The sequence below is a fragment of the Podarcis pityusensis genome, assembly GCF_964106645.2.
Source record: "Podarcis pityusensis genome assembly, chromosome: 3".
Lineage (NCBI taxonomy): Eukaryota > Metazoa > Chordata > Lepidosauria > Squamata > Lacertidae > Podarcis > Podarcis pityusensis.
In genome coordinates, this window is record NC_138026.1 from 17,944,578 (window position 1) to 18,088,756 (window position 144,179).

Consider the following 144,179-nt stretch of genomic DNA (forward strand, 5'->3'; position numbering starts at 1 on the left):
ACCACTACTTCCAGGTGGCATAGACATGTCCCAAACACTGCCAGAGGAAGGAGCGCACCGCCCCCGGCACCACAATCCCGGTGGGGTGCCATCGAGGCTGCCCTCTGCACGCACTGGGCACCATGCCCCCGCAGGCAGTGCACCATGCCCCCGGGACACGCGCCACATCCCCGGGATGTGCGCCAGCCATGCCACACCTGCTCTCCGCCCCCAGTGCCGGAGCATGAAGCTCTGCCACTGGTCCCAAACTTATCTAATTCCCCATGAAATAATACAACTGTGGAAAGAGGACATGGTGATCCTTTGCTATTCATAAAAGAAGAATAAAACACACACACAAACATATATGAATGAGATGGCGGTCCTTTGCTATTCACAACAGAAGAATGAGAGAAAGAGAGAGAGATGCATTCTTCTGTTGTGAATAGCAAAGGACCATCATGTCCTCTCTCTCTCTCTCTCATCTGAATATATATATAATGAATTTTCATAGACAAGACATGACCCACTACAAGCCACACACAGTGACAACAGCACACATCTGTATCTTGTTCTTCCTCCAGAGAGCTCAGCATATTTTTATTTATTTCAAACAATTTATATACCACTTCACACCTAAGTGGCGTGCCATAAGATTAAGAAGACACGACAAAACTAAAACCAGTTCAAACTATCCATAAAAATCAGAACATTTACTTAAAATGCCTGCTGAAATAGAACGGTCTTAATAAGCCATTGGCAGTTTGACAGGGATAGGACTATTTGATCTCAGCAGAAAGAGAGAGTTCCACAGAGCTGGACCCACAATACTAAACACACAGCTCTCCGTGGATACAAGCCACACACCTGAGCTACAGGTGACCACTAACAGCTACTCATCTGAAGACTTCAAAGATGGAGCAGTGATATGAAGAATCAAGCAGTCCTTAAGGCATCCTGAACCCTAGTTGTGAAGTGTGTTGTAAATTAATGTAAGAACCTTGAGCTTAGGCTGCTGGCATTTGTCCTTACAACAACTCTCTTAAGTAGGTTAGTCAAAAAGTAACTTACAGCCCAGTGGCTATAACCGAGTAGAGATCTGAACTTGACTTTCCTACATCCAACTGTATCTCTTATTCAGTGTTCAACACCGCCTTCCTAACTCAGAGGTGGTGAACTTGTGGCCTTCCAGTTGTTGCCGGATTACTGCTCCCATCATCTCTGATCATGGGCCATGCTGAGCTGGGGCTGTTGGGAGTCTAACAAAAGCTGAAGAGCCACAGATTCCTCACTCCTGTCCTAAAATAGTTTCTCGAGGTATTTTCTCCTTAACTGGCCTTCAGCCTGTGGGAACAGAAGATCTGAACTCATGGCAGACAGCGAAGTACTCTGCATGAACACCCCACAGCTCAAAGCCACAGTTTCCTGGCTCTGCTACTGGTTAAAAGACTGAGTTGTGAACATGGCCCAAATCTACATCTCTTCTGCTCTAGTCACAGTAGTTTTGCCAACTGTTCCCTTCATTCTATTATGTTCATTCTTTCCTCCAAGAATCATGTTTCCTCCACAGTTGAAAATTTATTTAGCTTCTCTACAAGAAGGCCAAGAACTTCTGCCTAGCAGCTGAGGCAAAAATCGAGGATTGCCATTTCAGATGAAGTTGTTCCAAGTTACATTTTTTGTTTTGTTGCTACAGACATGCACAATATCAATATATATCATCCCTGACCAATGGTCAGGCTGGTGGGGGCTGACAGGAATTCAAAATAGAGGAGGATGTCAGATTAGGGGAAGCTATTCTACAAAATATATGGAGGGAACCAAATTGGGTAAGGTTTTTCTACAGGAATCCTAGCATAACAAGCACAGCTGGTTTCAACTGGAGTGTCAGGAAGGCAGAAAAATATCATAACAGAGGAACATTGATCCAAACTAATATGTTGAAGGTGCTTACCCTAGTCTTTAAAGAGGTACCATATTTTTGTTCTTATTTACTCAGAAATGTCTCAGTGACATAAATTGGACTTACTACTAGGGCTGTACATGGACCCCCAATCCAATTTGTAAAACCGGATCAGACCCAATCCAATCTGAAACTTAATCCAGACTGTGACAAATCTCCAGAAAATCCATCTTCTTGCATTAAAGAATGGAAACAGAAATCACATTCTTGGATTTTTGCACAGGTCATGAAATCAGGAGACATGGTGGCCCCTACTCGTTATGAGTGTCCACAGTTGATCCTATGGATCTTCCCATGGGAAAGAGAAGAATTTAACATCTACCCATCATAAGTAGCATATGAAAACTCTGCCTGCTTCCTTTCAAGGAGTAACTTTAAAGTAGGAACACTGAAACATAAAAGCTAGCCCTCCAGTTGACACTCCCTTAGGGGATAGGCCAGGGATACAGGTTGGGAGAATAATACAACAAGCAGCATTAGCAGTGAATAATCAATCTTTTGCAATATGCATCTTCTCCTACAGAACATCCATTTGCAATGGATGTAGCAAATGTGGCTGTATTAGAATGATCATATAGGAGTACAAATTCAGTAGGTATTGAATGATTGAGAAATCTTGGATCAGCCCAGCACCTGATTTTTGCCCTGAATGGAACAACAACTACACATGCATGCTAATGTCACTTACATAACCATGCTGGGAATGATTCAGACTTTGTTCACTCACCTATTTACTTTGGGGATTAAGAGAGACCAACAAGATTTCAGTGAGGCAGTGGGTGGGGCAGAGAGCTATGGGGAACATTTACAGGTGCAACATTGTTTGTAATGCTAAGCTTAGGCAATATGGACCCATAAGCAGGGAGGGGGGATTGTGAGGACCCAGGGCAGTTTGCCCCCAACTCTCTGCATCCATGAGCAAAGCATTGCCATGTTGCCAATACCCCACCCCACCCCATTCTGGGAATTTGGCAAAGCACAGGTCATTATGGGGGCATAGCCGACAGATGAGTGACTCCCCACATGGTGAGCAGCCATTATGGGACTTTTTAAAGTGGACCTTGTGCAGTAAGTGGGTTGTCTGTTTTTACTGCCTTCTAATTTAAGGTGAATCAAAAGGAACCAGATTAAAACTGCAAACATTTCAGTTTATAATTCTTGTTGAAGAGTTCCAGAGTTTGTAGTCCAGTGGAATGGGGCCAGTGAGAGAGAAATATAAAGCTTTCATGATGCTAAATCCTCCCTTTCATTTATCTGGGGACGCTTCCCTCTTAATATTTTTGCCTGAAACCAGAACTGACTTTTTAACACCAGAAGAGTATGACAAATGTTGCTGGTTGCATCTTGCCTCCAAACTCCCATTTACACGAGACTTCTCGGATAACACAGCAGTAAAGGCAAGAGGTCTACGAAGCCATGGTGTGAAGTGGAACGTTAGCTACAAATCACGCAAGTTGCTTATTCAAGATTAAAACTGATTGAGGTGACAGATACTTAAAAGAACAAAAAGAGAAGATGTTGGGATCAGTGAGAGATTTGAGAATATTATGTGGCCTCCATGCAGTTTTCAATGATGGCACATTTGAGGAAGGAAGTAATTCACCTGCAGGAAACTCACTTAAAAGACAAGTACAAATACAGCAGTATTACAAACCCACCCTGAATTTAAAGTTATATTGTTCACAGTGGTACCTCAGGTTACAGACACTTCAAGTTACAGACACTTCAGATTACAGACTCTGCTAACCCAGAAATAGTACCTCGGGTTAAGAACTTTACCTCAGGATGAGAACAGAAATCGCGTGGGGGCCATGTGGCAGCAGTAGGAGGCCCCATTAGCTAAAGTGGTACCTCAGGTTAAGAACAGTTTCAGGTTAAGAATGGACCTCCAGAACAAATTAAGTTCTTAACCCGAGGTACCACTGTAGCTGAATGCGTTTAACTTCTGATGTTGTTGTTGTCTCTCATACGTTAGCCACTCAAATTGCACAACTGGCATTTTTTTCTAAAATCATTTTTCTTAAAAATTGTTTAATTTGCTGCCTTACAAAACCTTTAAATATAATATCTTGGAGGGGGGAGAGATTGTCAGAGGCCTTGTTGTTTACCCCATGCCTAGGTGCCACACTGCTCTAACCAGTATTGGGAATAAGTTGGGCTAGTTAAAGCTCAGGAGGTTGAAGGGCTCTTTAGTGGAGGCAGAGAAAAATAAAAAATATCCACTTGGTGGCAGCAGTGATGTCAACAAGAAGAGGCTAGTTTGCTGGTTTATGTGCCTCCCTTCCGTCTCTTGGTGCCAGCTATTACCGGTATTTATGCATTGTCTAATAAAGTAGCTATATGGATACACATATAAACAAGTTTTGATTCGTGAAGTCTTGAAAGCATTGGTGTTCAAAATGTCGACATTCAAGGAACCTTCCTTACGTAGCAGTCAGACCCTCCAAATGTCCCTATTTTCCAGGGATAGTCCCAGATTCACAGAAACTGCCCTGGTTTCTGTTTTGATCCTGGAATGTCCTGCCTTTTCCTTAGGACGTCCCTATTTTCATCGGAGAAATGTTGGAGGGTATGGAGTTATGTGACCCCTGAGAAGACCTCTGAAGGCAGCCTTGTATAGGGAAGGTTTTTTAATGTTTAATGTTTTATTATTCTTATTATGTGTTGGAAGTCTTCCAGAGTGTCTGGGGCAACCCAGTCAGATGGGTGGGGTAGCAGTAATAAAATTGTTGTTGTTGTTGTTGTTAAATAGGACATCCCTAATTTTCATTGGAGAAATGTTGGAGGGTATGAGTATCTGTCAGGAAACCTGCGCACACTACAGAGAATTCTGGGTAGGAGAAGTCCTAAGCTGTACACTCAGGTCATATGGAATAGTCAGGCTCATTAGATTTCACCCCACAACCCTACAAGAGAATGCATTCAATATTCCTCTGTGGCTGTGCATTGGGAGGATAGATCAGTGGTGAGTTGCAAGCTACCTTTTAGACAGCCCTGTTCATCATTCTCTTACCTTCTCAATGAGGAACCTCTGGTAAGCTCCCAAAGAACCACAGGGTTCTACAAACACTACTTACAAATCACAGCTTTAGGAGCAAGCACCAAAGGGACCTAAGAAGAATTCAAAATATCACATTAAAAAGAAACCCCAGATATGACACAATTAATGTAGAACTCATTTCATGCCAACAATGTGATAAGTTGTCAAGCTTTAGTTAGCCTGACATCATATATTAACAATGTTCTACAACCAGCAATTAAAATTCCATTTTTGCAAGACAGAGTGAAGACTACTTAGCCACGGTGACATTTCTTTAACCTCCACAGCAAGTCTCACACCTATTTCTTATCACTCACAATGTGTCACTCTGTTATATGATCCCATAATAAAAGACAGCCTCCCTCCCGCTCCATCATAAAATGTAATATGCACAGTGGGGGTAGAATTAAGTTTACCAAGGGAGCCTTAATTTTGAATTTCCTGGCTCTTGTGAGTTTAAGCCTCAGACCGATCACTGTATTAACATAGTTCTAATTGAGAGAAAGTTGAAGAAGGAAACAAAGTGTGCATGAAAAGTCTTTATTAGGGGTTGGATTTGCCAATGAACTGATTTTTTTTTTTCTTCCCTGAGCACTTTTCATTCCACATTTCCTATGCAGTTCAGAACTAATCCTCCATTTCTCCCAAGAAGTTTCCTACGCTTAAAATCTACTCGTCTCTCTAGTCTGGTGGAACAATATCAGGGGTTAAGAAATGATAAAATGTTCAGCTGTACTGCGTAGAGCGGAATATAAATTCCTCTTAAACACCTGACTTTGCAAGAACATGCTCAGGCTGTGTTCAAAACACACACACACACACACACACACACACACACACACACACTGTTCTCCCAACCACATTTACTACTTTTCAGTAGCCATCATTCTAAAACCATTGTATCAGCTACAGTGGTACCTTAAGTACCTTGGTACTTAATTTGTTCTGGAGGCCCGTACTTAACCTGAAACTGCTCTTAACCTGAGGTACCACTTTAGCTAATGGGGCTTCCCACTGCCACCACGCCATTTCTGTTCTCATCCTGAAGCAAAGTTCTTAACCTGAGGTACTACTTTCGGGTTAGCAGAGTTTGTAACCTGAAGCGTCTGTAACCCGAGGTACCACTGTAGTTACATTTTTACCCTTTTAAAATAATAGTTATGTTTCAAGTTTTTAAAAAATAATAATGTTGTATTCAATTTTGTTTGCCTATCAATAATTGGCTTCTTTTTTATGATTGTAGATGACTGCTAAAGAAGGAACTCGTGTTCCAAAATTGCAGGGAACTGCAGTAAATCTCCTGACACTTCTGAGAACAAGTTTCCCCTTCTTGCATTCTTTCTGGTTTCTGTGGCTCCTTCCTGGCTTGTGTACAGGCATGAGTTGTGAATCTGGAAGTTCCTGGTTAAAGTTTCACTTCAGCCTCAGGTGGCCATGTGCCCTACTTTACTGAGGACAGTCCTCTGTTCGAAAGGCTGTTGTAAGTCCATGCCCAGCTTAAAGATAGAGAGCCATAAGAAGGGAAAGCACAAGGGACTTTGAAGATGCCCACCAATAGTTAGAAGCCACTGGACAGTACCGGTCACAGTCTTGCTCTTTAAAGTGAGATGTGTCATGTTTCTGTTTAAATTTTAGTATTTTTGTTAAAATGTGTCTATACATAAAATAATATATAGTGTATGTAAATATATACCCTCTCTTGTTTAGGTTTTCTTTTTTTTGGAGGGGCTGGGAAAGGTGATGTATTTCCTGTTTTTTGAGAATATATAAATGGTCACCCTACTTTAGCCATAAAATCACCGATTTAAGCAAGTCACAAATCTTTGTATTTTTTTTAAGTCATAATTTGAAAAAAAATCGTAATAATAGGTCATAAAGGAAACAGTTTATAAGAAGTAAATAAGGAGGCCATGTACAGGATAAAGGAAGTCTTTTATTTTGTAATTTGTTTTATTTTATGTTATGCTTATATTATGTTATGTTCATGTCTAATGGCGGTGGATTCGTTTATTTGAGTTGGGGTGGATTTACGTAAATAAAATTAATCATCATCATCATCATCATCATCATCAATTCACAAATCTTTCAGCCACACCTCTCCACCCCACCCCTAGTTTCCACCAGAAGGGGGACATAATACTGGGCCACTTTACAAATGTAGGAATGACTGGAAATACACCTGAAATATCTGCACACTTGGCAAGTGTTATACAGTGGTACCTTGGGATGCGAACGGGATCCGTTCCGGAGCCCCTTCCCATCCAGAAGCAAACATAACTAGCGATGGCACGTCTGCGCACGTGCGCATCGCTTTTCGTCGCTTCTGCGCATGCGCATGATGTCATTTTGAGCATCTGCACATGCGCGAGCAGTGAAACCCGGAAGTAACGCGCTCCATTACTTCCGGGTTGCCGCGGAGTGCAACTCGAACACGCTCAACATGAAGCATATTCAACCCGAGGTATAGGATGTGAGGAACTGATTCCAGACAGCAAGTCACATCCTGGTTCTCCCATTGCCACCAGTCAGTCACCTGACATCATGATGATGTCAGGTGAGACATCTGTCCTTTGTAGCATGGCTAGAAGGCATGCTTCAAAGGAAGATCCAAACAGATTCAAATGACGCTTGAAGTCAGTGCTGAGACAGCGGTGCTTTCAGCAGTGGTTGGTTGCATGACAGAGATCCCAATGGGGAACTTCATTGTGCAGTGGATCCCCAAGTGTCATCGCCAATCAGCTGGTCAGCAGGGCTGAAGGCAGAAGCAAATTTCCATTGTCAATGAAGTTGACTCTTTATTCAAGGAACCAAATGTACCTCGCCCTAGTAGTCTCAGCAACACTTCCCAGTAGATCTTGCACACATGGAGCAGTTTCTAGGACTGAAGGTCCCTGCCTTCCAAACCTCCTCTCTTGGATATTTCCCAAGCAGTCTCCTACTGCATCCATCTACCTCTGACCTCTGTTCTGCTCTTCTCGTTGCTCTGTGAGCTCTTGGAGACCAGGGGAGCTAGTTGCAGCAGGAGAGGAAGACTATGGATTCTTCAGCAGTCCTTTGACACGCTGCCCCAGCTTCAGCTATCTTAAAATAGCTGAAAGATCATCTTGCAGAAGATGGAGATGAAGACTTGTTCTCTGCTGCTCTAGAGGGCATGACTATAAGTAATGGGTGTGTTCTAAACAAAATCTGCCCTTCTTCCCTTATGGGGTATCCAAGAGCCCGGAAAGAGTCCTTAAGTGGGTTCCCTATTGGTAGGAGAAAATAACAGAGGCCAACAAGATAATATTGAGAAGCAAAGCAGCTAGTAAGCCTGATCTTTATTAAAGCTGTTGCAATAGGGTGCTCCCCTCACATGCAGGAAGATGGAGGAGGACCCAGAACAAAGGTGTGCCCGCCCTTATATAGACATTTTTAATCACCCGCCCTGGAGTCCAAGACCACTCCTCCATACATCATACCTACATCACAGAAAAGGAGGTCTACAACAGAAATTTGAATGTTGTTGTATTTCCTGTCTGCCATGTTATCTGATAATGCCTTATCTGATTGCCTTTCCTGGTAGTCTGGCCATTCCTTTGAAATGGTGATTACCCAATTCCTGAGACAATGGGAAGGTTCCCTCACCCCCCCTCCCTCCTTGCAGAGAAAACATTTGGTCAGTTTGTGAGTCAAAATGGTTTCAGGACGGTCTTCCTGTGCTGCTCCAGACATTTGGTCCACATATCTATGTACGTGCTTGGTTGGTACATTTATGAACTTTTATTATATATAGAAGACCTTAATTTTTTTATCACAGGTGGAAATGGCAGAGGAGCAGATGTCGGTTAAATAACAGGAGAAACTTTCTGATGCTCAGAGATATTAGACAGTGGAACAGTGGGTGGTCTTTCGCTGGAGCTATTCAAGTAGAATGAAGATTACCACACATTGGCGTTGCTCTCGTGTCCTCCTGCACTGTAGATGCTTTATTCACAAGGGGGTTGAACGATTCAACCTCCAATGTCCCTGTGATTCTATGATCTTTAAGCCTTTTCTTCACAACCAATATAGACAGAACACTCCACTTATTTTACAGGGGAGACATTACCCAGCTGGCCCTTTGACCCAGCTTTCAATGCTAGTTCTACAAAGCCAGGGGGGATTAGAAGACTGAATACCACTTTTCATGCAATATGAATGAAAGAAGCTTCGCTGTTCAGATGCAAAGTCACTGCTGGCAAGCAGGTAAGGACTCAAAGGACGACCGCTGTGTGTACTTTCAACTGCGAAATCAGTACATCACCCCTATTTGCGCAGAGATACGTCCATCTCTCCCAACACAAACCCTATTGAGAAAGGAATAACCACAAAGTTTGTTGTTATTCATTAAAAGATTGGTGTGTTAAGTCTTTGGCACTGGTGTAAACAAAGCCCTTTAACTATACTCCGCTGCACTGAGCAGGGCGAGCCAGCATGTCACCCAGAGGCTGAAAAGAAAAACAGTTTCAGTACAAGTCTATTTTATCTGATTATTTGGTTAAAGGATTAGAAACCGAACCGTTTACTTTTCCAGAGTCCCAGAAAAGTCACAGCTGCGAGACAAGGAAGCTTCCTCGTGCTGCCCTTCCTACGACCTCAGCGCTGACCTGCAAGGACCACCCTTATTAGAGGTGAGAGGTAATTCAGCCTCGACCCTCGCTTTGTCTGGGCCTCCCCTCAGCAGAAACCGTTGGCGTTTTATGAGGGGGATCGCATGTCAGGGAAGCACAGACCAGCGGCCTCCACATGAATTTTGACACAAAGATAGAAGGCCTGGATTTTCTCCTATGCCACCCAAGCCCTCTGTTCCATGCCCTTTTATAGAGGGGGAAACTACCACAACCTCTCTTCACTTTCACCTGGGGTCGGGAAAACAAGTGAAGAAAGAAGCAAACGTTTCTGTAGGGTTGCCGTATTTCAAAAGTTGTTGAGCCTTTTCTTTTCTTTCTTTCTGTTTTGGAGGGGGCAAAGTTGTTGAGCCTTTTTGGCAAAATCTCCAAAAAAGAAGTTTGGGAGCTATTTTTAAGGAAATTCACCAAAAAATCAACACGTCCAACAAAGGTTGCCATATGCCCGGACATTTTTACCAACTTTCGGAAATTCCACCCAGACGCTATTTCTGACGGACGAATCTCGGTAATGTCCTGGAAATCCCAGACGTATGGCAGCCCTAGTTTCTGTAAATTTACCACAACAATTTTGCTTTCACAAAATTTACCAGCATGCCCATCCTGGCAGCCATCTTATCACACTTTTAACCACACGCCTCCACTAAGCGTGGTCGCTTATGCATCACCGTGGCTGCACATGCAATTTGCAAATTCGCAAATATGCAAATATGTATATGTACAGCTGCAAATTTAGAGGGAAAAAATGCTAAAATTTAAATAAAATTGCGTAGTGTGGAAGGCTGTGACCAGTTGGCTCATGTGCTTACTCGGTTAGTTGCCAATGGACAATGTCAATGTTCCTTGCTCATGTTTCTTATGACCCTTCAAACAGAGGGCTGTCCTTTGTAAAATAGGCCACCCTATCTGTACCTACCTACTACTACTACTACTACTACTAATACTAATAATAATAATAATAATTTATTTATACCCCGCCCACTCTGGGCGGCTCCCTACAGAATATTAAAATCACACTAAGACATCAAACATTAAAAACTTCCCTAAACAGGGTTGCCTTCAGATGTCTTCTAAAAGTCTGATAGTTGTTTATTTCTTTGACATCTGATGGGAGGGCGTTCCATAGGGCGGGCGCCACTACTGAGAAGGCCCCTCACTTCTTGCAGGGAGGGAACTGCCAGAAGGCCCTTGGAGCTGGACCTCAGTGTCCGGGCTGAAAATGGGGGTGGAGATGCTCCTTCAGGTATACTGGGCTGAGGCCGTTTGGGGCTTTAAAGGTCAGCACCAACATTTTGAATTGTGCTCGGAAACGTACTGGGAGCCAATGTAGGTCTTTCAGGACCGGTGTTATATGGTGTCGGGAGCCACTCCCAGTCACCAGTCTAGCTGCTGCATTCTGGATTACGTGATGAAATCCACCTGAGCAGGATTACACAGGTGACCAAGGATGAGGGGTTGTTTTTTTACTCCTACCATAGTATGGCGGTCTAGATGGGCTCAATGTATATATTTAAGGTTGCCTTTGATTTAATGCCTATTGCATGGTAGTCTGCACCTCAACAGCAAAATCCCTTTAGTTACAGCATCAGCTCCAGCACTCTTTGGAAAATCTAAGCCTTTTTAGGAGCTGGTTGGTTTTTAAGGTCTTAGAAAGTCCTGCAGGGTTGCTTTAAACAGCAATGAAAGGCTGATTCGAGCTGTTAAATTTTATGTTGTGTGTAATGTTGTAATTGATGTCAAGCCTTTTGCGTATTCTTAACACTGGCACTGGGCAACATCTAGAACTGAAGGCGCTTGGTTTCAGGATTAGGTTGCAGAATCACAGGCCAGGTGGCAGAGTGGGAGTTTATTACCAAGATATGAAGTTAAAACACAGAATGATTAAGGCGTAGCCAAATATAGCCAATTTCCTTCCCATCCGTTTATTTTGGTGGCTTTCGGTATTTTGCTTCACACCGCTTCTCCCGTAAATGGATATAAAACTTTATTGCCCTTGTAAAAGGCAAGCTGCGTGAGTTCGGATGCTTCTGTGTGTTTGGGAGTACATAATTGTTCCTTTTTCGCAAAACTGCACTCACCTGGGCCTTAGTAGAATGAGCAAAACAACTGCTCCACAAAAGGAGCCCGCCAGGGATGCATTGCATGTTAACATAATGGAGCACTGGCAGAGCATGTTGAATTTGTCAACTTTCAAATTCCAAAAAAAATGAGCGGTGCTAAAAGTTGTAGCATGACTTTGGAATTCAAAAAAAATTACTCAAATTAATATAATTTAGCATTTCTTGGTAAGTAAAATGTGTGTAAAATTACAGAAAAATCATTAAAAATGATTGTCAAGTACTTGAAATTATATTATATACGGATGTCGATATTATTGTTGTTACTATTACTATTATTTACTTCTGACATTTTCAGAGGGCAAAATAATAATAATAATAATAATAATAATAATAATAATAATAATAATTTATTATTTGTACCCCGCCCATCTGGCTGGGTTTCCCCAAATTCTTTGGTTTTCTGAAAGGAGTTTATGTGCTTTTTCATCAAACGTAGACTTACCAAGCTAAATGTTGTCCAATCAAAAAATAATCACAGAATTCAGTTCCTCACACCCAAATACGTATTTTTAAGACCCCTCACTGAAGAAATTTGCAAAACCCCTAAAACGACAAGCCCTAAATTGGAGCAGAAAACCCCCAAATTAACATAGGCCTCTCAGTTTCCCTTTCTCTAATAGACTGCCATTTGTTTATAAAGCAGCATCTATGCAAATAATGCTTTACAAAGCTTTGTATATACCTCTTCTCACCCCCCTGTACACACTTGTAAAGATCTCAGGAATGAAATCATTTCCTAAATACGTTTACAAATGCAGTATTATTCTAACTACAGTATTTTGAAAGAGGCTCTTGCCCATTCTCTGGTCATTTCTCATCCAGACTACAGCAATTCCTCCTTGCCAGTCTCCCTTCCTGCTATTTCCCCCCTCTTCAGTTACATCAGAATGAATCTAAGGTTGCAATCCTATCTGCACCCTTATTGGGGAACAAGCACCTTTCAACATAGCAGGATTTGTTTAGAAGTAAATATGCATAGGAATGCCCTGTAAAGGTGTAGCTACACATTACACATAAAGACATGTCATTGAGCCTCAGGCCAATGTTCCTGTTCCCAGCTTTCAAACTCCTTGCCCTTTGGAATTGGCTGGTGCCGACATTTAGGCACCAAGTTGAATCACATTTTTTTAAAAAAAACATTTATTTATCATTTATTATTTATTTTAGAGCATTTCTAAACTGCTTAATATTTTTCCCCTTAAATCTCTACATGGTGTACCCTATCGACAAAGCGTGTTCTCCATAACAGAGAGCACGTGTTGCGGTTGGGGGAACAAGCCGCCCTGCTGTTACTGGGCAGATTTTGGGAGTAACCCAAGCCTTTAAGTGGTTAAATTGGGTTGCTGGGGAGTTTTGATTGTTGCCAATTTGGAGGAGGGGTCAGAGTCTTTAAATACCGGAAGCCCAACATTGGGCTGGTGCCATTTGGTTTTTGCCTACTGCGTAGCAAATCGTCACAACTTGAAAGGTTGGCGGTTAGGCATTGGTTAAAATTGGTTCTTGGAGGGGTAAGTGCCTACCCCTCCAAATGGTGCAGAAAGGGAATTCCGTTAAAGGAATCCAGGGGCTTGCCATTCTTTTCGTCCTTGTCCCTGCCATCGGACTTGGGCCGTGCAAGCCCCACAGGAACATGAGGGTGAGAAGTGAGGGACTGATGCCCAGCTTCATTTTCTCACCCAATACTTGTTTCCCACGCTGGCTTCCGTTGGTGTCTGGAAGGCCAGCTCTGTCCCTGAGGGCAAGGACATAACCAATGCCTAAGCAACCACTCACATTTTTTGTATTTTGAATAAAGTTGTGGCCAAAATTATGCCAAAAACCTTAAACAAAAATTTATGTGTGAAATGTGAATTTTTTTGGGGGGTGGCATTGTGGGACTCAACACACAATATAAAAACGGTACCCATTAAAACTGAAATATACGCTAAAACTAATATATATAACAATATTGAAAACCCATTAAAAAAGGGTAAAGGACCCATGACAGTTATGTCCAGTTGTGAACGCTCATCTCGCTTTACTGGCCGAGGGACCCAACGTTTGTCCGCAGACAGTTTTTCTGGGTCATGTGGCCAGCATGACTAAGCCGCTTCTGGCGAAACCAGAGCAGTGCATGGAAATGCCATTTACCTTCCCGCCGGAGTGGTACCTATTTATCTACTTGCACTTTGATGTGCTTTCGAACTGCTAGGTTGGCAGGAGCAGGGACCGAGCAACAGCAGCTCACCCCGTTGTGGGGATTCGAACCACCGACCTTCTGATCAGCAAGCCCTAGGCTCAGTGGTTTAGACCACAGTGCCACCTGCATCCTATAATATATAGGATATAAAACCCATATATAGTATATGGTATAGTATATAGTATATAAAACCCATAATAGTATATAAAAGCAAATAAAACAAGGGATTCACATGTAGGCTTCTGATGACTGCCAATGCTGCTGTGAGATGGTACATGTGTTATAGTTTTCAAGTATTTTTTATTAAGTGTAATTAGGCTCTTGTACATGCTCCCCCCCCCCCCCTTCACTTAAAATTACCTTCAGTTCTAACCTTCTTATACTGGCTCCTTGTCAATGTCAATTTCATTAACTCTGTCCTGATTCAAATCATGCATTCACTGAATGCAGAGGTTGGTTGGAGGAGACCTCTTTCTGACCTCCATGTGCCCAGCTGAAGGTTAGTATAAAGCCTATCTACGCAGAATTGTCCACATGACATATAGGGTTCCTAATTGTGTGGAGAGGCCACAAAAGACCCCCTGTCCCCAGCGAATGTGTGAAGAGGACGCTTGTCGCTAATTTTAAGACTCTCTCCTTCTCATCTATAAGTTTACAGCTTTTTCGTTGGGTGAGTTGGAAGACTGAATGGCATGTGCTCCTTCAAACATTCCCTGCTGATCATTCCTTCCTTTCAAAATGAACCACATTTTGCTACTTTTTTCTCCTGCAGGGGAAAAGCAGCTTGGGGAAAATGATTTTGAGAGGAAAAAACAAGTGATAGGGAAAGAATTAAGCATCCCCTCTCCATCCACCTCCACTCCTCTCCTAACTGTAGTCTACCAAAGCTGCCTTTCATTAAGAAAATGTAGAGAATTGCATGGAAAACCCAGCATAACATGTATTTTTAACACAAACTGCCACGGTCATAAATGAAGATACACTGGAAATTTTTGTTCTGCAAAAAAGAGACTTGTTGAGCAAGATAGTTTCTAAGAATGCAGTCCTATGGGAATAAGTTTCATTGACTAAAATAAAATAGGATGCATGTCTGAATAACTATACATCTATAAGTGGTAACTCTAATGAACTTTTGCATAGTATTGTTTTGTTGTTGTCACTCATTTTGAAAAATCTGGCAATTCCTTGTGGAGTGATCTGAGTGGCATTTCCGATTCTTTCATGCGTTCTGGAGAATTATTAGCTTTGCATAGAAAAATGTAGTTCCCCTTGCCTGGGCCATAGCATCTTAAAATATCAAAAGCAGCAGGAGGGACGTCCCACTGCAAACTAAATTGCTATCGCACACAGTGGGAAGTGTGAAAAATGGGGAGGAGAAAGCCATAAGGATGAAAGCAATCAGCTAATGTAGGATCAAAGATTTTTTCTTTTTCAAATGGCAAAACTAGGAAGAAGAGAAATGTCACACAAAAATGTAACTATAGTTTAAAAAAACTTCATTGTATCATGACCTTTTTTTAAAAAAAAAAAACCAAACCAGACCACACATAGGGCAATTGCATTCAAAATATGTGTCTCTTTTCCTATCCAAAGCACTGTTGGGTTACCAAATCCATAACCTAGCGATTTGTCCATGAAATACAACATATAGTATCTTCAATCTTATGATGTGAAGGTTGATCCAACCAAAGCTACTCCTGTCTATAAATATTTCTGAATTCTGCTCTTATCAGAATTTTATAAACCAGAAGTGGAGAATCCCTGATGGAAAACCATTGGGGGGCACATTTCAGTAGCAGGAAAAGACAGATTCAAAAGTGGGTGGGGCCAGACCTACATAGAATCATACTCATGTACAGTATACACAATCAAATGTGTATTTACCATGTGCTCAGAAGCATATATTTAATTCTTAGAAGTTCCATTCAAGTTTCACCTTCCATTTTCTCTATAGACTTCTTCTTCTTCTCTTACAATGTGATGATGCAAAGGAACTCTCCAGCACTACTGTATCTTTCCTGACTGAGCAAAAAGCAGAACACAAAGAATGTCAACTGTCCAACAAGTCATTCAAAACCTCAAATTTCAAAATGCAATTGAATCCCCCCCAAAATTGCATGTATGCAATTCCAAAAGGCATGGAGTCACTAATATCAATAGAACATACTTGGAATCAAGTATTTATAGGACTGTAGCAACAGTCTTTGCAAAATATCAAGAGGATTTGAGTTAATTTAAAGGTTAATTGGTGTGTGCTGCAGGCTACAGAAATGGCCTTTGTCTTCACTTAATGAACAGAATCTGTGGGGTCCAATTGCCTATTACCAGAACCAAAGAAATGCATAACCACAGAAGAGGGCAAGATTTGCACAAAAATTGCATTTGCTGATTTATATGTACAGGTGCAAATTTAGAATTAATTATTATCATTTAAATACAAATACATCTCACTGTAGGGGGAAGACCAGGTGACCTATGTGTTTGCTCATTTGAGGCAGTAACTGTTGATGGGTAACTTCAAGGCCCCTGTTCTCCTTTCTTGTAAGTTCTTTCTCTTTAGTAGCCTCTGAAATACATGACAGTCTTCGATAAAGAGGACACATAGCTATCTTAACAGAACCCCATTGTTTCATGAAGACTTCCATGCAATGTTGTGCTAGCTATTAATTGAGGGGGTGGATAAATTGGATAAAATACTCTGAGCAACTGACAGGTCTTATTCTTCATACCTAAGGTAGCCACATGTTCCACTTACTTTGGTTTTCTTGCGAATTCCTTCGTGTAAACAAACTTTGTGTCCTTTTGCTGTATGCTTCAAAAGACCTGCAATTACAATTTTATAGCTCAGTGTTACAAGATGATGGTATCTCAAGAGAAGGTGACAGTAAGTTAACAGATAGGTCCCCAAGGGCGACTGGCCCAGACCTACAGACTCCCTTCTCCAAACAGAAAAGCAGGCACAATTAGCAACTTTCAAAATGATAAATTTCTTTGTTTCAGCAACCCAGCCTAATGCAATTGGATGGAATCCCTTTGCATCCACATTTTCTGCTAATTAACTCCTAGTGTTGGGACTGGTCAGGTAAGAGCTGCCAGCTCATTTAGAGGGCATTCCCTACAACAGCATGTAATAGTGATAAGTATAAAGAATTCAAAAATGAACCTATTATGAAAGGAATAAGCTTGAAATTAAAACGCAAGACTGTTTTTTTAAAATCAAAAGTTTATTTCCTTCAGCAATGTCTGTTGATATTAACTAAATCCCAATAGCAAACAAAGCCATGTATTGTATACATTTGATTAAAAAAAATGTACACCTATTTCCTAAGCAAGGATAACTGGAATGTTTGAATAACAATACTGTATAAGAAAGGTGGCTCAGTTAGTGTGAGAAAGGTAATCTATGAAATTAGAGCCCATTATATGCTTTTGTTTTCCATATACTTATGGTTTAGACGCACAATAATTTTGCAAGGGTTCACATGATTCAATGCTTCCCCCATTAAGGGGAAAAATTATGCACATAGAAACGTAGAACTTCAAGGAGACGTTTAGTCTAGAACTCTTCCTTCTTGACACACTACCTTTCTGTTTGCAAGGAATCTTTTGATATGGTGGAACATTCACTCATGTAGCCCAGACATGGGTTTACCACTCTGTCTGCTATTAATGAGAACCAGACCTTACAACCTTGACTGGTAGCAATTCAGGCTAAAAATAATTCTATGTAAATAGAATACAGGGAAGAGTTTGCTCTTCCAGAATCCTTTGATGACATTCCAGTTGGGAGTTCTAAAATACGATTTGCCATCCCTTTTAACATTTTTTAAAAAGATGTTCTATTCATCTCCTTTCCCACAAGGTGCTAATTTTAATTTGAATAAACTTAAAATGCATACACGCCCTATTTTAAGGAGTAACAATAGCCCTATTCACCTGAATGCAGGTGAGCTAAAAGTGTGGCGGGGGGAGGAGCACACAGACAAGCCCTAAACTGAATTTCCTGGCACATGCTAGCTCTGCTTCAGATCTTGAGAGGTAAGATTTGAATTCTAAACCCTTTCAGGTAAGTACAAGTAGAATCCCGATTGCATTGGGGACCCTGATACAGCCCCAGGTTCTTTATTATGAGGAGGATGCTGAACATATTCAGATGAATCAGCTCACAATCTCCCTTCAGGCCTCCCCTCTCAACTTGGGAAGGAATGGAGTTAGGCCAGCATAATCAGTGATACTGGGGGTGGGGGTTGCTACTACTACTACTACTACTACTACTACTACTAATTTATTTATGCCCCGCCTACTCTGGGCGGCTCCCAACAGAATATTAAAAACACAATAAAACATCAAACATTAAAAACTTCCCTAAACAGGGCTGCCTTCAGATGTCTTCTAAAAGTCAGATAGTTGTTTGTTTGAATGAATGAATGAATGAATCTTTATTTGCGTCAGCCATCGATCATAGCAATAAAACAACAATACAATATACAAAGTATAGAAATAAAAAGTCAATTATATAAAATACATTTTAGGGTTTTGAATCAGTAGTCAAATAGTGGATCTTATTCTGATTGCCCCAGCTAAAAACCTTGCAACTTTTGCTGTCACCTGCTCTTCTTGATCTGCCAAGAGAAAGGACACGGTGGCAGTGGTTGGGCGATCCGGAATGGACAATAAAAGAGGGGTGATAATCTCATTCCTCAAGTCTTTATAAAGAGTGCAAGCCAGAAGGGCATGCGCCACCGATTCGGTACTGCCATCTCCACAGGGGAATAAGCGTTTTTCGTGTGGAATCTGTTGGAATCATCCCTCAAGTACAGCCGAGGGCAGTACATTCAATCTTACGAGAGTAAAAGTGTGTCTATGTTTTAGAATTGCTAGGTTACGCAGATAGGGTGCCAGAGAGTCAAAATGGGAAGGTGGAAAATAGTCATACCATGGGCAAAATTTCCTTATTGTGGCCAAATTGTTCTGATGCTCAATATCATTGAGGCGCTGACAAATTAAACTGTTTGCTTTACCAAAACCCAAAGTGAGTAGCTGTTGTGATAAACCACAAGAGTGAAGTTTTTGATAGACAATTTTAGTCCAGGCGCTCTTGTGACAATCTTGCAGCACTAGAGATATTAGACCGGGGGGATTTGAGTTTAGACGAAGCCAATAGTTAAGTGTCCTACGCCAGATCCATAATTCTACTGATGGAGGATTATCCTCTAGGCGCAATGATGCATTTGAGACACAGGGTGGTACAGAGAAATTTTGCCTTAAGAACTTTGATTGGACAACTTCCATCGATCCAAGGTGAGTGCCTGTCCAAATCTGAGCCCCATATAATAACTGTGCTAGGGGTTTAGCTTGGAATCAGATAGTTGTTTTGTTCCTTGACATCTGATAGGAGGGAATTCCACAGAGCGGGCGCCACTACCATGGAGGCCCTCTGCCTGGTTCTCTGTAACCTCACTTCTCGCAGTGAGGGAACCGCCAGAAGGCCCTCGGAGCTGGACCTCAGTGTCTGGGCAGAACGATAGGGGTGGAGACACTCCTTCAGGTATACTGTACCTGCCCTCTCTGTTGGCAAAACACCAGAACAGGGCTAATGTCAAGTCAGCTTCAACATAAGACATGAATTGCATTCAGACATCATATTTCCGATCCTCCTACCCATGATCCTTCAACCCATTTTCTCCTTTCTTCGTGTACATGGAGAAGTTCGTGGTTTGATCAAACCATAATATCCTGTTACATCCATACTGGCAAGCTATGGTTTGAATAAGCCCTTCAGAGTAAGATTGTAAACTACAGTTGAGTGTGGTCTTGCAGCCCTGGCTTGGAAGACTCTTCATCTTCTCCAGTACTTGCATATGGTGGGAAGAGCACCATGCCAAGAGATAATAAGCCATAATGCATTGGCAAAGCTGCTTATCTTGTTTGCACACCACTTATGTTGACCCCATCCAAGAAGGATCTGTTGTGTTCCTTTGCAGTATGCTACAGCAGGAAGTCTAGCTGAAGTAATGAGATGCCATTTGGCTGAAAAGCCAGACAAACATCAAAAAGGTTGGCAGCATGTGCCCAATTTACATTAAAGATTTTAAAAAAACAAAACCAGAGAGAGCAAGAGAGAGCAGACCACCTTGTTTAGAAATTGGCTGAATGGCAACTCCAATTCTCCTTGATCACACTTTTTTTGCCTTTACTTAGTAACATAATGCTCTGTTTAGCAAATGTATATATATAGAAGAGGTAGCGCATATGAAACAGAAAAATGTTCTACTGAATGCTTAAGTCACATTTTGACGAAGTAGTCGCATTGAGGGAGTGAAAGTGAGCTGAAATTCCGTTTCAGAACAAGTCTTACCAATTCAGCATTGCACCACCAAGTTCTCTCCAAAATGAAATTAGAGAACCCTAAAGTGAGATTGGTAGCTCTTGGTCATAAAGATATCATGCTTGGCCCATCTTACATTTGCAAAACAGCAAGAAATAAGCACAAATTCAGTTTAAGAATGTGACAAGTAATAAATGCTACTTCAAATGAACACTGATCAGAACGGCATTGATAATGGCAACGTTTGTGATTTTTCCAGTTTTATGTTTACAGAATTTCCACTGCAAGTGAGGATGAATGGACTCATCGGCCTGGCTTGCTAGAAACAAACTAACAAGGAGCTATTGGGTTGTTGTTGTTATTTTTATTGTGTATTTTGTGGTTTTATATCTTGATTTTATTTTGTGAACCACCCTGAGACCCCCAAGTATAGGGAAGAAGAAGAAGAAGAAGAAGAAGAAGAAGAAGAAGAAGAAGAAGAAGAAGAAACAGTGTACTGGTGTATGGTGCTGACAGTTCTCACTGTAGTCTTTTCCTTCTTCTTCTGCACCTCAATGAGACAAGCCACAGTCCAACTCGTGGTGTGTGAAGCCAGGTTCATCATTTGCTTCTTTCCAAACAAAATACAAGGTTTGTTCTTGGATTGATTGGAGGAAACAAACCATGATCGCAGGTTCAGACATCATGATAAGCCAGCTGCTGGCTTGATTCCTGGCAGTACAGCATGAGCACTGGAAGACCACCACAAGAACTTTTCAGCACCATGCTGCTCATTCACAGTAAACCATGGTTTGTTTTTAACTGTTGTTTAATGCAACACACGAACCAGGAAATTCAGCTAAGTTTGGGGGTCAAAGAAGAAGAGAAAGAAATGGAGAAACTGAGAAAATGTGTTGGATCCCCAGTGCAGTTCCCCAGAATGTTCCTAGAGGAAAGGCGAAGACAGTTTCTCCTGATTCCATTTGTTCTTCACCCTCTAGAACTGTACAGGAGGCAGTTTATTTATTTACACTGTGTTGGAGCTGGACCACAATTTTAAAAATTACAATAAAGGAAAGCATTTTTTTTTGCCATCTAGAGAGAGGATGTTACTTTCATAAACGGTTTCATTCGAAAATTGTATGTTGGTACTCAACAGCAAAAGTAGGGGATCAATGGAATAATGTAGGCAGCAATGATGAGTGAGGGATAAAGAGCAAATTCCATTTTGAATTTCACAACGCTCTTTTCTTGATAGAGGACAGCCATAGCAGAAAACCCAAATCACTAGAATAGAAGTTTAGGAATCCATCATTCCTAATTAAAATTCCACACAAAATAATGTTGATGCACCTAGGTGGCCAGATTTTAAAAAGAGACATGCAAACCAAAAACTGAAGCAAAATGTATTTGTTCAGCATTTTGAATGAAAAATGGAAATCAAAAGTGGGAGACTGGCAATTCACAAACTCCGGTCATTGGGAACCTGAAAATCTAGAGCCAAATGTGTACAGAGAGGATCTCATATGAATTCCTGTACACCAGGCTTCTCTCAAAGAATCTTGGGAACTGTAGATGAGTGAGGATGCTGAGAATGAGAAATTATTGGTTCCCTTCAAAATGTTTCAGTTCCCAAGGTTCCTGGGGCGGGGGGGGGGTAACTATTAAAACTGGTTTAAATCTACATCCTTAAGGTATACAATCCCCCTTTATTCTCTTCACTCTAAGAAGAGGTCAAATGAAGCTGAAATTCATAGCATTTACAGTTGTGTTACTGGCCTGTTTGTGACATTATAGCTTTACGAATGCTTTCCTGAAAACCAATGATACAAAAATTCCCCTTTTCAGTTTGGAATTCAAAAATTATGCTTGGTTTTTATATAACACAATACACTATATTCTCTGTATTCTGCTGTTGTTATAACTATGCAGAACTTACAGTCCTGCCATATCTAAGGCAAAAATGCATCCACTTGAAGCTATGCATACAAGCTATGAAGTTATGAAAGCTGCTGACTCCTGTGAGTATATTCTATATTTGAACTTGATCTCTTGACTCATTCTTAGCCCTTCTTCATCCACCCGAGTGACGATGACACCACTACCAGCGCACAAAAATCCTGACTTTGTAGATCTTGGTGATTTTCCAAATGACAAACTTGCACAAAAAGATGCATGTCAAAACGGTTAGTGTTCAGTCATATAATACTAAATATTAAAGCCATGTATCTCCAAGTGAACATCTGCAAAGTATTTTCAATGGCCAGAATAAATTCTTATATGTTTCTGATTAGCAATTAGCGATTTAGAAAAGCCAAAAGGGCCCCAGGAAGTTTTTGTAATAGTGATTTAAACAAACACACACAAGGACGCATGCATACACACCAGGATTGTGGTTGGACATGAGAGGAAAAAATGAAGGGAACAGTGAGACTCTACACCAGGGGTCAGCAACCTTTTTCAGCCGTGGGCCAGTCCACCATCCCTCAGACCATGTGGTGGGCCGGGCTATATTTTTCCCCGGGGAGGGGGAATGAATGAATTCCTATGCCCCACAAATAACCCAGAGATGCATTTTAAATACAAGGGCACAGTCTACTCATGTAAAAACACGCTGATTCCCTGACCGTCCGCGAGCCGGATTGAGAAGGCGATTGGGCCCACGGGCCTTAGGTTGCCTACCCCTGCTCTACACCCTGAATCAGGAAAGAATCTGTCCGTGGAAATGTTTCACTTCTGGATTTTCTTGCACTTCAGCAATAAGTTGTTTGGTTTTTAAAAGCTGATGATGATGAACTGTTGTTAGTCAAGGTTCAGGGTCTGGGTCTTTATTCAGCTAATTGTTTCTAAATATTTACAGACTGTAGTTTCATAAAAATATAGTAACATACAAAATGACAATAAAAATGCCACCAAAAAAATCAGTAAATAAATGAGGAAGGCCAATTTTGGCTGCAGGAGTGGTCTGTAAAATATGCCATACATAAAATAACCAAATAACACATTCAGGGCCTACATTTAGGATCATTTTACACACACAGTATCCTCAGATAGCTTCAGTACCGCAAAAACAAACAAATCTAAAACAGTAACACCTCCCTGATTGACAAAGCAATAGAAACTTCAGAGAGAAGTTTCACTGTGTTCACTCATGTGAAGAATATATCCTCTACATGGACTGCTGCTTCATTTTGAAACTGCAAAAGTACTGTAGGGCGCATGCAGAAAAGTCCGCTGAAAATATTCGGAGAAGGACAGGGCAGCATCAAGCTGTCCTTGAATCACACGTGTGTGCGCAAGACAAGAGACGGGTGAAGGCTGGGTGCATTGTCAAAGCTGTTTTCTTAACCTCTGGAACTCAGGTCTCAGATATACTTGCCTCCACCCTCACCCCTCCAACGTCTCCCAGTGTGCTGTGCAGTGTCAGCCAAAACACCCAAAAGCCTGAGTAAAAACAGCTCTCTGTTGAAGGAGGGAGCAGGGTGGAGCAGAGAATTTGGCTTCTATGCGATTTTTTTTTTGTCGCATTCCAAGAAAGCCAGTGACAACAGTTAGCGTGCGCAGCCAAGGAAACATAATCTGAACCGTTGCTTATCAATTAAGATCTAAACCCCGAGTCCTGGATCCTTCGAAAGCTGTTATCTAGCTGTTCAGTGGCTTTGGGGAGACCAGTTGATGCCCTCCGTCTGGATCCTGACAGACAACAATGCAAGCTATCGCGCCATATGGTCTTAATTAGTTGTCTAAACAAAAGCGTATGTACGACATTGTTACGAGGGGCAGGCTCGCCTCTCAGGGTGCAATCCGCCTACAGTAAGGTCAATGAGCATTTCGTCACTGAGTTTAATGGAAGGTGGATCTCACCCTCAGTATTCTGGCTTGCTCCTTTTATTCCTGGCCAGAATCATAAGATGAGACAATGTCAAGTTTTTTTCTTGGGTTGGGCTAAATAAAGGGATTAGCTGCTCACCGGATGACAGGTTTGTTAATTTAGTTTCATCTCCCCTTCATTGATGCTCTTATACAGGGGAGAAATAATAAAAATAATATAATAATAGTTTATTATTTATACCCCGCCCAGCTGGCTGGGTTTCCCCAGCCACTCTGGGCAGCTCCCAACAGAATATTAAAAACACGATAAAACATCAAACATTAAAAACTTCCCTAAACAAGGCTGCATTCAGATGTCTTCCAAAAGTCAGATAGTTGTTTATTGCCTTGACATCTGATGGGAGGGCGTTCCACAGGGCAAGCACCACTACCGAGAAGGCCCTCTGCCTTAAATAAATAACACTTCCATGTGATCACTAAAATCAAGTTAGCCAAGATCTAGTTCTCTTACCACTCAAATGACCCATTATTGTTGGATGGGTATGAAGGTAGCTTTGCTACAGGGAATGGACTCAGATCATCTCAAGGTAGCATAGCTGTTTGCCATGTTTCTTTCCTAAAGGTGAAGGGGGGGTTGTGAAATTATAGGTAGTTGCTGCAGCAGAGGGGAACTTACTGGTGGCCTTTATTCCAAATTAGATGGATAGATGATAGATAGATGATATAGATAGATGAATGAGTCCTTGCTCAGCCATAAAAAATGTAAAATAAAAAGGTAATTTGAAAGACAGGTTTCATAATGTTGGGAAGCATTTATCAGTTGTCACCACTAGTGAAATGTTTCTGGGGAATGGCCCCATAGTGTGGAGTGAAGGCACTAAGCAGGTCTGGGTCTGGTTAGTCCTCGGATGGGTGACCACTTGGGAATCATATGTATGGTGCCTTGGAAAGAAAGGTGGAATATGAATGTAAGAAAATGTTCAAGACCCAGCCTATGTTTTGTGATTGCATTTTCATGACTGTTTGTTTTTTAAACTGTCTTTAATGTTGTATTTTAAATTGCTGCAACCCACACTGGGTCAACAACAACAACATAATAATAATACAGAACTACAAACTGCAGTTGAGTGAGCTGTGAGAGTTTTGGCACCCTTCTCTTAGAAAATGTGGCTACCCACACATCCCAGCAAAAATATATAAATATGGGGAGTGTTGTTAACACACAACAATACTTTGTACCCACTTCAATTCCCCACATGAAAAATGCACCTTCTGGAACGTTCCTTATCATTTACTGAAGCAATCTGAAGAGAATTATAGCACTTGAGGTTCCTTACACATACAAGAGAGAGGAACAAAATTAATGGCATATTAAATATTTGCTTAGAAATGGAACCAATGTAATTTCCCCTCTCATTTTCACAGTACGTTTTGGAGTTCTCACATAGATAAATGGCTGCTGGAAGAAATCCCACGGCATAGAATCAATCTTCATTCTTAGGCTTTCTTTGGGTTGGCTGCTCTGATAGGAGCGGCAGCAAGATAAATGTTCCACTAAAACATTCTTGCCATAGGAACAATGTAGCACAAGCAATATCAAGTCCATCAGCAGCAGTGAACTTGCCTTCCTGAATAGCCTGCGACGAGACAGTTCAGAGGAAGGAAAAATTCATTTCGACAGAGCAGTAGCTCTCTTCATATTTTCTTATAACTGCCATGTGAAATTAAGCTGTTACGGTGAGCAGGGGTGCAAAAGGAGTTTCTGGCTCCAGTACACTACATGTATATCGGGCACTGTGCCCCATCCACAATAGAGGAAACAATTTTGCATAAAATCTACACATGTGAAATTTGTGGGTACAAATTTGTAAGTAATTTCTAGGCCAATTACCCTGTGGGGAATCTTAAAAGGTTTATAGTATTTATTAACAAAAATGTTGTAATTATAATTAATGCAAAATAAGAATAGTTATGAATGTAATATTTTTTATCAGTGTGTAAAAGGGAAAGGTGAAAGTTTCAGCTCTAGACGAATCCTAATTATTAATTCACATGAAGTTTGCTCATTGTCAGTTGAGTCTTAGTGGTTCACAGTTAGACAGGTCAGTTTATGTTCCAGGCAGGAAAATTCAAAAGGTCAAGTTTCGATAGGCCAATTCTAGTGACTTTTATTAGTCCATGGCTATAGGCTGGTAGGTATGGAGATAATTGAAAGTCATTGGTCAGAAGGGTTCTGAGAAACTGCATATAACGGCAGTCATAGCATTGTCAGTATGGTCTGGTGGTTAGCAGAGACATCAGAAAAACAGCCGAAGAAGAAGCTGAAGAACATCAGAATCGTGCAACAAACTCACATTTCATTAACTGTAAACCAGTTTTGTTGCTGCCTTTCATGAACTGTATTTAAGCTGGCAATAAGACATTCAGGAAAAGGCCAGCAGTGATCCTTCAGAAGGGTGCATGGGGAAAAAAATCTAAGATTTACAATCACCAAAGCCCATGCTTAGATAAATTCAGAATTAAATTGTTGAAAGCAAGCACTGTATTCAGTGCTTATGTAAAGCCTGTGTCGTTTATATCTCAAAATAACTTTAGCAATGTTACCAAACAGGTCAAACAGCTATTCTTCCCCACTCACCTTTGGCGGGGGGGGGGGGAGTGCAAAAGATTTGAGCCTTTGACATGGTTATACCCATTTAAGCCACCCACGAGAGACCTGCTATTTTTTTCCTCATGGGTACAAAAGCAATTAATTGACCCCTTTCCCCCACGATATTGCCACGGACAACAGCTCTCTGAATGGCATTTCCCTGAAAGAAAAAAAGAAAAAGCCCAGTACAGATAGCAATATTAGGACTGTCCTTAGGACAGTCAATAGTGGATGGTGGCAGTTTGCTAATCTCCTGGCAGGTGAGTCACTGCTGCTTATTGAGAGGGAGAGGGAGGGAGGCAGGGAAGCAGGAAGTTCAGCATTGTGCAAACGCACCAGTGGAGCTAATATGATGTTCCTGCCAGTGTGTTTACACTGCACCAACTTTCCTGCCTCCTTACACCTCCCGCTCACTGCTGGGAGGTCAGCCAAGAACTGCCGCCCCACAGTCCTGTACTGGACAAACTTTGAGTCACTCACTTATGACTTCTCTGCTGGGGATTATCATTGTGGCAATCTTTATAAATTGCAAATTTGTAAGCATTTTTGTTAAAGAGGCCCAGTAGGCCCTCGATTCAATATTAAAGATATGTGCCCTGTTTATAGGAAGATTTCACACTGATTCATCTCTGAGTCATTTGGTCTTATTTCTGTCAGAATCCCCTGACTGATTGTATGTTTATATTTTGTGTTTATTGCTTAGAGAAGCCCCAAACACGCTTCTTCTTTTCCATTTCTGAGAACAAATTTCAGCAACTATCAACGCATCAGGCACCCTCCTGCCTCTTCTAATGGGTCGAAGCTGTAGAACCCTATGACTCATTGGTTTTAATGGAGTGCATGTTTCAACATTGTAATCCAAATCCATACAAGGTCCTCTGGATTAATGTCAGCAAAATAAATCTTCTTACAAAGATTTATGCCAAATGTTCGCTTTCACTCGATAGTCCCTCAGGCTTGTTGGCCTGTCAAATGTGTGACCCTAGAAATATAATTGAGCGTTAAAGGTCCCGTGTCAATTCTGCTAGTACCATCTATAGGACAGAAACTGTCACCCTCAGCACATTCAGAATAGGGCATGGAGCCATACATTCCAGGTATGGAAGCTCATGCCTTTAGTCTTAAGTGCACAAACAGAAAACCTTTGATAAGGGCATTGCATCAAGAGATCGCTTTCTGGCAGACAGATTGTAGAGCAATGTTGCCAGACTAACAATCTGAGTCAGCACTGGCCTAATTGTTTCATTTGAGATCCAGTCATTATTGCTGCGTGGACACAGTTCAATAACAGAGGTGAATGGAGGGACATAAATGAATTTTCTTCAAAAAATCCTCTAACATTATGTGCAACAAACTGGGATGAGCTGTTCCTACCCAGTAACCCAGTTAAGAATATCTAGGTTCCTCATTATTAGTGAGTGAGCTTTGCTTATGGTTTAGCCAAACTTATGGTTTAGCCATAAGTTTGGCTAAACCATAAGCAAGCATCTTTTAAAATTTATTTCCACTCTATGTTATTCTGCACCTTACATTAGTGAGAAGTGAGGTGTTTAACAGCCCAGTCCTGTAGTATTAGGATGACATACAATGCTTCAGGTTGAAGGAAGGAGGAGTGGGGATTGGGCGATACTGTTGAATTTAAAAAAACAAACAAACATGCTACCACTACCAAGAGGTTAGCCATATTAGTTGGCTGCCACAAAAAGAGCAGCGAGTCTTGTGGCATCTTAAGGCTAACAATTTGAATGTGCCGTACGTTTTGGTGGGCCACAGTCCACTGCATCAGAAGCATGGTCTATCCTTAGTTAGGACCAGGGGTGGAGGAGAGATTTGATTCCATTTGCGCATTTAAAGGCAATTCACACTTTCTGGGGGGAAAATATGCAAACCAAAACCAATCCTTCAAAATTCACACATTTCTGAATTTTGCTATTATGTACATCAGTTCTCTAGACAAGTAACATATACAGAAATACATATACCTGGGCAAAGGGTGCATAAAGATGCATATATTAGTGAAAATGACACAGGGAATTTTTTTAATTTTTGTGTGTGTGTATATAGTTTATTAAATTTTATTTATTTATTTATTTATTTATTAAGTTTGCAGCATAAAAGCACAAAACAACATAATAACAAACAAAACAATACACCCCACAAAGTTTAAAAGGCCATAGATTGTTTTGTCAAGTATCTGGAAGAAGAGGAAAGTCTTCGCCTGCATCTAAAGACCTGCAATGAAGGTGACAGGACAGCCTTTCCTTTGCAAAAAAATGCATATAGTAGGCAAATGGCATACAAAAAATGTGTATATTATGAGAAATTCACACTGAAATGCTTGTATGCTATTTTCTTGAATAAAAAAGTTGACTTTACTTTGAGTTTTTGAGTCTCTGTTCTGACCTGCCTATGACCCAGCCCTGACACACATCATCCCAGAGAAGCCTGTATGTGATGTCAGTGTGGTGTAGTGGTTAAGAGCAGTAGATTCGTAATCTGGTGAACCGGGTTCGCGTCCCCGCTCCTCCACATGCAGCTGCTTGGTGACCTTGGGCCAGTCACACTTCTTTGAAGTCTCTCAGCCCCACTCACCTCGCAGAGTGTTTGTTGTGGAGGAGGAAGGGAAAGGAGAATGTTAGCCACTTTGAGACTCCCTCGGGTAGTGATAAAGCGGGATATCAAATCCAAACTCTTCTTCTTCTTTTCTGAGAGCAGTTCTGCAAATGCAAGCCACTTTTAAAATGAATTAGTTCTGGCTATTTACGGTAAATTGTAGCAGCTAAAGCCAATATACAGAGTCTCTATTGCAAATAGTTTTAATGTCACTTATAAAAACTATAATTAAATAGTAAATAGATTTATAATTTATAGTTAACCAGATTGGTTTCTCTTCAACGCAGAGTTTTTAAAAGCTTAGAGCCTTTAAATCTAGCAATCTTAATGTAGAACATCAGTTTTCAGGAACTGATAGGTAACACAATATTTTTCATATTTTCAGCAGAACAAAGACTGATGGGATCCTGCTCTGAAGCACTATTGCCTTTGCTTCATCACATGCTCTTAACTCTTACTGGCAAAGTTCTGTTTTTCTGGGCTTGTGATAAATTGACTATCTTTCTCTCCTGTTCTGATAACATGATTTTTGATCTGAGCGAAACATTTGCTTTGATATTGTTGGACTAGCTGTTGGTTATAAAATAAAAATAACCAAAAGGCATATCTTTTTTGGAATGGCACTAGGATATTCGCTGGAGAGACTTCTTTTATGGAATCTTCTGCATTGTTAAGGTTAGAGCCTTATCCCTTCTCGGAAATCAGTTCAGCAATAAAAAGTGATGATTAGCTGCACTAACCTTTGTATTTTCCTTCTCCCTGATGAGAGCTATAGATGCCTTTTATTGGTTGATTTTTCTAACACCGCTTTGAAAGCACATTTGAGGCTACAATATGAACAAGGAGGCTCTCAAGCCAATCTCATAAATCATGTGTTGCTGAACACGTGTGTGTGTGTGTGTGTGTGTGTGTGTGTGAAACCATGATTTAAAATACATTTCTCCTTCAACACCTCCCTCCCCAAATTATTCTATCAACATGACTGCCAAAACACACCTCTATTTTATAGCGATTCTACAATTATCACAGTGGAGGAGTTAAGAGTGTATTTTTTTCCAACAGCAACAGCTATATGATCACCATGGACCAATGGAAGAATAGTGATTATTTTAGTTGTTCTGATGTCACCGAGGGCCTATGCAGGGGACGCAAGGCAGATGAATGCTGAAAGAGACCAGAGATACCTTAGAACGTGTGATGTAGTGGTTAAGAGCAATAGACTCGTAATCTGGTGAACAGGGTTCGCATCTCCACTCCTCCACATGCAGCTGCTGGGTGACCTTGAGCTAGTCAGACTTCTCTGAAGTCTCTCAGCCTCACTCACCTCACAGAGTGTTTGCTGTGGGGGAGGAAGGGAAAGGAGGTTGTTAGCCGCTTTGAGACTCCTTTGGGTAGTGATAAAGCGGGATATCAAATTCAAACTCTTCTTCTTCTTCTTCTTCTTCTTCTTCTTCTTCTTCTTCTTCTTCTTCTTCTTCTTCTTCCCTCCAAATGTTTTGGACTATGATTCCTATTGTCCATGACCATTTCTGCCTTAAGTTTGAAGATCTACGAACATTTGGTAAATGGAAATCTGCATATTTCTTGCAAGCCCTGATATCTTTTAGGTTACAATTTGCTTAGCCAGTTACAGAGCCTTTTTGAGAAAAGCAGGTGGGGAGATTGAATTTACTGCTTTTTATGAGATTTCCTGGTTTCTCGTGACAATCGAGTTGTTTTATCATAGTTCTATATTTTTAAATTTCTTGTAAAGTTTTTCACCCTAACATTTCATCACATTGAAATTCACAATCCAGTGTCTCACTCTTTAGCTTGTTGGAGGGAACAATCCAGCCCTCCCCCCCCCCATTCTTGGGCTTCTCCTGGTCATCCAGAGTAAATTTAGGTGAGGTGTGGTGGGCACATGGAGGGAGGAAATAGAGGAAAGCCCCATTATGTATCACCAGTGGGCATTCCGGAAGGATTTTCCATGTTTTTGCCCCAAAGTGATCTTAAGAGTTTCACAGGAAATATCAGAGTAATATGCCTATGCAGGTTTGTCATTGTGTCTTCTAGTGACCTTTCTTTTGGAAACTCTTAAGATATTTATAAAAAGGCATTGGTGGAGGGGAGGCATTTTCAGCTATTTTTGTAAAGATTGACCATTAATATAGCTTATAATGAATGCAGTAGAAAATGTAGGACCAATTACATGAGAGATGCATACATTAAATGAAGTATCCCCCTGGGGTCTTTTATAAGAAACAGAATATGTTCTCTGTTTGCTAGCTGCCAATCCTGCTCATCCATTTGACTTGCACTTGACCTGAAAACAGGCTATATTTCAACATGGAGCAGGAAATTGCTACTTAATCACTCTGGGATCTTTCCTGATATTTAAGATTACATCAATAGCAGGTTATTCTGGTCTCCTCTTCCCTGGCTTCCTTTCTTTAGGACAATTGGTGATCATATTTGAGAATAATTAACTATGTTGGCCTTCATGATTAAGCACCTTGGCCTGATTTCAGACATTACATACACCCTGCGGCCGCATAATGCTAATTTCAGATAAGAGGTCCAAAGAGATATCACAGAACCTCTTATGAACGATACATATAGGAAAAATTCCCAAGGAACATGGCATAACAAAGCTTCCTTGAATGCCTTGGCTATTGTTGCTGCCATCTTGAATCACTGCAATCCATTATTCCTGGTAGCCAGAGTAGATAGATAGATAAACTTTATTTGCATTAGCCAACGGCCATAGGAACATAAAACAAGCAATATATACAATTAAAAAGACAACAATGGGTAAAAAGGACAATCAGATGACAAAGATAATCGTTCAGATAGTGGTCTTTAATCTCACTGCACCCTCGATAAACCGGACAACCTTTGCTGTCATTTTGATCTGATAAAAGAAAGAACAATGTGGCCACAGATGGGCGGCCTGGGATGGTAAGGAAGAGTGGGGTGATGATCTCATTCCTCAGATCTTTATAAAGGGGACAGGACAGGAGAACATGAGCCACTGTTTCCAGATTGCCATCTCCACATGGGCAGAGTCGTTTCTCAGTTGGAATCTTTTGGTATCTGCCCTCAAGTATGGCAGAGCGCATCACATCCAATCTGGCCAGTGTGAAGGCACGTCTGTATACAAATATGGTGCCAGGGAATCAAACTGAGAAGGCGGAAAAAAGGCATACCAAGGACAGAGTTTCTTTATAATGGCCAGATTGTTCTATTGCTGTAAGTCCTTCAGACGCTGTCCAATTGGTAGCCAGAGTAAGTGCACTAAAAACTCCAAGGGCATAAGTATCAGGACCAGCCCAGAACATTTTACTACCCGAGGTAGAGCAAAAATGATGCTTCTCCTCCCCCTGACAACTCACAAGACCAAGTTATTTTGAATGCCTGAGGCAGGAAATCCCAAAATTGTCTCCATACCTACCTGGCAGTAGGGATGGATAATGAATTCATTCAGTCTGCATTTTAAAGGAAGCTGGCCAAGTCTGCCATCCTCAAACTTATATGCAGATGAAAACGCAGCTATCAAGTGGATTATAAATTTCCTCAAAATTTTCAATGCCATTTCAGTTCAAAAAATTTGCAGAGAAATCCATAGTTTGTTGGGGAAATATGTACAGAAATAACATGTACAAAAATGCATATTTTAGGGTCACAAACTTTTTTTAAGTTTCCCCTTTTTAAAAAAATCCTAAAAATGGGACAGAATGGACTCATGGTGAATGAGTAAATGTGAAACTGGCATGGAACAGAAATAAATAAATGAAGTTAAATTTTAAATTACATTTGCTTTCTTTTCATGACTCCTGCCTGCCTAAACATAGTAGAAGGTTTCACCACAATTTTTGATATGGTCTGCTCTCAATTTTCCAGACCCTTCTGTACGGTGGCCAGTAGAAATTTAAAGTAAGAAACCAAGAAAAGCAGAACAGCTACAAACCAATGGCATGCTATTATTCAAAAGAGGAACAATTGTAGGACTACTTGATAGATAAAACTTGAGGTCATTGCAGAGCCGAGACCGTTCTAAAATTATGTACCCCAGGAAAAAACCAAAGACTTTTAAGAATACAGAGCACACTGACAAAATCATGGTGTTTGGTTGAAAAATACTAGCTACAGTTGAACATTCTTTTAACATTAGGACTACTAAGGGAGGGCAGAGAAACCAAAGTAAGAGGAAAAAAATACAAAGTTTACTGGACTTGTTGGAAAGATTCCTATTCAGTTTCATAAAGCTCTGAGGTGATTGCAGACCATTTATCAGAGATGGTTTTCTGCTCATTGCTTATACTGAACATTTTTTAAAAGAGACAGTATATTTTTATAACATATTCATATACAATTTTGTCTTCTTCTTCTTCTTCTTCTTCTTTTTCTTCTTCATATCTCTTCTCACAAATGCTGATGCTGATGTGACAACATGTCTCCTAACTAATAAGCCAGGAATGAGACCTCAGACCCAACCCCATTTTTGCAATACAAGGTTCTCATATATGAGCTAAGACAAGTGATATATTATTGTTGGGTGGCTCTGACAGAGGATTAGACAAATTCGTGGAGGACTCTATCAGGCTCTGCCTTGAAGACATTCTATGTTCCAAGATGGGTTGCCTCACCCTCACCCTTCCAGATTCCATTCTAAGTCATCATTCTGACATACGAGTTTCCTCCATATGACCAAGCTTGTTCTGCTCCCAAACTGTCAAAGGTTCATAGGTCCTTAGGAATGCTTCAGGAATTGGATCTTAGCACACTTCCAGGACAAACTGACTTGATTTTCATCTTCCAGGACAATACACCAACTGAAATTCAGTTACCCCCTGGGATTTATGGTGTTATGAACCCCTGTGATCGGGACAAAAGAGTCAAGGGATCCAGAGGACCAGGTGTCAGAGCTGACTGCAGAAGATAGGGAGACCATTTTGCCTGAGGGGATTCGACAAGAACCAGAGCAATCTCCCAGACCAACAGTGCCCATAGCGGCAGAGCCTGAGGTACCATAGACACCTTTCCCTGAGCCTTAAGAACTAGATGCCTCTCATTCCACATCACCAGTCTGGGAGTGCTAGGAACTCCCCAGGTGGGAGGCTATAGAATGAAGGAGTGCCCATCTTCAGGTCAGAACTGTCCATGGTCCCACAGCCTTGCCACTTTCCCTGTGGGTTCCGGCATCAGACCAGAACACAACATGCACTTCTTGAACATTTCGGCAGAATGATGGCTCAACATCCATTAAAAGAACTAAAAGGGGGAAACAATATTGAACAGCTTTTGAAGCATATTTTGAGAGAAGGTATGTTCAGATATCTATTTGAATGTCAGTTGCCATGTGGAACTTTCTTATGCAGATTGATGTGGAAACAGGGCAGAAAGGATTTATGGGTGAACATGTGCAAAAGTGACACAGGTTGAAAATAGAATGATTTGCCCATCCCTAGTGCTGGCTCCATCCACCGACTTGGCATTTTCTCCAAGACAATTCAAGCTGGAGGTGCAAAGGCTGGACCAATTAAAATTTGAATCACTCCATGGACTGGTTGTTACAAATGCAACCCTGCTCAAGCTTCCCCATTACTGGACATGGTTGGATTGGTCTTTGCTACATACATGTCTATCGAGCACCATGGAAAATCTCCGTATCAGTGGCGCCACAGCACATGTCCCTGGTGACAGCTAGTGCTGGCGTGAAAATGTTCCCACACAATTGGGCTGACTCATATGGTATACCCAAAACAAATACACAAGCATTTTTAATAGACTCCATGTGGGGTGACTAATACTTGAATTGGCTCACAGCCTGGGTTGGTAATGTAAAAAGTGGAAGGATGAGCCAGGGAATTGCACACTGGCCTCTGTATCAGGGCATATAGCTGAGCAAATAATAGATAGCAGAACAATTATAATAGACCAGCGAATGATCTTGAGGGAAATGATTTCTGGCCGCCAACGTGTCTTTATTAGGAGTAAACCATCTCAGGCCAACTGCTCAGGCTTCTCCATGAGTCTTTATCTAATCCCCACATGACTTTTTCTAAAAAGACTAATGAAACATGGTTCTTAGAACAAAAGAGCCATACTAGATCAGGGCCAAAGACCTATCTAGTCCAGCAACCTGGTCTCACAGAAGCCCTAAAGTGGTACTCTCAACCATCCAATCAGGGAAGATGGAAACTGTAGTATGGCAATAGCTGGAGGACACAATCTTGGCCACAAATGACATAGAAGAGCAGGAAATAAATGTGATAAATTAATATTATAAAAAAAGAAGAAAATGGTGGGGTACCCTAGACACTGAGGGTTCCAGAAGAAGTGATGGAACACGTTGTTGTTGTTGTTGTTGTTGTTGTTGTTGTTGTTGTTAGACAGGATGCCAAGGTGGCTCCAGAATATCCATTCTTAGAGAGTTTAAGGGAAGAAGTAGAACAGGCAATACCTGGGATGTTTTAGGCATGAGACATCTTGCCTTAGGGTGGGCAATTGGACTAGATAATCTACTAGTACCTTTCAAATTCAAATAGTCTATGAACTCCCAGAACAGAAGGTCATTGCTCCTTGGAAGATTTCCAAGTAAAGCTATTTTGTATTTATAGGTAGGGAGAGGAGGCTAAACCAAAACCACACAGAACCAGAGTCAGCTGGAAAACACACAAAAGGAGCGGTGTGAGGCCCTACAAACCTGATTGATTGCCAGTTGGCCTAGGGAAACAATGTAAACCCAGGAGGACAATAATTTAAAGAAGGTATATAGCATATATTTACTCTCTATATAATATATAATAATACGAGACCGCCCAAAAGGCACAGCACTTAACATTAATCAAAGGCAAGGCTTTCTTTGCACCAAGAAATTGCCCCCTTTGTCATGAGATACTAAGGCCAGCAGTTTTATAGGCAAGCTTTAGGAAACTGGTTTATGATGTCTAACTACATGCGGGAATATAAGGTACAGAAGGTCTCTGATATTTTAACACTCTGAATTTCGTCTCGTGGCTTTGTCTGCAGGATGCAACACACACACACACACACACCAGGTTTGCTCAGGACAAGAGATACACTAAAACATAAGATACTAATGAAAGTAGCTGTGGATGGAATTTATTTACACACTGGCAGAGATCTACCTGCTAAATTACCAGAGATCTGGTTGGACGTCAGCACCCAATGCTGTCGAGTAATTATTAGGGAAAGCAACATGCCACATTGGGAGAAGTGCCCCAAACAAATCCATTTTGGAGGGAATTAATGGATGACATCATCCTTGTGAGTGTGACACAGTATCCTGCAATGTTAATCTGATTACCTCGCCTGTGTTGTGGACAGTCCACCCTGCACTCCACAATATTTTAGTTTGCCATAAATCTATGGGGAGAGAGAGAGATGAAAACAACCTTCCATCTGGTCTTGGTTCCTCTCCAACATCAGCTGGGCTGCTGCTTCTCTGCCTTCTCTCCCGTCCCATCCCACATATTCCTTTACATAAGTTATTGCAAAGGGCCAGGTTTCAAAGTGAGGAGGGGGAGAAATATTCATTGAAGATTAGCACCGATTATTAATGGCTTGGCTCGAAAAGTTCATTTTGAAATTTCAGCTTGGAGGGTTCCCCTCCTCAGATCTGCTGGCAACATATCAGGTTTGTGTTTGGTCCTTCGGATTCACATTGTATCACTTCCCTAGATTTGTATCCTGCAACAACAGCCATCTATGTTCATAATATCAACAAATCAAAATGTGCATTGATTAGCACATTTTTGTTTGCCAAGTTCTCCTTTGAGAAGTTCTCCTTCTGCAGGGGGTGGGGACTTTACTACATGCCAAATGAGCTCTTTTTGTCCAGTAAATGCCCACGAGAACTTCCTTTGCAGCTGCGGGGCACAGAAGGAGGGGACATTACATCTGGATTAGGGTCACTGGGAGGCAGGTTAAATCAACAGACACTAACTTCCTTTCATATTCAGTTCAATTCATGAAAGTGTGTTTGACCATCTCCACACCATCTCCATTAAAAACTTGCTCCTCACCCCTTGACTGTGTGGGGACTTATCAAAATGCTCTACCATGCCTTTCAAAGTAGGGGAAGAGAAGGCTATTCTTTATCCTTTTGTGTAGTTTTTCAAACCTGCTTAGTTTTTGCTCTTTTGAAAAAAGGTTGAAACAAAAGGGTAGACAATGCTTTACTGGGTCATTCTTCTAGAAAATATTGAAACCGAGAGAAGTGAAATATTGTACATTACTATCAAATGTCAGTAAGTGGAGACCCAGTGGCCAAATCTGATCCAAGCAGAGACATTCCACTGGCCTTCTAGTTGGTAGCTGAATGGCAAATGAGATGTGAGGAAAAATAGCAGCTGTGGCAACAGAATTTGCTCACAGACCATGCCAGCCCTCCAGGAAAAGTATTTGTTTGTTTGTTTAGTATTTTCCATCTTTCCTACAAGGAGCTAAAGGGGACATACCCATTTCCCCAAGTGATGCAGGTGGCGCTGTGGTCTAAGCCACCAAGCCTCTTGGGCTTGCCGATCACAAGGTCGGCAGATCGAATCTGCATGAAGGTGTGGGCTCCCTCGCTCTGTCCCAGCTCCTGCCAACCTAGCAGTTCAAAAGCATACCAGGGTGAGTAGATAAATAGGTACTGCTGTGGTGGGAAGGTAAACGGCGTTTCCATGCACTCTGGCTTCTGCCACGGTGTTCCACTGTGCCAGAAGTTGTTTAGTCCTGCTGGCCACATGACCTGGAAAGCTGTCTGCAGACAAATGCCGGCTCCCTCAGCCTGAAAGCGAGAAGTGCCACACCCCATAGCCAGGTTTGTCTGGACTTAACTGTTCAGGGGTCCTTTACTTTTACCTTACCTTTACCCATTTACCCACCTTTATTTCTTCACAGCACAGGAAGGTTAGGGCAGGAGATAAAGTAGTGATCTTCCCAACATTACCCAATGAGTTCTGTGGCTACGTGGGGCAGCTTTCTAAACCAAGTCTCCTCTTGTGTCCCACTTGGACTACTGCAATGCACTCTATGTGACTCAGAAACTACAAGGTGACTCAGAAACTGCAACTAACTCAGAATGCAGCAGTTAGACTGGTGACTGGGAGCAGCTACCAGGACCATATAACGCTGTTCCTAAATAACTACATTGGTTCCCTGTACGTTTCTGAGCACAATTCAAAGTGTTGGTGCTGACCTTTAAAGCCCTAAACAGCTTCAGCCATGTATACCTGAAGGAGCACCTTCACCTCCATTGTCCAACCCAGACACTGGGATTCAGCTCCGAGAACCTTCTGGTGGTTCCCTCATTGTGAGAACTGAGGCTACAAGGGAACTAAGCAGAGGGCCTTTTTGGTAGTCACACCTGCCCCGTGGACAGCCCTCCCATCAGATGTCAAACAGATAAACAGCTATGTGATTTTTAAAATACATCTGAAGGCAGCCCTGTTCAGGGAGGTTTTTAGTGTTTGCTGCTGTATTGTGTTTTTACCCAGAGTGGCTGGGGCAACTCAGTCAGATGGGCAGCATGTAAATAATAAATTATGTTGTTGTTGTTGATGATGATGATGATTCAACACTTTAAACCTTGGTGCTCTTCAGTTATTCCTGTATAACTCCTATTATCTGGCCATTTGTCATGGATCCTTAATTGAGATTCCTGCATTGAAGGAAGTTGGACTAGGTCCCTTCCTGCTCTACAGCTCAGTGATGCTATGATCCCTGATCCATGTCCATGCTGACTGGGACTGATGGGAGTTGGAGTCCATCAACACCTGGAAGGCACTGCCTAGGATACCCAGAGTCCAACACGACAAACCAGGAAAGCAACTGTTAACCAGTGCGATTAAGGAAGTGCTTCAATAATTACTGGACTCGACAGACATTTCTTTTCCATCTTTGTTTTTAATAGGGTCCATAGGCATCTGCCTAGAGAGTTCTTTTCAGGGCAGGGGCCATAAAAATGTGAAGCTAAAAAAAAGAAAAGAAAGAAATATCATTGTTAGTCATCATCATTGTTATGACATGTTTTTGGGGTTCTCCCATTGGGGAGAGTCCCTGAAAACAAAGCAGCGAGGAGAAAACACAGAAGGTTAGGGATGTAACGAGACCTATGAAGTCATGTCATGTCTCCTTCTGCCAAAGCCCGTCTTGCTGCACAGAGCACACGTCGGAACCATTGGAAAGATGAGGAGATGGCAGCCAGTACAACAGCAGCAGATGTGACCCAGCCATCAAGACTCGGCAGTAGTAGAGATGGCTCCCAAGAGGAATCCCAGGCAGCAGCCCTTGCTGAAAAGAGAGCCTTGGAACCTCTGAGAACAGCAATTATTTATAAAGTAGATTACTATGTACTCTTTAGCGGATCTACAGTTTTACAGTATATTTATTTTGTCAGTCTCGTTCCCCCTTTGGGAGGAGCACTGTGGTGTTAGCTTGTTCCAGTTTCTGATACATATCTCCACTCCGGAGTGCATGCCCTCGCTCCAGCCGTCCATCTAGTCAAGAGACGCTCCTCAAGGATTCTGCACTCCAGCCTTTCAGCAGCCATTCCAGTGAACAGTGTAATATTTCACTAACCGCTAAAGATCAACTCCCCTGAACTTCAACGGGACTGTGCGGATATCAACAGGTCCCTCCACACAGCTGTGATTGGAGAGTGGTAGCCTATGTCGCTCTGTTTAGCACCAGACCTGAAGAGAAACACATTGCAGTAAACTGCTGGTGAGTCACCATTTTGTGTCTTGTAGGAGAACCGCACCTTTGGCATGCCTACCACAGGCACATTTATATTCCTCTTTGCCCACGAGTCAAAGGAACAGCCTGCTTGCCTCAGACTTGCAAGCAGCTTTGCAGCTGGTGTAAGGAAAATGTGGTGTTTGGCCTCCAACATTTCTCGGATGAAAAGTGGGACATTCTATTCTACAACAGGAAGCTTCTCCCATGTTTGATCTCGCCAGACACATATACATCATATACACCTATACATCTGTCACCTTGAGTGAATTACAACCTCACTGTCAGGGACTGGGCAGAGGAAGAATGGTGGAGACTGCCTCCCCAGCCTGACCCTTCCAGAGAAGAAGGTGACAGTTCAGAATTACAACAGGGGTTTGAGGGACGTCACAGCTCAGAGGCAGATGAGGGGGAAAGCTGGGAAATAATGGGAGAGGAGGAGGAGGAGGAGGAGGAGGAGGAGGAGGAGGAGGAGGAAGAAGAAGAAGAAGAAGAAGAAGAAGAAGAAGAGGAGGAGGAGGAGGAGGAGGAGGAGGAGGAGGAGGAGGAGGGGTGACGGCTGATGGACACAGTGTCCTTAGAAAGCATTCCAGACACCACCTCCCAGAACCCAGCGAGCCTTGAAAGTAGTAGAGCAAAGAGCTCAGAGGCAGAGGGCACTTCTCAGAACCCGTGGTGATGACACATAATGGGAGAGAGGGAGGGGGTGGAGATTGACTCGGGGCAACGCCATTAATCCCAGAGGCTGAATTTCCAAGCCGCTGTCTGTGAATACTGAATAAAAAGCAGTTGATAAGAACTTTTCCTTGTCTTATCCAATCCTGGCGTCCTGCCATTGGTGGGGGGGGTTGGATCCTCAGTAGCCTGACACTCACGTACCTCACAGGATTGTTGTAAAGAAGAAAAAAGTGTGAGGGAAGGGATCATGTGCAACACCTTCAACATTTAAATGGAATGAAATAAGCTGCCTTGAGTCATTGACAGGGAAAAAGCTGGGATACAACAACAACAGCAACAACAACAACAACAACAACAACAACAACAACAACAACAACAACATGTATTACTGTATTTTAATATTTGGTTGGAAGCCACCCAGAGTGGCTGAGGAAGCCCAGCCAGATGGGCGGGGTATAAATGATTAATTATTGTTGTTGTTGTTATGATGATTATGATTATGATTATTATTACTACTACTACAACAACGACAACAGAAATTGTGAGAATGATCAGGAACATACCAGAGAGTAATTCCTATTGAATTCAGTGGGATTTAGTTCTGAGTAAAAATGCCTTGGTTCCCCACTGCCTCTTTCTACATGAGCCCAGAACTTAACGTAGAGCTAAACTAGACAGGAAACTAAACACATCCCGTTGTTACTGCTGCTATTTTTAACTGTTAACAGCCACCAAAGGTTTTTCACAAGTTTCACTTGGGACACATCTATGTTTTTTCCTGGTCCCAGTGAAAATCACCTGCTGCCCAGCTAAACTGCTCATAGCAATGCTTTGTACATATGTATACTCACTTTACTAAAACAAACAAATAAGATTTTAAGTTTTATAGTTTGGGATCATGCCTGAAGGTGATTTTTACATCAAGAAACCTAAGCCAAGGAGTACCAGAAAGACACACTCTGTCTACTCTCCACACCTGAAAGAGAATCCTGATGGGCATGGCATGACAGAGCATCAGACCCTGGGGATCTCTAAATAATCACCTTAAAAATCAAGATATCCAAGGAACAGCAGAGATACTCACAGGACCGAGGGGAAATCTGAACATCAGGGCAAGAAAAGTTGGGATCTTTTAGCATATGCAGAAAAATGGCAGGGTACTGCTGGGTGATACAGCTCCAGGAGGACTGTATGAAACAGTCATAGATGAAATATGTACTCCAGTTTCCTTCAGAAACATGTGCATAATACAGTCACTTATGTAGCATCATACTTGCAAGGGTATAAATTTGCAGGGGAAACCCACATGGGTGACTTAAAGACATGCTGTGCAATCATATGAATGTTAACTGCACAGTAAGTCTCCCTGTAGGGACGCGGGTGGCACTGTGGGTTAAACCACAGTTCCTAGGACTTGCCAATCACAAGGTCAGCAGTTTGAATCCCCGCGACAGGATGAGCTCCTGTTCCTCAGTCCCTGCTCCTGCCAACCTAGCAGTTCGAAAGCACGTCAAAGTGCAAGTAGATAAATAGGTACCGCTCCGGCGGGAAGGTAAACGGTGTTTCCGTGCACTGCTCTGGTTCGCCAGAAGTGGTCAGTCATGCTGGCCACATGACCTGGAAGCTGTATGCTGGCTCCCTCGGCCAATAAAGCGAGATGAGCTCTGCAACCCTAGAGTAAGTCATGACTGGACCTAATGGTCAGGGTCTCTTTACCTTTACCTTTAAGTCTCCCTGTGTTCCATGGCGCTTGCCACTTAGGATTAGTCTTAGCCTCCAATCCTATAGACATGCTCCTGAGAGTAAAGGCCACTGAATACAATGGAATATACACCTCTGAAAACTTGTGTACCATGGCATCGTTAGTTACTTATTTAAGCACAAAGTTATTTCCTTAGGCTGGAAGGAGAGATTCGTGCTTGATGTACGTACAGAAAGGCAGTATCACTAGTAAGGAAGCTATTTCTGTGGTGAAAGGACATTATTATAGTGTCTGTTCACCATTTCTGTATGTGCATTGTTTCCGTGATTTCTAGTCACCTGTGCAAAGTCAGTTGTGAGTCATTTACATTATTTTTCGCCCTATAGGACGCACCCAACCATAAGACGCACCTAGTTTTAGAGGGGGAGAACAAGAAAAAAAATCTCTCCCTCTCCGCAGCGCCCTTTCAGCGAAAGGGGCAGGCGAAACGGAGCCCCTTCCACAACCATAAGACGCACACACATTTCCCCTTAATTTCTAGAGGAGAAAAAGTGAGTCTTATAGAGTCTTATATTCCTTGATAGAATTTAGGCCCCAAGAGCTACAGAGAGCCAGCATGTTAATTGAGGCAATTTTCTACTACCTGTTTGAAAATATTGCACTTTGCACTGACTACGCTTGTAGGATTACAAGAAGTTTTGTACTAATTGCACTAATTGCATCCCAAGCAGGCACTGGCTTGATTTTTCTCAGGATGACGTCTCCAAGCGATGTGAACACCCAGGGGAGGGAGGAAGCATGCATACGATTGCATTGCTAGGTTGGCAGGAGCTGGGACAGAGCAACGGGAGCTCATGCCGTCATGCAAATTCGAACTGCCAACCTTCTGATTGCCAAGTGCAAGAGGCTCAGTGGTTTAGACCACAGCACCACCAGCATCCAATACCTCTACTATATGTAGGCTATAGAAGCTGTGATATATTGCTAGTAGCAATGTTCTTAATTTTCAACAAAATAATAATACATATTGTTCCCTCACTTGCCACATGAAAGTATTTGGACTCATGTTCACATCTTTGTGAACGTAAGCGTGCACAGAACATAAACTGTTCAACGTGTACATATGGACTCTCCTTAAGATCAGGGGGATGTTAACTCTTGCCCTCCCAGACTCCTTCTCCAAGATCTTATAGCTGAGCCAGAGTCCTAGCTGGTTTAAGAGGCTGCTCTGTTGTGAATCTCTGCTGCAGACTAGCTTAGTCGAGTGCCTTCACTCTGAGTCTAATGCACTAGAAAGAAATTTTATTGGGTTGCTGTAAACAAACAAACAAATAAAAAACCAGACATTTTGTCAAATTTTAAAAATCTGCCTGGATAGAAATTTTAATCCTGAAAAAGAGGGCGTCTGGATAAAAAGAGGACATATGGCAACCAAACCCTACCTCTGCCCCATTCCTCTTTACCCCCTGCCCCCCCCCCCATTTACTTCCCTATAATAAGCAATAGACTGTCTGGGAGCTGAGCAAATTGTTCAGTGCAAGATTCCATATTCTGTTGTTATTTACAGTGGTATTTCCGGTTATATACACTTCAGGTTACAGACTCTGCTAACCCAGAAATAGTACCTCAGGTTAAGAACTTTGCTTCAGAATGAGAACAGAAATCGCACAGCGGAGGTGTGGCGGCCGTGGTAGGCCCCATTAGCTAAAGTGGTGCTTCAGGTTAAGAACAGTTTCAGGTTAAAAACGGACCTCCGGGATGAATTAAGTTCTTAACCCAAGGTAGGAAAAGGTAAAGGGACCCCTGACCATTAGGTCCAGTTGTGTTCGACTCTGGGGTTGTGGCGCTCATCTCGCTTTATTGGCCGAGGGAGCTGGCATACAGCTTCCGGGTCATGTGGTCAGAATGACTAAGCCACTTCTGGCGAACCAGAGCAGTGCACAGAAACGCCCTTTACCTTCCCGCCAGAGTGGTATCTATTTATCTACTTGAACCTTGAGGTGCTTTTGAACTGCTAGGTTGGCAGGAGCTGGGACAGAGCAACAGGAGCTCACCCCGTCGCGGGGATTTGAACCGCCGACCTTCTGATTGGCAAGTCCTAGACTCTGTGGTTTAACCCACAGCGTCACCCTTGTCCCGACTAACCCGAGGTACCACTGTATTAATTTGTGAACTATTTGGTGCTGAAATCTTGTCCACACAGAAATAAGCGACAGACACTCCTGTGATTATAGGAGACCGGTTTTTATCCACTAACCAAAGGAAGATGAATCACCAAAAAATGCTGTTTTGCAAAAATTGTTGGAAGTTGATTGTACTTTTCACCTGGTCTCTAATCTCTATTAGAAACTGCTTCCAGGAGGAAGCAATATTTTAACTATTATATATTGTAATAAAAAGGCATAACTCAAGAGTCTTAAAAAGCATACTTTTTTCTTCTTTCTTTCACACAGCCTCCCTAAGCTGCTGGCTTATTTGCTCTTGGCTCCAAGTTTTCGCTGTCTTATCTCTTACAATCCTGGCACACAACAGAGTCCAGTGGGATTTTTTTAAAGAACTGGAACTAACTATATTTTCTTTTCCTAACAATGTACTTAGGGAGGAGACGGGAGCTAAGACAATGATGGTGTTGCCTTCTTGGGCAAGCTATCTCTATGGATCAGAGTGACCAAACTCTGACCACCCCCACCACCCCAGATATGCAGGGGCTAATGGAAACTGAAATTCAACAACGCCTGGGGGGTTGTAGCTTACACAGCCTTGCTATAGATTTATTTTTAAATCCTCCATGTTCACCCAATACAGTGATACCTTGGGTTACATATGCTTCAGCTTACATATGCTTCAGGTTACAGACTCCACTAACTCAGAAATAGTACCTCGGGTTAAGAACTTTGCTTCAGGTTGAGAACAGAAATCGTGCTCCGGCAGCACAGCGGCAGCAGGAGGCCCCATTAGCTAAAGTGGTGCTTCAGGTTGAGAACAGTTTCAGGCTAAGAACGGACCTCCAGAACAAATTAAGTACTTAACCCGAGGTACCACTGTACAGGACTGAATTCAGTGCTGGAAAATATATGCCAACTTGCTACCTGCAGCCATTGCAAGAGGAGCCCCATGGCTCTGTCTTATAGATGGGTGAAATTTTGTATTTAATCATTTGTAGCCAGCTAACATATTTAAAGGAGGCTTCAGTGACTGCAGCTGTTTTGTGCAGTTTGGCAAGAAAACAATATATTTGTTTAAGAAAAGTAACATCCAGGACCTCTTTGGGATATTTAAACCATTTTAGTAATGGCACAGGCTCCAGTTTGTTTTAAAAGTTTTGCAACCAGCAAATAAAAAATAATTTTATTACAGCTGTTGCTTAAATTATAGCCTTTCAGAATGACACACCAGAGGAGAAGAAAAGCACAACACAGTGAGGAGATCTTACGTGAGCACATGGTAACTGGAAGAAACATTTTGACCCAAACATTATTGTAAAGTATACTTTTCTGTTCCCCTCTGTGAAATTGGCTGCAGGGCAAGCTATCCCCTCCCAGTGAGAAAGGCACAGTAAAATGTTTCTCTATGGCAAAAGTAATATGCATATTAACTAGTGACCAATTCTATTTATCCTTCAGACTTAGGGGTTGTTCTTAGGGCTGCTCCCTCTTCCCAACCTCCATCTTATGTCAGTTTATTAACAATTCAACTATGCAAAACATGTGGTAGGTACAATAGGAATACTTCCAAGACTAAGGTACTTGGACTCATAGGGAGGAATTTGATATTGTGTTTTTATGATCATTCTATTACTGCAAGAATTTCTGATCTCCTCTTTCTTCCTGCTGTATGCTGTTCTGGGTGTTCTCCTGGACCCTCCTGAGATAATTTGGGGACGTGCCATGGAGGCAAAGCAGGGGAAAGACCCATTGTGTTAGCATACCACCCAACATTTCTCTGTTGAAAATAGGGACTTCCTATTCCGTATCCTCCAACTTTTCTCCGATGAAAATAGGGACATCCTACCATACCCTCTGAGGGACGCAGGTGGCGCTGTGGGTTAAACCACAGAGCCTAGGACTTGCCGATCAGAAGGTTGGAGGTTCAAATCCCCGCAATGGGGTGAGCTCCCATTGCTCGGTCCCTGCTCCTGCCAACCTAGCAGTTCAAAAGCACGTCAAGGTGCAAGTAGATAAATAGATACCACTCTGGTGGGAAGGTCCCTTTACCTTTACCATACCCTCTAACATTTCTCCGATGAAAATTGTTGTTGTTGTTTAGTCGTTTAGTCATGTCCGACTCTTCGTGACCCCATGGACCAGAGCACGCCAGGCACTCCTGTTTTCCCGATGAAAATAGGGGTGCCCTAAGGGAAAGCAGGACAGTCCGGGATCAAATCAGAAACTGGGACTTCTGTAAATCCGGGACTGTCCCTGGAAAATAGGGACACTTGGAGGGTCTGTGTCAGTGGGACTAATTGTGCTGGCTCATGCAACTGTTCAGATGGACCTGGTCTATGGTGTTCCATGGTGTCAGAAGTGTGTGCAGGAGCCAGGCCCTGTGACCAGTAGGGCTTCACAGGGCTGGGGCCTTCCTCAGTTTGTTCTGGAGAGGCAAGGTGCGGCTGCACAGGTGAGGCTGCTTGGTAACTCAAAGCACCTGGTGGCAAGAGCCAGGAAGGGATATAAGGTCAGCAGTTCCCTTCGGCTCTTTGCCACAGCAACACATTTCCTGCCTTGCTGTGTGTGGCTTCTCACCCCTCACACCCTTGACTTCATGACTCCTTGCTTCCTGACCCTCAGACCCCTGACTTCTGGACTCTCATTTCTGCTCCCACCCCGCCATCTTGCCCCCATTCCCGACGTCCTCAGCCAGGACTTTGATCGCCCGTAGACCGTACCATGATACATGGTGTGAACACAATTGAGCAAGAGCCACAGGGGAAAAGAGCAACCACAGTCCCTGTATCTTTCTGCAGGAAGAGACGAATCTACAGACATTCAGTCATTCAAATTCAGTAGCCACACGTCCATGGGCTACTGAACAAATTAAAATATTATATTTCATGTGCCATATCACATTAATCATATGCACAAAACAGAGCAAACAGAATAAAAGCAAGAAAGCATCCCCGCTCCAATAAAAACATTGGCATACAGAAGGATTTCACCTACCCATCACCCCTGGCCTGGGAGGAAGAGAACAAAGTGAATAAAGACCAGAGAGATTTCAAAAAGTTGGGCTGATACAAAATTGCTCAGAAAACAATTTCCTGACAATTTTTTATATTCTTCATTTATTTATTTATTTTTCTTCTGTCTCTGCCTGAACTGTTGGAGAATTTCATTTTTCCCCCAGGGAAGATTTGGCAAAACGGTCCTGCCAATGTCACCAACTTTGGCTGGCATTCAACTGGGTTTTATACAAAGAAGTTCCATTAAAATTAATGAGCATAACTAAGTTAGGTCCATTAATTTCAGGTAGTTTACGCTGAGTAAAAATTTAGTGCTATATTAAGGCAACCAATGCAGACCTTTGTATTGAAACGTATTTGGATTATGCTGGAATATGCACCATGTTGGAATTTGACCTAGTGAGGATTTACTATTGGGGTACTTGGAGATACGATAATGGTTTCACTGTAAAAAAATTTTAATCTGCAATTTTTTCATACTTTATTTTTCCTTGACCCTGTTTCTGGTTGTGCGAATTTTGGGAAGTGCATTATCTTTTTTCTTTTGAATATTTATTGAATTTTATAACAATTAATGATACAAATCTCATTCATCATGTTATTTACAAATAACTTGGGAAGTGCATTACCCAGTAGTCCTAAATAAAAGCACACCAAAGCTTGTCTGTTGAACCTTCCCACCCCCGCTTTTCTTCTGGCTTGGTTGGACGTTCTCCCCCAGCCCCAGAGGTAGCAGAAATAGGTTTACACGTCACGGGTCATAACCTAGGTGGGGTTCTTGCTTGTTTATTTCTTCGCAAGCAAGTTTCATGGGAGTTGGCTACGAAGGAGGAAGAAAAACTGTTTTAAGCTGCAACGGTGGCTCCCACAATCCCATAGTTAATTATGGCATTTGAGTGCAAGTCGGGTGGGGTAAAAGCAAGTGTTGAAGGATTATGCAGCAGTGGGGAATTGGCTGGATCCCTTAACTGCTCATTTGCAGACATTTTCGCATGAGTCGGCTTGCAGATGTATAGTAAACCTTGGTGAAGAAAACCTACTTTATTGTCACGGAAAGGACGGAGAAGGGAACAAAGTTGTTCTAAAGTTCCCATTAAAATACAGGTTTTGTAGAAGGTTGAACATTATTTGTGAAGGCTCAAAGCAAGAAATAGGAAGCGTTTATTTCATGTTGGGGCAGATGATTGTTGTTTCTGATTGTATAAATGCTGTCGTGGGTCATTTTCTCCTCAACCCCAAGCCTCATTACTCAACCCCCACCATCCGGTCTCTAGAATAGCTCTCTTGGTGACGGATTTATTCCAGCCAAAAATGTACATAAACACAAACTTGCTTTACAAGTGTTCTGCAGTCATGTTTGGTACATTTTCCATCCTCTGCATGACAGAAAAACCTTCCACTATCATACTTGGCTGAAATATTATATTACATACATTTTTTTTTTCATGACCTCCAAAGCCTACAGACATTTGGATGTTTAAATACTTAATTGGTGCTGCCTCTACTAGAGTCGCTTACCGAATGCAACCGCATACTCCATTTGTTAAGTCATAGACAACTACAAGAAGGGTTGTTAAATAATAGCTTGGATGAGAGCAAACTTGAAATCAAACTCCCTTTGGATTTCATCCTGACATAAGATGACATACAAATCAAAACCATTTATAGACACATCATAAAGCTTGTTCTTCTTGACATTCAGGTCAAACACTTTGTATGCACTTCATTTTTAAGAAAGAACTTGTAGAGGCCCAACCAATAGAAGTTTTAATAAGCTTTTCAGAATTCCTTGTATAGTGTATTGTTATAGATTGGGGGGAAACCCCAAGCCTAGAAATTAATAAATGATAGTATTTTTATTATTTGGGATGTGAAGGCAGAAATGCAAGCTGAAGAAGAATTCCTGGGCTAGCCTGTGCAAAATGACCTTGCCAAGCTAAGGCCAATAAGAAACAATACAGGAGCCACTGAGAACTATTTTTGATGCAAGAGAACTATCCTCCCCGCTTACCCTGAGGTATTAGCAGGGACTGGGGGTTTGGAAGGTTGTCAGGGTAATTGGATGTGAGGTTACAAGAAAAGAGAGTTTTTAGCAAGGTGTTCTGGAAGGAAGAAGGGGGAAGAAGAAAGACTGGGATCCATCTTGGGCTGGCTGGCTGAAAGCTGGCTGGGAGAGATGCCTTGGTCTCCAGAACTGCACTGCTGTGGGAAATGAGCCCTTCTTGAAATGACCATGCTGCAAGAGCTGAACTCTCTCCATGCAAACTGAAGGTGTAAATAGGTGAATAAACCATATTTCTTAAAGCTACGACAGTCTCCGCCATGTCTTAGTTCTTCAAAGGACCACAGACTCCATGGGCTCTTGCCACCGCTCAGTAGAGAGAGGGGAAAACATTAGAATTTTGTAACAATATTTATATACTGTGGTGAAGCACATGTTAAGAGTACAGTGGTACCTCAGGTTACATATGCTTCAGGTTACAGACTCCGCTAACCCAGAAATAGTACCTCGGGTTAAGAACTTTGCTTCAGGATGAGAACAGAAATCGTGCTCCGGCGGCGCGGTGGCAGCGGGAGGCCCCATTAGCTAAAGTGGTACTTCAGGTTAAGAACAGTTTCAGGTTAAGAACAGACCTCCGGAACAAATTAAGTTCTTAACCCGAGGTACCACTGTAGTTCTATGACCCTTTACCATTAAAACACCATTATGGAAAGCAGCTACATGTGGCTTCGTATTGCTCAGAATATAGTGGAAAAAGTAAGAAACGGCTATTTAAGCTAGCGATTTCTCCTGCTCAAAATCACCCTTCACCCATTGACTCATCTCCTAAGAGATGAAACATAAAACAAGTAATGTTTTGTGTGAAAATAACATTAGAATGGTAAGTCAAACTCGAAGGAAACGTGATCCCCTAAAGGTGAGAGCATTCATTCCATTGTGCAGACACCAAATGGAGAAATTTGACCCCAATCAAGAATTATCAATGCACACTAGCTGAAGATATCACTCCGGACAATCGCTGAGTTCTACTTCCATCTAGGATTGTGATTTTACGTGAAAAATCGCAGTGCGCAAGCAGTACAGAGAGAGAATCCAAGAACAAAGCAGAATCCCACATCAACCAACATTCACGCAGCAAAGAAGTGCAGACGTCAAGAGCTGTAGAGATGTTGGAGAAACATTTCTTCACCCAGCCCATTCCCAACGTGCTCATTCTTAACTGAGGGGGACGACCCTATGAGAACCGTCTTCTTGGAATGTTTTGGTTTGTAGCCTGATTGAATCTTGGACAAGATACCCTGCGAAAAATAGCAACTCACCAATCATAGTTGTTGATTTCAGATTTATCACCACCCTCCAAAAGGGAATATTCCCCGATGCTGTAGCTTCCCAGCCTAAGAAAAGCAGCCAGAGGTGAAGTAATATGAAGCATGATTGGGCTCTGTGAGCCCATCTGCTCTCTTCTCTTCATTTCCCGTGTACGAATATGTCAGTGGTGGATAATAGTATCTCTTCTTACATTTTCTCGCACTCATCAACTTATACCTGCTTAGAGACATGACATTTAAAATGCTGGAGCCACGCTGTTCACGGAACGACAGACCCTAAATCAAACTTTATCTGAGCGCATGTCTTTCTGTCAATGTTAAGCGGTAGTAGCTATTCCAGTTAGTGAGAGCCAGAAGCTGTGTTTTACTTGTTGCTCAAGTTCTTGCTCACTTCGATAGACGCATCTCTAATTTTGGGATCGCGAGAGCCTTCAGTTTCAACATCTGGGAGGGAAATAATGGTGTGAGGACCCCTAGTATTTGATCCCTAAATGTTTTAAAGGGTCCGATTCCAAGGCTCATTGCAATAAAGTAAGCATTGCACGTGAAACTTAAGCCAACTAGAATAACCACTTCTGGTGTGGCAGCCGCTGCGGTAGTTGTCTGGCTGCCAGTGGCACACACACACAGAGCGGGCAAATAGATTGGTTTACTCCACGTTGCAGCAAGACTCAAAGAGCCACCTGAGGGGGTTATATGACTCAATCTCTCACACGCTCCTTTTACCACCTCTCACAGAAACCATTAAAACACACTGCAGGAAAACTCCCCGAGTCCACCTTGGCTGCATACCGTGGTTCACCGGTGCTAGAGGATTAATCACAAGCTACTGTTTCAAAAGAAGAAGAAAACGGGCAGCTGGCTGCCAATTTTCTCCCTAAACCAGAGCTTTTGTTTTTGCAGTCACACCTTCTCACTAGGCCATCGGCAAAGGCGAGAGCAGCACTCCCCGTGCCAAGAGAGGTAAACAAAAACAAAAATGCACACAGAAATATGAGGCCGATTGACTGTGGCAGGTGGGGTTTGGCAGTCTGGTTCCGATTTTCAAGCAGGGGATTAAAGCCAAAACCAAGGCATTGCCACAGTAAATTAACCATATTCCAACAGTTATGTGGCTCATTTCTTTTCACTTCTACTTTCATTTTACATTAGCGACGTTTGGCACGTCTGACTTTAAAAGCCATCATTTCTAGTTCAGAAGCAATGCAGAGAAAGGTTTATTCCCCTGTGTGATGCTACAGCCCCTTTTGGTTTGAGCAACAATTTTCTGGGGACGGAGTGAAAAACAAGCATGCTCATTGTCCTATACAAAATGTTGTAAACTGACCAGGACATGCCTGGAGGGGTAATAGGTTTGCAGATCACATCAGCCAAAAATACCTCATATCTTCTCCCCCTTCCCCTCATCCTGTGCTTGCTAGCCTGATATATTTAACCAAATCCCTGGAAATATGTGGATTTTAAATTGTAAACCTTCCAGAGTTATATTATTATTATTATTATTATTATTATTATTATTATTATTATTTCAGACCCTATCTTCCTCTCCAGAGAGAGCCCAGGCTGGCTCACAATAGTACAATGACATTTGTACAATGACACACCCAACAATCGGTGATTGTTTTTTAAAATTGTGTTTTAATGTTGTAGCCTGCCCTGGGACCTTCAGCTGAAGGGTGGGCTATTCATCATCATCATCATGATCATCAATTTAAAACAAGCTGTTCTATAACATACTGTAGGTAGCAGATGAAACCAGCAGTGTAAAAACTTCATAAAACAATTGGCCCAAAAGCTGGATAAGAAAGGAAGTCTTCACATGTTTATTCATGCATGTAAAGTGGAGAACGGTCTGATTTCTCTTGAGAGGGAGTTATATAGCCAGGGTGCCACCACTGAGAAAGTCCTATCTGTGCTTTTTGGTGTGGTGAAGGGAACTGTCACACGGAAATAATTCCTTTGGTAATAGGTAAAGACCTACGCTGAGAATTCTGTTTAGATTCAACAATCATTCAGTGAAATCTTACACTATGTTTGAAGAAGAAAGATAAAGGATGCTTCAATGTTTAGGCAAATTATTAGATTAGTGCTAATTTCCATGCTATTTCCTTCCAGTTATTCTACCTTTTCTCCTTTAATTATTAAAGAACTTGAAAGCTCAGGGGTTTTTTTTGCCAAATTTTCATTTATTTCCCCTCCCATTCTGTTGCTGCTGGGTTTTGAGCCTTTCCCCAATATTTCACATCGCATATTCTCACAAATACAGTCGTACATGACGTTTGTTATTTTTGTTGGGAGGCATTTGGTGTGTGTTTGTTAATAAAAACGCAGCAATACCTATTTGTACTTCTGAATTTTTACCCAGCATGTTCTTAATCTGCAGCCAACTCTTTTGCCTCTGCACAACCACTAGGTACAGAAATGGCTTCCAACTTTTATCCCATACTTTCCAGTAAGGTAAAGGTACCCCTGCCCGTACGGGCCAGTCGTGTCCGACTCTAGGGTTGTGCGCCCATCTCACTTAAGAGGCCGGGGTCCAGCGCTGTCTGGAGACACATCCGGGTCACATGGCCAGCGTGACGAAGCTGCTCTGGCGAGCCGGCACCAGCGCAGCACACAGAAACGCCGTTTACCTTCCCGCTATAGAGCGGTACCTATTTATCTACTTGCACTTAATTGTGCTTTTGAACTGCTAGGTGGGCAGGAGCTGGGACCGAAAGACGGGAGCTCACCCCGCCGCGGGGATTCAAACCGCCGACCATACGATCGGCAGGTCCTAGGCACTAAGGTTTTACCCACAGCGCCACCCGCGTCCCAACATACTTTCCAGTATTTACACTCTAATAAGAGACAGATTTAGGGGAGCGTGACTGGTTTGCTGCAGGAGGAGCTTTGACAATGGCTTAGGTCAGAGGCAGTGGCATTGCAGGGGGTGCTGCTGAAATTTGAAACCCCAAGGTCCCCCACTGCTCTAAGTTTTTCTTATTGCTATAGGCTACCGCAGGTGGTGCTGTGGGTTAAACCACAGAGCCTAGGACATGCCGATCAGAAGGTTGGCGGTTCAAATCCCTGCAATGGGGTGAGCTCCCGTTGCTCAGTCCCTGCTCCTGCCAACCTGGCAGTTGAAAAGCACATCAAAGTGCAAGTAGATAAATAGGTACCGCTCCAGCGGGAAGGTAGATGTAGCAATGATGTATAAATGATGCTGTATGAACTGTATTCTGGGATATGGTAGGGAAGTTTTAAAAGTCATTGTCACCCCATCCTCGGGGTTCAAAATTCCTCTTTGAACCTGTTGCTCAATAAACTTTGGTCTACAGCTATTTGCTCCGGTTGGTGGCTGGACTCCTTTCTTTATTCCACAGGGACCCGTGGGCTCTGCCTGATGAGCTGGGTGACTGAGCAGCCTTGCGCCTAGATTTTTCCATAACTTGGACCATATGGAGGAACTTAAACGCTTTGGTGGAACAACAGGATAGAAGGCAAAGAATATATACTGCGTTGAACAACACTGCATTTCTTTGCTATGAAAGCTGTACAGTGGTATCTTTAAATACAGTACATCCAGTTCTTGTTTCTCCTCAATTCAGCCAAACCAACTGAAATTAGAATATTATTTTCTAGGACACAATTTACAGCAGTAATTAATCCATTGCATATAAATTTATGTCCCGTGTAATATGTTTAAACCAGGCTCCTAGCAAAACTAAATAATTTATACTTAAAAGCTATGGTTTTTATGGAAATTTGAATCCCAGTTATTAACAGCCATTGATCAAGAAACTAATAATAACAACAAAAGCGGATGTATTCTAAGCTGGTATAAATCAGCTGGATAATAAGACTAGCATTATATAATTAAAAATAAAGCCCTGCTATTCCATTTGCAGCCCTACCTATAAAATATAAAGATCTGAAAGAGTTAATGGGCTTCAATAGCTCTTATAATAGGCCAAGCTATTTTGGTGGAAACAATGAACTCTGTTCACCTGCAATTTGATTTTTAAAAATGGAAAGAAAAAAAGTCAATGCCTAAATTTAAATCCCGTCTACAGTCTGGAAAGATTGTTTTGTGAGACCAGTACATTTGTGTCCTTTTAAAAAAAAAACATTTCCTGAAGATGACTTTCAGTGAGTGCTGATGAATTTGCATCCTTAATATAATCAGCCTTTAGGGAGTTCAAGGAAAGATTTAAATATCCACAAAGAAATTGAGTATTATTCAGCTATCTGTTAAAAGCGCACTTCAAGAGCATTTCAGTCTGTATGGGATGGTCCTACACAGTGCTATTTTTCTAGAAAAAGAGGTGTCAGAACTCACCCTGAACACATCCCTTGTTCTCTTAAAATGGCAATAGCACACACTTGCTTGCCATAATTGAGTTTCAGTGAGTTCTGGTTGAAAAAAGCTCTGGTCCTACACACTCTCATCGAGCACCAATAATGTTCTGTCCCAGAGATAGGAAGCCTATGGCTTTCCAGATATTGTTGGACTACAGATCCCATCACACACACACACACACACACACACACACACACACCAGTCAACCTCATTTCTGTGGAGAGCAAAAAACTGGATGCAAAACTACTATGTGTGATAGTTCACTTTTTGAAGAATGCTGGCTACATTGCATAGCAACCAGCTTCCAGAACCAACTGTCATTTTCTTATTGGTAGTAGTAATTTTATCTATACCCTGCCCATCTGGCTAGGTTGCCCCGGTTTCTTTGGGTGGCTTCCAACACAGGAAAAAGGAAAGAAAATTTACGGATTTATTGCAATATATCTTATTTTATTGAAGAATAGACACTAAAATTGTGTTCCATATACCCAAGAAAACGTAAAAATGCTTGGACACAAATACTTACCCTCTCTGTTGGTCTTTTCAGTGGTAGCACCGCATATATGGTGCAGCATTTTGTATATAATAATAATAATAATAATAATAATAATTCAACATACAGAGGTTCTATGTTTAATTATAAGAACATTTCAAATCCTGAACAGTTATTACAATGAAAAAAATGGTTCATCTTATGCACCTCTTTGTCTTTAAACTTTTTCTATCTTCTTTCAAGCATATACATCTTTTGTTGTGCCTCCCTGACTCACATGTAACTTGTTCATTTATTCATCATCATCATCATCATTTATTGTATGAAATAAAAATTGTTGTTTGTTTTCTCTGCTTATAAACACATTTCATGTAGGCGAATAGACGTGCCTTGAAAACCCATATTTTTGTGAAATTTTGGCTGGCTTTTATTTGTGACACTTCAGTTGGCCTAGTAAAATATTACCCTACTTTGGATTTTGGACTTTTTAAGGAGTCAGCACAGCTACCTTTAATTCTTTGTGTAACTTGGAAATATATTTTAAGATGAAGAGCAAGTAGTAACCTCTACTAGCCTATTAAATTTTTTTACTATCCTTGACCATTAAAGTGGCATATTGACAACATAAGGGTGCCTCCAGTCAGTCAGTATTTTGCATTTACCCAAAATGGCACCATCAACACACAAGAAGACAGTAGACTTGCACGGACCCCAAAGTTGGTAGAAGTACAAAAAATATATATTTAGGTTTTTACCATGGCAGGGCTGCAGATGGGGTAAGGCAGGGAAGCTAAGATTGTGCCCTAAACTGGCAAAAGCTAGTGCCTCTGTTAGCATGCTGGGTTTCTGCTGTGGAGACCTGGATTCACATCCCTGTTCAACCGAGAAGTTCAAGCGTCCTTCACTGTCTGAACCCTGCCTTCCTCACCTGGTTATATTTACGAGGAGAAAGTGAGGTGTGTCACAGTCATGTATATCATCTTCAGTTCGTGCACCTTCCAAGATTCCCCTCTGCTACACCACTGCCTACCCTGCTCTCGTAACCTCAGCTTTTCTGTTTCCCGTCAAAACTTTACACGAGTCAGGGAAACACACAACAACAACAACAACAACCATGGCCGGTTTTCAAACTCAGATTAAGTACTTACTTTTATCACAGGCTTGAGCTAATTTCCTTAAACCATCATCACAAAATCACAGTGCTCAGGGGGATACTGTCTTGAACGCAGTCCTTTCTGACAGATGGAAGATTCCTTCCTTACAGCTTGTAAGCTCAAGGCTGACAAGAGACCTTTGGGGAACAATACTATTTCTTTCTAAGGCAGTACCAGCTACAGGTCAATTGTCATACTAAGTGAAAACAAACAAAGAAAACAGCCATGTTCCTGTTGCCTTGTCTGGGTTCCTTCATTTTCATCCAAAGGGAGCACACAAGCAATACCGCAAATTAGGAAAACTGCATATAATTTTTGCAGATGAGCATTTTGACCTCATTCGCCGTTGTCCGGCCTTCCTTTGATAGAAATATTTGTGTTCCTTGCTCTCGGCCATTTCCCCTCCTCCCTCAGAGCTCTTAACCATGCATTAAAGAAGAAAACTGGTAACCTTCAGTGATGCAGCTACTTACCTCCTAAACCACAATAATTAATCCCCAGTGGGTAACAAATACTACGCAATTTATTCTTATTTGGCTGCAGCTCGAAGGGACCTGGACTCTGAATTAGCAAACGCTTGGCGTTCAATCTGGAAAGCATATGTTTCCCTTCCATCATTCAATCCATCAAAATGCCAACCAGCTCTGGCTGCCGGCCCCCCTCCCCATCGAAAAGAGGGGGGAAAGAAAAGAAAAGAAAAGAAAGAAAAGGTCTGGGAATGGCACTTTTTGATATTACTCATTAACATTAATGTCCTGGTATAAAGATATGTTTTATTTGCAGGTAACCAACAGGCTCATGGGCATCTGGGAACACTTTGAATGATTGCCAAAAGTCAGGGAGGAGGAGGGAAGAAAGAAAGAAACGTGGGTCAACTAATGATCAACATCCCCTTTTAATCAGATGAAGCTGTTGCAATGTGTCAATCCTCTAGGGGAACAAGGACCTTTCACCTCACCAAAGCCTGCAGTAGCATTTACCTATCCTTTTGCTTTGTGAGAAGACCAGTGGGTGAGGGCACGTTCGGGCATGCATGTGATGCATTGCATGTAGCAGTTGAATCTGATGAGTTTAGACAAAGGGTGTCAGAGTCCAGCGCAGGGGGTTGCAAAACTCATCACACCAAACATGAGTTACCATATTTTTTGCTCTACAGTGGTACCTCGGGTTACATACGCTTCAGGTTACATACGCTTCAGGTTACAGACTCCGCTAACCCAGAAATAGTACCTCGGCTTAAGAACTTTGCTTCAGGATGAGAACAGAAATCGTGCTCCAGCGCGGCGGCAGCAGGAGACCCCATTAGCTAAACTGGTGCTTCAGGTTAAGAACAGTTTCAGGTTAAGAATGGACCTCCGGAACGAATTAAGTACTTAACCCGAGGTACCACTGTATAAGACTCACTTTTCCCCTCCTGAAAAGTGTCTTATGGAGCGAATGCAGGCTGCGCAGCTATCCCAGAAGCCAGAACAGCAAGAGGGATCGCTGCTTTCACTGCATAGCGATCCCTCTTGTTCTGGCTTCTGGGATACAGAATATTTTTTTTCTTGTTTTCCTCCTTCAAAAACTAGGTGCGTCTTATGGTCTGGTGCATCTTATAAAGCGAAAAATACGGTAGTTTTAAACCAGGGCTGAGTCACACATGAAGGTGCATGCCCGAGTCATTGTCTCCTGGTGACAAAGATGTGAACTGGCTTATGGTATAGTTCAGCATATGTTCGGAAGTCCCAAAACTTTGCACCAGAGCACAGAGAGGAATTAGGATCATGGCAGCAAACCTAACCTCAGATTCCATCTCTTGGGAGGCTGTATGCAAGGTCTGCAGGGTATCATATTGTGCAAAGAGAAACTTCACGTGTGCCGGTTGTACAGGCCAAACGTAGCCTCTCCACGTGCTGAACTCATCAATGCATGGAGGCCGGGGCCAAGGGCCCAAAGTATTTTATATTTTGTTTTGTTTTGTTTTGTTTATATAATGATTAATTTATAAGATGGCTTCTAAGAGGTTTGCAAGCATAAAACCAATTACAAAAAATGAATCACACACAATTCAAACACACAATAGCACTATTTCATCAAAAATGTTAAAACAAACATCCACAAATGAAAGGTACAATAAAACAAGTGACATTAAAAAAACCAGAACAACAATGTAAACAATTAAAAGAGGGAGGTCTGCTTCTTGGCTTCCCCCCTCTCCAGCCTCTGCTTCTGCCTCTGATTCTGGACTGCTCTCTGTCATAGCTTCTTCTTGCTCACCAGACCCTTCCGAACTCAGCTTCTGAACCTCTTCCTCCTCTCAGTCTGCTCTGTCTTCTCCCTCTGACCACTCATCATCGTTCCACCACCAGTCCCCTAGCTGTGAGCCCTCTTCCCTTGGGGGTTCCCTTGGGGCTTCCCCAGCTGGTGCCTCCCACTACTCCTATGAATCCAGCTGGTCTACAACAACTGACCAGGCCAGTGGTGGCAAACATTTGGAGGCCGAGTGCCGAAACTGCAACCCAAAACCTACTAATTTATCACAAAGTGCCAACACGGCAATTTAATGTGGGATAATAATATACCATAATAAAATGAGCTGGGGGGGACTGCCCTGAGTTGTTGAGTTTGGGAGGGGCATTGTCCTGAGTTTTTTGGGGGGAGTTCCCAAGACTTGCAGAGCTTTGGGGGGGGGGGCTTGGAACACAGTTGTTTTTTGGGGGGAGAAAAACACTCACACACATTATAAACTCTTCCTATGGCACGTGGAGGAGAAGAAGAAGAAGAAGAAGAAGAAGAAGAAGAAGAGTCTGAATTTGATATCCCACTTTATCACTACCCTAAGGAGTCTTAAAGCGGCTAACATTGCCCTTTCGCTTCCTCCCCCACAACAAACACTCTGTGAGGTGAGTGGGGCTGAGAGACTTCAGAGAAGTGTGACTAGCCCAAGGTCACCCAGCAGCTGCATGTGGAGGAGCGGGGAATCGAACCCAGTTCACCAGATTACGAGTCTACCGCTCTTAACCACTACACCACACTGGCAACACATAGAAACAACACATAGTCTTAAGGATCGCAGGCAGCTACCAATCAACGAAAACCCTTGACAAAGCCACCAATCTCACGAACTACAGGCTACTGGCTGCAAAAAAAAAATCCCACCAATCGCCAGGGGCGCGGGGAGGCAAGAATACAGCTGTTTTGCGGAGACAAACTGCCTCTAAGCTGCTTCCAGAAGGGTGAGAGTGGTTTACTCATGAGGAGGCATGGGGGGAAGCTGCTGCCCAATTTGAAAACCCCAAACAACGGCACTGCTGGTGTGATGGCACATGCCAACAGAGAGGGCTCTGCGTGCCCACTCTGGCACCCGTGCCATAGGTTCACCGCCACTGGACTAGGCCTTCACTCCCTTGTCATTGTCTTTTTCAGCAGCTGTATTTTATCAGTTCCCTGTGTGGAAGCCACAAAGACTCCTATGTCCTTCACCAGTGCCTTGCACGTTGCCAGAATGAACTGATGTTAAACAGCAGCAGTGATGCACTCTTCAAACCCTGAATATACAAGGCAAGTATATTTTTAGATACATGCCGATATTTCTGAACTGAGGTTCATTTGGTCACCCACAGAATGCCAGCTCAGATAGACATTTACAATGGTGAGGGGAGAAGGGGGAAAGGATGTTTCTGAGCAAAGTCTGTTTTAAAGCTCAGGCAGTCCTATGCTAATGACTATGGTCTTTCTGCTGAGCCTGTGGCAACTAAGTAGAGGAAATAATAATGGAGATTGAAAGGCATGCTGAAGTTGACCTTTCATAACCCATCCATTCTTTAGCAGAACATGATAGGTAATGGACACATCTGCTCTCAATACCAAATGCTAACAAGGAACCTGTGACTTTAATGTCTGCAAGGGAAAGCAAGATTTGAAGAAAGGCCAAAAATGAACAGGTATTCACAGAACAGCATCAGGGCATCATTATGAAATGTTAAACAAACACGCATAATCAAGCAATGGGTCCGCTATTGACCCTCCTGAAAGACGGCAAATTCTGGATATCGTACAGGTGCAGTACCTCTGGGAGACTACGTTTGCCCTGAAAAGCTGCTCAAAAGGTGCAGGCAAGGGGGGGGGGGCATAAGAAGAATGAAAAGCTGTCATTTCCTTCCATTTGCAGAAGGGCAAGCTAGATCCATTCCATGGGATGTGGAGTTCTCTCAGTACATAATGTAAGAGGTACACTTGTGTGAGTGGTAGATTCCATAACAGTCCTTTCCCAATTCACCGACCCTGCTCCCCCACATCACATTCTTCAGCCCTAATTTGTTTTTGTCCACAGATCCTGTCTATCTGCTCTATGTGCTCCTCCCAACCCCACCCCATTCCATCCTCCAGAAACACGACTCCTGTTGTGTTGTGTTGTGTTATGGGCCATCATTAGATAACCATTTTCATGGGTCATGAGATGAGGACCAGAAAGTGGATAATTGAAACAAGGAAACTGTAGAATATGAGGCCATTGCTTCGCCAAAGCTAAGTGGGTCTGTGTTTTTTCATCACCTGGACAGAAGACCTTCTGGGAACAAAGGCTGGTGACATGTTGGGTCAACCCTAACATTATCATGTGGCTATGAAATAGGAGTTAAGGGATGCGGGTGGCGCTGTGGGTTAAACCACAGAGCCTAGGACTTGCTGATCAGAAGGTTGGCGGTTCGAATCCCCGTGACAGGGTGAGCTCCCGTTGCTCGGTCCCTGCTCCTGCCAACGTAGCAGTTCGAAAGCACGTCAAAGTGCAAGTAGATAAATAGGTACCGCTCCAGCGGGAAGGTAAACGGTGTTTCCGTGTGCTGCTCTGGTTCGCCAGAAGTGGCTTAGTCATGCTGGCCACATGACCCGGAAGCTGTACACCGGCTCCCTTCGCCAATAAAGCGAGATGAGCGCCGCAACCCCAGAGTTGGTCACGACTGGACCTAATGGTCCGGGGTCCCTTTACCTTTACCTTATGAAATAGGAGTTAGAGGTGAAGGAGAAATTCAGTTCAGATTTTAATGTGAACCTGCTTAACTCCAAGTTCCCAAAGCAATGCACAATACACTATCCTTTGAAATTCACTTTTCTCCAAGTTCTGTGATTGTGTTCCCAAACCAGAGAATGTGTGCAAAACTGCATATATTAAGAGAAAGCTTTATTATCCATTGGCAATTCACAAAATCTTACCCCTAATCTATAAAGAACCAGTATTCCTCTTTGCTGCATCTGGAATTGATTTGGCCGGATCCTGCAAAAGCGAGGAGGGTCCTTGCAGGTGCAGGTGACAAAATTTTGGGAATTGTTTGTCTGAAAAACTAACCCAATATAGAAGAGTGGTCAGGATACAGAGAAGCATGAGAAGTTAGATTTAACATTGTTTCCCTTTCTCAGCTATGTATGTAGATAGATATGCTGCTCTTTCTCCCTCTCTATGTCCCTGGGTGTCTTTATGGAGGAGGAATATATAGAGGCACACACATTTGGATGGCTTTTATTTGGGAACTCTTTATGACAGTGCTGCAACAGTACTGTTTATACTCCATACTTTGTTGTAACTTTCAGGTGATGTTCCTTTTCCTGAAACCATCGAAACTTTATTTTAAAAATAGATTACAGGAAACTTCTTGGGGGGGGGGGGAGATCTGTAAATAAGGCAAAACTGCATGCGGAAAAGTGCAAACTTGGAGAAACGTGCCCTAAATTGCTGAAGAATTTTCATAAGGATTAAAAACAGACATGCAAAGTGATTTTAGGAATGTGGAGAACTGAACGTAAGACTGGAAAAATAAGAAAGTGAGATGAAAATGAAATTGACAGATTTGTCCGTTCCTATTCTAAGTCTCCCGGATCAGACAGCTTCAGCGTGGTTGTTGAGGTCTCTCCAAACCACTAGCCTATGGTTCCTCAGCACCAAGCCCAAGTTCACGTACATGAGCTCAGGCTTTTCTGGACAACAAAATGATCAGTACACAAAGATCAAGTACCCCAGATCTATTCCAACTGCCTGGCTGGCTCTAGCTAAAAACGCTGAAAACTGTAGCTGAACTAGAAACACTCAAAACTGTGACTCAGCTGCACAAGAAGAAGATGGAATTCTTATGGGCTTCTGCAACTCTCATTCCCAAGCATCAAGCTCATGTTGATGCTGCTCTGAGAACCCAGGTGGACACAGGTAAGAGAAGACAACTCCTGCCACATCATCAACAACAACAAAATCTCTTATTTATCTGGTGGGAAAACATGGGTGGAGGAGAGTTCATCTCCCTTGCCATCTCTGAACTTTGAATTGCACCCCATCATGACGCTTTATAACAGTTCAGGAGTGGACTCTGCATACCAGGCTGTGTGCATAGATTGTTGTTGTTGTTTAGTCATTTAGTCGTGTCCGACTCTTCGTGACCCCATGGACCAGAGCACGCCAGGTACTCCTGTTTTCCACTGCCTCCTGCAGTTTGGTCAAACTCATGCTGGTAGCTTCAAGAACACTGTCCAGCCATCTTGTCCTCTGTCGTCCCCTTCTCCTTGCGCCCTCCATCTTTCCAACATCAGGGTCTTTTCCAGAGAGTCTTCTCTTCTCATGAGGTGGCCAAAGTATTGGAGTCTCAGCTTCAGGATCTTGTGCATAGATTGTTTTGGGCTAAATTAGTTTTCTCTCCGGACTTCCGGGTCAGCGCCATCGGTGAATGGCGGAGTTCCTCCGATTGGAGGAACGGGCTCCGTGGAAACTGGGTCTTCCCGCCGCGGCGAAGGTGGGGACCCGCTAGAAATCCCAGGCGGAGGAAGCCTGGGAACGTGGGGTTCAGCAGGGCACCAGGAGCGCCCCCCCACTCACCGGGAACCCCATTTTGGGGCGCCGGAGCGAAGTGGGGTGAGTGGCGCGGTGCTGCGAACTGATTGCTATTTTCACGGAATGAAGCCGCACAGCCATTGCCGGAGAATGCTGACTTTTTCCTGTGGACAATTGGATTTAAAACAAGTACCCGTGAGTAGAAACGGAAAATTGGATCAAGAAATTTCTTAATTTGGTATCGAAGTGGGAAGGTTCAAAACAGGAAGTCCGCCTTCCGCTTTTTGTATATAGACTAAAGCAAAAACTTTGTAAGCTAAAGCCTGGAAAGCTGTCAAAAAAGTCTAAATTTCCTTCATTCAGAATTATTGAAACCCCCTTGGAAGCAGGAGAAAAGGGGGGGGGGACTTTGTTTAACCCTAGCAGGAGAGGGAGTGAAGAAGGATAAGTTTCCACCGTCTCTAACCTGGGAACGGGGTGTCAGAGACAGAAACTGCTGGAGAGGTTCATTGACTGTGAATGGAATACTTTGACAGATAGCTAAAGAAGAGAAATAAGCTGATTCCAATGTTGCTTTTTGCAATTTAAAGAAACAAAATACCGTATTTTTCGCACCATAGGGCGCACCGGACCATAGGGCGCACCCAGTTTTTTTGGGGGGAAATAAAGGAAAAAAATTATTTTCCCCCCCCAGGCGCGGGGCTGGGGCGGGGGAAGCTCGAGCTTCCCCCGACCGCAGCCCCCAAACAGGCAGCTCTCTGCAAGCCGCGGGAGCGCTCCCGCTGCTTGCGGAGAGGTGCGCGAAGCCTGGGCGCGCTGCTCTCAGTGCGCGCAGGCTTCGGCATGCTGGCAGCTCTCCGCAAGCAGCGGGACCGCTCCCGCTGCTTGCGGAGAGGTGCGCGAAGCCTGGGCGCGCTGCTCTCAGCGCGCGCAGGCTTCGGCATGCTGGCAGCTCTCCGCAAGCAGCGGGACCGCTCCCGCTGCTTGCGGAGAGGTGCGCGAAGCCTGGGCGCGCTGCTCTCAGTGCGCGCAGGCTTCGGCATGGTGGCAGCTCTCCGCAAGCAGCGGGACCGCTCCCGCTGCTTGCGGAGAGGTGCGCGAAGCCTGGGCGCGCTGCTCTCAGCGCGCGCAGGCTTCGGCATGCTGGCAGCTCCCCGCAAGCAGCGGGAGCGGTCCCGCTGCTTGCGGAGAGGTGCGCGAAGCCTGGGCGCGCTGCTCTCAGCGCGCGCAGGCTTCGGCATGCTGGCAGCTCTCCGCAAGCAGCGGGACCGCTCCCGCTGCTTGCGGAGAGGTGCGCGAAGCCTGGGCGCGCTGCTCTCAGCGCGCGCAGGCTTCGGCATGCTGGCAGCTCTCCGCAAGCAGCGGGAGCGGTCCCGCTGCTTGCGGAGAGGTGCGCGAAGCCTGGGCGCGCTGCTCTCAGCGCGCGCAGGCTTTGGCATGCTGGCAGCTCTCCGCAAGCAGCGGGACCGCTCCCGCTGCTTGCGGAGAGGTGTGCGAAGCCTGGAGAGCGTGAGGGGTCGGTGCGCACCGACCCCTCTCGCTCTCCAGGCTTCAGCGAAAGCCTGCATTCGCACCATAGGACGCACACACATTTCCCCTTCATTTTTGGAGGGGAAAAAGTGCGTCCTATGGTGCGAAAAATACGGTATCTGAAAAATATCTGAAAAACGAAAGTAATTTTCCTTTGCTGGACTTGCCTAAAAAAATAATAAAAATGGATACAAATAGAAATTGTCTCCCCTAGAGGGAGCTTGTTAAATTGTTGCTGCAGTATACTTGAGGATCCAACAGCTGTGAGATTAAGATCGTGGGAATAGTCTTCTCTGACCTTGACTAAAGATGAGCTGGGAGGAAGATTGGGTGCTTGCTTTATGTAAGACAAGTGCCTTGCTGGAACAGATGCACGAGAAGATGGATTTGATGAATGAGAAAATGGATTTGACTGTTGTGGTTAATAACTGTGGACAAACAGGGAACATTGATACAGAAATCATTCAGGGACCAACTCATGAACCTGTACTGACCGGGCAAGTGCAGATGACAATGGAGGAGGATGCGGTTGCACCTCAAATAATACAAATGGAGAGACCCGAGGCCCTACAGGAGCATAAGCCACTGTCATTGAAGATTGAAGTTGGAGTGGGTCAGGGGGAGCCTGGAGCTGAGGAGGTTCCTAACTTTGGAGAGACCTTGAAATATGCTTTTAAATACTTTTTGGATTATATCGAGGACTGTGGGGAGTGGGCGGGTTTGATGAAGGGAGATGGAGACAAATTTGGGTTGGAATCCCCCAGAGACCTATTCCTCAATGAGAAAGGAAAGAAATCAAGAAAGAGACTAACAAAAGACAAGGAAAAGGGCAAGTATAAACAAGAAGAAGAAGAACTGCAGAAGGGACATGGAAGAGACTTAAGGGCCTCGGACATAAGGCTTCCAGGTTGATGGACTAGATGGAATGGACAGTAAGGACTGACACGATCCGAGACGAGGAAGAAGAGACGTTAGATGAAGATTGGGAGAAAATTTATAAAGAAAACTTTCTATTTAGGGAATTAGTTTAAAATTAATGAATATTAGGGAAAATGTTGGAATGAAACTATATGACTCTAGCAGAAATGACATCAGGAGTTATGTATATTTGAAAACTAAGATTCAAGCTTTAAGGTATTTTAGGGTAAGATAAGGTTAAATAAATTAAGGTAATTTGAATAACAGAATATGGGGAAAGATGGGAAGGATTTGTTGAGTTAATTATTAGGTTAAATTGTTAAGATAATTTTTTTAACAAAAATTGAGAAAGATTGAAAGAATTTGCTGAAATAACTAATTAAACTAGAATACAAAAAGGGAGGTGTGAGGAGGTCAATGAAACAAGCAAATGGAAGTTATAGATATGTAATTTGGGATTTGTGTCTTTTTTTCTTTTTTTCTTTTTGCTGTATTGTTGTATTGGTTTTTGTGTGTTTTTTCTTCTTTTTTATGTATTATAGTATTGTTGTTTTTATTTTTTATTTTTTCCCCCATAATTCTGAAACTACTAATAAATATTATGCTAAAAAAATAAAAAATAAATTAGTTTTCTCTCCAATCTGGTGCCTTCCAGCTGCTGTTGAATTCCCAACTTCCATCTGGCTATCATGGCCAATAGATGATAGGAGTTGCAGTCTGAAGTATCTGATGGACACCATGTTGGGGAAGTTTGGGTTAAATGGATTCATGGTATGAATCAGTAGTCTACACTGCTCTGTATGTTACTACACCTTCCACCTCTCCCCATATAGTTTCAATCTTGTCCAATCTGTAGCAGGCACCGTGAACTATTTGTTCCCCCTTTTCTGTTTGACATCCTCTTAAATATTTGAACACTGTCAACGTTCCCAGTGGTGGTGTGGAAGAGAGTATTAGTTTCCATTATATGGCACAGGACCGAATCTATGCCTCATGTAAGTACCAGCTATTTGTTTTGCTGTAAATGACCATTTAATGAAGAAATATGGCGTTTCACATTTAGCTAACTATAAACAGCAGCCTGCCGGTAACTTAAAACTTTCAAAAGGACAAAGCTGGGAAAGGAAAAAACAGTCTTCAGAAAGTATTTCCTGTGTACCTTCGAGAGTCTTATCAGACCTGCATCTTTCACTCATATTTACTTTTTGTCTTCTTTAAGAACACTTGTGGAACTGACAAAGCCATCAATAAGAGCACACATGAAAGGAGGGATGAAAAATAAGCTGTCTAAAGAGCACTACACGGCAGGAAACTTATTAGCATTTATTGCATGGTTTCGGGTTACAAGTGGCTGCTTTGAAAGAATAGGATTTATATGAGTGGTGTATGTCAGAGCACTACAGAAGTTAGGCTAGGGATATCTGCTGAGAATGCCTTCTGCAAAAATCTTCTGGATAGCTAGAAAGGTAGTATAACCTAGCTAAACTGTATCACTTTTAAGAAGAGTTCTGTCACCTTTCTAAAAGCTGTTTTTAATACTCCGGTGCAAGGAAACGCCATGGAATCTGTGCGATTCACATTGAGAGGAATGCTGGTCTTTATCCCATCTGAAGATTGCAGCGATGCACCCTACATCCCACTTCTTGCAAAAAAAACCCCAAAAAACACGACAACAACAACCACCACCACCACCACAGGACATCCCTACATCTCACAAAGTGAGCCACAGCTTTCCAAAAGTGTCTGGGCACAACTGGAAGGGTTCTGAGCTAGGTTGCTGGCCAAGTCACAAACCTCACTCCCACATCAATAGAATCAGATTGCTACTGAAGTGAAGTTGAGGGGGAAAATTTGTGAACATCTTCTTTGTTTCCCCACTTGCAGATCCAAAAAGACGTGGGTTTGCTGCAGCTCCTAAGCAAAGCGCTCAATTACCTGAGGTTGAATTGGCAGGTTTTCCATTCTCTCTGGATATATACAAGGTCATCACCTAAGCTTCAGTGAAACACTACGGGCCACCCCATAATTTGTTTATAATTACTTCATACTCCTTGTGTATATTGCTCCATAACATATGCAAAGCATTTGCTGCTTAAAGGTTAGCTTGGCTCACAGGGAGTCTTATATGTGCTTGCATATGAAATGTTAAACATTTAAAAACTTCCCTATAGAGGGCTGCCTTCAGATGTCTTCTAAAGGTTGTACAGTTACTTAACTTATCTCCTTGGCTCGGAGGTCACATAACTCCATACCCTCCGATATTTCTCTGATGGAAATAAGGAAGTCCTAAGGAAAAGCAGGACATTCCGGGATCAAATCAGAAACTGGGACAGCTTCTGTAAATCCAGGGCTGTCCCTGGAAAACAGGGACGCTTGGAGGGTCTGCTGTGATGCTTAGTCCTAGTAAACTCTGACCAGGGAGATCTGCCCTTTTAAAATCTGTTTGGGCCCATAGCCAATGGCTCCTCTTGTGGGGTCCAGAGCCAAAATGCCCCCTGAAATCGATCTCTCTTTCTCAGGGCTCACCTGCCCCCTAACCCCCTCAAAACAACACCCCACCATTTCTTCTACCTCTTTATGTTGAAAGCCAGCAGTGTGTTGTATAACACTTCATCCTGAGGCCTGTCTTGTTCATCTCGGGAGGCAAACTTCGTAGTGTCAGTTGAGAGTAGTGTCAGTTGAGTGCTGGTGGTTGCTAGGTTGCGGAGGTCCTTGTGACACGCCCTTCATTGTGACACCTCCCTCTGCTGGCTCTTTGGTCACTAGGGCTCTAGAGGCATAGCAATCTCCTTTGGTTTGATCATTCAGCAAGAGAGAAAGTAGATGGAGATTTAAGTAGACTTTCTCATCAGCATCTGCATTCTGTGTTGGTAATGCTCCATGATTATCAGTCTTGGGGAACATTTAAAAAGCAGGACATTTCAGAATCAAATCAGAATCTGGGACAGCTTCTGTAATTTGGGTCTGTCCCTGGGAGATAGGGGCACTTGGGGGACCTGTTACCTGGCCTTTGATACCAGAGAGTTTGTTGGGGGGGGTTATTGGGATGTTTTTGTTTTTATTATGTATTTTGATATTGTGATCTTATCCTGTGAACTGCCCTGAAACCAGTGGGTATAGGGGGGTATACAAATTTAATTAATAACAACAACAATAATTTTATGTGGTTGTAACCTGCCCTGGGACTTGCTGGTGAAGGTGAGTAATAAAATGAATAAACACGCCAGGGGTGATTTCTGGTTTTCCACTGTTCAGCAATATAGGACCAAAGAGGCAGAGAGGTAGATTAGATAGCTAATGCTAAGTAGGTGCAGGAACAACAGAAGCTTAAATATAAAGGAATAAATTTTATTTTACATTCTTGTAAGAAGCTGAACATGGATTAAAAGCCAGATAAGCAAACTTGGTAGTGTCAGTTGAGAGTAGTGTCAGTTGAGTGCTGGTGGTTGCTAGGTTGCGGAGGTCCTTGTGACACGCCCTTCATTGTGACACCTCCCTCTGCTGGCTCATTGGACCTCTAGAGGCATAGTGATCTCCTTTGGTTTGACCATTCAGCTAGTGAGAGAAAATGGATGGAGGTGTAAGAAGACTTTCTCATCAGCATCTGCATTCTGGGCTGGTAATGCTCCATGAGAGTCTTAGGGAACATTTAAAATAGGGAGGTCCTAAGGAAAAGCAGGACATTCCGGGATCAAATCTGAAACTGGGACAGCTTCTGTAAATCTGGGACTGTCCCTGAGAAACAGGGACACATAGAAGCATTTGGAAATAGGGGCATTTGGAGGGCCTACAGAAGTGTAAGAGTATACAAACATTATGTATGGAAAGTGTGCAATCATGTAGTTTTGTCCACTCAGACTGAAGCCTTTTGCTCTGTTGTGACTGATAGAAATGTACCAAAGAAAGGTCAATGGCCTGGGTGGGGGGGAGGGAGTTATTTTCCAAAGCCACTGGGATACTTCCTGTCAGTTTGCCTAATTAAGTATTACAGTATTTAAGTTACAAAATTGTAGATTATTTTTACAGGTGCCATTTTAAATAGAATATGAAATTTCTTGACGTTACATCAGCCAAACCTGCAAAGCCCAGCTGCACTCGGTCTTGCACATGTGATGCACATGGCTGAAATCTTGTACTATGACATCATGGGCTACAAAAGCACACATAATATAAATAGACGATGTAATAGTCGAGAAAGCGCTGCAGAACTGGCTTCTCCTTAAAGCTGCCCATGAGAGATCTAACAGGAACATGGAAATGTAAACTCTTAAAAGAGTTCAGATGGAGAATCCAAAGAAAGGTCATTCATAAGAGCAGGTGGAGGTCATATGAGCAGTGCTATATTGCCCTCCAGTGGGCAATGACTGTCTATATAACTAGTGATCAATGCAAAACAGTTGTGAAGCTAAACTACTCCGACAGCTGTAGAGAGAGGGGGGTAGAGAGAATTGTTCACAATGGCAATATGCTAAAGATGTCAGATCAATTAAGTAGCACCTCTCTTTTAATATCAGATTGGTGTTCTCTGTGCAAATCAGCAAAATATTTAAAGAGGTGACTTTTGGAAGAGTTTTTAAAGTATAATATTATTCAGTTATTTTATTGTTATGGTCTTCCAACAGATAGTGGCCACATTATTGCTATTGCAAAGACACGGACAACTTTTAAAAACTATTTTTAAAAGCACCTTTGGGTCAGTTGTGCATTCCTTGAACTCAGAGACTTGTTTTGATGCTGGTTTTTTCAGTGCAAATTCCTTTCCTTTTCGCATTTAAACATGTCTAACCTCCAGATTCTGGAAGAGGGGGAAATGTCAAGGAATATGGAAATCCAAACTGTCTGGAATTATTAGGTTCAGGACTATTCGTTTCACAATTTGGAACCTCTAACAGGCAACAACACCATGTGTCTGGAACCGAAGTCTCCAAATGTTGGCGGTTCCAGTGCATAATTTCTGAAATCTCAAAAATAGGTTGAAATATGTTATTGAGTGGTTAATGCACCAGCTTTCTTCATTTGATTCTTGTAGAATGTGCAGCTGTCTAAGGGAAACGCTTGATCCGTCAGAACTAGCAGTGTAGGTTTAAAATATGGAAAATGTAACTCATGTGTAAACAATTAAAAATATAACTTTGTGCTAATAAGGGGGTATGGCTTGACGACCAAAGCACTAGAACTGAGTGACCTGAACTCCGGAGTCATAGACTGTAACTATACACACAAGCCACTCTCCCAAGGTCAGTTCCGTGTCTCTGAGTAAACTGTAGGCATCACAAACATGGAGTTTCAGCTAGGTTACACATACTCTCTCTCTCTCCACACACACACACACACACACACACACACACACACACACAGTAGAATTCTAAGCTGCCACCATCCTCCTTTCGTTTCGTCTTTACAAGTGTTTTGCCACTGTCAGAGGAAATAAAAAGGGCAAAGGGGTTTAAGTGGCTATTGGGCTCATTGCAGTCTTTACAAAAACACACAAATAATGGATTGAGTTTGCTGCCACAAGATGAGGCAATGGCTGGCTTAGATGGCATTTAAAGACTTTGTGGAGGCTAGATGCATCATTGGCGATTTGTAATGATGGCTGCCTGTCTCCTTCAGAGGCATTATTCTCTGAAGGCTGCTTCGTGTTACACACACATATGTGCACACATGATAACACCAGGCTGAGCATTTCCTCTGCATCAACCCTCCTCCCCATTTTCTCATCAATTAACAACCAGAGAGAGAACATTTTGGGAAAATTCTTATGATGGGGTGTGTTTCTTTTCTGTGTGTACATTACTTTCAAGGTGACTGAGGGATCATGCCAGTGCCCTGTCTTTTATTATACAAATCGTTTCTCCAGTGGTCTGCATTCTGCAGCCTTCTCAGATGCGTGAAAGCCTCGTGACATCTCCAGCGGGGCTTTCCTATGAGTGAGGGGAAGTGGGGAGGTTATCTGAGTTTTTTTTTAAAAAGGTAAAGGATCCCTGGACGGTTAAGTTCAGTCAAAGGTGACTATGGGGTTGCAGCGCTCATCTTGCTTTCAGGCCGAGGGAGCCGGTGTTTGTCCACAGACAGCTTTCCGGGTCATGTGGCCAGCATGACTAAACCGCTTCTGGCACAACAGAACACCGTGATGGAAACCAGAGCCCACAGAAATGCCGTTTACCTTCCTGCCACAGTGATACCTTTTTATCTACTTGCACTGGCATGTTTTCAAACTGCTAGGTGGGCAGGAACTGGGACAGAGCAATGGAAGCTCACTCTGTCATGGGGATTCGAATCGCCGACCTTCTGATTGGCAAGCCCAAGAGGCTCAGTGGTTTAGACCACAGCACCACCCGCGTCCCTAGAGAAGTTATCTACTGTTCTCCTGCCATAAGTTTATTGTTTGTCCCCATGAGGTGTTTGTTTATTGAGGAAAAGGAGGAATTTCCCTTAAAAACAAAATCAGCTAGCGCACCAATCTCAGGTGTATGGTAGCCAGGATCACCCAGGGCCATAGCATGGGGCAGCATGGGGGCCAGAGCCCTGGGCACAAAAAATGGGGGGGGGGGAGCCAGGTGCCCCCATGCAGGGATCCCCATCCTGCCTTGCTTGCTGCCAGGGGTCTCTGAACCCCAGAGCCTGGCCTGGCTTTGCCCCTGTGTCCCCAGCCCCCTCACTGAATGGCTGCCTGCAGTGTCGGGGAGATTTGCCCTCCAACAGCTTGGCGCCAGTGTTGAGCTCCATGAACACTCAACACTATGTGCAGCTGGCAACATTGATGGCAAAGGCGGACATAGTGAGTTCTGTTTTCCCCTGCCCAGTATGCACACAAACCCTGGGCAGTAAAAAAGGCTGCAATGCCCTGGTGCCACCAGCTTCTTGCGCTTCCGTTAAAGCCCTGGGGGGAAAGGTGATGGCGTTTCCAGACCATGAAGTGCAGGCAGCCAGTGAAGCAGAAGAGCACTGGAGAAATATTAATGGGGGGGGGGAGGTGAAGGCACCACCTCACAATGATTGGCTGCTGTCCCATCTTCATATTTAGCTGAATGTGGCTTTAGTGCTGTAAATGATTTGCTACTGAAGAAAATAAATCAACTGGATATCACTAAACGAGGAGACTTGAGACTGAAGCTGACTAAACTGGTGCCTAATACAAAATCTCTCTGCAGCAGGCATGAAGCACAAGGATCTACTTTAGTCTACTTATCTTGAGGTGAGCTCGAATTATATTCTGAATTTGTTAGGTAGGTACCTTTATTTTATTATATAGCAATTAAAATGACCAAAGTAGGAATATTTGCATCCCAAAAGGAAGTCAGAACCGGTTGAGATATAAGCCTGCAAAAAAGGCGTTATCACTAACAAACCTTTTGACCCCCGTGCTCTCAGCTTTTTCCCCACGTACAGCTAAAAACATACCTGTTTATCTGAGCCTTTAGAAAGAGGTGGCCGGGGCCACTGTTATATTACTTCTGCTTACTGGAATGTACCGGTTTTGTTGTTTTATTGCAGATTTAATACGAGTGTTATAAACGTTTTATTCTGTTATTATGCTGGAATTCTATGCGTGTCGCCCTGGGCTCCTTGGGTAAGGGCGGGGGGGAAATGCAACATACCAATGAATACATATATTAAATGTTTTGCAGCCTCGTTCAGCTGCACCACGCAAGGCAGCAGTTGTGTCTCTCAGCATCCTTGCAGGTACGTTTGTGGTGTCTCATCCTCGCTCTATAAACATGTGGGTATCCTAAGTGACCTATTGAGTCGCTTTGCACAGTCCATTCGGCCACGCTGAGAACGGAACGTGTTGAAAATCTGCTCTTTCTACAGGATTTCACTCCAGGGACTTCTTTTTTTAAAAAAAAATACTTCAAATCAGAAAAATCAAAGCTTTAACAAACGAAAATAAAATGCTAGGGATATGACCCCCACCGTGGCCTGAAACCAAAGCAAATGTTTGCAGGAACTCCTGAGAAATGAAACTGCTGAGCTCACAACATTTTAATTATAACATTCAATTTTTTTATTTTTTTTTTTGGGAAGGTTCATAAAAGGGGTAGAAGTTGTGGAAGTGAACACACACAAAGGCTTTGCCTTAGGAAAGCTGACTGAGAAAGGAATGCCGAATGCCCCCGAGGAATTTGGACTAGAATTCTACAACGTAAAAGAAATCTACTTGCGGGGTTGGGGGGGCGGAGCGGGAGCTACTTAAAAGCCAGATGGAGAGATCATAACTGAAATTCATTCTGGTTAAATATAAACAAGCCGGGGGGGGGGGGAGTTGGGGGGCGGCAGCAGAGGCTGGTGTGGTCACACAGGGATGTAAAAGCCTCATATATAGTGTATGCAATAAGCCGAAAAGAGAGCTTTTAAAATATAACTAGGACTGGGAATTGCAATTTTTTAAAAAAATAAGCAGTAGCTAGTTAAAATGAGTAATTAGAGGGGCAAAGGGAAGTAATGAACATTAAACGTCAGCTGACCGTAGAATGGCGACAGAGATATATAGAGAAAACCAGCTACTTAAAATGAATGTTTATTAGAATGATGGAGTTGGGAAAATAGCTCAAATCTAGTTATCGCGAATACCAAGGGAGATATTCCTGCTCCATCCCGCTCCAATATAAGGATCTGGCCCATTTGATTGTTCCCTTATAAATAGCTATTTTCAGAGCTCAAGGATGTTTCCTTACTTAAAAAAAAATGAAGGCAACCACCAAGATGATGATAAGCAAAAAATAATTATTCTGTTGTCACACTCTTTCGACTTTCCCTGAATGATGAGAAGATGAGAGAGAAAACACTTTAGGGTTTAGTTACCTTTAGATGGTGGCATTTCATGATTCTAAATGAATATTGTACCAATGTTTTTATGTGTTTGATTTCAGTTCCACCTTAGAGTCTTAAGGGAAATTGCGTGCAAAATTCATAAAATGTGCATTGAATATACAGTGGTGCCTCGCAAGACGAAATTAATCCGTTCCGCGAGTCTCTTCGTCTTGCGGTTTTTTCGTCTTGCGAAGCACGGCTATTAGCGGCTTAGCGGCTTAGCGGCTTAGCGGCTATTAGCAGCTTAGCGGCTTAGCGGCTATTAACGGCTTAGCGGCTTAGCGGCTTTAAGAAAAAGGAAACAAACTCGCAAGAACTCGCAAGACGTTTCGTCTTGCGAAGCAAGCCCATAGGGAAATTCGTCTTGCGGAATGACTCAAAAAACGGAAAACTCTTTCGTCTAGCGAGTTTTTCGTCTTGCGAGGCATTCGTCTTGCGGAGCACCACTGTATAAAACTTCCATTGAGACTGCTGAGATGTCATCAACAGCCATCAACCATAGCAGGGCCTGCTACCTTGACCTGCACAATTACAGGAGTCCTGCGAGTCCAATTTATCCAGTTTATTAGATTATCCCCATATTGTGTAAATTCGAATTTACAGGGGCATAGCATCAAGGCTGGTGTTGTTCGCGGGTCACGTCATATGGACTATGCAGATTTAATGGGAATGCAAACAGCTGCAAACACGCAGTAAAGACCTGTGTGGAGAATCCCAAAGTCACTTGGGAGCTAGTGGTGGGTGGAGCTAGTGGTGGGTGGAGCCATAACCCAAGGTGGGTGGAGTCTGCAGCACTGTAGAAAGGTAAAAGGTAAAGGACTGCTGGATGGTTAAGTCGAGTCAAAGGCGACTATGGGGTTGCGGCACACATCTCGCTTTCAGGCAGAGGGAGCTGGCGTTTGTCCACAGACAACTTTCCAGATCATGTGTCCAGCATGACTAAACCGCTTCTGGTGCAACGGGACACTGTGATGGAAACTAGAGCGCACAGAAACACCATTTACCTTCCTGCCACAGTGATACCTATTGATCTACTTGCACTGGTGTGCTTTTGAACTGCTAGGTTGGCAGGAGCTGCGACAGAGCAACGGGAGCTCACCGCATTGCAGGGATTCGAACCGCCGACCTCCTGATCAGCAAGCCTAAGAGGCTCAGTGGTTTAGGGTGTGAGTGGTGATCCTGAAAGAGAAAGAAAGAGATCCTAAGAGCACGGCAGAGAGTAGAAGTTAGAAAGAGAGAGGGGGGAGGGGGAGAGAGAGAGAGAAAGGAAGGGAGGGTATTCTACTCTAAATCTTTCCCTACTCTTCCCATTTCTATCTCCATGCGCACATCCCAACACATCAGCTGGGTAGCTCTGTTGGTTAGAGCATGGTGCTGATAAGATTGCAGGTTCAATCCCAGCTGCATATCCCTGCATTGCAGGGGGTTGGACTGGATGACCTCCAGGGTCCCTTCTACCTCTATGATTCTATGAACACACACCTCCTTCCCTGCCAAGTATTCCTTTTTTAAGGGACAAAGGAGGAGTGTTTGAGAGAAGCAACAGAGGGTCATCCTTTGCTCTCTGGGAAGCAGCTTCTGAGGTGCCATTTCATTTCCTTTGACGTCCTTTTCTTCCTCAGCTCTGCCCCAGTATTTTCCTTATCATCCCCCCCCCCAAGAGTGACACATGTCCATCACATTCCCATCACTCCCAGGGGGACCAGTTATATTTGCACCCAAAGCACATGCAGGGAAGGAGCCCCATGCACGAGATGTGGGTGGCCGAATAACCTACAGTGGTACCTCGGGTTAAGTACTTAATTTGTTCTGGAGGTCTGTTCTTAACCTGAAACTGTTCTTAACCTGAAGCACCACTTTAGCTAATGGTGCCTCATGCTGCCGCTGCACCGGTGGAGCACGATTTCTGTTCTCATCCTAAAGCAAAGTTCTTAACCTGAGGTAATATTTCTGGGTTAGTGACGTCTGTAACCTGAAGCGTATGTAACCTGAAGCGTCTGTAACCCGAGGTACCACTGTATGTTTAAAAGTTTAAATATCTATATTAGGGGTACAGAGGCAGTTCTGCAGCCCTCAGACTGGTTCATAAAGGGATCTGCAGGACGGTGAATTCTGAAGCGGAATCGTGACTCTATCCAGGTCAGGATTCAGGAACGAATCCTGTTAGTGAGGAGAGAGTTTACTGGCCTCTCCAGCAAAAAGAGCTGGGAAAGAATCTATACAGGCATTTTGTTGTTTAGTCGTTTAGTCGTGTCCGACTCTTCATGACCCCATGGACCAGAGCACGCCAGGCACTCCTGTCTTCCGCTGCTTCCCGCAGTTTGGTCAAACTCATGTTGGTAGCTTTGAGAACACTGGCCAACCATCTCGTCCTCTGTCGTGCCCTTCTCCTTGTGCCCTCCATCTTTCCCAACATCAGGGTCTTTTCCAGGGAGTCTTCTCTTCTCATGAGGACCTCCCTATTTTAAATGTTCCCTAAGACTGTCAGGGAGCATTATCAGCACAAAATGCAGAGGCTGATGAGAAAGTCTACTTACATCTCCATCCACTTTCTCTCTCACTCGCTGAATGATCAAACCAAAGGAGATTGCTATGCCTCTAGAGCCCTAGTGACCAAGGAGCCAGCAGAGGGAGGTGTCACAACGAAGGGCGTGTCACAAGGACCTCCACAACCTAGCAACCACCAGCACTCAACTGACACTACTCTCAACTGACACTGCTAAGTTTCCTTATATGGATTTTAATCCATGTCCAGCTTTTTACAAGTATGTAAAATGAAATTTATCCTTTTATATTCAAGCTTCTGTTGTTCCTGCACCTACTTAGCATTAGCTATCTAATCTACCTCTCTGCCTCTTTGGTTCTATATTGTTGAACAGTGGAGAACCAAAAATCACCCCTTGCATGTTTATTCATTTTATTCCTCTCCTTCACTAGCTGGTCCCAGGGCAAGTTACAGCCATCTAAAACTGTTGTTGTTGTTGTTGTTAATTAAATATGTATACTGCCCTATACCCACAAGTTTCAGGGTAGTTCACAGGATAAGATCACATTATAAAAATACATAATACATAATAAAAACAAAAACATCCCAATAAACCCACCCCCAACACAAAAGTGCATTGGGTGTCAACAGGTCCTCTGTCGTCCCCTTCTCCTTGTGCCCTCAATCTTTCGCAACATCAGGGTCTTTTCCAGTGAGTCTTCTCTTCTCATGAGGTGGCCAAAGTATTGGAGCCTCAGCTTCAGGATCTGTCCTTCCAGTGAGCACTCAGGGTTGATTTCCTTAAGAATGGAGAGGTTTGAACTTCTTGCAGTCCATGGGACTCTCAAGAGTCTCCTCCAGCACCATAATTCAAGAGCATCAATTCTTTGGCGATCAGCCTTCTTTATGGTCCAGCTCTCACTTCCACACATCACTACTGAGAAAACCATAGCTTTAACTATAAGGACCTTTGCTGGCAAGGTGATGTCTCTGCTTTTTAAGATGCTGTCTAGGTTTGTCATCGCTTTTCTCCCAAGAAGCAGGCGTCTTTTAATTTCGTGACTGCCGTCACCATCTGCAGTGATCATATCTGCAGTATTTGCTTGGTGACAAAGAACGGCGTTAACATTAAAATGCAACATTTTTTTTCAGATATTTAGAACACAAAATCAACAACTGATAAAATAATTAAATGCAGTGTGAAAAAGTGTCCACAGCATCATAATAAAATACCCTCAACACTAAAAAAAAAATCATTTCTTAGCTGCTGTAGTTAAGAAATGAGTCCACAGGTTGCCCACTTGTGAAGGGGAGGCAAGGAAGACGCAAGCATTCTATAAATAGAGACTCAACTACAAAGTTCCTGATAGCACAAATTCTCAAACAACTGAGTTCCCCCACTACAATATCCAGCAGAATAAAATTCTATTTGTAAAACCAACCTTTTCAACCTGCAAGCCTTGTCCTGTTACGTTCTGGAATTGCGGTTGTATGAGAAACTTTTTAAGAAGTTTTTAAAGGTGCTTCACACAATTATTATTTTTAACGGACATTTAAAAAGATTGCTTAAAACAGTCATTAATCAGGGCTATGGCTAAAACATCTCAGAAATGGAATATCACTTAACAAGCCAGCAATTAGCAGATTAACAGTTCTGTTGCTTTTGAATGTTTTCCCATTCTATGACCTAAGAAAATACCAAGGCGCTCTCAGAAAAACACTCTGCTGCTCAAGAAAGAGGATTGTGGACTTTCACAGCAAAATCAAGCTCTGCTAGAAGTCACAGTGCATTTAGCAGCACGGATCTAAAATGCATTTGATGTTCTGTCCCTATCAATTTGGAAGGAATGCTATGGCAAGGGTTCCCTATCGATGGAGACAGCAGATGAGAAGGCACGAGGCTGGAAAAGCTCCAGTGTTTAAGCACAGTATATAGTACTTAAGCAACTGGTACCTGGATACAGCAGAACAAAGGAAATACGATGTCAATCTTATGCAAACCTTTCCCCCCACTTTGGTATAACACAAGAGTGAAACCGGTGGAATGTACAGGTGCCATTGTTCAACCAGCTCCAAAACACTTCAAGACCTCGATATTTTCATTCTGTTTAATTCATTGGTGTGTTTTCCCCCCCTTAACTACCACTGAAAATGAGAGGGGAAGTGTGATCAGCCATAATAAAAAGTTGGGCAAGAATGGTCAAAGGTCAAATGCAATATATTGGTCACTTGTCTCCTTCAATCACAATCAGCAGTGCTTCTTCTCAGCCCAAATTCTTCCCATCATTGGAAGGAGAACACGAGGATATTGAAATAATAATGAAAAAAGCTGTACAGCTATTGTCTTCAGCCTTTCCAATGTAAATGGAAATTGTCCGTAAAATTGTTTTCTTCTTTTATCCAAAAAGCTGACTTGATGGTCTAGGCATCATGTCTGAATATCTTTTATAGCTGTAATGTAACCTCACAAAAACGAGGTTTCCTAGAATTCATTCTCTGCAAAACATTGCATTAATAAGTGGGTTTTTTTTAAGTTCTACTTTTAAGAATGTTTTTTTTTTTATGTTCACTTTTCAAATCCAAATATGCAACCTCAAAATCCTGAATGTAAATTAACTGGATACAGCCAGCACACAAAAAAAGAAAGGTAAAGGAAAAGTCTACTTTAGTTGATGAACTTATTTTGGTTATGAGAAATGTAGCCAGAAAAAACTAACAAGAGGAAATTAGCTTAGAGTTCTTCCATCTTGGTAATTTTCAGGTGAGAACGTTTGCTCAGCCAAAGTCTACTTTGCTCAAAGCGAATGAAGATACTGTGAAGTGGGAGGCTCAGGGTTTTGTTTTGATCATGAATCAAATCTTTGCCTTCTTTCTTGCTAGAAATTCCCCATGAGTTTGAGTCCAAAGGACAGCAGTCCTAGACTGTGTAAACACTAGACCAGGGGTCAGCAACCTTTTTCAGCCGTGGGCCAGTCCACCGTCCCTCAGAACATGTGGTGGGCTGGACTATATTTTGAAGAAAAAAATGAATGAATTCCTATAACCCACAAATAACCCAGAGATGCATTTTAAATAAAAGCACACATTCTACTCATATAAAAACACCAGGCAGGCCCCACAAATAACCCAGAGATGCATTTTAAATAAAAGGACACATTCTACTCATGTAAAAACATGCTGATTCCTGGACCATCCATGGGCCAGATTGAGAAGGCAATTGGGCCGCATCCGGCCCACGGGCCTTAGGCTGCCTACCCCTGCACTAGACCTTTAAAGCGCATTCTTTCCCTCAAAGAATTCTGGGCACTGTAGTTTGCTAAGTTGCTGTGAATTGTAACTCTGTGAGGGGTAAGCTATAGTGCCCAGAATTCTTTGAGGGAAAGGAAGAAACCCATTTTCAAAAGTTTCTCATACAATTCCAGCATTTCTAACAAAGAATGTGTTTGGAACATAACAGGACAAGCCCTGCAGGTCTTTAGAGTGAGAAGTTCATTCTGTTGGATAATTGTAGTCAAGGAACTCAATTGTTTTTGAATTTGTGCTATGCTTTGTTTAAATACTGAAGACCAAGCAAGCTTCTTTCTTTTGTCTGTATTCCATGAGAAACTCAAATGGATAAAAAATTCTGTGGTCTTTTATTTTTATTTTTAAAAAAATACGGTTCACACACAAACAAATATACATTCCAGCTTGTTCACATGAATAGTTATTTATAAAATGTCAATTGGCATATACAGATTAGAAAACTAATCATGAAAGGCTTTCCTGAGACGGGGGCTTTCAAGGTGCCCTTGAAAGCACAATTGGAGAGAGAGGCCACGCCAAACTTCTCCGGTGGTGGGATTCCATAGCCATGGTGCCACTGCAGAAAAGACCCTGTCCGTGGTGCTTGGGTAATAGGTCTGGTTTGAAGAGAAAGCAGAAAACAGAGCCTTAGTGGAGCAATGCTGACTTTTGACACTAGATGCCACTGTTTGTTGTTCATGTTTGTGTTATGCTCTGTAATGCTGTGTCTCAGCCAGAAGCTCCTTGTTTTGCCATTGAGAGAGGTGAAGCTGGACCTGCAACATAACATTGCCATGTGACATTCTTCTCTTGTTCAGAGTCTTAATCAGCTAGCCATGCCTTGAAAGATACTCTAGTCCATCCATCCCCTCTAGCTTTCCAGTCGTCCTCCTACCCAAAAGAAACCCTGCAAACATTCCCTGACCACTGTGCATGCCTAATCCACAGACCTCACATTGGATTTTGGGGTCCGCTCCCTTTATATTAGGGACGCGGGTGGCGCTGTGGGTTAAACCACAGAGCCTAGGACTTGCCGATCAGAATGTTGGTGGTTCGAATCCCCACGACGGGGTGAGGGGTCCCTTTACCTTTACCTTTCCCTTTATATTATATTTTGGAGTTTCCCTGGCCCTGCTGATAACCTCTCTCTTGTCCACAGATGGTGCTGTTTTGGCCACATAAGAATCCACAATATCAGCATAAATGATACTTTGATGCTTGAAACTTAAAAAAATAAAAACAGGATTCTGAATCTACTTCTCCCACAATCCAGGCAACCAATCACTGAAAGATAACCAAACACATCGACAGAATGTACTCACCCTGTCACTACTGCCTGAAAGTTACAACTAGGAAGGGCCAAATGAGATTTCAGTGGCAGATTGGAACATGGGAACACTGATAAACAGCAGCGCTGGCTGCATTTTGCGGTGGAGAGGCAGGGGTCAGAAGAAGGTGCTTAAACTTTTCAGATACATGCCCGCCTGTCAGTCATTGAGCTCAGCCTTAAAATGAGGATCACAAAGGAGGTCTGGATTACAATCTGCATAGAACCATAACCATAACCAGGCAGAAGGCCTTCCCTCTGTTTAGGGAAGTTTTAATGACTGATGCTTTAATGTATTTTTAATCGTTTGTTGGAAGCCGCCCAGAGTGGCTGGGGAAACCCAGCCAGATGGGAAAGGTATAAATAATAAAGTAGTAGTAGTAGTAGTAGTAGTAGTGGCGCCCACCCTGTAGAACACCCTCCCATCAAATGTCAAGGAAATAAACAACTATCTGACATCTGAAGGCAGCCCTGTTTAGGGAAGTTTTTAGTGTTTGATGTTTCATTGTGTTTTTAATATTCTGTTGGGAGCTGCCTAGAGTGGCTGGGGAAACCCAGCCAGATGGGCAGTGTATAAATATGTTGTTGTTGTTGTTGTTGTTGTTGTTGTTGTTGTATTAGCTGTGATTTCTGCATTGCAGAGGTTAGACTAGATGCACCTTGGTGTCCCTTCCAACCCTACAATTCTATGACCCGTGTACAACAGACAAAATGAGGATTCACAAGACACACGTTAGTCCAATGAACAGGATAACCTGAAGTTGGAAGTGTTCAACTGAACATTGTTGTAAATTTCCTTAGACAATTATGTGCTGCGGCATGCATCTCGCATTTGAACTTCTTTTTTTAAAAAATGCATCCAATATAATATCCAAAATGTCATATGTTTTTAGAAGCAATCAGCTTTCAAATTTCAGAATACTGGAGTGATTGCGAGCAAAATGTTTAGGGAAGAAAGATAGTCTGACAGTTTTTGAATATTTATTATCTCAAAGAAAGAAGGAGCCAATTGCCTGACTTTTCAAATGGATGACGTGGAGATTTATCCGCAGAAAGATGACATGTCCTTCCTACAGCAAACCCAAAAATAGAAGCAGTACTTATTGTATAATCCTTTCTTGGAAGAGCGTTGTGCTGCTGTTGCCTTTTTAAAAGCCTTGATAGGCAAGAATATATTTCATCTGAGCCGTCCTGCTTCAGGAAAGGAAGCTCAAACAGATATGGGAATCCTTTCTATTCTTATACTCTATTGTTATTCTATGGCTCTGTTCTCGAAAAAGCGCTGATGAAATACGATTATGGCTTGAACGCACAAGAGTGCCATTGCAGATCAAATATGGCAGGTGAGAAATTTCACAGCAGCTTGGCCACAATACTAGGGTTGCCGTATTTCAAGAAGTGAAAATCAGGACACAAAAGTTGTTGAGCTTTTTCCCCCTTTTTCCAAGCTATTTTTAACTAAATTCAGACATTTCTGTGATTACCTCCCAGACCCTGCTTATGACTGCAGTATTCCAGACGTGTGGCAACCCTACACAATACTGTTGTACACACCACAAGGCAGAAAGACTCCAGGCATTCCGGCTGCCACTCAGGGTTTGGTTTCCTTGCCCAGTAATACTTTAAATGAAGTGGAAGTGCCCACTTCATGCATTACTTCAACCAGAGGCTTAGGAGTTCTCCTCTGACTGTATCAACCTCTAAGACAGCGGTTCTCAACCAGTGGGTCCCCAAATGTTGTTGGACTACAACTCCCATCATCCCTGAGCTCTGGCCTTGCTAGCTAGGGGTGATGGGAGTTGTAGTTCAACAACATCTGGGGACCCACAGGGTGAGAAAGTATGTTCTAAGACAGGCAAACTAAGGCCCGGGGGCCGGATCTGGCCCAATCGCCGTCTCAAACCAGCCTGTAGACGGTCCAGGAATCAGCGTGTTTTTACATGAGTAGAATGTGTCCTTTTATTTAAAATGCATCTCTGGGTTGTCGGGCATAGGAATTCATTCATTTATTTATTTTTTCAAAATATGGTTCCAGCCCCCCACAAGGTCTGAGGAACAGTGGACCGGCCCCCTGCTGAAAAAGTTTGCTGACCCCTGCTTGACATATACTCAGAGTCGCAAAGTGCTTTCATGCTCTTTATTCAGCTCATAGTGGTGAGGAGGAATGAATGAAAGTTCCCTCAAAGTATCTGCTTTATATACATTATTTACACAATGGGCTGCACATGATTGGCTAATTCTGGAATTCTACTGTAAGCCAATCAGGTTGTGGATTCACTTCTATCTGGAGCATGATTGGGTGGTTCCTGCCAACCAATCATACTGCTGCATTGTTCTAGGACCAATCAGACTGCTGCATTCTGAATCCTATTGTTCTAGGACCAATCAGACTGCTGCATTTTGGAGCCTATTGTTCTAGGACCAATCAGACTGCTGCAGTTTGGATCCTATTCAACTCAGTACATAACACTGCTCTAAGAGTTCCTATCCACAAGCATCCTAAACAGGGGGTGAGGCAAGACCATCACCCTCTTCAGGCTTCCATGGAGGAGAATAAAGGGAAGATGAGCGAGATGAATAAACACCCAGCAATAAAAGACAATGGGAAAGGATTTACCCCAGCAATATATTTGTCAAAATTACAGATACCCAAATACAGATGGTCATTCACCCTCGCTAGATTCAACGTGCTGCCATCTGCCTTATTTCATGGCAGATTCAAGGGTAAACCACACGAGGAACGAGTCTGTCCCTGCAGCTTGATGGAGGTAGAAATGGAGGTAGAAACTGTCTCTCATGCCTTGTTATGATGTCATTTCAACGGGGACATACGCTCGGCATTTTTCACCCCTGCTATGCAAAAATCTTCAAATGAGTCCGAACTCCAATGTTTAAAATCTCTGGTAGATCCAGAGATCATGCTAAAGGTGGCCAAATTCTGTGCGATTGCCATAAAACCTAGGGAACAAGCTGTGATATCATCATGATTAAGGTTTTAAATGACACTTCAGGTTATATTTTAGTGAGTAAAGATCTAATTCATATATTTCAACTGCTGCTATATCTGTACTGTCCCTGTTATACCGAACTGCTAATTTAAATGTATCCCTATTGTGTTTCATGACTTCCCTGATTTTGTATGTGAGCTGGAACTGGTCTGTGACTGAAATAATAAATTCATCCTAAACAGGGAGTGCGGCAAGAGGGGTGGACCATCACCTTCTTCAGGTTTCCCTGGAGAAGAATAAAGGAAAGATGCCACAATCCCACTCTTACGATAGCCCATCCTTAGCAGGTACCACCCCATCTGCTTCCCACTTGCCCAGGATTTCTAAAAATGAAGATGCGCATGTGATCTCCCACTGATGACCTACATTATGACCTAATTTGACCGAATACCAGCCTCCTGTGTCATTCTTGTGGCCCTCCCTTCACCCTCTGTGGCCATTAAGCGCCTGTGCCGGCAATTGGCTGTTGAGCATGATACTTGTTAAATTTGGCAGGCCTACTCATTGTCAAATGCCTTCCCAGGGCCCCCTCCAAGCATTCTCTTTATCAACCCTTCCTGGTGATTTCTGCTCATGATGGGCAGTTATACACAACCACACTTTCAACACTGTTTGTGCCTCCAAAACTTTGAGGTAGATGTTCCTCTTTGCTTCCCATCAGTGAATGCCTGTGAACTTCCAGCTAAAATCAAGCAACTTTTTATCCCTTTTTTGTTGTGCTGGTGGCGCCTGCTTCTTGGGAGAAAAGCAATGACAAACCTAGACAGCATCTTAAAAAGCAAAGACATCACCTTTCCGACAAATGTCCGTATAGTTAAAGCTATGGTTTTCCCAGTGGTGATGTATGGAAGTGAGAGCTGGACCATAAAGAAGGCTGATCGCCGAAGAATTGATGCTTTTGAATTATGGTGCTGGAGGAGACTCTTGAGAGTCCCATGGACTGCAAGAAGATCAAACCTATCCATTCTGAAGGAAATCAGCCCTGAGTGCTCACTGGAAGGACAGATCCTGAAGCTGAGGCTCCAATAATTTGGCCACCGCATAAGAAGAGAAGACTCCCTGGAAAAGACCTTGATGTTGGGAAAGATGGAGGGCACAAGGAAAAGGGGATGACAGAGGACGAGATGGTTGGACAGTGTTCTCGAAGCTACCAGCATGAGTTTGACCAAACTACGGGAGGCAGTGGAAGACAGGAGTGCCTGGCATGCTCTGGTCCATGGGGTCACCAAGAGTCGGACACGACTAAACGACTAAACAACAACAACAAATAATAACAATAATAACAATAATTTTATTATTTATACCCCGTCCATCTGGCTGGGTTTCCCTTGCCTCTCTGGGAGGCTTAGAAAATATCTAAAACATAAAAAAGCATCAAACATTAAAAACTTCTCAATACAGGGCTGCCTTTAGATGTCTTCTAAAAGTTGTGTGGTTCTTTATCTCCTTGACATCCACAGGGTGGGTGCCACTACTGAGAAGGCTTTCTGCCTGGTTCCCTGTAACTTTGCTTCTAGCAGTGAAGGAACCAGCAGAAGACCCTCAGAGGAGGACCTCAGTATCCGGGCTAAGCGATGGGGGTGGAGATGCTCCTTCAGGTATACAGACCAAGGCTGTTTGGGGCTTTAAATGTCAGCACCTGCAGGGCAAGAGTGCCCCTCCAGAGTGCAATAACGTGGTAATGTTGAAGAAGCATTGCAGAACAACTAGCAAAGTGGAATTATGTGTGGACGGCCCAGTATAAATGCAACATGTATCAACAGCATGTTGCAGAATACACCTGCAAAAAACACCAGGCTCTTTAATTTGTTACATACACCAGAATAATTTTGGAAATACTTGTTTGACAAAATAATATGTTTTTCTGCACTAAGCATGGTGCAGAAAAGAACCCTCACTATTCATTATTCCTGATCATGTACTGCACTCCCAATTACTACTGGTAAGTTTCAGCTACATTCATGAAACTGAACCTCACAAGTGCTCCACGCTCTTTCATAAAAGCAATGAAGTACCTCTTCGTTTTCCTCACTCCAGACTGTGAAACAGGCCCCTTTCCCATACGAGAAATATTAGAAATTGTGCACAGAGGCCAGGGGAATCTATAACATACTGATGTTTTTAAAAGAGAGAGAGCAAGCAAGCAAGCAAGAAATCTTGATGTATTTTATGCAAGGTGAATTATCTTGATCTGGAACTCTGCAACTCTAACTGATTACTAATTGGGAAGGAGTTGAAAGTAAAACATAAAGAGTTCAAGGTGAAGATGAAATACTCCTTCTGGACCTTTCCATTTGTCAAAGGAAATGTCTACCAGCAAAACCTAAACTCTGGAGGCTGATTAGTATCTGTTTTAGTAATTCGTGCTGCAGCCATGTGCCGACATTCTGTTATTCGTGGCTTAAGGGAGGGGGGAAAGCAGGCCTCTTTCATTGCAGTTGATCTCTGTACACAGGTAACTTGCAACTTCTGTAGGGGTGATGTTCCTGGCCATCACACATATAAGCAAAATTGCAGAAAGCCGGAACACACTCACCAAGAAAACTGTAAAATAATAATAATAATAATAATAATAATAATAATAATAATAATAATTTTATTTATACCCCGTCCTCACCAGCCAGGACCGGGCTCAGGGCTGCTGACACCAGGTATAAAAACAATTGATTAAAATACAACTTAAAAACAAGATTAAAATACGACATTAAAACATTGAAATGCAGCCTCATTTCAGTAGGAACTCAAATCAAAAACTTTTTGGGGGATAAAAACATCAAGTCTTCACTAAGGCCAACTATCCAGACTGGTCCTACATGGGCCAGAAAAAAGCCAGGGAAGTCCCCAAATAGGAATTCCATCACAGAAAGAAAAAGGAAAGAGGGGGAGGGGATCAAGTTGATTCCAAGCCAAAGGCCAGGTAGAACAACTCTGTCTTACAGGCCCTGCGGAAAGAAATCAGATCTGCAGGGCCCTGGTCTCATGAGGCAGAGCGTTCCACCAGGCCGGAGCCATCACTGAGAAGGCCCTGGCTCTGGCTCTGGTTGAGGCTAATCTGACTTCCTAAAAGAAAAAGAAAAACCCTCAGAAAATTGTAAAATAAATAAATTAATGCACAATGTCCTCCACCTCAGCACAATGCTTAGAAATCCCATGAAATCAAGCACACATTCCTTCTTACAAACGTTCTGCCAGCATAGATTCACTGTTTCACCCATGATTGGTTGCACCCAGTGCCTGTTTGATGTCGGTGATGCAATGGGCATTGCTGAAAGACTTCCAGCGTGCCGTGAGGCCAAGAACTGGATCGGCATCCATCGTGTTGATAAGCCGGGAGGAGGTGAGTTTCAGGTGTGCAACCTTGAAGCAGCGAATCACACCTTGATCCAGAGGATGGATGAGGGAGGTTGTATTGCGGGAGAGGAAGACAACCTCAACCTCGCCGTGTACAAAGGAGTCACTTGGGATGCCCAGGAGCATAGGTACCAACTCTGGGCGGCCCTGAGGACCCAAGCACATCTACAGCCACAGTAGGCCCCAACAGATGCCCTGCAGAAGAGGCAGGAGTCCCTGCCCAGTTGCCACTGCCACGGTGCCAGAGAGCCAGCAGAGGCAAGGTAAAAGGTGACAATATGGCGTCATGACATGTCACATACAAGTAATGGCACAATTGATGTCATGATGTCATGTCACTCACACACCGCTGGGCACTCACAATACGGGGCCCAAGTCAGCACCCCAGCCCAGGAGTATTGTCTGCAAGAGGAACTTGGGCCTTTCATACTGTGGGCCTAATTCTGATAAAATTATCATTAACAACATTGTGTTCAATAAGAGAAGAGAAGGCTTCCATCTAGCTATAGCTCATCCATCATAGACCAAGAGCATTTGGGCTCTGTCGGTTCTCCCTCCCATATTTCCAGCAAGACTATTTTCTCTGGCTCACATCCATAAAACGAAAATATAACAAAGGATAGAGTCAAGGATGAATAATAGCTCCGAGAAGATTTAATGACAAACACATTAGCATTTTCTTTTTTATTTTACATTTCTGATTTTACCCATTTCATGTCTGCACTGTGCTAGGAGACACAATTGATTTTATATGGAGCAATAGCCCAAACCAATGACGTCTTCTGAAAACACACGCAACCTCCCCAAAGGTGCATCTTTTCAACAAACAACCCTGGTGGACTGGCTGTTTGTAAATTTTCAAAAGAGATCTAACCTTGAAGCAATCTTCTCTAACTACCTCTATTTTATTTCATTTTATTTTTAATGCTCATTTGCTCTGGCAAACCAGGAAAAAAAGTTATCAGAAATACTGGCTCCTATGGGCAATTGTTGCTTTTTCCCTTGGGCAGGAGAAATTTTGATCTGGGAAATGGAGCAGGAAAAAGAGATTAATATCCGACTCTCCCAGGGCTGTGGCTCGGATCTGATTTGAGGGCCCCTGTATTCACTTTTAAACTTATGTAGATCTCTTGCTATCTTATCTAGTTGCAGCCTTAGGTTTTCAGCCTCGGAAATCATGCAAGACTACAGACAGAAAACTTTGTTTTCTTTCCGTGTCGAACCAGGAAGAGGACAGGCAGAATACTAAGAGCCCAAAGTGGCTTTGGCTAAATTCTGAAGGATATCAAGATCAGATGTGTATTTGCAGGGAGAAGAGATATTGTCCCAGTTCTCACCCAACCTGGGATAGATTAAAGGGAGCTTTCAATCAACCTCGAATTCCCAGGAGTTTATTAGTTTGAGGTCGGGGTGACAAGTGTTAAGCAATTTCCTCTCAGATTAATTATTCCATAATTTCCTATTTATATTCTTTCACATTCCAGCGAAACATACAATCCCACCTACTCCCAATGACATGACACAGTATTTGTGTATCTTAGAAAGGGCTAAGTGGCTGAGATGTTTTGCCACAGTTGTGAATTGGTCCTGGGCCCTTTGCTTTCTAGGTTGCAATATATATCTTATATATATATAATTTTCTGGTGCTGAAATCATGCTGAAAAGATCTTACATGGTTTCAACGCTAGGAGATTATAACGTAAACCATTTCTACATACCATGTCTGGCAATACTTTAATATAATAGCCCAGTTAATTAATGATTAACTACAGAGAATGTTCTTATACAAGCAGAGATGACAGTCTCATTAATGCCAAGTGAGTTCATCATGATTAGCGCTATTACAATAAACACTAGAAAAGGGGCTACCTGAGATCAAATAAACTCAGAGCTCCACAATTATGTTCTTTCTTGTGCAAGAAAATCTGCTTTGGAAGTACAAATAGACCTTAAACAGATAGGGTCTGGAAAAGCAAAGTAGAATATCATTTCCTCATATACTGCTTATGCTCAAATTTGCATCTAGCAACTCTGCTGCATGTCTCAGTAACTACTTAGTATGAATACTTTAGGTATGACCAGGACTAAACCGCAGACATTTGACACACCAAGAAACTAACTCGTAATTCAAGTTGCTTTGCGATGTTATTGAGCATTCTGCAGCATTAGTTTTGGTTCACATAATGGTGATGGCAGAGGTGCAACCCAGAATGCTCTGCAGTGTTGCAAGTGAGCCTGGAATCCCCACTGACCCTCTGTAATCACTGGGTCATCTCCATATCTGACACCTCTCAAATGTGAAAGCTCCAATGGAAATGACTAGGGCTTTGGCAGGGAAGAGCCATTTCATGTGTTTAGGTAGGGTATTGAACAGGCATACTGTGAATAATAATAATAATAATAATAATAATAATAATAATAATTTATACCCCGCCCATCTGGCTGGATTTCCCCAGCCACTCTGGGCGGCTTCCAACAGAATATTAAAATACAATAGTCTATTAAACATTAAAAGCTTCCCTAAACAGGACTACCAGGAAAGTCTGGTAGTTGTCTTTCTCTTTGACATCTGGTGGTGGTGGTGTTGGGGTGTTCCATGGGGCAGGTGCCACTACCGAGAAGGCCCTCTGCCTGGTTCCCTGTAGCTTCGCTTCTCACAGCGAGGGAACCGCCAGAAGCCCCTTGGCACTGGACCTAAGTGTCCGGGCAGAACGGTGGGGGTGGAGACGCTCCTTCAGATATACTGGACCGAGGCAGTTTAGGGCTTTAAAGGTCAGCACCAACACTTTGAATTGTGCTCGGAAATGTACTGGGAGCCAATGTAGGTCTTTCAAGACCAGTGTTATGTGGTCTCGGCGTCCACTCCCAGTCATACCTCAAACACATATTGCTGAAATATGCAGTTACATTTGTGAGCAGGATACAATTGTTTGCAGCTCACTGTTAATTGTTCAGCAAATAGACATCTTTATGAAGGAGTGTGGGACTAGCCATCACCTATATATAAAGCCCCCTTTGCTTAGATGGGGAGAACAGAATAGGGGAAGGAAACTTGTCTCTACAGTGACACCCCCAAACCTGAATGGACTGGAGGGTAAACATTCTGACTTGTAGGGTCCAACATCATCACACCCTCCAAGTATCTCTGTTTTCCAGGGACAGTCTTGGATTTACATAAAATGTCCCAGTTTCTGATTTGATCTTGGAATGTCCTGTTTTTCCTTAGAACAGGCATGGCCAAACTCAGCCCTCCAGATGTTTTGGGACTACAACTCCCATCATCCCTAGCTAAAAGGACCAAGTTTGGCCATACCTGCCTTAGAACATACCTATTTTCACTGGAGAAATGTTGGAGGGTATGGAGTTATGTGACTCCCAAGCCAATGAGATAAGTAAATTTAGAAGACATCTGAAGGCAGCCCTGTATAGGGAAGTTTTTTTAAAATGTTTAATGTTTCATTATGTTTTTATATATATTGTAAGCTGCTCAGAGTGACTAGGGTAATCCAGTCAGGTGGGATATTATTATTATTATTATTATTATTATTAAATAGGACATCCCTATTTTTGTCAGAGAAATCTTGTAGGGTATGCTACAGCCCCCATACCACTTATGGTTCCAGCTTGAGGATTTTGACAGAGTTAATTAAACAGAAATATAAGTAAAGTAAAGTAAGTAAAAGTAAGTAAAGTAAAAATAAGTAAAGTAGAAGAAGAAGAAGAGTTTGGATTTGATATCCTGCCTTTCACTCCCCTTCAGGAGTCTCAAAGCGGCTAACATTCTCCTTTCCCTTCCTCCCCCACAACAAACACTCTGCGAGGTGAGTGGGGCTGAGAGACTTCAAAGAAGTGTGACTGGCCCAAGGTCACCCAGCAGCTGCATGTGGAGGAGCGGAGACGCGAACCCGGTTCCCCAGATTACGAGACTACCGCTCTTAACCACTACACCACAAAAGCATTTATTTATTGAAGTTCTATGAACTTATATAAAGGAGTAAAACACAAGAGCAGATGTTTGATGCTGTGAATCCTCCTCTAAATAGTTGATGGAACACTGTCTGACCTAGTTAAAGCAAGTTCTCTGAACCTTTTTGTTTTCCTAAACAAGGAAGTGGCCCTACGTCATAGCAGGCAATAGCCCCAGCTGTCATTATTTAATCAATATCCAAGCGATATTTCAGACTGTAATGATCTGGCTTATCCAATCATGGCACGTCATCCCTATGGGCATGTGCACACACACGGAACAGCATGTCCAAATGATGCCTTGTGCGCATAAAATCAGACGCACTGAAAACTGCGTGGTAAATTCCTGGATTTTAGCTGGGAGGTGACAGAACAATTTTGGCCTGTGCATAGTGAATTTTATGAGCCTTTGGTCATCAATTGGTTGTGCTGAACCTCACATGAACAGCAGAGGCAGAAATGGAAACCCATTCACACCTCCCACCATATGTTGCCCAGATTGGTATTGTTCAAAACAGCCCCATGGACTCTGGTGACAGAGAGAAGTTGAGAAAGAAGTCTCTGTTTTATCTGTGAGTTTGTTTTTAAACAGAATTGCTCAATATGTACTGAAAAGGTTTCTGTCAGTCTAGCGCAACATCTCTAAGGCAACAACCAATTTACCTCCCATCGAGCAGCCTCACCCTTTAATTTAAGTTTATGATTCTTGCTTTCTTCAAAGAGACTTACTGCTGGCTTTTGAACAGCTGAGACTGTGGTCCTGCCTTATGGCATCTGGTAACATTTTCACTTGCTAGGGCCGAAATTTTTATCTTTGCTGTTTTCATCACAATCCTACAGTACTTATTTAGGAAGATGTGACTTTACGTATGTGCAGAGTGCCATTGTCTCCTCTCTAAAGAAAAGCAATAATTTTCTGGGCACTTATATGGACAGTGAAAGCAATTTCGTGTCAGAGGGCCCAATTTTCAGACAAGATTGACTCCATACCTCTTTACACAGAAATTAAGCTATACTACGTGACACAAGTTTCTGAATCCATGCACATCTGTTGCCAAAACTACACACACACACACAAACATTTAAAATGTGAGGGAGATTTGCTTCCAGCTGCACACAGTTTTTAGCAGGGGCAATTAGAATAAGAACTATTATTTGATTATTGATGTAAATCTCCAGAATGTATTTTGTGTAGTTAAGTTTTTTACCTCTATCTTCAGTACATTGTATTTTATTTTATTGCTGTGGCTAGTGGCTGGTGCAAATAAAGATTCTTCTGATTCCGATTCTGCCTCTCAATAAATATATTGTTGCTGAATTCAGCACAAGGGATCCCAAGACAGGGCAGCAGACCATTTGGATACCGGGCACCATCTTGAATCAAGATGGTCGACAAAAGCATCACTTTGGCATGACTCCTCCCATTTGGGGGCATAGATTTGGCCAACTCTCGACATATTGGTTCCAAATTTGGCAGAAAGGTTCCTGAGGTTTTTCCCACTTAAACACACATCTGGGGGATTATTTGGATTTAGAATTGGGTGAGTGGTGCAGAAAGCTGATTGGCCATCAAACAGGAGATTGGCATAATTGCCTCTGCAAGTTCAAGGAACTACAAAAGGGTTTCCCGTTGGAACAGCTTCCAGTGGACCTGTCTACCTCCAGCTGGGAATGGATGTATCAGTCTATTTCCATTCCATATCACAGCATCCCCCAACACCTCTCCATAGTACAGAATAGCCCCCAGTGCTAATAGATGACATTTCTCTGTTCTGAAGCTTATATTCACACTAAAGAAATCTTCTTTAACCCTCAGTAGGAAACCCAGAAAAAAACCAACAGGAAGACACATGCATGTTTTATATGACATCCCCTTTCCAGTTTATTATACCCATGAAGTTCAGAGCACAGCTGAATATTGTTTTTGGACAAAAGAGAAAGGCTGAACTATTTTTCTGGCCTTTCTACATTTATTGCTTTATTACACATATTTTTAGTACCGTTCATCTCTGCACCCCCCCCCCCAATTTTCCAACTTTATCTCAGCCAGTTTATAAAATCAGATCCATCCAAGAGAAAATGGCCCGAAGTTCAATTGGAATGAGTTTTAAATAAAAAAAAGATTGCGGAAAGCAGGAATTAATTCTGACACATCCTATCAGCAATTTGTGTCATCATTTGTCTCTCATTCCCCGGACAATTGAAATCAACAAAAGATAATCACTTTCAAAACTACAAAATTTCAACTGGAAAGAATTTTCTTTGCTCCCCGAGCTTTTGTTATTTTTTTTGCGGGGGTGGGGGGGTGGACCGTTGTAGCATCTTTAATCTTTTCACTCGTCTGCACAGTATGCGATACAGATGGGGCAGAAAAGGAAATACTTGGCTACTTTCCACTTCTGATTCAAGAAATGAGAAACAAAAGAAAATTGAAAGCAAACCCACCAAACATGCAAGACTCAAATGAAAAGGAACATTTTTATTACATGGCGGCTGGCTTGTGCATTTGGTGTTATTTGTACAATGGTAAGGAAGGCTATAAGCCAGAACCTGTTAGGCATTATCCGTAGATTTGAAAGAGGAAAGACCCCAAAATTGAACAAAGCAAAAGCTATAAGACACAATTAATTTAAGCTGCCATACACTGTACACAAACTGATTTTATCCTAAGCAGAGGCCCGCCGCCAAAAATGTGGCTGGTTGTTTCAAATAAATATGTGACCTTCAGACTTCTTCACTTCTGCAGGTCCTGACCATATGCATGTCTCCAGTCTAACCCTCATTTCTCATGGTTTTGCTTTTCCTCTATATGGAAGACAGTGTATGTGATTGCAGGCATGGGATGGTCTCCTGTGACCTGGAAAGGAGGTGTTTGCTGAGTGGCAGAGCATCCAGAAGGTCCCTGAATCGATTCCTTGGCGGCGGCAGCCCCTCCTCCCCCTCGCCTGCTCTCCAGCAGGTGCTACAAGCTGCCCAAGGGAGGAGGCTGGCAGCAGCTGCCATGGAGAGGCCATAGAGACACTGGCGGAGGAACAGGAGTGTGGAGGGAGCGGACCGCCCTCGGCACCACTACTCCAGTAGAGTGCCATCATGGCGGCCTCCCCGGATACGCCACACCCCCCCTGCAGACAGCACGCCATGCCCTCACGGGTGGCATACCACACCCCTGGGATGCGCACCACGCCCCCAGGGGGCGCCAGCCACGCTCCCGCCTGCTCTCCGCCCCCGGTAGTGGAGCATGCAGCTTCGCCACTGCATAGAGATACAACAGGGTGCTGCTTTGCAGCCTCTGCAGTGACTCAGGATAATAATAATAATAATAATAGTAATAGTAATAATAATAATAATAATAATAATAATAATAATAATAATAATAATTTATTATTTATTATTTATACCCCACCCATCTGGCTGAGTTTCCCCAGCCACTCTGGGCGGCTCCCAATCAAATGTTAAAAACAGTACAGCATTAAATATTAAAAACTTCCCTGAACAGGGCTGCCTTCAGATGTCTTTTAAAGATAGGATAGCTGCTTATTTCCTTCACATCTGAAGGGAGGGCGTTCCACAGGGCGGGCGCCACTACCGAGAAGGCCCTCTGCCTGGTTCCCTGTAGCTTTGCTTCTCGCAATGAGGGAACCGCCAGAAGGCCCTCAGCGCTGGATCTCAGTGGCCGGGATGAACGATGGGGGTGGAGACGCTCCTTCCGGTATACAGGACCGAGGCCGTTTAGGGCTTTAAAGGTCAGCACCAACACTTTGAATTGTTCTCAGAAACATACTGGGAGCCGTACAAGGGCTGGCTAGTCCCCGCCGCCACCCGATATCAGGCAGCAGAGGATCCCACCCCCATGGCAGGTTGCCAGGAATGGATAAGACAAGGAAAAATTCTTACCAACTGCTTTTTATTCAATACAGTGGTACCTCAGGATGCGAACGGGATCCGTTCCAGAGCCCCGTTCACATCCTGAATGGGATGTAAGACACGACAGCGCATCTGCACATGCACGGGTCACGTTTCGCCGCTTCCGCGCATGCGCATGATGTCATTTTGAGCGTCTGCGCATGCGCGAGCAGCGAAACCCGGAAGTAACACGCTCCGTTACTTCTGGGTTGCCATAGAGCGCAACTTGAAAGCGCTCAACCTGAAGCACATTCAACTTGAGGTATGACTGTATTCAGAGAGAGAGGCTTGGAAATGCAGCCTTTGGGGATAATGGTGTTGCTCAGAGTGAGACTCCACGCCGTCCCTCTCTCCCTTCATGCGTCATCACTATGGGTGCTGAGAAGTGCCCTCTGCCTCTGAGCTCTTTGATCTCCTACTTTCAATGCTCGCCAGCTTCTGGGAAAGGGGTGGGGTCTGGAATGCTTTCTGAAGACACTGTGTCCATCAGCTGTTCCCCCTCTGGTGGTGCTTCTTCTCCCTCCTCTCCCATTATTTCCCTGCTTTTCCCCTCTTCTGCCTCTGAGCTGTGACCTCCCTCAAACCCCTGTTGTAATTCTGAACTGTCTTCTTCTCTGGAAGGGTCAAGCCCTGACTTCCGAGCTCAGCAGCGTTGGCACTGGCAAGGGAAGCAGGGACATTCCAGGATCTAATCAGAAGCCTGCGTGGCTTTCAAAATTCTGGAACGGTCCCTCAAAAATTGGGACACTTGAGGGGTATGGAATGATGTAAAGCTAAAATCTGAAATAACAAGATTTTTTTTAAAAAGGAGAGAGAGGGTGGCAGGGAGGGAGGAAAGGAAAGGAAGGGAAAGGAGAAAGGAAGAACAATTGCAGTTTACTGCTTTCGATTCAGCCTTGGTGTTTTCAAGGAGAGATGGGATACAAATGCTTTAAACCAAGGGTAGGCAAACTAAAACCTGGGGGCCGGATCTGGCCCAATCGCCTTCTAAACCCGGCCCATGGGTGGTCCAAGAATCAGCCTGTTTTTACATGAGTAGAATGTGTGCTTTTATTTAAAATGCATCTCTGGGTTATTTGTTGGGCATAGGAATTCATTCATTTTCCCCCAAAAAATATAGTCCGCCCTCCCCCACAAGGTCTGAGGGACAGTGAATCGGCCCCCTGCTGAAAAAGTTTGCTGACCCCTGCTTTAAACGAATAGATTTGTTATCTGATGACCACACAATATATTATTGAAACTCAGGGAATTAATTGCTGTACAACAGAAGTAGCCAGCAGGATGCCCTCCAAATAAGGAATTGTTTGAATGTAAAGCCACACAGAAATATAATAAATCAAATCAAATAAGACTCCAGGACCCATCAGCCACAGCCGGTGTAGCGAATGGTCGGGGATGGTGGGAGTTGGAGTTCAACAAAAATATGTGTGATGGCCTAGGATTTGGATGCTAGACATGAGGAATCCCAGCGTGCACAGGATTCCCTGCCTCCAGAGCCAGCTGAGCTGGGGCTGGGGCTTGAGCCTGAAGGGTCCTCACCTGTGCTGGATCCTCTGGTGCAGGCTCCAGCTGGGTCTGCTCTGGCTCCTGAGGTGATGGAGGACTCATTGCCTGCAGGTGCTCCACTCTCAGCCCCATCAGAGGAAGCTGAGGTTGCCTCTGGGTCCGGTAACCCTCCAGCCTCTCCTGAGCTGCAGAGGCTCAGGGCAGAGAGGCGGAGGGAACTAAGTTCCCGCAGGAGGAGTGCTCACCTCCAGGCCAGGAGAGGCGAGTCACCTGAGGATCAGGGCCACCCTGTGCCTCGGGGCAGATAAAAGCCAGCCAGCCTCAGTCCCAAGTTGTGGGAGTAACTTTGTTGGTTGTCAGTTCCTGCCTGAACCCTGTCCTGTTATCCTGCCGGAGCTCCTGACCTCACCTGACTACCTGCCCTGCATCTAGCTTCAGCTTCTTCAGACTGCCTCCATACTGCACCTTTGACCTCAGACTGGACTCAGACCTTGCCTCTCGGTTAGCCCACGGGACCAGCATAGTATGGGGGGCATTCCTACTGGCAACCCCTGTCACAAAATATGGCAATGGCCCAAAGCTAGAGCTTTTTGGGAAAAAAGGATTAGACAAGTTCACAGTTTAGTAATAGTGCTTGTGATTATTAGCCAGGATAATGGAACTTGCATGCAAAGGGGATGGCTACATACACACTATATATGTAAGCCTGCATATGTTAAAGTTGCTGGAAATTGTAGTTCATCGAGAGGTAAACTACAGTTTTCATGATTATTTGGGGGAAGTAATGTGCTTTAACTGTATGATGTGTATTCTTTGCCATGCAAGATGATGGAGACAAAAAACGCAGGAGATCAGCGTTGACTTTATTCTCTGCTTGTGAGTTTTCAGAGGCATTTCATCACAGCTGGAAACAGAACGCAGGCCTGCATGAACCTTGGTCTGATCCAAAATCTTACATACCGTATTTTTTGCTCTATAAGACTCACTTTTTCCCTCCTAAAAAGTAAGGGGAAATGTGTGTGCGTCTTATGGAGCGAATGCAGGCTGTGCAGCTATCACAGAAGCCAGAACAGCAAGAGGGATTGCTGCTTTCCCTGCGCAGCGATCCCTCTTGCTGTTCTGGCTTCTGGGATTCAGAATATTTTTTTTTCTTGTTTTCCTCCTCCAAAAACCAGTCTTATGGTCTGGTGCGTCTTATACAGAGAAAAATACGGTACTTAGGAAGATTTTAAAAACCAACTGGCATGGCAGAGGATAAATTTGGTTTCTGCATATTTGGAATTGGCAAGCCTGAATTGTCATGGATTCTGCGTCTTTCTAGCATAATTGACAATCTGATATAGTTTCAGCAACTATCCAATACAAATATTTCCTTTTAAAAAGGGGGTAGGACCTCAAGACCTATATCTTGTTTATAGCAGCTGAAAAAGCATTCTCCCACATTTTTTCCCGTTAGAGTAACACTTAAATTGCTATTGAAATGGCTGGGAACAAACACTGCAAAATCTCAAAGGCATACACTTTCCTAACCCTTGCCATCTTCCCTTTCAGAAAAGGCTTAAATGCTTAAAAACGCTGTAGCTTACGGAGAAAAGAGCTCTCAGGGAAGGGATGGTAGAGATTTCCAAAAACTCTGCAAAATGTGGAGAGAGTAGAGGGAAAGAAACGACTCTCTCTTCATCTGCTTCCCTCCCTCCCAAACCACTTGAAATATGAGACACTTTTTAAAAAAGGTTGAATTGGGGCAGCTTTTGGACAAACAAGCAGAAGTTGTTCTTCGATATGATTAACTTACAGAAATAAGCCCTCTTTGTGCCTGCAGAATAATGTGTGTGGGGACAACGAGTGCAGGGCAATCGGGACCATCACCCATAAGCAGAGCGCATTTTGTTGTTGTTTAGTCGTTTAGTCATCTCCTTGAATTTGTCATTGAAGATGTTGTTGTTGTTTAGTCGTTTAGTCGTGTCCGACTCTTCGTGACCCCATGGACCAGAGCACGCCAGGCACTCCTGTCTTCCACTGCCTCCCGCAGTTTGGTCAAACTCATGCTGGTAGCTTTGAGAACACTGTCCAACCATCTCGTCCTCTGTCGTCCCCTTCTCCTTGTGCCCTCCATCTTTCCCAACATCAGGGTCTTTTCCAGGGAGTCTTCTCTTCTCATGAGGTGGCCAAAGTATTGGAGCCTCAGCTTCAAGATCTGTCCTTCCAGTGAGAACTCAGAGCTGATTTCCTTCAGAATAGATAGGTTTGATCTTCTTGCAGTCCATGGGACTCTCAAGAGTCTCCTCCAACACCATAATTCAAAAGCATCAATTCTTCAGTGATCAGCCTTCTTTATGGTTCAGCTCTCACTTCCATACATCACTACTGGGAAAACCATAGCTTTAACGATACGGACATTTGTTGGCAAGGTGATGTCTGCTTTTTAAGATGCAGAGCACATAACTCCACCCAAAACCTACCCACAGCTTTGTATGGGAAGCTCTGAAAGGGGCATCTCACACATGTCCGGGCAAATGCACACTGAGAGGGCTCCTCATTCTCAGGAACCATGATAATACAGTGGCTCTGAATGTGGGGAACTTTCCAGACTTGTTGATCTGAACACACTTAGACATCATGTTCAGATTTTCCAGCTCAATGAAGGAAGGCTGGGGTGGGGGGGAGGTTGTAGAGCTGTCGTGGACAGGAATGTTTTGGGTGGAGATGGTCCCACTGCATGCTTTGGGTGGTATTCAACCACATTTTGCTCAGGTAAAGACCATTAGGTCCAGTCGTGACTGACTCTGGGGTTGCTTCCAGGTCATGTGGCCAGCATGACTAAGCCGCTTCTGGCGAACCAGAGCAGCGCATGGAAGCACCGTTTACTTTCCCGCTGGAGTGGTACCTATTTATCTACTTGCACTTTGATGTGCTTTCGAACTGCTAGGTTGGCAGGAGCAGGGACCGAGCAACGGGAGCTCACCCAGTCGCAGGGATTCAAACCGCTGACCTTCTGATCGGCAAGATAACCCACAGTGCCACCCACGTCCCTTTTTGCTCAGAGTAGGTGCACCAAAATTAACACACCTAGCTTAGCCATGTTCATTCATTTTAATGGGCCTGCTCAGAGTAAGAAGTAGTTGAATGACCCCTGTTATGTTCACGCCCATTCAAAGAATGCATAAGCAGGGCTTCTGTTGCCACAATAATGAGTACTAGCTTTCGGGGAAAGAGTAAGCAATCCCTTTCTGTTTTGCTTCTGCTGCAACAAACACAAGAGGTGTTTGCTTGTGTTAACAAATAAGAACTTTGGCCAAACAAATACTATTTACAGTTCACAGGGATCTTTGACAAACACAACAAATAAGAAAGGTAAAGGTAAAGGACCCCTGGACGGTTAAGTCCAGTCAAAGGCGGCTATGGGGCATGGCACTCATCTCGCTTTCAGGCCAAGGGAGCCGTTGTTTGCCCACACAGCTTTCCAGGTCATGACTAGAAGACTAGAAGAATGACAAGAAGGAGGAGGAGGAGGAGTTTGGATTTGATATCCCGCTTTATCACTACCCGAAGGAGTCTCAAAGCGGCTAACATTCTCATTTCCCCTCCTCCCCCACAACAAACACTCTGTGAGGTGAGTGGGGCTGAGAGACTTCAGAGAAGTGTGACTAGCCCAAGGTCACCCAGCAGCTGCATATGGAGGAGCGGGGATGCGAACCTGGTTCACCAGATTACGAGTCTACCGCTCTTAACCACTACACCACACTGGCTCTCCGCCTTCTGGCTGACTAAACCACTTCTGGCACAACGGGACACCATCATGAGTGCTAAAATGCTGTTTACCTTCCCGCTGCAGAGGTACCTATTTATCTACTTGCACTGGCATGTTTTCTTTCAAACTGCTACGTTGTCAGGAGCTGGGACAGAGCAATGGGAGCTCACCCTGTTGCGGAGATTCGAACTGCTGACCATCTAATCAGCAAGCCCAGGAGGCTCAGTGGTTTAGACCACAATGCCACCAACAAATACTGCTGCCCTTGCTGTGCCAAATTTCTGATTATTAGTAGGGGAAGAGGCTCCCGGGTACCATACAGGGTGTCCCGTCTTCCCTCACCACTGTGACACAGGACATACTGCAAGTCGCTTTGCTATATTCCTTGAGTTGCAACTAGCCTAGGCATTAAAATACGGGGCAGATGGAAATCCTGAGCATGAACAGCTGACTTTTTCTTATTATATGGAAGCCAAAATGCTTGAGGCTTGGAATTTGGGGGTGCCTAGCATCTATAAACTCTCCTCATTTGTGCTTTCCAGCCTATCTTTTTAATGCACATCGTTGTTCTTTCAGGCACAATGATGACTGGGCTCTGAAAGCAGTGGAAACAGAAATGTACACATCAAGCAAGATAGTTAGACACAAGAAGCAGTCATTAGACTCTGGCATTCATAATACTTGTTGTTTTAGAAGCTCACTTGGCAAGGATGGAGCTGGGGAGGGAGGTATAGGGGAACTACCTAGATTTTTGACAGTCTCTTAATTTAAAAAGCATGAAAGTCTCCACCATTTCACAAACCAGGGAGTAATTTTCATAATTACAGTTGTACACAGAAACATGCATATAGATGTGGTGGCTCTTTACAACCAACTTGCGGGGGCTTCACTTACATTGCCTACGTCCCCTTGCAGCGAATGAGGCCAAAAAAGGAGTGATGAGGAATGCTTTTGCTACCAAAGCTGATTATCTCAGCAGATAATACTGCCAAACTGCCATCATTAGCAGGAGAAAAATGCCACTTTTTGGTTCTTATATGGTTTCCAGAAGTAACTATGCTCCCAAGCTTATTAATATATATTTTTTTGCTAAGACTTTATGATATTCTCAACAGCGGGGGGTTCTGTGAATGTGAATTTTTGGCAGCCCTGTCAGTCCTGCAGAAACTCATATATCCATACATGTTACCCCCTATTTTATCCCACAATGCACTTTGTCCAGAAAATGCAAAGCCATTTAAGTCTTTGGACTTCTGTGATCACTCAGTGTCTGCCTCGTCCATTTACTTTCAGGCAGGCCAACTGGATTAAAAGAGGACAGTTTACCCTAGATTCCTTTCATTCCTGATCATATCTTCTGGAGGTCTTTTCACCTCTGCATCTGTTACATCTTCCTGCCTCTGAGCGTTAGTGTGACTTGGTTGTAGAGAAGGATTTTAGTCTTTCCCTAATCCAATCTTCTACTGAGTTCCCACCAGCTGTAATTCACTGTGGCCTTGTCTGCAACGCGAGGCCAAAGAGAAACAGTGGTGTGCTATACTGAGCAATTATTTCCTTCAGAACGGCACACTGTCTTATACCTCCCGTTGCTTGGTCCCTGCTCCTGCCAACCTAGCAGTTCGAAAGCACGTCAAAGTGCAAGTAGATAAATAGGTACCACTCCAGCAGGAAGGTAAATGGCATTTCCATGCGCTGCTCTGGTTTGCCAGAAGTGGCTTAGTCATGCTGGCCACATGACCCGGAAGCTGTACACTGGCTTCCTAGGCCAATAAAGTGAGATGAGCGCCGCAACCCCAGAGTCAGCCACGACTGGATCTAATGGTCAGGGGTCCCTTTACCTTTACCTTTTACCTGGCTACCCAGCCTTCCTCCTCTGCTTATTCCCTACCTGCTGCTTCTGGTGTGTATGTCATGTGTATGTCATGTGTATGTTGTGTCATCAAGCCTTTGTTCCCCTCTACCTGAGAAGCTCAGCATGTGAAGAAGCTAAGCCGTTTGCTCCAAGTTAGCCACATGGCTTTTATAAGCCATTCTTGTCATAGAATCATAGTGCTGGATGGACCCACGAGGTTCATCTAGTCCAAACTTTGCGATGTAGGAATCTTTTGCCCAACGTGGGGCTCAAAGCCATGACTCTGAGATTAAGAGTCTCATGCTCTACCGACTCAGCTATCCATAGTTCCTAAACCAGTAATTTAGGAACTTTCTCCACTATAACTAAGCCAAGTTTTACTGCCTATGCAACCTTTTTTATTGATTTATGGAAAAGCACATGAACCTAACCTTTGAAGTGTTTGTGAGTAAACCCATTTTTTAAACCTACCATACATGTGGTCTTTTCCTGTCCTGGGGAAATTTTTGGAACTTGCAAGGGCATATTTTAAAGGTCTAATAGCCTATATTTTCATGTTTTACTTTGATGGGTATTTTGTGGTTTTAAATCTCTGCTGGAGTTCTTTCACCAGTGAGTATTTGCCCCTAACCTGGTTCTTGGCAACTAGGAATTCTCCTTTCCACATATTTATTTATTTCCTTGCACCAACAAAAAGACAGCGATGGGAAAATGTAAAGAAAAGGGGGTGCTACTCCACAGGTGGTCAGGGTGTTAAAAAGCATCTGCAATGGGTCTGCTAAGCCTGGCCCAATTCTGGACTTTTATTATGCAATATTACCTGCATGCACACAGGGTGTGCCAAATTAACAGGATGTGACCTGGAACATCTTTAGTTCCCCACTTCAATTTGCTAAATCAAAGCCTTGTATTCAAAAGACCATAATACTGCTACAAAGTCAGATCTGACTCCAGAACTGACAGCATTTTGACTGGGCAAAGATAACTAGATTCACTGTAATCACAAGTTCCCTCTGTTAATGTGGATTTATGACGGATAGAAGAATTAATCCTTTCCAAATTGGATAAGGCCATTTTGAAATCTGTTTCTAGTAAAATCAAATGTGTCTCACTGCATGAAAAGATATTTAAAAGAAAAAGGGGAAAAAGGAAACATGGAAACAGAACTCATTGCAATGCACTGTTGGCTGACCTTTAGATACTTCTTCTATTCTTTGCCCCAAAAGGCATTATACGCATGTAATTTCCAATATGGGAACAATTTGAGTTGTAATTAGGCAAATCTCAGATGGTTCCGCCACTGATTTGTTCATTCTTTCAATATTATTCTATGGGACACACCAAAAACATTAGGTTGGGTTCAAGAAAGGGACAATTAGGAAAACTTTAATCTTCTTATAAGGGGTATGTAAACACATCATCACTTCGTAATGGTGTTCATGCACTTGACATACTAGGCATATGAATCATATTTTTGCCCTGGCATTCAGAACAGGAGAGCCACTCTGTCTGCAGACCAATCGCATGGCACTCTGCTCCTAACAACACAATGTCTTGCCTTGCTAGATCTGAGCAAGGTCTGTCCAGTTCACCATTAATTTTCTCCCAGCAGCAGCTAGACTTACACAAAGGACAGCCAATGCTTGCAAAGCCTCAGGAACATAGGAAGATGACTCACACCGAGTCAATCTTCATTGATATAGCCCAGCGTTATCTATCGTGACTGGCCGCAGCTCCCCAAGGGTTCTGAAAGGTCCTTCTGATTGCTAGCTATCTTCTCCTTTTAAGTTGAGATGCTAGGGATTGAACTGCAGACTTTGCACATGCAAAACATATGCTCTGCCTCTGAGGGATGGCCCGGAATCAGACAGTTCCTATCAAATAATTTATCAGCAATAACCTATCCTTATTGTTAAGAACTGAGGTTGCAATTGCATATTTAAGACATCACATTGCCAACAAAGGTCCGTATAGTAAAAGCTATCGTTTTCCCAGTGGTGATGTATGGAAGTGAGAGCTGGACCATAAAGAAGGCTGATCACCGAAGAATTGATGCTTTTGAATTATGGTGCTGGAGGGTACTCTTGAGAGACCCATGGACTGCAAGAAGATCAAACCTCTCCATTCTGAAGGAAATCAGCCCTGAGTGCTCACTGGAAGGACAGATCGTGAAGCTGAGACTCTAATACTTTGGCCACCTCATGAGAAGAGAAGACTCCCTGGAAAAGACCCTGATGTTGGGAAAGATTGAGGGCACAAGGAGAAGACGACGACAGAGGATGAGATGGTTGGACAGTGTTCTCGAAGCTACCAGCATGAGTTTGACCAAACTGTGGGAGGCAGTGGAAGACAGGAGTGCCTGGTGTGCTCTGGTCCATGGGGTCACGAAGAGTCGGACATGACTAAATGACTAAACAACAACAACAACAATTGTTAAGAACTGAGGTTGCAATTGCATATTCTCTACACTTTAAACCTGGTTTAACCGTCATGTCCCGAGGCCTCTGGGCCTCCAGAAATATGGCAGGATAGGTGATGAAGAGGGCACTGCAACAGCTATGGGGTCATTGTGGGATTTGTATTGATAAATATGGAAACAAATACCATACTGGCCTGAAAATAAGCCTCACTTTCCCCCCAAATTCTGACTGTGAAAAGTTAAAGTGTGGCTTAAATTCGCGACCTTATGGTATGCAGCCAGGAGCACGGCAAAGCAGTGCCCGCCCTGTGCATAGTTCCCCGTCCTCTCCCTCAAGGCCAGGAAGAGAGAGAGCAAGGAAGGAGAAAGGTCACAGCAACACAGTGCGGCTCCCCCCTCCCTCGCCCAGTATGCAGCCAGGAGCAGCAAGGAATGGAGCGGCTTATATTCGGGTATTTTTTCTCTCTCTCTCCCCCCCCTCCAATTTTAAAGGTGTGGCTTATATTCGGGCCAATACAGTCATACCTCATGTTACACCCGCTTCATGTTACGTTCTTTCAGGTTACGTCCCGCGGCGACCCGGAAGTACCGGAAAGGGTTATTTCCGGGTTTTGCCACTCACGCATGCGCAGAATCACAAAATGACGTCACACGCATGCGCAGAAGTGGCGAATTGCAACCTGCACGTGTGCAGATGCGCTGCTGCCGGTTGCGTTCTTTTCATGTTGCGAATGGGCCTTCGGAACGGATCCCGTTCACAATCAGAGGTACCACTGTACTATGAAGATGAAAAATCTTTTTTTGTCACCATAGGTGGGTGGTATATACTAATGAAATGAATGGCAAGATCATATTCTGGGTATTGGATGGAAGCATGGTAACCCCTGAATGGCGTTGTTGGTTTCACTGTATGACAGAAGATTCCCCCAACTACACACCCTCAAGTGTCTTGTAAATTCAAAAATGAATCTAAGTGCTACTCCTGGACAGTACCATTTTCTACCAGGGAGCGGGTGGCGCTGTGGTCTAAACCACTGAGTCTCTTGGGCTTGCCGATCAGAAGGTCGGCACTTTGAATCCCAGGGATGGGGTCAGCTCCCATTGCTCTGTCCCGGCTCCTGCCAACCTAGCAGTTCGAAAGCACACCAGCACAAGTAGATAAATAGGTACTGCGGTGGTGGAAAGGTAAATGGAGTTTCTGTGCACTCTGGTTTCCATCACGGTGTCCCGTTGCACCAGAAGCGGTTTAGTCATCCTGGCCACATGACCCAGAAAGCTGTCTGTGGACAAACGCCGGCTCCTTTGGCCTGAAGTGAGATAAGTGCCGTACCCCATAGTCACCTTTGACTGGACTTAACCGTCCAGGGGTCCTTTACCTTTTACCATTTTCTACCACCCATGAGAAGAGTGGGTCCCACCTTCTACACCTAGCAAGTTCAAAGGAAAGGAATACAGTGGTACCTCAGGTTAAGTACTTAATTCGTTCCGGACGTCCGTTCTTAACCTGAAACTGCTCTTAACCTGAATCACCACTTTAGCTAATGGGGCCTCCTGCTGCTGCTGCACGATTTCTGTTCTCATCCTGAAGCAAAGTTCTTAACCTGAAGCACTATTTCTGGGTTAGCGGAGTCTGTAACCTGAAGTGTATGTAACCCGAAGCATATGTAACCCGAGGTACCACTGTAGAATGATCTGCAAAGCATTAGACCTACAATCTGAACTGTAGCTTTCTTCAGTTTTTTAACTGCCATGACTATGGCTCCCAAGACAGAGAATACCTAGAACTGCTGTTCTCCAAATTTTGTTGGACCTCAGCTCCCATCATCGTAGACCGCTGGCCATGCTGGCTGGGCCTAATGGGAGTTGGAGTCCAAGACAGTTTGGAGGGCTACGGGTTCCCCACCACTCCTCTAATGCATATTCATGTACATAACTATTATTTGCCTATCATAAGCACACGAACTCATGTGAAGTTTTCGTTAGAATGACAGGTCCTTTTTCAAAGGGCAATAAGCTCTATAAAGCAAAGGTATCTATGCCCCAGCAGGTGGCTTAAAGAAAACAAACCACTTCTTCAACAAGCAGATCCTTTCACAAAAGCATGAACTCAGCTGTTTAAAAAATCACTTGGTTTTACAGCTGGGTTATTCTCACTGCAGTGAAGGAGATGCTCAAATCCTGCAACCTGAGCCCGCGTGTAATGGTGAGAATATAAAAATACAGAAGTGTGTTTCCCTACCAACCATCAATAAAACTGTTCTGCATTAGGCTGATTCTTGATTCTCCATATTTATTTTCCTCTCTTTTCACTACTGAATGTTAATGTGAACTGACTGTCATGTACAATTACTCTTTACAGAAGTCTGACTGTGCCTTATGTTCTTGGGTAAAAAGATCTGGGCATGCAGAATATACTCACCGGAGTGGATGACCAGCCTCTGAACCAGACTTGTGGCTTTGCACATTCCCCCTTTCATGTGGCTATGTAGATTCCACCACACACACCCCGGTTTCCAGCCAAAGAACTGAGTAAAAACCAAGTAAAAAGACAAAATTATTGGCAAGGGAGGAAACCCATTTCTGCTGGAAAGTCTGCCACCTATCGCCAGTTGTGCTGGACATTAAGTAGGTTCTGGAGAATTACCCTCTCAAGTGGGATTGAAAGAAGGGAAAGATGTGGGAGAGCAGCAATGGTACCCGGCATCTTAGCAGAGGAGTGGCAGTGGGGAGCGGCACCAAAGAAAGTTGCTGGGGCCACAAAGGAAGAGACAGAACTTGTTCTTGATATAGAAAAATAGGGTGGTTTGCTTTTGCTGCCCAACTCCCCAAGGGACTGAGTCCCCTAAGCCCATGATGGGTCAGAGATGAATGGATGGAGGCAGGATGCAGTGAAAGCAAGGCAGATGTTTATTTTTCCGTTTTCTGTTCTCCTAGCAAGGAGGCAAGAGAGACCCAAAACCAAGAAAAAATATCTCTTTTAAGGGTTTAACACTCTCGTTCTTGTTCGAGGCTTCTGGTGCTTTTTGATTTATCTGCAAGCTGTTCCTTCCTCCTGGGTTTCGTAAATTTGCTAAAATAATAGAACTAGAGTGGCTATTCTGATTGCCTGACCTTGAATGCAGTGAAGGAGATGTGATTTGTAGGAGTAGATCAGAGCTTTCCAAACTGTGTGTAGTGACACGTTAGTGTGTTGGCTTCAGTGTGTCGATGTGTCACCAACATGAAAAGTTTGGAAAGCTCTGGAGTAGATAGTGATTACCAGAATCGAAAAGCCAGGCTGAAAAAGATCTGTATTATTGGTGCCATTCAGAAATCTCTGAATACTTTTCCCAAAGTGGTACATTGCAATTTGGGTGACAGTTGGCATCCAATCATGGCTTCTTCGGACAGAGCTTTGCCACAACTGCTTTCAGCACAAATAGAACAGAACCTTCACATTGTGGGACATATGTACTTAATTCTTGTTATTAAAAGTTAGATCTGGAGAAAACAGGGGCATCTGAAGGTTAATTAGAATTCTGACTAAGGGCAATAAAACTATTAAGACTATTGTGGTATGTAGTGATCAGATAAGATATACATTCACTCCTAAGAATATTTTTGCTGAGCAGGAATGTTGAATTGGTTGGCAGAACAAAAACCCAAATATTAGATCTAAGAAGAGGAGCAAATCTGATCTTGCAGAGACCTCCACAGAAAGCTGGAGCAAATGGTTTATCTAAACTAATTTTAAAGAGGCTATAAGATTCTGATTTTGTACTTTTGTAGGTGATAGTAAGGAGAAATAGGTGTGTCAATCATGAGTTGGGGGTTTGGGATCCAAGAGCAGCACTAAAGTCTTGTCTTCTGGAATTAAGAGCAGATTGAGAACCATCTGAGGGTTCTAGTCTTGTGGGGAACACCACAACTTGTCTCCAGTTAAAAAAGTACAATCATTAAAGAAGTCCACCTAATGGACTAATTGCTACAAAATGAAAGCATCCAAATGTTTGGGGTCTCCCCCGCTGCCCAAGTTATGTATTATTTTTTACAGCAGTGTACCATCTCATGGAAGACTATTAATCTTGCAAAATTATTTCTTGGTCGTTCCAAAAGCTTAACAGGTAAGATCTTCAAATGTATTTTTTATTGTTAGAAGTTACTTCAGAGAAGCATGGGAACCATATGGTGGGGGGGGGGGGAGAGATAGGATAAACACCTGGGCACTATGTTGGAAACTATCTTTGGGAGTTTGATGTTGAGATATCACAATGTGCCAGACATCCCCATTTGCAGTCATACCTTGGAAGTTGGGCGGAATCCGTTCCAGAAGTCCGTTCAACTTTCAAAACGTTTGAAAACCAAAGCACGGTTTCTAATTGGCTGCTCCTGCAGCCAATCCGAAGCTTCAGGAGCCCTGTCGAACATTTGGCTTCCAAAAATAGTTCACAAACCAGAACAGTCACTTCCAGATTTATAACATTAAGGAACCAGAACATTCAGGAACTGAGATGTTCGACTTCCAAGGTACGACTGTACTGGTAAAACCAAAATGCCTGATAAGTTGCTATTCCATGGAAGTTAAAACATATGTACTCAATAGGAAGTAGAGTTGAAGGTGTAGATGTAATAAAGAAGACTTCTATAGCTGGAGGGAATTCTTCAATATCTAGACCAGGCACCCCCAAATTCAGCCCTCCAGATGTTTTGAGACTACGACTCCCATCATCCCTGACCACTGGTCCTGTTAGCTAGGGATGATGGGAGTTGTAGTCCCAAAACATCTGGAGGGATGAGTTTGGGGGTGCCTGATCTAGACGTTATGGGGAAAGCTTCTACGTCTTCTTAACAGTGCCATAAGTATTGTTGTTTGCGTACCAATGGAAATTGTTTTGAAGGGGGATATAATCTAGGTCATTGACAGAGGTGTTGTTGCACTCACTATTGATGGTTAAGAACTGGCTTCAGACAGAGTTTCTGGAAAGAGAAGAGATCTAATAGACAGGGTAGCCCTATATCAATTAGCATGGCTGGGGAAGACAGAAAAAGCCACAGCCAATATGAATAGATCAGCCTTCCCCCGGCTGGTGCACTCCAGATGTTATAGACTATAACTTCCATCATTCCTGATCATTGGCCATACTGTTTGGGGTTGATAGGAGGTGTAGTCCAAACAACTGGAAAGCACAAGGTTGGGGAAGGCTGAGGTAGACAATACTAGGCTAGACAGTCCCATGGCTTGAGAATACACTTATGGATAGCATGCCCTAAATCAAAATAAATCAGGATCTGGACTATGTTTATTCAATAGTACTTATTCTTCCAAGTGGACGTATCCAAAATTTAAAGTTATTTCTATACAATACTGTAACTCTATGCAACATGTGAATTCATGAATCTCTTCCAGAAATTAACATAATACCAAAGGGGATGTAGATGAGAATTAATGCTATAACAAAGGCCCATTAATCATTGCTTTCCATGAGCCAATTTAACTACAAAAGTTGATGCTGATAACATGACAGAAGTTAAACACAAAAACCTGCTAGAAGTATGTCAATAAATCCTTTGGAGGCTTTGGAGATTTTGCCCTTCATAAAATAAAAAGCTCTAGAAATTAAAAACAACAGCAAAAACGGTCTTACTTAGAGAAAACTATTTGTCAGCTTTTAGCAAGCAGAGTATTAGAAACAGAACATGGAAAAGAAGACAGGGCTTGAACCTAACAGAACGGAACAGTGTTTGCTAGAGTCTGATGGGGATAGAAGCTGCGAAGAAAAGAAAAAGATTTTTCATTTCTGATGAAACTCCAATGGCTGCAGATGAGAACTTATTTGCAAACTTTTGATGCTTCTTCCAAATAGACAAAATTTAATAAGAAACACTTTTATCAGATGGAATCCATCCGTTCAACTCTCATCTTTGAAAGACTCTCTCAGACACAACATAGGGTGGAGTTTCACACTCCAATTTTTTTCCTGTAGAAGGGCCCAGGTTACATCTGAAATGGTAAGGTAAAGCACCCCTGGATGGTTAAATCCAGTCAAAGGCAACTATGGGGTTGTGGTGCTCATTTTGCTTTCAGGCTGAGGGAGCTGGCATTTGCCCACAGACAGCATTCCGGGTTACGTGGCCAGCATGACTAAACCACTTCTGGTGCAACAGGACACTGTGATGGAAATCAGAGCACATGGAAATGCCGTTTACCTTCCCACTGCAGCGGTACCTATTTATCTACTTGCACTTTGATGTGCTTTCGAACTGCTAGGTTGGCAGGAGCTGGGACAGAGCAATGGGAGCTCACCCTCTCGAACCACCGACCTTCTGATCGGCAAGCCCAAGAATGGCTCAGTAGTTTAGACCACAGCGCCATGGTACCCCTGGTCACAAGGAAGTGGCAAGGCAGGGCTTGTGTGGGGATGGACTGAGCAACTAATCTCATCCTGTTTCCGTCTCACTGGTGTTCAATCACAGAACCATTCCAATCTGTTTTGTGCAGACAAAAAGAATGCATTTAAACTGTAAGGACTTGTGAACATATTTTTATTTTATTTTTTATTTTTTAAATTTCTGTATCGCTTTATATTTTTAATAAAAATCTCACAGCAGTTTAAGATAAAGGGTAAAGGGACCCCTGACCATTAGGTCCAGTCGCGGATGACTCTGGGGTTCCGGCGCTCATCTCGCTTTATTGGCCGAGGGAGCCGGCGTACAGCTTCCAGGTCATGTGGCCAGCATGACTAAGCCGCTTCTGGTGAACCAGAGCAGCGCACGGAAACACCATTTACCTTCCCGCCAGAGTGGTACCTATTTATCTGCTTGCACTTTGATGTGCTTCTGAACTGCTAGGTTGGCAGGAGCAGGGACCGAGCAACGGGAGCTCACTCCATCGTGGGGATTCGAACCGCCAACCTTCTGATCGGCAAGCCCTAGGCTCTGTGGTTTAACCCACAGCACCACCCGCATCTGCAAAGTGGCTTACAACATATTAAATCAATAAAACAATAGCCGGGTGATGTTCCTCCTGCCTCATGAGGAGCCTCTTCAGTAGGGCTGGTGAGTGTGGGCCTCACCCCCTAGGCCAGATGGAAAGGGCCTAGCAGGGAGCTGTCTTCACACTCACAGCCAGGCGATGTTCCTCCGGCCTCATGTCAAACAAAAATGCACACATTTCAATGCATTCATCCAAAAAAAACCCAGCATTTTGTAAGCGACTTTTATGCCCACTGAAACTGCATCACAAAATCCAAGGAAGGGCATTATCCAGCTACGAATCGTGTTCTGATGCTCAGGATGATCCACCACTGAAATCACCTCAATTCCTCCCAAATCCCTAAATTTATTGTAACAAAGAAACAGAGATGTTCCTGGAGTCAAATAGGGCTTTGGAGTTGTTTTGGACACATTTCCATTTTGCAAGAACAATGTAAAATCTGGTGGGCTGAAAGGCTGGATACATATGCAAGAACAATAAAATAAAGTAAAATTACTAACATATCCTGAACCAAGAACCAGCCGTCTTGTCAAGAACATTAGTACACAGCGGAGAGGATACCCATAAAAGTGATCACACAGTCTTCCAGTTATTTCCCAGTGTAGAAATCATTGCCCAAGAGATGGCTGTCTCATGCCTTACTCACAACTGGCAAAAAGCCCTCATAACATATTCTTCATAGTCAAGTGATAAATTTCATGCCTCAAAACTGGCTGGTGCACTCACACAAAGAAAGTGTGTTTTCAAGAGCTAAGCTGTGCCTGAGAACTTAGGCTTTGCATCTTTTTTTCCTGCTCTTTAGTACACAATGTATTGCAATATTTAAAGATCCGCATGGCTGTCCAGCTGTTTTCATTGTACAAGGAAGTGGGAAGCTATAGGGAAGGCAGTAAAAAGAAGGTAACTGACCCACACTGAGAGGAATCTGCAACTTGACACCTCTTTCCAATATTCTAGAGAAGTTTTTAAAATGTACTGAACCCAAACAAATGTCCATTTATTATTTTAAAAGATGTATAATCCACTGGCATTATGAAATATCGAAGCATGGTGCAAAAAATTAAACTAAACAAATGTATAAAATATACACTGAGAATAATAAAGTTAAAACAACAGTACAACAACAAAGGATGATCAGTGGACAATAATTTAAAATATCGGTCAGAAAAAGCTTGGGAAGCTTAAATGCAGCTGTCTATGAACTCCACCTGGTACGCAGGCTGAGACCCTACCTGCCCGCAGACTGTCTCGCCAGAGTGGTGCATGCTCTAGCTATCTCCCACTTGGACTACTGCAATGCACTCTACATGGGGCTACCTTTGAAGGTGACCCGGAAACTACAACTAATCCAGAATGCGGCAGCTAGACTAGTGACTGGGAGTGGCTGCCAAGACCACATAACACCGGTCTTGAAAGACCTACATTGGCTCCCAGTACGTTTCCGAGCACAATTCAAAGTGCTGGTGTTGACCTTTAAAGCCCTAAACGGCCTCGGCCCAGTATACCTGAAGGAGCGTCTCCACCCCCCTCGTTCTGCCCGGACGCTGAGGTCCAGCGCCGAGGGCCTTCTGGCGGTTCCCTCATTGCGAGAAGCAAAGCTACAGGGAACCAAGCAGAGGGCCTTCTCGGTAGTGGCGCCCGTCCTGTGGAACGCCCTCCCATCAGATGTCAAAGTGATAAACAACTACCTGACATTCAGAAGACATCTTAAGGCAGCCCTGTTCAAGGAAGTTTTTAATGTGTGACATTTTAGTGTATTTTTGGTCTCTGTGGAAGCCGCCCAGAGTGGCTGGGGAAACCCAGCCAGATGGGCGGGGTACAAATAAATTATTATTATTATTATTATTATTATTATTATTATTATTATTAAATGCTCCTTATCCAAAGTGTTGCACATCTTCATTGTACTAATAGAACTATCGTGTTGGAAAGTACCTGGGCAGTCATCTTAGTCCTGCTCTGTGCTGAGTGCAGGATCTGCAATGCAGGATGCAACAACAACATCCCTGACGGATGACTGCCGAGCCTCTTCAAGCAAAGGAGAGCTCAGCACTTTGCAGTGCAGACTGTTCTGCTTCAAGGGAGTCCACTCTGGTGGGCAAACCTGGGCCCAGCAGCATGCACAAGGGAACCAGCATATCCTTGCTGGCTACAGCATGGTGTGGAGAGGGGTCACACAGTTGAATGATGCCAGGACTGAAGTGCAAGGAGACCCATCACAGGGGAATGTGATGCTTGGTGTGGTGATGGTAGCAAACAACCTTTCACAAGGCTGCACTTATGCATTGTTTTCCTCTAGCTACCCTAATTTCTTAGCTGTTGTTTCCTGTAAACATTACACTCAAAGCGACATGCCGGATAAAATCCACACAACCTAAGAAATCCAAAATAAAATAGATACAACCTGAAGACTTTTAAAAATTAAAAAAAAAAAAAGACTGTTTAGGAACGTTGCTGTTCTTTGCATTTGGGAATTTAATTCACTTCATGTGCATGGTCTTAAAAACATAGCCATTCCCCATAATAACCAGTTCTAGGATTGTAGCCAAAGGTCACTAGTTTCTCCAAACCACTTCCCTCACTTTAAATGTATTGGACTACTCTGGGTGGAACTATTTGAGCTGAAAAGCCGTAGTTGTAAGCTCTGTACAAAATTGCACTATAGCTAATGCCATAATAGGGTGTTTGTGCCAAGTCTGCTTTGGGTATGGGCTGGTTCTCCATTTGCTTAAAAGCCATCCATGCTCCTAGCTGTTATCAATTACCATTACATCAGTGATTCCTCCCCCTCACTGCCCCCACGATAATAGTACCCCAATGTGATTTTTCCAAGAGAGAAAATAATATGTTGCAAATATCCTTTTGTTCAGCTTAATCAAGCGGTCATTAAAAACGACATCGCCGCACAAATGAAATAATGGAATGTTCCCATTCTCCCTGACACATTCGCATGGAGCCTGTCCAGTTGGCTATTCACCTTATTTTTAAGACAATGCCTATTACATGTTCAACTGAGCTCCAAGGTAAGCATCCCTACTCACTGCTAGAGTGGAAACAAAGCTTTTATTTACATTTGTCGGAACAAAGCTTGTTCTGCCATGAGGGGACCTTTATTGACTGCAGTGTTTTGTATGGTGACAACGTTGACATTCCTCCAACACCATCAATGTGATTACGGAGCACTGGGGTTTGCAATAACCTTTGCCCTCCTTCGCGATGGAAACCGAGATAATGGAAGCCATGGCTGCTGGTAACCAAAAAGTGCTGACCTGAATTAAATCACAGTGTGCTGCACTTCCAAACTGCTTTCACTCCCATTTTTCTCCTGTTTTAGTCAGTAGAGTTGTAAGTTCAGCCGGACATCACTTCATTGGAAACAGTTGCTACTGGCAGTTGCCATGGGGACTTCTAACATGGTGCATAAGCATACAGGCATGTAGAAAGGGAGAGTGGAAGGATAATCATCTCTAAAGCCACCTTGAGATAGTTTTGTTCTTTTTAGCATGTGGTAATAAGCTTCTTGTATTAGCATTGACCCTTATAATATTGATTGCAAACCAAAAGTACGCCATGAAATAATGCCTAGAATAACATGACTACTGTAATAATGGCCTCGGCTGTGTATACCTGAAGGCAAGTCTCTGTTAAAAGGGACAGGCATGACTGTTGTGTGTCGCATGCCTGTTTACATTTCCAGCACAGGCTTGCTGGGAACTTCCATTTGTATATTGCTTTTGCATTGCTGTTTGCTTGGAGACGAAGGGAAGCAGACATGGTTTCCTTTGTTCCTGAACTATGCTGAATAAAATGCTGTAAATAACGCTTACACATGTCTCTGTCTGCTACTTCCATTGTGAGGATTTACTCACTCTGCTGATAAGAGCATGCACAGCTTCTAAACGTATCTGAGGCTTGTGTCACTGATGCTGTACGAGGAACCGGTATTCGTCCGGCTGCCGGCCGGTGGCTGGAGCCAGCTGGGGGCCTGCCAAATGCCCCCGTCTCCCTGGCAGCATCCCAACAGTCTCCACCCCCATTGTTCAGCCCAGACACTGAAAACCAGCACTGATGGCCTTCTGGCAGTTCCCTCACTGCAAAAAGTGAAGCTACAGGGAACCAGGCAGAGGGCCTTCTCAGTAGTGGCACCCACTCTGTGGAACGCCCTCCCATCAGATGTCAAGGAGATAAACAGCTATGTGATTTTTAAAATACATCTGAAGGCAGTCCTGTTCAGGGAAGTTTTTAGTGTTTGCTGCTGTATTGTGTTTATACTATTTTTTTGTTGGGAGCTGACTAAGCTTGACCTTTGCCCAATGCATGAAACCACCCTCCCAGCCAGTGTTAACATTTGTAGAATCACCTCCAATGGTCTGCAGGCTTCTATCAATGCCTTTCTTCTTCATGGAATCTACATGATTATTAGCAACAGCTGTTTCTTTCTTTCTTTGAACCTTTCTCCAGAGTGAAGAGGTATCTTCCACCTGGCTCACTGCACACAGAATAATGCTTTTCTGCAGTAGTGCTATGGGACTGCTGATCTGAATTGTCTGCTTTCAGCATCTTCATGGCCATCAAAGAAGACACAGTCCATTTCACCCTTCTGAGAAAGATAATCAAATTCCTGATCCAGGGATTTCTTAACTTTTTGTAACTCTCTTGACTTTATGGTGATCAACTACAAGTTTCTTGCCTTCTTCAGTGATCAAGCCAGCATTCATAAAGGCATCAGTGATGGCAGCTATGGCACACAGGCCAATGTCATACCTGATGTTCTTCATAGCAACATTATATTTCTAATGTGCTATACTTTGTCTTTTCATTAAAAGAGGAAGACACACTCGGTTTTCTTAATGTTAATCCATAACTTCCAACATTTCCATCTTGGGCATCAGCTACTTGTTCTTCATTTCCATCAGCAGAGAAAATTATTTCACTTTATAGTATTGAAGCATCCCATTTACTTCTTTGCTTCTTTCATCTTCTTGCCACCTCCACTTTTTGGCTTGTCTGTTGTGCTCAGGCAGATCTGGCAAGCCAATCTGATGTGGTCCAATAGAACCAGTCTTCTCTCTCTGACAAGTTCCTTCACAGCGGCCACTTCCTACACATCTCTTTAGAGCATGCACACCTTCTTTTTGCAACCAGCATCTGCAGGACAGCCAAATTCAGAACAAATTTCACACTTGCAGCTGAGGATGTCAAAAAGCTCCTCAAGTTTTGAAGTGGAAGCCTATTTGACATCTAGCTTGCCTCTACCAAGAGATATGTTTTTGGTCAGCTCCCAGCTTTCTTGGATCTTCTTCAAGATTGTGAATCTACAGTGGGGACAAGCAATGAACCTTTTGCTCGTTCCCAATTTTCAAGCACTTTGGGGTAAATGTCCTTTGCAAGACTGGCTGCTGGATAGTTTCTGACATCCTCACTACTTTGGTCACTTAGCCATAGTCCATACCTCAAAGCATCTTGCAGAGTTGGGAATTCATAGAACAACAACTCTCTGCCAGTTCCGATTACATTGCTCATTTGTGTGAATGTTCCCCAGTCTTGTTCCCTGTTTAGAAGCCATTGTAGGTGAATTCCCATTGGTTAGGATGGTAGTACTATTAACACTAACAGACAATAAATTTTTAGCATGCTGATGAAAATTCTTCAACCTGTGAAAGGAAATACAGCTACATTAGTGAATTTTGTAATATACAATTTAATATAAAATATGTATACTATATAAACAATAAATAAAGATATTTATATGCAATATATAACTGCAAGTACCTGACAATCATTTCTAATTCTTCAACCTGTGAAAGAAGGAAATACAGCTTCAGCCCAACATTAGTGAATTTTGTGTGTGTAATTGTAATATACAATTTAATATAAAATATGTATAATATATAAATAATAAATAAAGATATTGATATGCAATATATAACTGCAAGTACCTGACAATCATTTCTAATGATTTTTATGCAATTTTACACACATTTTTTCACAAACATTTTTAAATAAGACAAGTTTAAAATGATTGGAAATTCCACAAAGATGCAAAAGTTCAATATTTTTATGTAGTTATTTACCAAGCGAAGCTAAATTATGTTAATTTAAGCAGAATATTATTTGAATTCCCCAAGCCATATTGCAACTTTTTAGCACCCCTCCTTTTTGGAATTGAAAGTTCAGTACGCCCTCGTCATTGCAGCTCCCACTGAAGTCATGTTACTCCCAGTCTTAAAGGTTTCCCTTCCAGCATGTCAAGTATGCAGCTACTGGAAATGACAAGAAAATTGCCCTTTATTAAACAACTTGATTGTGTCCCTGTTAAGTTGATGCAAGTTCTGCCATTGATTTGAATGTAGGTTACAGCTTTTAATGTCATGCATGATCTGCACCCAGTCTAATGCATAAAGATGCCTTACTCTTCAGAATGTTATCAAGTATTTTCTTACACCAGTATTCACCCTTCTGTTGCTAATTTAACAGCTTGTGCTAAATTAAGGGTGTTTGTTTTTTTTAATATGACAAAGGGCCTTCATTATTGGGGAATCAGTTCTCCATAATCATGAATAAAACTTTTATTCTGTGTGAATATGTGTGATGTTTCTAGACAGCAGCATTCATAATTAAAATTACTCTGCTAATCTTTATAAAAGCCACTCTCGGACTCCCCCCCCCCCCCATACATTGAAATTGTTCAGAATGTTGGTAGCAGGCCTGGAGCCAAGACAAAAGGGCTCTAGACTGGTGTTTTCCAAAGTGGATGATACCACCCCCTGGGGTGCTGGAACCAATCCAGAGGGGGAGGTAGTAGCTTCAGGTGCAATTGGTGGGGCACTGAATAAAAGTAAGGGAGCCATGGAAGTATAAAGAAAGAAGAGAAGATTAAGAAAATGCTGACAATTTTTTGTTGTGTAATGACGTTGACTGATGTAACATAAAGTCGTAGAGATTATTTTCCAAATAAACACAAAATGCAAGTTATAACCGATCAGTGGTCAAGTTAGCTGACAGGTCTTAAGAAGGTAGATTTCTAGGGGGCACTGAGTAGTGGGGGGTTTTTCTGAAAAGGGGGGGTAGGCCAAATAATTTTGGGAACCTCTGCTCTAGACCTTCCTGCAAGCTAAAAGGTAAAGGACCCCTGGATGGTTAAGTCCAGTCAAAGGCGACTATGGGGTTGTGGTGCTCATCTTGCTTTCAGGCCGAGGGAGCCGGTGTTTGTCCACAGACAGCTTTCCGGGTCATGTGGCCAGCATGACTGATGCAACAGGACACCGTGACAGAAACCAGAGAGCACAGAAACACCATTTACCTTCCTGCCGCAGAGGTACCTATTTATCTACTTGCGCTGGCGTGCTTTCGAACTGCTAGGTTGGCAGGAGCTGGGACAGAGCAATGGGAGCTCGCCACCGTCACACAGATTCGAACCGCTGACCTTCCAGTCAGCAAGCCCAAGAAGTTCAATGTCCCAGACCTTTATGTAGGAACAACTTAACTAATATATATGCAGAGCTTAAGAACAGTCTTGAAAGATAATGCTGAAGGCCTCCCATTTCCCACAATGGCTATTCAAAAGTAAAAGGGAAGCCCATGACTTGAAGGCAGGAGGTCTCTCCAACTTTTCTTCCCCAGTCATTGGCATCCATCTCTCTCAAGAGACAATGGAATTCGCCTCTGGGGGTGAAGTCACACACTTGTGGAAGCACAGCTGTGGAACAGGCTCCCCCAAGAAGAACTTGCCGCTACAACACAGTTTTTAACCTGTACATAAACAAAAATGCTGAGAAATGCCTGTGCACAGGGTTCAAGCCACAGCTTTCAAGAAAGAATCTTCTCCATGCAAGGTCCTCTTCAGACATGATAACTTAATGACGTGCAAAGGGCAGAAGCAGAATTAAGTAAGAAAAGAGAGAAAGGCAATTTCACTTTTTCACCTTTGTATTTGTGGAAGTGATTCTCATCCATTTCTACATACAAAATGTAGTCAAAAACAGATGTGAGAAATTGAGTTTACAATGAGGCTATTGCTGGAAAGCAAGCTGCTGGTCAATTTGTTCTTGTTGACGTCTGATTAAAAGGCCCATGAAATATTTTCAAACTTAAATCACATCCAAACAAAGCGAACTGTTGATGAATGCCTATTAAGCATCATGAGATGCTCAGATACTACCATAATCGGGGCCATATAGAGATAAATAACTGCAGATATATGAGTCAAGTCCCCCAGCTGGCCTGTGTGAAAATGAATGAGAACCATATGCAGTGACACTTGGAAGAAAGCATACGGTTAAGAGGAAGTACTCTCAGATCTCATCTGATAAAGACAGGTTTGTGTTGCACTTGGCCGACAGTGAAAGCAACTTGCACATGCCGCTTGTGTAATTAAAAGAAAATACCCATGAAAGCTAAACGCTCTTAATCAAATTTGAATCCCATTTATCTTGTATGATGTGTGAAGCCCACCATCCAAAATAAGCCTATTATAGGCAGTTTCCCATTTCTGCCCACATGCAGAACCTGTATCCAACCTGTTCTGCACAGTGTGGAAGCTGTGATCATGAAGCTGAATTTGAAGGGGTCGACACAAAGGTTATCTCTGAAGACCATCCCCCTTCGCAGTTGCTGGATTTATTTTGAGCTAAACTTTCCCCAGTCTTACTCATCCAGACATCTCTTCGAACCATCCCTATAAAGAGACTACAAACATGATGCTTTGATCATAAACACTTCACTTAGAAGGGTCCCAGCAATTCATGCAGCTTTCTTTCAATAGTGAGGTTGCATGTGAGCTTCTGTCAATTTCTTTTAGCAATGGGTCAAAGTTTAATTATTTCTGTGGCATCTAAAGTGATCATTGGTGAGAATGATCTATTAGAAGGAAAGCAGCTCAAAGTTTAGCAGCAGTAATAACATAGGAAGCTACCTTAGTGAGACCATTGGTCCATCTAACTCAGTCTTGTCTACACTGGCCTGAATTCTCCAGGGGACATTCCTAGCTCTTCTTGGAGATATTGGGGATTGAATTTTGTATATTCTTCATGCAAATAGATGCTCTACCACTGAGCTAAAGCCCTTCCCCTATAAGAAGGTACATAGAAGACTGGGGAAGGATGAACTTATCATTATTGGGAAGAAAATTGGTAATTAAAATGAATGTATCGCCAAAAATGCAATTTTTATTTCAATCAATACCCTTCATCAGCAATGGAGGACACTTCAAAGAATGGCAAAAGGATATTCCTAGATTTATCCAGCATGGGAAGAAGCCAAGAATAAAATATAAATTACTGATAGATTCTAAAGACAGAGGCAGATTCTCCCTACCAGATCTAAGACTATATTATGAGGCATCCTGTCTATGCTGGCTAAGGGAATGGATATTATTTTTTAAAAAAACACTGATATGGTTGGCATGCATATTTGTGGTATGAGAAGGTTAAAGTACACAGAGCTTTCCTAAATCACATAGCAAGGAAATCGGTTTACGGAGTATGGGGGAAATGGATGGAAAACTCTGAGAATGGACATGAAACACTGAAGACTTCATAAGCCTAAGCAATACTTTCCATATTCAGGAGCAAACAGCCATGATGTCAATCTAGTGATGTTCTCAATATGTTCAAGCCAAAAATCTATCTATCCTTCCCCAGGATAAAGCACTGGAACGGACAGGGAAGGCACCAATTTTCAGCCATACAAAGTTTCTAGGTGGTTGATTTGCCACAATGTCACCAAGAAACCATCCTCTCCAATCGCAGAGCAGTTTTGTAGTTTAAAATAAAATGACAATGATGCACTAAATGAATGGATAAGCACAACAGTGTTCACAACAAACTTTTAAAAAAACAATAAAGACTAACAACCCACATAAAACATGGGGCAGGGATAGAGCAAGACTGATGGCTGAGCCAACATCCAATTTGTTGGTATGCATGTCTGTCATTTCAGTAGCACGGCAACTCAGGGAGATGCCTTGAGCTTTTTTCCTATGATATGTCTTTCTTCACCCTTATTATTCTGTAGACAGAAATTCATGCTCATACATAATAAATTAGCAGAAATATGAACTGTGGCCATGTTTTTCGACAAAGAGGAATGCTTTTGAATATAATGAATAGCTAGAAATAGCAGTCACTTACCATTTAGCCATAAACAACTGGATACATTTCGAGGTACAGCTCACAATCCCTTACTGAAACAACGTAGCTCATTTGATACTGCTTAGTGGATTGAGTAATTGCCATTTTGTTCAACTTATGCATACCCCAACACACATGTAAAAGTACGCTAAACAATGTAAATTCAACCAGGGCAAGAATCTCAGCTGCATTGTAAAGCTGAACATAACTCTAACTATCAAAACGCTAAGTCACATTTATTGAACCCCATCTCAAGATGTCTCATGTTAATTTTACATTTAAGAGGGTTTGCCCAACACAGAATGTAATCTTTTAAAGACACTGGATCTGCTGCCAATGTCCTATTACTTCAAATTCAAACTCGGTTTGCTCTAAAAATTCTGGGTCGGTACAAGGGATAGGGGGCGTTTTCAATCCTTTTCTCTCCCCCCTCCTTTTCTTTTTTTTAGAAGCCACCATTCAGCAGCGGAACAAGACAAAACCTGTTCAGTGAGTCACTAAAATGGAGCAGCACTCTGGACAAATCCCTGGAAAATACGCTGTTGGGAACATGCTTAAAAGGGAATGGCTAAGATGAGTTAATGTTCTACTTCTTTTCCAGCTCAAGCTGCCCAAATGCCTGATCCTAATACCCTGAGTGTTTTGTAGAATTGACTTCCCAGCGGGTATGTTTGCTTAAATCACAACTGAATAGAAATCACGGCGAGTTACATTTGAACCAAGCAAGTTCTTTCGCAAATACCTCCAACTTAAGAGATCTAATCTCAGGCCGTCAAAGGGAAAACGCATAAGCATTTGCTCAGTTCTTTTGATAAAGTACACCTCTGGACTGCGCCAGATCCAGGGTCAAGCCATTAAGTCTAGACTTATCGTTTATCAGAGATTAAAGGTGTTTGGAACCAAGCTGCTAAGACTGAGGCCAGCAGCAAAGCTCGATTATAAAACATATGGATCAAAATGGTTCTCAGGACCAGATTTGGACTGCTATATTGTTTCCTTGAAAGAATGCATTGGCCTCTATGAATATGACTGGGGAGAAAAATCCCTTTGTCCAGCACAATGTTCCCAAAAAGCTAAGCAAATGAAATATTAACTGCCAACAAGCAAGTACTGTTTGAAGAGGCTTGGGGCAGGGTGGGGGGAAATCTAAGAAAGACAAGAAAAGACATGTTCTATAGCACCATCCTTCAGCATAAAGCAGTAGACCAAAATATAAGAAGATAGCAAACTATCAGATCACTGGCTCATCTAGATCAGTGTTTCCCAAACTTGGGGGTCCAGGTATTTTTGGACTACAACTGCCATCATCCATAGCTGGCAAGACCAGTGGTTGGGAATGATGGGAGTTGTAGTCCAAAAACAGCTGGAGGCCCACGTTTGCGAAACACTGATCTAGGTCAATGTTGCCTACATCAGAAATAGCACCTTCCAGATGTTGTTGGACTACAATTCCCATCAGCCCCAGCTAACATGGCAAAGGGCCAGGGCTGACAGGAATTGTAGTCCCCCAACATCTGGAAGGTGCCATGTTGGCTAACCCCTGGGTCTGCACTGGCTACTTCTGGCTTCCCCGGGTTTCAGCAGAGTACTACCTGGAGATTGTCAGGGAATGAACCTAACATCTTTGGCATGTGTGCTCCACAACTGCAATCCTTCCCCAAAGTACAACCCTGAGGGCTTGTCTACACGGAGACTTTCTGGTGCTCCTGGTTCAGTTATATACTACAAGCAGCCAGAAATTTATGGAATGTTGTGGGAAAGGCAGCCTCTTATTAAGAGTATTAAACGTCCGTCTTGATGGATTCTGCAAACCCATGCTGGAACCATGGAGGGCTGCAAAAAGTAGGGAATGGGAGGGACAATTCCATAGTTATGCACTTCTTACAATGTTTCACACAAAAATACCAGAAACAACAAATGGGGAATCCTCATTTGAAGACATTAGGTTGCAGGAGAGACACTAGTTCTCATGATTACAAATAGATATATCACTGAAGGTATCTGACTTGCCTGCTTTCCCATATTACAGACATAGAAAAGTCCAAGCAAAAATGTGTAATGTTTAATGACATTCTTTTAATGTCACTGGAATAAAGCTTTTCTCATGCCTCTGTACAAGACACCTGGAGAGGGGTCTAGATAATTTCAGCAGAGCTCCTCCCAGAAAAGACCAGAAACAAAACAAGTTCACATACACACAGACAGACAAATAAGGGGCATTTTGCATTATGCTTAGTGCTGGTTCTTGACACTGGCCACATAAAATATTAACCAGCTTCCTAACAATGTATTCAAATAGATGTGTGTGGAAGAAGCATTGGTGTACAAATACACAACTTGCTCGTGCAATCTATTCTACAGTACTGTACAATAGCACACTAGCATTTGGTTGTTGTTGTGTAGTCGTTTAGTTGTGTCCGACTCTTTGTGACCCCATGGACCAGAGCACACCAGGCACTCCTGTTTTCCTCTGCCTCCCGCAGTTTGGTCAAACTCATGCTGGTGGCTTCGAGAACACTGTCCAACCATCTCATCCTCTGTCGTCCCCTTCTCCTTGTGCCCTCAATCTTTCCCAGCATCAGGGTCTTTTCCAGGGAGTCTTCTCTTCTCATGAGGTGGCCAAAGTATTGGAGCCTCAGCTTCACGATCTGTCCTTCCAGTGAGCACTCAGGGCTGATTTCCTTAAGAATGGATAGGTTTGATCTTCTTGCAGTCCATGGGACTCTCAAGAGTCTCCTCAAGCACCATAATTCAAAAGCATCAATTCTTCGGCAATCAGCCTTCTTTATGGTCCAGCTCTCACTTCCATACATCACTTCCATATAGCATGTGGCAACTGCAGTAATTGCTGCCCCAGAATCTCCCTTCTGAGAAGGTGGCATTGAGGGCACTGAGTTGTCTTCCATCGCACTGATCTCGGGCTTTCAAGCAGTAGAATTTGAAGCTAAGCAAGGAAAAATGCACACAGTTCATCAGGGACCTCCATACAGTCCACTGAGCTGCAGACCAAACTCCCAGAGAAATGCTGGCAGCCCCTATCATTGTTGTCGTTTCAAATCAGGCACGGATTGGATGACTTAAGGGAGTTTGTTCCCTATCTGTCCCTCTCCCGCCCCATGCCAGTGGAAGGTGTGATGCAAAAACAGGCTACAATGATTGGCAGACAGCATAAAAGTCAAAAGTAATGTCCTGGATGCCTTCTGTGCCACTTGTAAGTGCTGACTGCATTTGCTCGGCATGTTTAGGCACCTGGCGGCCCCTCTCAAGCCAACCCAAATATTTCATCTAAAACTGAAATGAAATAGCAAACAGCCATCATTCACAGAAACGTTAATTTTGCCTGGGATTTCTTTGTACAGACAATCTAAAAACAAGTGATTTGAACATAGGTGCTTGCCGAGCACATTCCAGTTCCAGCAGATTCCAGGCTCTGCCGAGTGGAGTCTGGTGGAACTGTTGATGGAAACAATTTTCTGTATTAATTGGGGGCAACATGCGCCTGTTTTAGTTGGACATCCATGCAACCTTCGCTTGGGAGCAACGGATCGCTCCTCATCTGACGGAGCAGAAGCAAGCGTTCTCAGAAGTCAAACAGAACAGAACACGAGACTACCCCGGACTTAGAAAAATATACTCAGACCCTGGCCATTTCTGCATTTCGATTCCCATATCCACTCCAGCTATTCCCACAAAAGACAGCTGAGAGAAGATCTCCAACCCTTGGGGCTGGTGTGTTCTTCTTCCAATCAAATGGCTGCTGTCCAAATATTTATAGGAAATTGACTCTTAGCCCAGGCTTGGCAGCAGAGCGAAAGCACTTCGTTGTCTGTGACAGGATTGGACAAAACTCAATCACTTATGCATTTGTTGATGGCATGTACAGACAGTGTGGTGCAGTCTTCTTAGCAGCTATGTTGAACCTTTAGCTCAGGGGTACATTTAGGCATAAGGGATGCGGGTGGCACTGTGGGTTAAACCACAGAGCCTAGGACTTCTGATCAGAAGGTTGGCAGTTCGAATCCCTGCGACGGGGTGAGCTCCTGTTGCTTGGTTCCTGCTCCTGCTCACCTAGCAGTTTGAAAGCACTTCAAAGTGCAAGTAGATAAATAGGTACCGCTCCGGCGGGAAGGTAAACGGCGTTTCCGTGCACCGCTCTGGTTTGCCAGAAGCGGCTTAGTCATGCTGGCCACATGACCCGGAAGCTGTACGCCGGCTCCCTCGACCAATAAAGCGAGATGAGCGCCGCAACCCCAGAGTTGGCCACGACTGGACCTAATGGTCAGGGGTCCCTTTACCTTTACCTTACATTTAGGCATGGTTCAGCAGGAGCGTAGCATGGGGGTGCTGCTGGGGTGATTGCCCTGGGTGCATTTTTCAGGGGGGTGAGCTGCTCACACTGCCGTCCCCGAGCCAGCCCTGTGCCACTTTGCGAGGCTGGGATCTGATCACAAAGTGGTGCAGGGCTAGCTCAGGGAGGGCGGCGTGAGAAGGATGCCACAGCCACCAAGGGGCTGGGATCGAAGGATTCATGGTTGCTGCATCCTTCTGTTGTTTGCTTGCAGGTCTGGATCTGGAACAGGCCTCAATCCAAGGAAGGGATAGCATTTTCGGGCTGAGGGGTTGGTTTGAATGCCATTTTTTGGTCCACTCTAAAGCCTGGAGATTTACATCTGTAAGATTGGATTCTGTAGTAGAAGGAACTGTAGAGCTGGTTGAACCAGACTCTTTGTGAAGTTAATGATCCTAGCCAATATATTCTTACACGGCTAGAGAGCTGGCCAAGGAAGCTTCCAGAATGCGGGAGGAGCCTTTTCCCTCACCTGGCTGAAAGCCATGTCATCCTAGGTGTAGGGAAACAATAGGTCAGGGGCCAGTCTGGTCTGCTCTCATCTAGAACTGGAAATTGGGAAGACACAGAGGTCTGATTTTTCTCTGTGTGGAGTCCAAAACCATATATCACAAAGACATCACTGGCTCCCATGACCTCGATTCCAAAGAAGCCAAACCCAAGGTATGTGTTGGCACCCCTGAAGTCTCTCACACGGTTTGGAGATTGGAGTGCATGTCAGAGTATGAACAATTTGTTGCTGTGGATAGTACATTCTTGGTGTCTACTCTGGAATTTGGCATTGACCATGACAGTTTGAATGATGCTTTTTGTCTCAACACCTGACAGCCAAGAGCAGAGCCCTGCTCAGGCTTGACAGGTACAAACAGAAAGGTGCAAATCCCATTGCTTAAAAGTAGATAACTGCTTAACCTGTCTAACGTTGCCATTGTTATTATGTGTGAAAAGTAGTCACAGCAAATCATCTTTAAAAATACCCGACTGTCTTCTGATATGTAATCTTGACTATGTCTGAAATGGGCCCCCTGTGTATTGATTCTGATGTAGAGACATTTGGAAGAAGCTATTATGAAAAATCCAGCAACAGCTTAAATCGAGCACAACCTTCCTTAAGAAAATTTGGAAAAAGGAACTCCACATAACATCAAGGAAAATGGGTGATTGTCAGCGAGAGACTTCATCTCTCTCTGCCCTCCCCTAATCTCTGGAAGGCAAGCCACAGCAAATTAATTTGCTGACAGAAAGGAAATTGAAGCCTTTAAGATGTGGTGTTGGTGATGACTCGTACACATCTCCTGGATAGAAAGGACAACAGATGCTTGTGTCAGAAATGTTATTGGAGAGAAGCAGGGTCTGCTGTCAGAAATCAAGAGACATAAATACATAATCTCTGAGTGCATCAGACATCCAGATGGAAAGAATATTAAGAAATTATAAGTGATGGACTAGTGAAGGGTCATTGTAGGAAAATCAGTAAGGAAATGTGCTAGCATGGGTGGCAATCAAAAGGGGGGGCAGAGCCCCATTTAGATACACTGGTTGCAATAAATAGATCCCTGTAGTTACTTGATAGAAAGACACTTTTTCACGTACAAATAGTCATCATAAACCGGAAAATAACCTGAGGCTACACTCCTAAGCATGGATACTAGAAAGACAACACTACCAAAATCAATAGGACTCACTTCAGAGTAATTTTGTTTAGGACAGCAGTGCTAAAGTGAAATATAACACTATTTGTTTCAGAAATCAAATTTTCTTACTTCTTTCACAGTGGTATCTTGGGTTAAGAACTTAATTCATTCTGGAGGTCGGTTCTTAACCTGAAACTGTTCTTAACCTGAGGTACCAATTTAGCTAATGGGGCCTCCCGCCGCTGCTGTGCCGCCACCACACGATTTCTGTTCTCATCCTCAAGCAAAGTTCTTAACCTGAGGTACTATTTCTGGGTTAGCGGAGTCTGTAACCTGAAGCGTCTGTAACCCGAGGTACCACTGTACTTTGTTGCCTCCTGTTAATGTGTATGTGCTCATTCTAAGCCATTTAAAGCAGCATTATGTGATGCAGTTAAGCAAAAAACAAAGAAACAATAGGATGAAACCCAAGAAATATCAAACAGAAAAAGCACCCTGCACAATGCATGAATTTCCTTTCTTTTCCCCAAAAGGAGTATGCAGCGGGAGGTTCCGAGGGGAAGGAGTTACGGGTTGCTTTTGCAAAGCCGTGGGTGAAATATTCAAAGCAGGCAACATTACACAAAATGTACAACAAATGTAAACAAATGTGTGGTCCTTTTGATATGCAAGAGCAGTGAACAAATCGGGTAAGTAAGGAAGCATGGAGGGCTACGGTGCATAACATGGATTTGGAAAATGTGGATTTTCAGCTGCAGTGCGGATAAGACAACCCCCCCCCCCCCCCGGTACTGCACACAGGAGGAAGCAGGCAGAGTCTGCTGGCCTGCTCCATTTTGCCATATAGGGGGTTGGTATTTATTAACATGAAATTAGTGACTATTCAATAATTTGATGTGTATTTATTGTTCAATATAGATAGAAATAGATATGTGAATGTGTGTATTAGGCATGATTATTAAATGGAATGTGTGTTTGTAACTATAGAAGGAATTTAATAATTTATTGATAAAGACCCAGTCTTCGAATGATGGCGGGAAAGAATGATGCAGTGCTATTGCATCATGGAACAAAAAAGCTCATTAATAGAAAGACATGGGACTTAAAGCAAGAATTGATAATTGAAGTTGGAGGGGTGTCATACTGGAGGCTGAATTCAACTGTGGCTGAACAGCTACGAATTTCCTTAGGGACACAGAGTGTGCAAACATGTGTCCCAAAATTATTGTCTGTTAAGGAAAAGTCATCTTTCTTCAAACTAATTTCAAATCAACATATAATGATGTTCAAATTCCAGAGGGAAGAAGCAATTGGTCTTTAAGTATCAACTGGAATACTCTGTTTCCATCTGATGATCCAGTGAGGACATTTTACCTATTATTTATTGCTGTTTACCTCACAAGTCCAGCTTTTTCTTTATGACACTGAGGACAGCTTTACATTTTGTTGCTGGACAAGCTCTCTCAGTCTCTTATCTGTAACATCACATGTTCTTCAACTGCTTTTAGTCGTGTTCAAGTCATGGAAAAAGCTGCAGAGATCGGCCACTGAGACCATTTCCTCATATGGTCAAAGGGTTCCACCTAATGTTCACAGATATGTACTGACTCTTGTAGCACCTTCAGTGAACGGGGTAAGGATTTATTAGCCACGAAAATCCAATTTCTCGCTCCCTGGAAATTACACACTTGGTCACTCACCACCAGAGTTTTCACTTAGGATGGAAATATATATGAGTCAAGGTGAGAGGAAATTGTAGCAACGTTCTAACAAGCTGGTTTCCAACCTGCCAGCGTTGTATGCTTCCTTTTCTGATTATTGGGAGAGGGCTGTGGTCTTATTTTAGCTTAGAAAGGAAATAATACTTCTGGTTAAGAAGTACAAGCCATCCCCACCCCCCAAAAAGGCCTCACACGTACTTGAAAAGATAGACATATGTACAGGGAGAGCTAGAGTTAGAATTGCATGTAAAGTTTCAAGGATATGAAACAAGTGTCCTTGTATAAAGTAGTCACTCCCATCCCAAATTATAGCATTCTTTAAGATGGCTTTTCCCAACCTGGTGTGCACCAAATGTTGCTGGACTGCAACATCCCTGACCATTGGCCATGCTGGCTGGGGCTGATGGGAGGTGGAGTCCAATAACATCTTAAGGGAACAAGGTTGGGGAAATCAGCTCTTAAATGTTATAGAAAAAGACTTACCCATCTGTAACTATATGGAAGACTGCAAGCCAACTCGATAGCTCAGCTGGTTAGAGTATGGTGCAGATAATGCCAATGTTGCAGGTTCAATCCTCATATGGCACATCTGCATATTCCTGCAGTGCAATGGGGTTGGAGTAGGAGCTCCTCATGGTCCCTTCCAACTCCACAACCCTCCTGGACCAAAGCCACCTAGTGGGATTCATTGCTAACCGAGATTTTGAACCCAGATATCCCCCTATACTAGAGGTAGTCAACATGGTACACTCCAGATGTTGTGGGCTCCGTCAGACCCAACATGGCCACTGGCCAGGGATGGTGGATGTTGTATTGTGTTCTGGTGCCAGAGCCCAAAGGGAAAGCAGGTCAGGCATTGCAGGACCATGGATAGCTCCCAGTTAGCAACTGGGGCAGAGCTACGCCATGCATTTAGATGACATTCAAAGCACATGGATTTCCCCTCCCAAGCCAGCATGGGAACCGTAGCTTCCCTTTCACAGAACTAGAGTTCCTAGCACCCTTAACAAATGACAGTTCCCAGGATTCTCGGGTGAAGCCATATGCTTTAAATGTGTGGTGTGGCTTTGCTCCACCAGAAGTTGAGAGCAGACGGAGGCCTTTTAAGCCTCCAGACTACCTATTCTAGCTGCCACACCCTTACGGAGAACTTCAAATCTTAATGGGACAACCCTCTAGCTGGAAGATGGACACTCATACTCCATTCCATAGCCTCCTGCACACCCTGCACTGCTGGACCAGTGGGGTACCCTGGGGGTCTGTGAGGGTCCTGGATCTGGCCCTATAGGCCCTGGTAGTACAAGGATCTCTTCTGGGGGCTCCTGCCTGACACCTTCCGCCACAGGCATCTTCTGATCTCCAGCAGCCAACTCAGAGTGCTGAGCTTTTTCCAGCTCCTTAGCTGGTGCCTCTGCAGCCATCAGCTTTGTGTCAGCATTGCTGAAGAATTCAGGGATCCTGGTTATAATCCAACGATAACTGGAGGGTAGCACATTGGCTATACTGGCCCTACACTTGCTCCACCATTTGATACAGTTGCACTGCATATAGTTTCCCATTCTCCATCTTCTTGAGTTCCTCTGCCCATGACTCTGTGTGTATCTGGGTGGTTGCTGCTGCTGCTGCTGCTTAACAACAATAAGTGTTCCCCATATGAGTTAGAAGTCAGTGGCTTTCCCTCAACATATTTGCTAACACAGAGAAGATGGAGATGGTTGCCAAGTGTCTGTAGATACAGTGGTGCCTCGCAAGACGAAATTAATCCTTTCCGCGAGTCTCTTCGTCTTGCGGTTTTTTCGTCTTGTGAAGCACGGCTATTAGTGGCTTAGCGACTATTAACGGCTTAGCGGCTTAGTGGCTTTAAGAAAAAGGAAACAAACTCGCAAGAACTCGCAAGATGTTTTGTCTTGCGAAGCAAGCCCATAAGGAAATTCGTCTTGCGGAACGACTCAAAAAACGGAAAACTCTTTCGTCTTGCGCGTTTTTCGTCTTGCGAGGCATTCGTCGTGCGAGACACCACTGTAAAGCATCTAAGTAGAGATAAGTGGGGGGAGGGGCACAGAACCATGTCAGTTTGAAAGGAGACTGGTCAGAGACAAAGACTCCTAACTTCGTCACTTTTTCCTTCACACTTTCACAAATTTTCATTGCGTAACGGGAAAGTAAAACAGTAACCAGGATGAAGGCAGCAGAAGACCTGCCATTTTTCATTCTGCCTAGCTGCATTGACTGAATTAAGATCCAACTGTTCTCACTGAGGATGGCGTGTCATTGACATGCTAGGACTCTTTGATCTGTTGTGGGAAACATGGGGAATTTGAAGATGTCAAATTCCCTGACATCCATTATCCTCCATTTTCCTTTTCCTAGTATGGGTGTGGGGAAGGGGCAAACTGGAGGCAGGGAAGGCTAAGGTTTAGCTGAGGAAAGCTAAATTGACATCATTGAGGTGGGCTGTGTGTTGATGCCGGTTTTCCAAATTGAAAGCGTTAGTGTCTAAAAATTCCAATTATCTAATGCTACGCGGGTGGCGCTGTGGGTTAAACCACAGAGCCTAGGACTTGCCGATCAGAAGGTCGGCGGTTTGAATCCCCACGACGGAATGAGCTCCCATTGCTCAGTCCCTGCTCCTGCCCACCTAGCAGTTCGAAAGCACCTCAAAGTGCAAGTAGATAAATAGGTACCGCTCTGGGGGGAAGGTAAATGGCGTTTCCGTGCGTTGCTCTGGTTTGCCAGAAGCGGCTTAGTCATGCTGACCACATGACCTGGAAGCTGTATGCCAGCTCCCTCAGCCAATAAAGTGAGATGAGCGCCGCAACCCCAGAGTTGGTCACGACTGGGCCTAATGGTCAGGGGTCCCTTTACCTTTACCTTACCCACCCATCTAACTACATCCCAGAAGGATGGAGCTGAGGGCCAAACTGCTGTTGCATCCACTTCATAGCTTTCATATTGAGCGCAAACTCTTTTCTCACCACAAAAAAGCCAGTCTAAGAGGCATAATCTGAATTAAGATGCTAGTGTAGGAGGGGGAGCCCTGATACAGCCTTAGTCCACATCAGGGACCCTCTGCTCACAAATTGCATTGTAAGAAAGCTACCACTGAAGTGAACAAGAGGTTTATTCCTTTGCAAATTGCAAAACTAAGGAGGCTCAATACAAGTGAGAACCATAGTGTTGAGCCAAGAGTTAAAGCCCTCCTATCTTTCATGCTAGAGTACTGGTCCAGATGATGGGGCCTCTCTGGGGGGCAAAAATGGGGGGTGAGGCTGTGGCTGGATAGTTCAGTTGGTACAGTATGAGATTCTTAATCTCATGGTTGTGGGTTCAAGCCACAAACTGGGCCAAAAAGATTCCTTGATGATGATGATGATGATGATGATGATGATGATGATGATAATGATAATGATAATGATACCCCGCCTATCCAGCTGGACTGCCCAAGGCACTCTGTGCAGCCCCCAACCCATATAAAAACATAATAAAACATCAAATATTAAAAACTTCCTGATATACAGGGCTGCCTTCAGATGTCTTCTAAAAGCAAATGCTATCTGATGGATCTTCTATATGACCAAGCTGAGGCCTACACATAAATGCTAAATCATACCAAACAGAATCCATAACTCACTTTGGATTCTTTATGAGTTGAGTTCCAGACCTATTCCCTCCCCAGCTCTCTGACCCAACAAAATGTCAGCAGATCCGAAGGGGTGGGGGAAGCCACGAAGGTTTATTTTTACGAGAATAATGCGATGACACATTTTTCGGCAACTTATAGCAAATTGTCAAGTTCTACTTGGACGAGCCAAATATTTTTGGATAATTTCTGTAATAAAAATATGAAAGCTGCAAGATTCGGACAGGCTGGCTTTTATTAGATTGGCACTCCAAGAATAATAGCGGTTTATGTGAATTCAACACACACATACACAAACTGGGAGGGCGAGCAGAGTAGCTTGGTATTGTTGACAAAATTCATTAGAGCTACGTTTGTATTTAAAATCACACATATTCCTATAAAAGTTGCCCTAAAAATCCATGCACCCTGCATATGAATCAACAACCTAAAAAAAAAATAACCTCTCTTTTCAAGAATAGCAATTTATTTTTCACTATGTGTTAATGATGATTTGTGACCTGCATTTAGTATATACATCAGAAGATTTACAAGTACCGTATTTTTCACTCTATAAGACGCACCAGACCACAAGACGCACCTAGTTTTTGGAGGAGGAAAACAAAAAAATAAATATTCTGAATCTCAGAAGCCAGAACAGCAAGAGGGATCGCTGCGCAGTGAAAGCAGCAATCCCTCTTGCTGTTCTGGCTTCTGGGATAGCTGCGCAGCCTGCATTCGCCCCATAAGATGCACACACATTTCCCCTTACTTTTTAGGAGGGAAAAGGTGAGTCTTATAGAGCAAAAAATACAGTAATTTAAATTGCATTCAGTTCAATGTTTTAACTATTCTTCCTTCAAGTGAAACAAAGCATGAAATAATATAATACTCATGCATGTTGCCATGTGGTGGAATTATTGAAAAAGAAACAGGACTTTGCATCTACAGTGGTACCTCGGGTTAAGTACTTAATTCGTTCCAGAGGTCCGTTCTTAACCTGGCACTGTTCTTAATCTGAAGCACCACTTTAGCTAATGGGGCCTCCCACAGCCGCCGTGCCGCTGGAGCACAATTTCTGTCCTTATCCTGAAGCAAAGTTCTTAACCCGAGGTACTATTTCTGGGTTAGTGGAGTCTGTAACCTGAAGCGTATGTAACCCGAGGTACCACTGTATTCACTCACTGTCTATGGGTCAAGCCACACCTGTCAGCAAAATCCTGACTTAACATTGTCCATGCCTGTGAACGTTCTATTTTGCCCAGGAACTGTCTCTAGAAAACCTGTGTTTGCCCACAGGTTGGGTTGCGCTTAGTCCAGTTTTTTCTGTGAGTTTCTGCCTTCCAGGACTTGCTGCCCCCTCTTCCCTCCCTGTTCTTAAAGGGGGTTGCTAAGGGCACTCTGGGCTTCTGGACTTGTTGGTCCTTCCTTATCCTCCTCCATTTTCTGGAGATGTTGGGTCCTTTCATTTTTTAGACAACAGGTTTTGTGATTATGCAGAGAGATGTGATACAATCAGAAGACAGGCATAAGAGGGGTTGTTGGGTTTTTTTTTGAGAGTGTCATTTGGAAAATGAGAGGGGAGTTCCGGATTCCAGCCAAGCAATAATTGGAAGTGTGCTGTTTGGCAATCAGGAACTCCAATGAAAAACTGACCCTGGGGAGTAGGGTCATGGAAAGAAAGGGAGGTGGGAGGAGACCACCCTTCCCTGCAGATCTCTGGAAACTTCAAAGAGAGCTGTTCATGATCCCTTCCAAAACTGATTTATCAAGAGGGCCAGTTCTCTCTTTGGATTTTCCACACATCTGGCCAGACTGGATTGTCACAAGAAACCTATGGCACAGCCATGGAACAGCATGAAAAGTGTGGGGTGAGGGAGATTACTCAGTGCGCAAACCGATCAAAATAAAGATCAAGCAAAACCATGGAAGGCCCCTAGGAGACTGTGTTCATAAGTCACATAAATTAGCAAGAGATCTAACCATCTGGCTTGGAGCATTTCATCTGTTTTCTTCTGTTCTGTGACCTTTGAAAGAGAATCTCCCATATTGTCCCCATGCTTCAAATGTCATCTAAAATCTAGGATCAGTTAATCCATGGGCGGTGCCTTCTTTTTGGTGGTTCACATTCTGCAGAATAGCCTCTCCAAAAATGCCTGTCTTGCATCATCTTTAGGTGCCTTTGACAAGCCAGTAAAAACCTTTCTTCGATTCCCCCTCCTCCCCCCTACCAAAGAAAGCATCTTGCTCACTTTTGACTGCTGCAGCGACTATTTTCCACCTCCAATATATCATGGTTTATTAGTCCTTATGAAACAATTTTATCCTGTTTCATTAAATAGGAAAAGCTGTGTGCATCATCTTGAACTAATACTAAAGAAATGGCTAAAGGTAAAGGACCCCTAGACGGTTAAGTGCAGTCAAAGGCGACTATAGGGTGCGGTGCTCGTTTTGCTTCAAGCTAAGGGAGCCGGCGTTTGTCCACAGACAGCTTTCTGGGTCATGTGGCCAGCATGACTAAACCACTACTGGCACATGGAGGACTATGATAAGTGCCGGAGCTCCACAGTAGTACCTATTTATCTACTTGCACTGGTGTGCTTTCGAACTGCAAGGTTGGCAGGAGCTGGGACAGAGCAACAGGAGCTCACCCCATTGTGGGGATTTGAACTGCCGACCTTCCAATCAGCAAGCCCAAGAGGCTCAGTGGTTTAGATCACAGCACCACCCACATCCTGGCAGTGACTAACAACACAATCTCATGCATGTCTACTAAGGAGTAAGATACTACTGTTTTCAATGATGCTTAATAATAATAATAATTTATTATTTCTACCCTGCCCATCTGGCTGGGTCTCCCCAGTGAACCTTTCTGTAGAATTGCTGTGTACAGTCAAACTTCAGATCCCAAACACCTCTGTGTTGGAACGTTTCAGCTCCCAAAAGCCGAAAATCCGGAAGTAAGTGTTCCAGTTTTTGGGCGTTTTTCAGAAGCTGAACATCCGATGCAGCTTCTGCTTGAGTGCAGGAAGCTCCTGCAACCAATTGGAAGCCACGCCTTGGTTGTCAAACATTTCGGAAGCCGAATGGCTTTCCAGAACAGATTATGTTCAACAACAAAGGTTTGACTGCACATGCTTTTTAATAAATCAGAATAAACTATTTTAATAGCATAATCATATACAGTGGTACCTCAGGTTACAGACACTTCAGGTTACAGACGCTTCTGGTTACAGACTCCACTAACCCAGAAATAGTACCTCAGGTTAAGAACTTTGCTTCACATGGTGGCAGCACGGTGGCAGTGGGAGGCCCCATTAGCTAAAGTGGTACCTCAGGTAAAGAACAATTTCAGGTTAAGAACGGACCTCCAGAAAGAATTAAGTTCTTAACCTGAGGTACCACTGTACATGTCTGTACAGAAGTAGGTCTCTTGGAGTTCAAGAGACCTACTTCTGAACAGACATACTTCCGGGTTAGCACCTCCGGTAATGGCTGAACTCCTCTGATCGGGAGGAATTTGCTTCATGGAAATTAGGGTCTGGCCGCCACGGCGAAGGCGGGGACCCACCAAAAATCACAGGCGGAGAAGCCTGTGAACGTGGGATTCGGCTGGCACCTTTTGCGCCTCCCCTACTCACGGGGAAGCCCGGTTTTGGGGATCCGGAGCGACGTGGGGTGAGTGGCGCGGTGCTTCGAATTGACTGCTTCTTTCACGGAGTGAAGCCACATTGCTGTTGCCGGAGAGCGCTGACTTTTTCCTGTGGACAATTTGATCTTCAAACAACTACCCGTGAGTAGAACGGAAAATTGGATTTTTAAACGTCTTAATTTGGCACCGAAACGGGGAGGTTTCAAACAGGAAGTCCGCCTTCTCCTTTTGTATATAGACTGAAGCAAAGAGGCTGCAACTAAAGTCTTGGAAAGCCTTTCATAAAGGATTAAACTTCCAGTGGCTAAATCATCAAACCCCCCTTGGAAGCAAAAGAAGAGGGGGGAAATTTTAGATCGCGTAAGCCTGCAGGAGAGAGTGAAGAAAGTTAAATTACCACCGCTCTGAACCTGGAAACGGGCTGCCAGTAAGACTGAAGTTTTGGATATGCTCATTGACTGTGAATAGATCGTTTGTTGACAGTAAGTTAAAGAAGAGAAATACATTGTTTCCATTGTCTCCTTCTGCATTTAAAAAGGAGTAAAAGTAATTGAAAATTGAAACTAACTTTATTGTTTGAACTGTGCTTAAAAGGTTTGATACAAATAGAAATTGTTTCTCCCTAGAGGAAGCCTTTGAAATTGTTACATGAGCTGAGCTGGGGAAATTTCCACCTATAAGATAAAACTGTGAGAATCTGGGATTGACCTTGGACTGTTAAGAATGTTGACAGAAGAAGCCTTAGTGGTTGCATTATGTAAGATTAATGATTCACTGGAACAGCTCCATAAGAAGATGGATGCGAGGACTATAAAAATTGATAACTTGGAACAAAAAGTGACTAATTTGGGACAAAAAGTGAATATTAATACAGAAATTACTCAGGAATCGATACAGGGATCTATTTTGACATGGCAAATTGAGGAGAAGGCGGGGGAGAAAGTGGTTGTTGTGGAACCTAAAGCTGCACAAGTGGAGAGGGAGAGAGCCCCAGCCTTAGAGATGCAATTTGATGACTATAAGTTGATGCCTTTTAAGACAGAATTTAGAGAAAGTCAGACTTTGAGGATTGGAGCCCCGCTTGGACCAAAGAAGGAAAGTTGGATAGATCCCTTCATGCAGGGATTTATTGACCTTTGGGACCTGGAATTGGGTCAGGAGGAGACTGGAGTTGTGGGGACCGCCAGACTTGGAGGAACTTTGAAATACGACTGGAAATATTTTTTGAATTTCAGTTTTAACTATGGAGATTTGGCTGACTTGTCGAGAAGGAATAAAAACATTGCTAGATGGGAATTTCCCCGAGATCTACTTTTCAGCATCAAAGGAAGGAAAATAAGAACAAGATCAGGAGAAGACAAAGTAAAGTGCATGTATAAATATGAAGAAGACTTGCAGAAGGGACTTGGAAAAGAGTTAAGAGCCTCGGACAGAAGATCACCAGGTTGATGGACTATATGGAATTGACGGAAATGACTGGCAGAATCCGAGACCAGGGAGAAGAGACGGTGGAAGAATACTGGAGAAAGTTTAAAATCTATATATGGAAATAATGTAAAATTAATGAGTGTTAGAAAAATGTTGGGAGGGAATTATATGGCTTTAGTAGAAATGTTTTAAGGAATTAAGCATAAATAAGTATTATAGTATTAATGGAAAATAAGGTTAAAATATGTTAAGATAATCACATGACAGAAAATAGAGAAAGATGGAAAGGATTTGCTGAAATAATTAATAGAAATGAAATACAAAAAGGGAGGTGAGAGGAGGTCGATGAAACAAGGGAATGAAAGAGAGGATATTGAGATGGTATGATGTGTGTTTTTTGAATTGTTTTTGCTCTTGTTTTGTTTAATGTGTTAATGTTAATGTTGTGTTGTGTATTGTTTATATATTGTACTGTATTGTTTTTTTTTGTTGTTGTTTTGCTTTTCCTTTGCTTTTCTTTCTTCTTTTCTTTTCTCCTTTTTGTAAGGTCTAAAAGTAATAAATATTATTTTTTAAAAAAGGAGTTCAAAGAGACTTATTCCTAGGAAAGCATGTTTAGGACTGTACCCTCTATCTAAATGTGGCAAAACTATTTCCTCCTATGGCATGAGAGCTGGGAATTTGGACAAATCCCATGCACTAGAAGTCACAACACATCTTTGGAACTTTGGTCCTTTGTGCATCTAAAAAAAAAAAAAAAAGACACTGTCACTTCATTGCCCCCAAAGTAGCATATGAGCAAGAGAGACCCCCTACAAGATCACTGAGTTGTCATATTCCCACTGGTTCAGGGCTTTGCTTTCTTAGCTGCCATAGCAGCAGCTATACTGATAGGAGACTATCCTTTCCCTAGACCCTTGTCAGTTTCATCTGGAGTAATCTCAGCGGGCCCACACAACCCCTGAGAGGTCAAGAGCAGTGACGAGTCCGTTTCCAATCAGCTCATATCTGTTGTCACATCTTGGCCATGTGACCTTACCCTCTTTTCCTCTGCACAAACATTTTAGAGTTGATTAATGGGAGCAATTTCATGACAAAAGTAGCGGACTCCACAAATGCTGGAGATGCTGTAGTAAATCTAACCCTCCGTAATCCAATATCCTACAAGGCCGCATACAGAGCACTTGTTCTATAGAAACAAATATTTCATCCCAGATGTTGTTTATAGATGGGAGGCGGAGGGAGCCTGTGAGTGGCAGAGATGCTTAAAAGGAAAAGAAAACTCCGGATTCCCAATAACTCTCAGGTCTCCAGGAGAACCGGCTGCCAAAAGTCTGTCTTATCAATGTCGGAAAGCCAAGGAAGCTTACTCCTACCTGTCACTGTCTTTTACCAATCAAAAGCAGTTATGCTTTGGCTGGATTAAGGAAAAGCTGCGCATAAACCCCCTGGAGACAGGCTATCAAATAAACCTTTAGACAGCATGGAGACGGCCATGGCAGATTTGATACAAAAGGCAGATCCATGCAACGTGTATGTTTGTGCGCGTAACAATTCATGCAAACTAATCATGCCTTGACACAGCAGTAGACAATCACAATGTGGATTTTTCACTCAAGGGAGCAGGCGTGCCCAAAAGTGACCTCTCTGCCTGTGGAACCGGTTTCCACATATTGCTCTAGTTAACATCCATTGTTCCCCTTCCACAAATTTCCTTTTTTTTTATTGTTGACACCGCCTATTTGTACAACTGATCGCCGAAGCATTGATGCTTTTGAATTATGGTGCTGGAGGAGACTCTTAAGAGTCCCATGGACTGCAAGAAGATCAAACCTCTCCATTCTTAAGGAAATCAGCCCTGAGTGCTCACTGGAAGGACAGATGCTGAAGCTGAGGCTCCAAAACTTTGGCCACCTCATGAGAAGAGAAGACTCCCTGGAAAAGACCCTGATGTTGGGAAAGATGGAGGGCACAAGGAGAAGGGGACAACAGAGGACAAGATGGTTGGATAGTGTTGAATTATGGTGCTGGAGGAGACTCTTGAGAGTTCCATGGACTGCAAGAAGATCAAACCTCTCCATTCTGAAGGAAATCAGCCCCGAGTGCTCACTGGAAGGACAGATCCTGAAGCTGAGGCTCCAATACTTTGGCCACCTCATGAGAAGAGAAGACCCTGGGTTGCAGAACCAGTAGGTCCCATCTGTTTGGACATTCATGAAACACCGGAGGTCTTTTCAGCAGACGGAACCATCTTTTAAAACGAGTTGAAGGTGGTGTGGCAGAAGCAGCACTGGCCATGAGGACCACTGCCCATGGCGTACAAAGGATTGCATTATTTTGCCCCAAACTGGTCTTTGTAGGTTTTTGAAGTGTTTCAAAGAAAACCCTGCAGAACCTATAACAGAAGCTGGGTATGGCTGGATACTAAAAACCATGAGGCCGATTTCACAGCACTTTCAACTCTTGGTAAAATCCATTATCCACCCCCCAGTTTGGGCCAAGGGGGAAATGAATTGGACTGCCATAGATTCTCATCCTTAGCAGAACCTTCAAAATGCATAGCGAAAAGGCTACTACCTACTACAGGCTTAGGGACGCGGGTGGTGCTGTGGGTTAAACCACAGAGCCTAGGACTTGCCGATCAGAAGGTCGGCAGTTCGAATCCTCATGATGGGGTGAGCTCCCGTTGCTCAGTCCCTGCTCCTGCCAACCTAGCAGTTCGAAAGCACATCAAAGTGCAAGTAGATAAATAGGTACCGCTCCGGCAGGAAGGTAAACGGTGTTTCCGTGCGCTGCTCTGGTTTGCCAGAAGAGACTTAGTCATGCTGGCCACATGACCTGGAAGCTGTACACCAGCTCCCTCGGCCAATAAAGCGAGATGAGCGCCACAACCCCAGAGTCAGCCACAACGGGACCTAATGGTCAGGGGTCCCTTTACCTTTTTACTACAGGCTTGGCCAATCTGGTGCCTCCCAGATGTTTTGCATGAGGAGCTCACAGGAGCTACTTAAGTATGATGTACCCAAGAATCATGTAACTCTCCAAATGATGTCTCATCACTTAAGCTGGAACAGGGACATCAGAGAGTGTTTTGGTTGCCCAGTTATTGGATCTTTGCCCCTGTGGCATGCCAAACCTGTGAGCTGTAACCAATAAACTTTTGGCCTCGTTAATCTCACATTAGCCTCATTGCCTATCTATTGGCTCCCATACAACACACCCTGACTGCACATGGGTCCACAACAAGAATTTCCGTAACTCTAAAATTGTCGTTTAAAGAGCACTAAATGAAAAGCTACATTGACCAAAACATGCCTAATTTGAAAATGGCACGCTTCCATTGTTGCTGTAAGAGTAGCCGTTGTACGCAACTTCTTAATAATTGTATCAGAAGCTGAACAAAGCAATTAAAAAGAGAAAGAAGAAAAAACACTCAGCCTGCATTTCACAATTTAACAAAAGATGACAGGACAGGAAAGAGACAAGAGACCAGAAAATGCAGATATTCAGCCATAGGAAGGCAACATAAATTGTTAGCTGGTGAAAGCAAAGAGACCAATAGGAAAAAATGAACATTTGGGTTTGGAGCTTTTTCTTTTAAAGACATAGATATAGAAAGTGAAACAGTTAAGTCTGAAGACCGGAAATTGAACCTTGACAGCTAAAGCTAAAGCTTTTTTTCCCCCCAGAGTTGAAAGTGGCATTACCCAAGATATATACACATTCAGTTCTTATGCCCCACTTTTATCCCTGGCCAAACAGATGCTGCACTTTCTTATATAACTTAAAAAACCTATAAAAGCAGAGACAACAGAAGAACAGAGGGCAAATGTGTGCCCCATCAGCAATATTGATGCTATCATAGGACTTGTCTATATCAAGTCAAACTGTCACAACATTCCTAAGGGGTACATTTCAGGTTAAAAGTGGTTCTGGGTTATCACGTGGTGAAAAGACCCTGATAGAGATAACAAAATAGAGAAAGCTGACAGAGCTAAACTTTTAAATTCCAAAATGACCTGGGTCAATACAACTTTGCAACTCAGCACACGCAGAATGCATAATCCACTTTCACTCTGTTTGAAGGGCATATATTAATTATCTGGTCTTTTTAAAAAATAAAATAAAAAAGTTGAGACATAAATAATTTTCTGACTTGAGCAACATGAAAACTTAAGTGAGGCTTAGTTGTCTTAACAGAGTTTCTGAACCAAGTTGTTATCAAACCTGCAGCTTTTTATATCTGCCTGGTCTTCTGTAGACATCACTGTTTTGTTTGGGCTTTATTTATCAGCACGTTTCCAGACAGACAATAAAGGCAAGCGATGGGATTAGTCTCCTAAAACTGGCAATGTCACACCAGTAGGATTACCATATTTCAAAAAGTATCAGAATCAGAAGAATCATTATTTGCATCAGCCACTAGCCAAAACAGATAGAGGTAAAAAACTTAACTATACAACAAACAGGAGATTAGCCTTTAAGTGCAAGGAAGCATTTGGAACACAGGATGAAACGGGGGGGGGGGGGGATGCCTTAGGAACAGCTTCTGTAGATCTAAGGTGAGTGCCTGTTCAAATCTGAACCCCATATAATAACTGTGCTGGGGGTTTAGCTTTAAATACTTCAAGTGCTGATGATATGTGATTGCTACCTTTCATGTGGAAAAAGCGTGTCAGAATTTTGGTGCTTTGAGACGCTTTTTCCTTTGCATATTTCTGATGTGCTCCCAATGACCCTGTTGACTGAAAAAATAAGACCAAGGTATTTAAAGACCCTAACTTGTTTGATCAACTAATTATTCATTTACCAGCTATGGGCCCTATATTTCA

The 144,179-nt window shown here is 43.2% G+C and overlaps 3 long non-coding RNA genes across 3 annotated transcripts; 1 reads left to right on the forward strand and 2 right to left on the reverse strand.

Moving 5' to 3' along the window:
* Positions 1-15,815: 15,815 nt before the first annotated feature.
* On the reverse strand, positions 15,816-69,033 carry LOC308473704. Its single transcript, XR_013984222.1, has 3 exons — positions 68,747-69,033; positions 16,683-16,750; positions 15,816-15,949 (listed from the first exon to the last, which is right to left on the reverse strand). It is a non-coding gene; the product is annotated as an uncharacterized lncRNA (long non-coding RNA).
* Positions 69,034-73,191: 4,158 nt separating this feature from the next.
* LOC308473711 lies at positions 73,192-82,398 on the forward strand. The gene is made up of 3 exons (XR_013984229.1): positions 73,192-73,373; positions 73,807-73,861; positions 81,919-82,398. It is a non-coding gene; the product is annotated as an uncharacterized lncRNA (long non-coding RNA).
* LOC308473766 lies at positions 74,471-77,840 on the reverse strand. Its single transcript, XR_013984298.1, has 3 exons — positions 77,527-77,840; positions 76,089-76,168; positions 74,471-74,933 (listed from the first exon to the last, which is right to left on the reverse strand). It is a non-coding gene; the product is annotated as an uncharacterized lncRNA (long non-coding RNA).
* Positions 82,399-144,179: the final 61,781 nt, after the last annotated feature.